The sequence below is a fragment of the Bos javanicus genome, chromosome 6, assembly GCF_032452875.1.
Source record: "Bos javanicus breed banteng chromosome 6, ARS-OSU_banteng_1.0, whole genome shotgun sequence".
Classification (NCBI taxonomy): Eukaryota; Metazoa; Chordata; class Mammalia; order Artiodactyla; family Bovidae; genus Bos; species Bos javanicus.
In genome coordinates this window covers 275,755-419,933 of record NC_083873.1, presented here as the reverse complement: position 1 = coordinate 419,933, position 144,179 = coordinate 275,755, and the positions used below count along the sequence as shown (strand labels likewise).

General features: G+C 38.8%; 1 long non-coding RNA gene and 1 pseudogene across 1 annotated transcript; both read left to right on the top strand.

Moving 5' to 3' along the window:
* The first annotated feature begins 16,333 nt into the window (after positions 1-16,333).
* LOC133249191 (ferritin heavy chain-like) lies at positions 16,334-17,124 on the top strand (annotated as a pseudogene).
* Positions 17,125-56,467: 39,343 nt separating this feature from the next.
* On the top strand, positions 56,468-133,302 carry LOC133249190 (uncharacterized). Its single transcript, XR_009736865.1, has 3 exons — positions 56,468-56,836; positions 102,918-103,051; positions 129,950-133,302. It is a non-coding gene; the product is annotated as an uncharacterized LOC133249190 (long non-coding RNA).
* Positions 133,303-144,179: the final 10,877 nt, after the last annotated feature.

Sequence of the window (144,179 nt, the reverse complement as noted above, 5' to 3'; positions counted from 1 at the left end):
AAAAACTAGATTTTTATGTTAAAGAGTGAGGAAACAAGGATTCAGAGTATAGCTACTGGAACATCACAAGGGTGAGTCCTAAGCAAATAAGTAGGAGAATGTGGACATGGGGTGAACAGGATGTCCAGTCTGTAGTTAGGTAGCTTTCTCAAAGCTTCAACTTTCTCTTTGTAAAATAGGAATATTTCTATCTTGCTTACATATAGAGTTACTGTGAACATTCAATTAATTCCAATGTTTCATTCCTATATAGAAAATGAAGGAATGGGTCCTGAAGTCCGAGGGCCACAAGGACAAAAACATGCATTATGATGGGAAATGATTGATGACATAGGTAAGTGAATACATAGATAAATAAAATAAGAATTGTCAGTTACTATATTCTTATTCTAAGGAAACAGTATACCTATTTTATTCAAGGACATAAAATCAGGAGAAAAATAAGACAAGTTTCTTCATTAAATGAAGATTTTCTTACATTCCTAAAGAACTTGGAGACATGAAAATCAGTCTTTCCCCTTGATCTCTCTTTAAAGAAAAGGATGCTAAAAAGAATGTAGTGGATTTTCAAGCCCTGACATTCACAGGTGCCCTTAAGATATAAAATTAAAAAAAAAAAAAAAAAGGAAGCTGCTGAACCTTTCTTAGATTCCATTATTTATATGTATGTTTGTAAATGCAGATAAAATTTCTAGAAAACACACTAAGCTATTAACAGTGCTAGCTGGAGGGGGAAAGGGGATGAAGGGAGACTTTCTTTACACTTTTATAACATTTAGAAAGTTTCCAATCAAGCACTTCATGATTTCAAAAAAATTACAGTGATCAATAGTGTGATAGATATTATGATAGACATATTCACAATTTATTACCATGGGGGATGGGGTTGGCTGAGTCTTGACTAAGCAGGAATCAGTTAGATGAAACAGCAGAGGTGCAAGGGCCTGGGAGTTGGGAGTTACCAACATGTGTAGGTAGTTCAGTAAAACAGAATCCCAGGTAGATGTGGGAGAAGAGTGTGAGGTTATGGTGGAAGGTTAATTCATGCATGTTGTGTAAGATGTCAAGAAATTTCAGCTTTATTTTGAGCCACAAGAAGAAGACTCTTGAGAGTCCCTTGGACTGCAAGAAGATCCAACCAGTCCATCCTAAAGGAGATCAGTCCTGGGTGTTCATTGGAAAGACTGATGTTGAAGTTGAAACTCCAATACTTTGGCCACCTGATGCAAAAAGATGACTAATTTGAAAAGACCCTGATGCTGGGAAAGAGTGAGGACAAGAGGAGAAGGGAATGACAGAGGATGAAATGGTTGGATAAATCACCAACTCACTGGACATGGGTTTGAGTGGACTCCAGGAGTTGGTGATGGACAGGGAGGCCTGGCATATTGTGATTCATGGGGTCACAAAGAGTTGGACACAACTGAGCAACTGAACTGAACTGAAGAAAACCATTGATGGATTTGGGGCATGAGAGTAATATGCTGTTATTTCTCTTTCAGTGAGATGCCTCTGGAAGTGGTGTAGCAAGTGGACAGAGTAGAATAAAGCCAATTAGGAAGTACCTACCATGAGCAAAGACAGAATTATTGAAGATCTGAACTGAATAAAATACATATAATTAAGGGGAGCCATTTAGATGATTTTTTTTGAAACTAAAATTTAGGAGGGTGATCTATTCAGGAGATATGGATTTAAGAATCATCAGAGTGATGGGACTTCCTGGCAATCCAGTGGTTCAGACCTCACCTTCCAGTGCAAGGGGTGTGACTGTGATACTTGGTCAGAGAGCGAAGATCCCACTTTTCTCACAGCCAACAAACAAAAACATAAAACAGAAGTAATGTAACAAGTTCAAAAAGTGATTAACTTAAGCCAGAATGTCCTAATTCTACTATCAAGTCTGCCATCACAATCCAAAACAAATCCATATTATTATTCACTCAATATTTTTAATTGACTTATATTAAGCCTCACCTTAAAGTGGTGAAAATCATAGGTTTGATGCTGATTTAAACCATATGTATAGCATAGATAAATACTGAGAATGCAGAGATTTAGAGTAGAAAAACCCCAAAATAGAACCCTCATATTTAAGAGATGAGCATAAAAAGAAGAGCAAACAATGGACTCGAATACCACACCTGGACTGAACAGAGAAGGAGGGCCTCAAACGAAGGGAAGACTGGACATGTGTTGCCACTGAATTCAAGGATGAAGAGAACTAGGAAAAGAAAGCATCAGCATGAATGAGGACTAAGCCCAAAGATTTGCCTTGAACCAACTCCAAGTTCCAAGCAATAATATAAGCTTTATTTCATCAAAGTCCAATTTTTTATAAAAAGCAGATGACATTCTGGGTCATGAGGGACCCTGTGGGTGCCGCCTCCACTGTGCCCTTCTTTAGTAAAACAAAATCATACCCCATGTGTGTGGTGAAAGAAACCTGACAGGTTTACCAAGGGTTAACAGGGATTATTTCTAAGTAGAAAGAATTATATATGTGCTGCCTAACTTAGCTACATTATAATAAAAGTTATCCATATTATTGACTCTGTAATGAAAGTTATAGCATTAAAAGGAATGTTTTGTGATGTTGAGCAAAGTTTTTAATTGAAGGAGAATATTTATTATCTACTACTTGTAAGGCAAGTGCAGGCGAGCCAGAACAAGAGGGTGACTGGCCCTTGAGAAGAACCAGTGTCCTCCCTTTCTGACAGGGTCTTAAGTCCAACCAATGAAAAATTCTCTGAAGGAATGGTTCATATTTAGCCTATAGCTGAGCCCTGCAGCCACATGGCCCGAGGTCTGGAATCCAGTAGTCTTGTAGCCTTGAGAAGGTAGGTGCCAGTGGAAAAATAGAATTTGGACAATTTGGTCAGTCTCAAGGGTCACTGTGACTTTATTCTTTGCGAGGTCAAATAATGAACCATTTCAACCATGAGCCCCCATGTAGACCCTATCACTACTGAGTATCAAATTACTCCAAAACATGGTATGTTAAAACAACAAAAGTTCCTGTGGGCTGGGCATGGCTTAGCTGATTCTCTAGTCTCTCATGAGGCACCATTAAGTTGTTGACCCAAAGTCTGCAGGCTCATTTGGAGGCTCAATCAAGAAAGGCTCTGCTTCCAGGGTCACCAGAGATTGTCAGCAGCATTTGGTTCTTTGTGGGCTGTTGGACTGAGGTCTTCGATTCTTCACTTGTTCTTGTCTGGAAGTGCACCAAATGTCTGGGGCCCTCTGCAACATGGCATCTTGCTTAACTTAAGTGCACAAGCCAAGAAGGCAATGGAGAGAGCCTGCTAGCAAGAGAAATGTCCAGCTATTTCATAATCTAATCATTGAAGTGTTAGTTCCTCATTGTCCCCATGAATAGCAGGATTGCAGAGGCTGCCTCTACCTTAATCTCAAGGACTCCTACTCATGTAAACCTTTAGACCTAGCTAGACAATAAAACTATATGCAGATTTTTTATTTTACATATGAGGAAGAATAAGAAACAGGGAGATTCTGTGATTTGCTCAAGGCCAGCTAGACTGAGTCAAGGTCTCCTGAGCCCCATCTGGATACTGGGGTGTTCTGAAGCCCAGCAGCTCCAGCCCAGTATAACATGAGGTCTCTGTGTTGCTTACATGACATTTAATCAAATAATGCCTGAATGATTGTTTAGTGTTTTTGAGTGGATGCCTTGCTTCCCCTCACAAAAGCTCTTCTAAGCAAGACACATGTTTCATACATCCTTATTTCCCTTATACAGGAAATCCTAGAACCTCCTACCTACAAAAGGCACTTAGAGAACAGTTTGGTGACTGATGAAACTCAAAAACTACAAAGCAGCAGAAAAGTTAGAGGAGGAAAATGGTATAATTTGCTTTTCAGAGTTATATAACATCTTCAATTTGTCAGATAAAAATTTCCTTAAATAATTTTTATGGGACAATGTGAGGTTAATTAACTAATAGTCACAAAGAATAGCACTGCTTGTCTAGGAGAGTTTCTAGGAAGAATGGACACCAAACTCATCCCACCTCTCAGCTCTGTCCTGGGGTTGGTTTGCATTTCCTCTCCCCTCCCTTTGCATTTGCGTGAGAACATCAGCCTACTTTACAGGAGTGTGAAAGATATAAATGACAGAGAAACATATGGAATGTTCAGACTAGTGAAAATCCATATTAAGCATTCAACATCAGAGAAGAGGACCCTAATCGACTTCCCTTCACTCTATACAGAATAAAGTAGATTTTTAAATAAGCTGGAAGATAAAACTAGTACCTGCAAACTCTTCAATGAAAACCAAAGCTGTGTATTTTGTCCAAAGATTTATGAGCTCCTCTACATTATGATCTTGTGTCTAGGAAGAAAAATGAAACTAGGTTTTAAGGAAATGACTTCCTTCATTATTGAGATATTCTGAAGTAAAAGAAAATATAACTTATAGCTTCCTCAAAATTCAAAGGAAATAGTCTAACTGGTGTAGTAGACTGGTTATACTAAGCACTGGTCTAGCAGACAATTTTGAAGCCATTGCTTGTTCCTGTCAAGAGAAGTGATTATGGGTGTGGCCAAGAAAGCTGAATGCACAACAGTGCGTTAGTAGATAAATTATTAAACCTAGAGATGCTCTGGACAGAAGTGTCCAGAAACACATAAGGGCTGTGCCTAAAATATTCACAATGCTTCCATTTTTATAAAAATAACTATTTCAACTTTGTCCCCACAATATTATCTAAGGAAGTCTGAGATTTTACACCCATGATGTGAACTAGCTTTTATTTATTTATTTATTTGAGATGAAAACATTTATTTTAATTGAAGTTTGTTTCACTAAAAATTCTATAATGATATTTTTAAAAGAAATAAAATTGAAACATAATTAACTGCTTTTAGTTCAATACTAAAGGTTTTACTGTCCTGGTTTCAAGTATATTCTCATGACCTTTCAGAATAAGGCATAAGTTCCCTTAAGTTGCATGTATTAAATTCTGAAAGAGATGGGAATACCAGATCACCTGACCTGTCTCTTACAAAACCTGTATGCAGATCAAGAAGCAACAGTTAGAACTGGACATGGAACAACAGACTGGTTCCAAATAGGAAAAGGAATACGTCAAGGCTGTATATTGTCACCCTGCTTATTTAACTTATATGCAGAATACATCATGAGACACACTGGGCAGGAAGAAGCACAAGCTGGAATCAAGATTGCCGGGAGAAATATCAATAACCTCACGTATGCAGATGACACCACCCTTATGGCAGAAAGTGAAGAGGAACTAAAAAGCCTCTTGATGAAAGTGAAAGTGGAGAGTGAAAAAGTTGGCTTAAAGCTCAACATTCAGAAAACTAGGATCATGGCATTTGGTCCAATCACTTCATGGCAATTAGATGGGGAAACAGTGGCTGACTGTTTTTTGGGCTCCAAAATCACTGTAGATGGTGATTGCAGCCATGAAATTAAAAAATGCTTACTCCTTGGAAGGAAAGTTATGACCAACCTACATAGTATATTAAAAAGCAGAGACATTACTTTGTCAACAAAGGTCCATCTAGTCAAGGCTATGGTTTTTTCAGGAGTCATGTATGGGTGTGAAAGTTGGACTGTGAAGAAAGCTGAAGAATTGGTGCTTTTTCTTTTTATCTTTTTTTTTAGCTATTAAAATAGAATTTATTAACTTAGCTAAGGGTTACTGAAACTTTATTTTTTATTTTATTTTTTAACTTTACAATATTGTATTGGTTTTGCCATATATCAACATGAATCTGCCACAGGTATACATGTGTTCCCCATCCTGAACCCTTCTCCCTCCTTCCTCCCTGTACCGTCCCTCTGGGTCGTCCCAGTGCACCAGCCCCAAGCATCCAGTATCGTGCATCAAACCTGGACTGGCGATTCGTTTCATATATGATATTATACATGTTTCAATGCCATTCTCCCAAATCATCCCACCCTTCCCCTCTCCCACAGAGTCCAAAAGACAGCCTTCAGAATGGGAGAAAATAATAGCAAATGAAGCAGTTGACAAACAACTAATCTCAAAAATATAGAAGCAACTCCTACAGCTCAATTTCAGAAAGAAAAATGACCCAATCAAAAAATGGACCAAAGAACTAAATAGACATTTCTCCAAAGAAGACATACAGACGGCTAACAAACACGTGAAAAGATTCTCAACATCACTCATTATCAGAGATATGCAAATCAAAACCACTATGAGGTACCATTTCACACCAGTCAGAATGGCTGTAATCCAAACGTCTATAAGCAATAAATGCTGGAGAGAGTTTGGACAAAAGCAAACCCTCTTACACTGTTGGTGGGAATGCAAACTAGTACAGCCACTATGGAGAACAGTGTGGAGATTCCTTTAAAAACTGGAAATAGAACTGCCTTATGACCCAGCAATCCCACTGCTGAGCATACACACTGAGGAAACCAGAATTGAAAAAGACACATGTACCCCAATGTTCATCACAGCACTGTTTATAATAGCCAAGACATGGAAGCAACCAAGATGTCCATCAGCAGATGAATGGATAAGAAAGCTGTGGTACATATACACAATGGAGTATTACTCAGCCATTAAAAACCAATACATTTGAATCAGTTCTAATGAGGTGGATGAAACTGGAGCCTATTATACAGAGTGAAGTAAGCCAGAAAGAAAAACACGAATATACAGTATGCTAACACATATATATGGAATTTAGAAAGATGGCAGCAATAACCCTGTATACGAGACAGCAAAAGAGACACTGATGTATAGAATTGATGCTTTTGAACTGTGGTGTTGGGGAAGACTCTTGAGAGTCCCTTGGACTGCAAGGAGATCCAACCAGTCCATCCTAAAGGACATCAGTCCTGGGTGTTCATTGGTAGGACTGATGTTGAAGCTGAAACTCCAATACTTTGGCCAACTGATGCAAAGAGCTGACTCATTTGAAAAGACCCTGATGCTGGGAAAGATTGAGGGCAGGAGGAGAAGGGGATGACAGAGTATGAGATGGTTGGATGACATCACTGACTCAACGGACTTGAGTTTGGTTAAACTCCAGGAGTTGGTGATGAACAGGGAGGCCTGGTGTGCTGTAGTTCATGGGGTCACAACGAGTCGGACACAACTGAACTGAACTGATATATGTGTGAGTGTGTGTCTCTGTGTGTATATATATATATATATATTTCTTATATGCTCTGTAAGATTTGAACAGGCTCTTTCTTCCTCCATTAGCACATTCAGTACATTCAAGTTTTTGATTAACTATCGGCAGCAGAGACCAGACACACCCTTCCTTACCTTGGATTGATTGATATCAGGCTTTGAAACATCCCTGATAGCTTGAATTATTTATTTCTGGAAGGGTTTAAGCAAAGACTAGGAAATATCACCAATGTCAAGATCTTCTCTTCCCCCAGAGGGCTTGTCTTTCCCATTCCAATACAGTAAAGAAAATTCCTATTTCACTCAACATCACCCTTTTGGAGCCTTTGAAGCAAGGCAGATAGAGGTGGGAAGGAGCTTATAAACTCTGGGAATTCCTTCTCATGAAGAAAAAAATAAAGAGTTGTATCAAGATTTAAATACTATTGTCTCAACAAACACACACAACCAAGCAAAATTAAGCTCACAAAAATTCAAACTGATGCCCTAGAGAGAAATAGCTCAAACTAACAGGTGCTCAGTCATTTTAGTGATCTTATAGAGTATTGGAATTTAACAGCAGTTTATTGTCTTCACCAGTAATAACAAAAATGATGAGACCATAGGTCTAGGCATTAAAACAAAATTATCCCTACTACATTACCCACAATATGACAATTGTGAAGAACTCATCAAGATGAAACAGGAAATGTTTTCTAATAAATGTAGCTATTGTGTTGAATGAGACTACTGTGGACCTTGAGTTGCAGAACCACTGAATTAAGCAGCAGATAATGAAAAGTGATTATCTTAGTTAAGCTAAAAAAAAAAAAAAATAGAAATACATACATTGATCTTCTCACTCACCCCTGAGATGTTCCAGTGTGGAAACCTCACACCTCCTATTATGTGAATTCTATTCTACCTTCTAGAAAGAGCAAGTGCTTTGCTTAATTTCCTGCATAATGTCAAATGATGCCTTTTCCCCTTTTAGCCGCCTTAATTTTGCAAACCAAAGACTTAAACAAAGGCAAAATTCCCTAGTTACAATGCCATGGACTCTTAAGAAAAAAATTATATAAAGGCACGTCAATCTTTAAAATGCTTTTTCACTTGATACATTTATTTGTGCCAAGTCTTAGCTGCAGCACACGGGATCTTTGATCTCCTTTTCAGCATGCAGGATCTTTAGTTGCTGCATGTGGGATCTAGTTCCCTGACCAGGGTTTGAACCTGAACCCCCTGCATTGAGAGCATGGAGTCTTTAGTCCTGGACCACGAGTGAAGTACCAAGGGACATCGATCTTAAAGGCAACAAATATATGAGTTTGAGTTATCTTATTCAAAATAAATACAATCTCCTCAAAGACATGCATTAGGCTCTGTACTAGTTGTTGGCTCTGGCATCCTGGGGACAGAGTCCAGGTTATCCCTGGGGCTAGAGGGAAGCAGGTACCCTGGTTCTTCTGGAGTGTAGTCCAGGAAGGATGGTGCAGGTGAGCTGTCTTGCTTCCTATTTCATTCCCATCTGTGAAAGCACTGAATAGATGTTGGTGATAATAAGATATTTATTATTTATTATTATTTTATCCTTTCTCAGAATCTTAACAGAATCAGCATATCAGAAAAAAAGAATAACTTTGGGTAAATCACTAAAGCAAATAAAGAGGCATGGTCATTAAATAGAAATGTTACATATTTCATTCTGGAACCTGACATTTTTATGTGGTTGACACATGAAAATAGTACTAGAAATATTTTCTCTCACTCTCGCTCTCTCCTTCTGAGAAGATAACTAAAATTTTCTAGGTCTTCTATGTGTCAGATACTTTGCTAAATGCTTTGACATTTGATATGTTATCTAGTTTAATTATCTTAGTGCTATACATTAGGTGTTTTACTTTAACTTTACAAAGTGAAAAAAAAACTGAACCTCAAAGAAGAGCAAAGGATACAAGGTTGATGATTTCTTGAGTTAGTTTGAATAAGGTGTGACCTTATTATCACCAATATCTATAAAAAGAGCATCCCAAATATAAATAAAGATTTTTTTTTTCATTTTCACAAGATCAAGGCCAGTGAAAATTGTCCCTTCTAAGCAGCTGGCTGTTCAGTCCAGAACTGGTGACAGTTCTTATGATTCAACTTCTTGGATCTTTCTCTATTCACCATGGTTAATGCTCCATTCCTTGGATTAGACTGAATTTGAAGTCTCATTGTACATTTGGGGTAAATCTTAGCAATAGACTTACTAGCCATATTCCCTTGGGCAAATCACTCAACTTTGGAGTTTCTAATGGGCTATTTAAAGGGGTGGAGGTAGGATGGTATCTATATGAAGCAGTTCAGAAACAGTCTGACAAACTTCTACAAAATGACAAGTGAACACTATGTCAGCAGCTAATACTGAGAGGACCCTCAGGAACAGGGTGAGCACTGCCACAGTCCCTTAATCCTGGAAGCAGGCAGACTCCCTCAGCAGGTGGTCAAATGATCTTCAGGGTGTTAGTATTGCCAATCCTCTACTTGAAGTCCCCTGAAAGTGATCTTGGGCTGTTCCTCCACCTGCCCCCCTTCAGGAGCCACAGTGAAGTGACTCCACTCAAGCATAATATCATCCACAGTCAACTTTATTCACTCTCCTCTGTGGTGTGAACGATTGGTTCCCCACATGTGCCAGCTCTTCCCTCATTCATCTCAATGCCCTATGCTGAAAGTCAAGAAAATGGCACACTCACTCTTCTTGTGTTATTCCTTTTATAATATTCTTTCTTATTCTTGGAGCAACATGGGTGTCTCTGATTATAGTAGAAAACACTTTGAGAGAAAAAAACCTCAACAAATAGTATCTCAAGATATAATAATCTCAATTATTATAGAAAAACAGAGAATAGTAGAGTAAGCTGAAGTTAGACTTATTTATAGCATTATATATACAGGCAAGAAAAAACAGCAGGGCCAAATTCATTCAATCATAGTCACCACCCCCTTGCAGCCCACTTCTTGTTCTCTCTCCTGTGACTTTCCTCATTAGTGCCCTCCAAGGATGCTACTCTGAAATGAGCCTCCTACATTAGTAACAATTCTACCAATTGAATAATATCTATTCTCAGAACAGCCCTTTCAATTATGTCCCATGTGCTACCATACACATCAGCACCACTGCCCTTTATTAATTTTTAATATTTGACCAATGTTTTTTCCATTTTTCACCATATCAAATGATAATAAGAAATCTGATTTACAAACCAAAAGCTAGTAAGATCTAAATTCCCAAGTAAGAAATTGCCTCAGATAATGAAAATAAGAGCATTCACATACGTAAAGAAATGCTGGACATAGGTCATAATTCATTAAGTGTTATTCTGTGATACCTTCAGAGAATCACTCTTCTGCTTACAAAGCACCTTCCCATGAGCTATTTGGTTAAATGTAATGGCTCAACGGACTTCCCAGGTAGTGGTAGTGGTAAAGAGCCCACCTGCCAATGCACGAAACTCAGGTTCAATCCCTGGGTGGGGAAGATCCCCTGGAGGAGGGCATGGGCAATTCACTGCAGTATTCTTGCCTGGAGAATCTCATAGACAGAGGAGCCTGGCAGGCTACAGTCCACAGGGTAGCAAAAAGTCAGGACACATATGCATGTAATGGCTTAATATCTCATTCAAAAGAAGTATTCCAGTGAAAGGAAATGTTACTGGCTCATAAGTGTTAAGGAAATCTGGCCTTCTCTCTTAAGCTGAATACTCAGAAAAGCAAGCACATCTAGTCTTTCACCTAGTAAATGAGAAATATACCCAGTTTGGAGAAGGTGAACTGTAGGAGGCTTATCAAATGAGATGGCCAATCCTTTAAATGCAATTATGTCTCTGAGCACCATTTTTATATGGTCTTAGTATTCCCATTATTTCTGTTACACAACCAAAAATGCACCTGAAGTTTTTCAACAATTTTTCCTTTTAAATTTTCACTATTAGAGCTGCCAGAATCAGTCTATTCCTGAAACTGACAGCTTGAGGCATTATCTGTCCCTTATCACTTGCCAGCAATGGCAGAAATATCCATGGTGTTTGTGATAGTCGAGTGATAGTCAAGTGAAAGCCAGAGGTCATTTAGGCATCTAAATCCCCTTTAGGAGGTTTCCATAAAGTAAGACTTGTGAAGACTTCCTTGGTGTCTTAAAAACTAGAATTATTTAAGTAAATAAAACCAAAGCCAAAAAAAAAAAAAAAAATAGTATGAGTATTTTTGCCACCAGTATGTGGTTTTAACATAGCATTAAAGTTCAGGTCAAATTAATGATTTATGGAATAACAATTTACATCAAAATTGTTATATGGTTAATACCCTATTACTTGCTAGAGTATAAAACACCTTTATCATTTTCCTTTTGTCATCTATGCACCATCTTCAGAATCAAAGAAGAAAATAGCATTACCAATGAAGTAGAATATAATACCTCTACAAATATTTTACTGAGTACTGGAAGCACAGTGACACTAGAGGGATAAGTAAGGCTCAGTAGAGAGCACCACAGACAGCTCTTTGCTAAAAATAAATAAATAAAATGGTGATAGGAATGGTGACTTTGATGATGAGGATATATAGTAGTAAAATGACAATAAAGGATATAAATAGGTCCTTGTCTCTGAACCATGACCAGCACTTCCTTCAAAACTCAGCCCAAATGATATCCCTAAATCAGCCAAGTTAGCTTAGTTCTAACTGTTCATTGCTTCATTATTCACCTATTCTACTTTTATCCCACTATTTGCACCAGCTATTTCACATTATGATTTTCCAAAATTATTGCAGTTCTGCATATGTTGATTTCCTATCTCCTAGAAAACAAAAGCTGTGACCAATATTTTTTAATCCTGCTAAATAAACCTGTTCATGTCTCTATATATAATAGGTGCTGCCTAGTTTAAGTTTGCAAATGTACACACACTGAGCACCGACTCAATGTGAATAACAATAATCTGTGGAAAATGCAAAGATGAAGAATATATAGTCTTACCTGTCACTTATGAAACAACACGGAGTAGGTAAGAGACTTGTGAACAATTAACATGTGGGATGCATGAATGCTTACTCAGAGGTTTGCTATAGTAATTACAGGAGACACTGCTTTTACACTTAAAAGACCAGGGAAAACTCAGTGAATAAGGTAGTGTCTCCAGAGAATAAACATGAGAAGAATTTATTCCAAACTGAGCCTTCCTAAATGTATGGGAGCAAGAGTGAGATTTAGGCTCAAAAAATCATGAAATGTAATATGGCTGTGTCATAGGAGTGACAGAAAATATAAGAAAAGGTGGGGTTTTAGTTGAAATCATCATGGAATACGTTGGAAATCACAGTAAATTGTTAGATTTTATTTTGTAGGGCTCTATTGCTAAAACTCATTGGAAAAGACTCTGATGCTAGGAGGGATTGGGGGCAGGAGGAGAAGGGGATGACAGAGGATGAGATGGCTGGATGGCATCACTGACTTGATGCACATGGGTTTGGGTAGACTCAGGGAGTTGGTGATGGACAGGGAGGCCTGGAGTGCTGTGATTCATGGGGTCACAAAGAGTCGGACACAACTGAGCGGCTGAACTGAACTGAACTGATTGCTAAAACTGCTATCGAAGGGATCCTAGACCCATGATATTTTCTATTATTAAACAGTTGTGTGGTCAGAAATTTGGGAGAAATATGTGTACTATGCTCCCTTCTTGAATATTCTTTTTGTGTGTTAGTGTCTAAAATTTCTGAGAAGTTTGACGACAAATATATTTCTTTAAGTATTCTTAACTCACATTTTCTCAAGCTATAGAATTCTTCTATTTTTGTTTCCCACGACATTTAATGATACCTTGTGGATCTAATTTTCAGGAGAATAAGGTCTGTGCAATGTAAGGAGGACCAATTATTTTCCTGGATGGAAGTGAGTATAGGGGTCTGATCAATGCTGAATGAATACTCATAGATTGCCCATGTTATGAAAGGAAATTCAAGCAATATACTGCTGTTAGTGAGATTGCTGAAAACAAACCACTAATGGATCAGTCCTGCAAAGGGTGGTGGTGAGAGTATGGGTAGGCTAAGTCTGTATGGTTCTTTTTTTAAAAATCATGATAAAATATACATAACATGAAGTTTGCCAATTTAACCATTTTAAGTATACAGTTTAGTGTTATAAAGTGCATTGCATTGTTGTGCAGCTATCACCAGCTAGCTGCAGAACCTTTCCATCATTCCAATCTGAAACTCTGTACCAACTAAACAATAATCTCCATTAATCCCTCACCCATTCCAGCCATCTTCATGAATTTGACTATTCTAGGAATCTCATATAAGTGGAATCACACAGTATTTGTCCTTTTATGTCTGACATTTCACTTCATGTAATGTTTCAAGATGATTCATTTTGAAAAGAGGTGGCCTCAAGTCCAGGAAAACAAAACAAAGAACTGCACACTACAACAGACCCTAGCAAGAATTACTAGCAAAAAAAGAATTACTAGCAAATTGAAATGTAAAGCACCAGCAGATATAAAGGCATGAAAACTTCCCTTGAGAGGACAATCCTCTCAAATATGAAGGGCATGAATGGAAAGTGCATGCTCTCCTGTCATGTATAATAGTTCCTTGGGAGATTGAGTCATACCCTATTATTTTCTGGAGGTTACCATTCAGGCCTTCAAAAGGCTCTGCTTATGTTTAAATATCTAGAGTATATCAAACATCACAGAAGCTGTTGAAGGTACTGAACAAAGTCTGCTATCAGAGAGACAGACTGAAGATCAGGCTTTCATCTGTCCCATATGGTTACTTTCAATTCATAAACAGCAGAATAGAGTCTGATGAGCCTCAGATATCAAAGAGAAACACAACCGTTAGGCTGCTTCATAAGGAAAGATAACAGAAAAATTAAGTGTGCTTGTGGCAAGGAAGAAAAACTGAAGAAAAGAGAAGGTATTAAGGTTTATCTTTCCCTTGTCTCCTGAAATCATATTGTCGCAAGTCCAAATCACAACACACCTAAACAATTGTGAGATTTGCCCAAAAACCTCTCTCCTCCATCCTAACCCCTTACTCCTGCACCTGGTTCTTCCTTCTAAACCTCCGTATCCAGCACCAAATACCCGTACATCTAAAGCATGGACGTGGCAGTTTCCTTCTTTGCTGCAAAATCTCTAATCCTCAAGTGGGTCTCTGTTGTCTAACAGTTAAATTCAACATTCACAGCCCTTAACAATTCAGCCTTTTTTGAGGCCAGGTCAGACATCTGTAAATCAGCAGTTCTTCTTTCCTTACAAAAACCCACCCTCTCAGTGTGTATCATAAACTGCTATTTGATGTGGACGCTTCTGCATTAACCTTTGTGAAGAGAGCAGAGATAAGAAGGCCCTGGGGTCTGCATGGTGAAGTTCACACCCTACATCCTTCTTTATATCCAGAACTGACTGTTGAATTTCTCTGTGCCTTAGTGTCCTTAACAGAAAAACAAAAACATAAGAATGCCATGGGTCATGCAGATCAGGACTGCATGCAGCATTGGACCCTGACCAGTGCCAAGCCAATGCTGACTCTGACTCAGCACACACCATGTGGATCACTCCACATCTTCTATATGACAGAATCAGTGGGAATTAAATAGTAATATGCCAAATGAAAGATTCTTGAGTTCAACACAGGATATCCTGTGAAAATTGAAGATTCCAAAACCATTCGGTTCAGTTCAGTTCAGTCACTCAGTTGTGTTCAACTCTCTGCAACCCCATGAATCACAGCACACCTGGCCTCCCTGTCCATCATCAACTCGCAGAGTTCACTCAAACCCATGTGCATCGAGGCAGTGATGCCCTCTAGCCATCTTATCCTCTGTCTTCCCCTTCTCCTCCTGCCCCCAATCCCTCCCAGCATCAGAGTCTTTTCCAATGAGTCAACTCTTCACATGAGGTGGCCAAAGTATTGGAGTTTCAGCTTTAGCATCAGTCCTTCCAATGAACATCCAGGACTGATCTCCTTTAGAATGGACTCCTTGGATCTCCTTGAAGTCCAAGGGACCCTAGAGTCTTCTCTAACACCACAGTTCAAAAGCATCAATTCTTTGGTGCTCAGCTTTCTTCACAGTCCAACTCTCACATCCATACATGACCACTGGAAAAACCATAGCCTTGACTAGATGGACATTTCTTGGCAAAGTAATGTCTCTGCTTTTCAATATGCTATCTACGTTGGTCATAACTTTCCTTCCAAAGGTAAGTGTATTTTAATTTCATGGCTGCAATCACCATCTGCAGTGATTTTGGAGCCCCCTCCCCCCAGAAAAGTCTGACACTGTTTCCACTGTTTCCCCATCTATTTCCCATGAAAACCATTAACTAATGTTCAAACTGGTTTTAGGGCAGAGGAACCAGAGATCAAATTGCCAACATCTGCTGGATCATGGATAAAGGAAGAAAGTTCCAGAGAAACATCTATTTCTGCTTTATTGACTATCACAAAACCTTTGACTGTGTGAATCACAATAAACTGTGGAAAATTCTGAAAGAGATGGGAATACCAGACCACCTGACCTGCCTCCTGAGAAACCTATATGCAGGTCAGGAAGCAACAGTTAGACCTGGACATGGAACAACAGACTGGTTCCAAATAGGAAAAGGAGAACGTCAAGGCTGTATATTGTCACCCTGCTTATTTAACTTATATGCAGAGTACATCATGAGAAACCCTGGGCTGGAAGAAACACAAGCTGGAATCAAGATTGCCGGGAGAAATATCAATAACCTCAGATATGCAGATGACACCACTCTTATGGCAGAAAGTGAAGAGGAACTCAAAAGCCTCTTGATGTAAGTGAAAGTGGAGAGTGAAAAAGTTGGCTTAAAGCTCAACATTCAGAAAATGAAGATCATGGCATCTGGTCCCATCACTTCATGGAAAATAGATGGGGAAACAGTGGAAACAGTGTCAGACTTTATTTTTTTTGGGGGGAGGGGGGGTTCCAAAATCACTGCAGATAGTGATTGCAGCCATGAAATTAAAAGACATTTACACACAGTCTTAGCAGAGAGTCCCCGCGGTTTCCTGCTTCAACAGTGCTTGAACGGAACCCGGCTGCTCGTCTCCCCCACCCCACCCCAGCCTGCCGCTCAGAGCCAGCCCTCGTCACCACTTGACAGCGCCCTCCGACCGGCCCAAGGTCCCCGCCACCGCTCCAGCGCCGCTCGGCCGTCGCCGCCACCACCACCACCACCGCCCGTTTTCAGCCGCCCACCATGACGACCGCATCCCCCTCGCAGGTGCGCCAGAACTACCACCAGGACTCGGAGGCCGCCATCAACCTCCAGATCAACCTGGAGCTCTACGCCTCCTATGTCTACCTGATCATGTCGTACTATTTTGACCGTGATGATGTGGTTTTGAAGAACTTTGCCAAATACTTTCTTCACCAATCTCATGAGGAGAGGGAACATGCTGAGAGACTGATGAAGCTGCAGAACCAGTGAGGCGGCCGAATCTTCCTTCAGGATATCAAGAAACCAGACCGTGATGACTGGGAGAATGGGCTGACTGCAATGGAATGTGTGCTGTGCTTGGAGAGAAGTGTGAATCAGTCACTACTGGAACTGCACAAACTGGCCACTGAAAAAAATGATCCCCATCTGTGTGATTTCATTGAGACTCATTACCTAAATGAGCAGGTGGAAGCCATCAAAGAATTGGGTGACCACATAACCAACCTGCGCAAGATGGGGGCCCCTGGATCTGGCATGGCAGAGTACCTCTTTGACAAGCACACCCTGGGACACAGTGAGAGCTAAGCCTCAGGCTGGTTTCCCACAGCCACAGGGGTGACTTCCCTGGTCACCAAGGCAGTGCATGCATATTTGGGTTACCTTCATCTTTTCTATAAGTTGTAACAAAACATCTACTTAAGTTCTTTCTTTAGTACCATTCCTTCAAATAAAGTAATTTGGTACCCCCCCAAAAAAAATAAAAAATAAATTAAAAAAAAGACATTTACTCCTTGGAAGGAAAGTTATGACCAATGTAGATAGCATATTGAAAAGCAGAGACATTACTTTGCCAAGAAATGTCCGTCTAGTCAAGGCTATGGTTTTCCCAGTGGTCATGTATGGATGTGAGAGTTGGACTGTGAAGAAAGCTGAGCACCGAAGAATTGCTGCTTTTGAACTGTGGTGTTGGAGAAGACTCTTGAGAGGCCCTTGGGCTGCAAGGATATCCAACCAGTCCATTCTAAAGGAGATTAGCCCTGGGTGTTCTTTGGAAGGACTGATGCTAAAGCTGAAACTGCAATACTTTTGCCATCTCATGCAAAGAGTTGACTCATTGGAAGAGACTCTGATGCTGTGAGGGATTGGAGGCAGGTGGAGAAGGGGACGACAAGGATGAGATGGCTGGATGGCATCACCGACTCGATGGACATGAGTTTGGGTGAACTCCGGGAGTTGGTGATGGACAAGGAGGCCTGGCGTGCTGCAATTCATGGGGTTGCAAAGAGTCCGACACGACTGAGCAACTGAACTGAACTGAATCATGTTGATGGGGTTTCCAAGGTGGCTCAGTGGTAAAGAATCTACCTGAAAATGCAGGTGATGCAGGTGCTGTGAGTTTAATCCCTGGGTCAGGAAGATCCCCTGGAGGAAGAAATGGCAGCTGACTCCAATATTCTTGCTGGAATAATCCTAAGGACAGAGGAACCTGGTAAGCTATAGCCCATGGGGTTGCAAAGAGCTAGATACAACTGAGCACATGAACTAAAATCATGTTTATGATCTATGAGAGGATATAAAATTCTAACCCACTCGCTTTTTGCTTCTAGTGATAAAATTGAGCCAGAAGAAAGAGAGGTATTGATTGGAAAGAAAGGTCAGCTACCTAGGAATGTCTCTTCTGTTTATTTGCATTCTTATTCAAAACCCACACAGTGTCTCTGCAAATTCTTGCATCAGAGAATTATAAACTACACACCTCCTGTGATCAATTACTGTGCTTCCTTACCACAGATGGAGACTGATTTTTCCCTAGGGAAACAAGGTCCCTCTTAAACTATTCCAGTGAAAGTGGACACACTTCAGAGCCACTGAACAACAGAAAGCCACTGAACACATATTATAGTACCTACGTTTCACAAGCAATCACTTTCCCAAACTCATCTCTGGCTTCTGTGATTGTTATTGTTTTGTTCAGGATTGTTAGTCTTTTTATGAATTTAGGTCCACCTTTTCTGTCATGGTTGTTCTATCCCTTGATCTCCAGAAACTTCTCACTTGCCTGGACTTTTTTAGACACATTTTCCACCCAGCCCTTGCATTTTACTCTTGGACCTTCATTAATATAATTGGCATTACTTTGTGGACAGAGGAATAGAGAAAAGTGATCTCTATAAACAAAAGAAGAGTAGAACAAAATCACAAAGGATGTTCTCTGTGTCTCCACAGCATCCTCCACTCTGTGTCTATAATCACCCTGCGTCTACAGCACTCTGTGTCTATAATCACTCTCAAAAGGACCTGCAGAAATCCAGCTGTTACAGTCAAAGGAGACCCTAGTATTCTCCTTTAACTCAAGTTCATTCATTTTGAGTTCCTATCCTAAAAGAATGACACTTTCGTGGTAATTTACTTGCCTAAATTGAATGTGCCTTCACTTACGGCACAAAATCAATGTCTCACAAGGTCTTTGTCTCATTTTTCACTTTAGCAAAACAGGAGGTTGTATTTAGCGGCTTCCAGGAGCTATCAGAAAACATGCAATCAATCAGGATGCTGCATCTTGGAGGAGAAATGTGGGGGACTTTCACTCAATGCATGGCCCAAGGTTCTTTGTTTTTTAATTTATTTATCTTTTATTGAAGGATAATTGCTTTACAAAGTTTTGCGGTTTTCTCTCATACCTCAACATGAATTAGCCATAGGTATGCATATATCTTCTCCATTTTGAAAGTCCCTCCCATTTTCCTTCCCATCTCACCCCTCTAGGTTGATACAGAACCTGTCTGAATTTTCTGAGCCATACAGCAAATTCCCGATGGCTATCTATTTTACATATGGTAATGTAAGTTTCCATGTTACTCTTTCCATACACCTCACTCTCTCCTCCCCTCTCCCCACATCCATAAGTCTATTCTCTATGTCTCTTACTCCACTGTTGCCCTGCAAATAAATTCTTCAGTACCATTTTTCTAGATTCCATATACATGCACTAGAATATGATATTTATCCTTCTCTTTCTCTTACTTCATGCTGTATAATAGTTTCTAGGTTCATCCACCTCATTAGAACTGACTCAAATGTGTTCCTTTTTATGGCTGAGTAATATTCCATTGTGAATATGTATCACAACTTCTTTATCCACTCATCTGTCAATGGACATCTAGGTTGCTTCAATGTTCTATCTATGGTAAATAGTGCTGCAATGAGCAAAGAAATAGATGAAAACAATAGAATAGGAAAGACTAGAGATCTCTTCAAGAAAATAAGAGATACCAAGGGAACATTTGATGCAAAGATGGGCTCAGTAAAGGACAGAAATGGTATGGACCTAATAGAAGCAGAAGATATTAAGAAGAGGTGGCAAGTATACACAGAAGAACTGTACAAAAATGATCTCCACAACCCAGAAAATCACAGTGTTATGATCACTCACCTAGAGCCAGACATCCTGGAATGTGAAGTCAAGTGGGCCTTAGAAAGCATCACTATGAACACAGCTAGTGGAGGTGATGGAATTCCAGTTGAGCTATTTCAAATCCTGAAAGATGATGCTGTGAAAGTGCTGCACTCAATATGCCAACAAATTTGGAAAATTCAGCAGTAGCCACAGGACTGGAAAAGGTCAGTTTTTGTTCCAATCCCAAAGAAAAGCAATGCCAAAGAATGCTAAAACTACTGCACAATTGCACTCATCTCACATGCTAGTAAAGTAATACTCAAAATTCTCCAAGCCAGGGTTCAGCAGTACATGAACCATGAATTTCCAGATGTTTAAGCTGGTTTTAGAAAAGGCAGAGGAACTAGAGATCAAATTACCATCTTCTGGATCATCAAAAAAGCAATAGAGTTCCACAAAAACATCCATTTCTGCTTTATTGACTAGGCCAAAGCATTCCACAATAAAGTATGGAAAATTCTGAAAGAGATGGAAATACCAGACTATCTGACCTGCCTCTTGAGAAAATTGTATGCAGGTGAGGAAGCAACAGTTAGACCTGGACATGGAACAACAGACTGGTTCCAAATAGGAAAAGGAGTACATCAAGGCTGTATATTGTCACCCTGCTTATTTAACTTATATTCAGAGTACACCATGAAAAATGTGGAGCTGGAAGAAGCACAAGCTGGAATCAAGATTGCTGGGAGAAATATCAATAACCTCAGATATACAGATGACACCATCCTTAAGGCTCCTAAAGAGCCTTTTGATGAAAGTGAAAGAGGAGAGTGAAAAAGTTGGCTTAAAGTTCAACATTCAGAAAACTAAGATCATGGCATCTGGTCCCATCACTTCATGGGAAATAGATGGGGAAGTGGTGGCTGACTTTATTTTTTCGGGTTCCAAAATTACTGCAGATGGTGATTGCAGCCATAAAATTAAAATACATTTACTCCTTGAAAAGAAAGTTATGAGCAACCTAGACAGCATATTAGAAAGCAGAGACATTCCTTTGCCAACAAAGGTCAAGGCTATGATTTTTCCAGTAGTCATGTATGGATGTGAGAGTTGGACTATAAAGAAAGTTGAGTGCTGAAGAATTGATGCTTTTGAACTGTGGTGTTGGAGAAGACTCTTGAGAGTCCCTTGGACTGCAAGGAGATCCAACCAGTAAAGGAGATCAGTCCTGGGTGTTCATTGGAAGAACTGATGCTAAAGCTGAAACTCCAATACTTTGGCCACCTGATGCGAAGAGCTGACTCATTTGAAAATACTCTGATGCTGGGAAAGATTGAGGGCAGGAGGAAAAGGGGACAACAGAGGATGAGACGGTAGGATGGCATCACTTATTCAATGGACATGAGTCTGGGGAGACTTCTGGACTTGGTGATGGACAGGGAGGCCTGGCATGCTGCGGTTCATGGTGTTACAAAGAGTCAGACACTTCTGAGCAACTGAACTGAACTGAACTGAAAAATGTGAAACATGGGTCTCTTTCAATTTTGGTTTCCTCAAGATATATGCCTAGCAGTAGGATTGCTGAGTCATATGTTGGTTTTATTCCTAGTTTTTTAAGGAATCTCCATACCATCTTCCATAGTGGCTGTATCAATTTATACTCTGACCATCAGTGCAAGAGTGTTTCCTTTTATCCACACCCTCTCCAGCATTTATTCTTTGTACTTTTTGATGAGGATAATTCTGACCAGTGTGAGGCGATATCTCATTGTAGTTTTGATATGCATTTCTCTAATAATGAGCAATGCTGAGCATCTTTTCATGTGTTTGTTAGTCATCTGTATGTCTTCTTTGGAGACATGTCTATTTATGTCATTTTCCCACTTTTTGATTGAGTTCTTTGTTTTTCTAGTATTGAGTTCTATGAGTTACGTGTGTATTTTGGAAGTTAATCCTTTGTCAGTTGTTTCATTTGTGGTTATTTTCTCCCATTCTGAGTGTTGACTTTTCAACTTGATTATAGTTTCCTTTACTGTGCAAAAGTTTTTAAGTTTAATCAGGTCACACTTGTTTACTTTTGTTTTTATTTCTATTACTCTAGGAGATGGGTCAGAGAGGATTTTGCTTTGATTTGTCATCTAGTGTTCTGCCTATGTTTTCCTCTAAGAGTTTTATAGTTTCTGGCCTTACATTTAGATGTTTAATCCATTTTGAGTTTATCTTTGTGTATGGCATTAGGAAATGTTCTAATTTCATTCTTTTACATGTAACTGTCCAGTTTTCCCAGCACCATTTACTGAAAAGGCTGTCTTTTCCCCCATGATATAGTTTAGCCTCCTTTGTCAAACGAAGGCACACATAGGTGCATGGGTTTGTTTCTGGGCTTTCTATCTTGTTCCATTGGTCTATATTTCTGTTTTTGTGTCTTGATGACAGTAGCTTTGTAGTATAATCTGAAGTCAGGAGGGTTTATTCCTCCAGCTCCAATCTTCTTTCTCAAGACTGCTTTGGCTAATCAGGGTCTTTTGTGTTTCCAGTTGCACTCATGTCACACCCTAGTAAAGTAATGCTCAAAATTCTCCAAGCCAGGCTTCAGCAATATGTGAACCGTGAACTTCCTGATGTTCAAGCTGGTTTTAGAAAAGGCAGAGGAACCAGAGATCAAATTGCCAACATCCGCTGGGTCATGGAAAAAGCAAGAGAGTTTCAGAAAAACATCTATTTCTGCTTTATTGACTATGCCAAAGCCTTTGACTGTGTGGATGACAATAAACTGTGGAAAACTCTGAAAGAGATGGGAATACCAGACCACCTGATCAGCCTCTTGAGAAATTTGTATGCAGGTCAGGAAGCAATAGTTAGAACTGGACATGGAACAACAGACTGGTTCCAAATAGGAAAAGGAGTTCATCAAGGCTGTATACTGTCACCCTGCTTATTTAACTTATATGCAGAGTGCCGGGAGCCGGCATATTGCATATTGAGTGCATATTGCATATTGCATATTGAGTGCAGCACTTTCCACAGCATCATCTTTCAGGATCTGGAATAGCTCAACTGGAATTCTATCACTGCCGGGAGCCAGCGTAAGGAACTCCGCCCATGACAAAGGTCATGAGGAAGGAGGCTCGGCATACGCAAAGGTGGGATCGAGCCTCAGGAGTCCCCCATCTACCCCCAAAACCAGAGTCTGCCTACTTTCTGCTTTGTGCTTTCACCTACACCTCTGACTTTATGGGGGGCTGTCCCCCACTACCTCTCTCTGAAAAAAGGGTTAGCTTACAGCTCCAGTTAATAATTCCTGGGTGTGACAGTGTTTCAACCTACAAACTCCTTTGGAAATCCTCTAGCCTGCCTGAATAGGTTTTTCCGGCCACATGTGATTGTTCAGAGCGTCCCAACTGTGAGAGGCAGAAGATGTTCTAAACTGTCTAACACAGATTCTTTTGAGTAGTTAAAAGATTGATTAGAAATTGTATTGGTGAAGGAATTTTCACTTCTTGGGCCAATGTTTGCTGCTAAGTTTCCATATCCCTTATCTGCTGTGTCCCTGGCAGTGTATTGATTAATATAATTGGTGTAACTAGTAGCTTCAATGTTTGTAACCTGGGACCCTTGAGTTAATTCTTTTTCTTGTTATAGCCCTGTTGCTCTGTAGGAATGCAACTTTATCTAATGCTTTTTGGAGGCTGGCGCCTGACTTTAGAATAATCACCTTTAGAGAAAAAGGCCTCCGGGCCAGAAGATGATGCAAATCACCTAAACTTTTGCATATGATAAGTTTGCAGGAAGAAAGCCTGGCTTGCTGCATGACTCTACCCCTTCCCCCATTATCCTCTATGCATAACTTAAGGTATAAAAACTACTTTGGAAAATAAAGTGCGGGCCTTGTTCACCGAAACTTGTTCTCCCCGTGTGGTTCTTTCTCTTACCTTCTGGCTGAATTATTCAGCCTCTCTTCTCCACTGAATTTCCTCACTGAGCTATCCTTATTTCAGCCTCGTTTCTCCACTGAATTTCCTCACTGAGCTATCCTTATTCCATTACTCTTTATATCCTTAATTAAAGTTTAATTAAGCAGTTGTTTCCTGATCCTCGGCGACGCCATCCCTGCTTCGAATTCCCTGGATCCCCCGGGGCTGGACCCCGGCAGCAGAGTACATCATGAGAAACGCTGGACTGGAAGAAACATAAGGTGGAATCAAGATAGCCTGGAGAAATATCAATAACCTCAGATATGCAGATGACACCACCCTTATGGCAGAAAGTGAAGAGGAACTAAAAAGCCTCTTCATGAAAGTGAAAGTGGAGAGTGAAAAAGTTGGCTTAAAGCTCAACATTCAGAAAATGAAGATCATGGCATCTGGCCCCATCAATTCATGGGAAATAGATGGGGAAACAGTGGAAGCAGTGTCAGACTTTATTTTTCTGGGCTCCAAAATCACTGCAGATGGTGACTGCGGCCATGAATTTAAAAGATGCTTACTCCTTGGAAGGAAAGTTATGACCAACCTAGATAGCATATTGAAAAGCAGAGACATTACTTTGCTAAGAAATGTCCGTCTAGTCAAGACTATGGTTTTTCCTGTGGTCATGTATGGATGTGAGAGTTGGACTGTGAAGAAGGCTGAGCATCGAAGAATTGATGCTTTTGAACTATGGTGTTGGAGAAGACTCTTGAGAGTCCCTTGGACTGCAAGGAGATCCAACCAGTCCATTCTGAAGGAGATCAGCCCTGGGATTTCTTTGGAAGGAATGATGCTAAACCTGAAAGTCCAGTACTTTGGCCACCTGATGCGAAGAGTTGACTCATTGGAAAAGACTCTGATGCTGGGAGGGATTGGGGGCAAGAGGAGAAGGGGACGACAGAGGATGAGATGGCTGGATGGCATCACTGACTCGATGGGCATGAGTCTGAGTGAACTCCGGGAGTTGGTGATGGACAGGGAGGCCTGGCATGCTGAGATTCATGCGGTCGCCAAGAGTCGGACACGACTGAGCAACTGATCTGATCTGATCTGATGAATTGTGAAATGTTTTGCTGCAGTTCTATGAAAAATGCCATTGATAATTTGATAGTGATAACATCAAATCGAAGATTGCCTTTGGTTGTATAGGCATTTTCACAATATTGACTCTTCCTACTCAGGAATATGGAATATCTCTCCATCTGTTTATGTCATCTTTGATTTCTTTTGTTAGTGTCTTATTATTTTCTTTGTACAATTCTTTTTTCTCCTTAGAAAATTTATTCCTAGATATTTAATTATTTTTGTTGCAATGGTGAATGGGATTCGTTCCTTAATTTCTCTTTCTGATATTTCATTGTTAGTATAGAGAACTGCAAGTAATTTCTGTGTATTGATTTTGTATCCTGCAACTTTGCTAAATTCACTGAATAGTTTTAGTAATTTTCTGATACTATCTTTAGGGTTTTCTATGTATAGTATCATGTCATATGCAAACAGTGAGAGCTTAGATTCTTCTTTTCTGATATGGATTTCTTCTATTTCTTCTCTGATTGCTGTGGCTAGGACTTTCTGAAATATGCTGAATAATAGTGGTGAAGGTGGACAGTCTTCTCTTGTTCATGATCTTAGGGGTATTGCTTTCTGTTTTTCAAGATTGAGAATAATGTTTGCTGTAGGCTTATCATATATGGCCTTTACTATGTTGAGGGAGGTTCCTTCTATGCCAATTTTTTGAAGTTTTAATCATAAATGGGTGCTGAATTTTGTCAAGGCTTTTTCTGCATCTATTGAGATGATCATATAGTTTTTATCTTTAAATTTATTAATATGGTGTGTCACATTCATTGATTTCTATATACTGAAGAATCCTTGCATCCCTGGAATAAACCCAACTTGATCACGGTGTATGAGCTTTTTGATGTGCTGCTGAATTCTGTTTGCTAAAATTTTGTTGATGACTTTTGCATCTATGTTCATCAATGACATTGCCCTGTAGTATTCTTTTTTTAATGTTGTCTTTCTCTGGCTTTGCTATCAGGGTGATGGTGGCCCCATAGAATGAGTTTGGAAGTGTTCCTTCCTTGGTAATTTTTTGAAAGAGTTTTAGAAGGATAGGCATTAGCTCTTCTATAAATGTTTGATAGAATTCCCCTGTGAAGCCATCTGGTCCTGGGCTTTTGTTTTTTGAGAGATTTTTTATCACAGCTTTAATATCAATGCTTATAATTGGGTTGTTCATAATTTATATTTCTTCCTGGTTAAGCCTTGGGAGATTGAACTTTTCTAAGAATCTGTCCATTTCTTCCAGGTTATCTATTTTTTTGCCATATAGTTGTTCATAATAGTCTCTCATAATCCTTTGTATTTCTGCATTATCTGTTGTAACCTGTCCTTTTTCATTTCTAATTATGTTGGTTTGATTCTTCTCTCTTTTTTTCTTGATGAATCTGTCTAAAGGTTTTTCAATTCTGTTATCTTTTCAAAGAACCAGGTTTTACTTTTATTCATCTTTACTATTGTTTCTTTCTTTTTCATTTATTTCTGCTCAGATCTTTATGATTGCTTTCCTTCTACTAACTATGGGTTTTTTTTTTTGTTCCTTCTTTTACAGTTGCTTTAGATATAGTTAGGTTGTCTATTCAATGCTTTTCTTGTTTCTTGAGGTAGGATTGTATTGTTATAAATTTCCCTCTTAGAACTGCTTTTGCTACATCACATAGGTTTTGAGTTGTCGTGTTTTTATCATCACTTATTTCAGGATTTTTTTTTTTAATTTCCCTTTTGATTTCTTCAGTAACCTGTTGGCTATTTAGACACTTGTTGTTTTATCTCCATGTGTTTGTGTTTGTTACAGTTTTTTTTCTTGTAATTTATGTCTAGTCTGATAGCATTGTGGTCAGAGAAAATGCTTGATACAATTTCAATTTTTTTAAATTTACTGAGGTTTTATTTGTGACCCAAGATGTGGTCTATCCTGGAGAATGTTCCATGTGCACTTAAGAAGGTGCATTCTTCTGCATTTGAATGAAATGTCTTGAAGATATCATGATATCCATCGCATCTAATGTATCATTTAAGACTTGTGTTTCCTTATTAATTTTGTTTTGATGATTTGTCCGTTGGTGTGAGTAGGGTGTTAAAATCTCCTACTATTATTGCGTTACTGTCAATTTCTCCTTTTATGTCTGTTAGTGTTTGTCTTATGTATTGAGGTGCCCCATGTTGGGTGCATAGATATTTGCAATTGTGATGCCTTCCTCTTGGATTGATCCCTTAATCATTATGTATTGTCCTTCCTTCCTTATCTCTTGTAATCTTCTTTATTTTATGGTCTATATTGTCTGATAAGAGTGTTGCTACTCCAGCTTTATTTTGCTTCCATTTTGCATGGAATATGTTTTTCCATCCTTTCACTTTCAGTCTATATGTGTCTTGAGATCTGAAGTGGGTTTCTTATAGACAGCATATATATGGGCCTTGTTTTTGTATCTGCTCAGCCAATCTGTGTCTTTTGGTTGGAGCATTTAGTCCATTTACATTTAAAGTAATTATTGATATATGTGTTCCTATTGTAATTGTCTTAATTGTTTGGGATCGATTTTGTAGATTTTTTTCCTTTTCTTTTATTTCTTTTTTTTAAATATAAATTTATTTATTTTAATTGGAAGCTAATTACTTTACAATATTGTATTGGTTTTGCCATACATCAACATGAATCTGCCATGGGTATACACGTGTTCCCCATCCTGAACCCCCCTCCCACCTCCCTCCCTGTAATCTCCCTCTGGGTCATCCCAGTGCACCAGCCCCAAGTATCCTGTATCATGCATTGAACCTGGACTGGCGATTCAATTCATATATGATATTATACATGTTTCAATGTTATTCTCCCAAATCATCCCACCCTCTCCCTCTCCCACAGAGTCCAAAAGACTGTTCTATACATCTGTGTCTCTTTTGCTGTCTCACATACAGGGTTATCATTACCATCTTTCTAAATTCCATATATATGCATTAGTATACTGTATTGGTGTTTTTCTTTCTTTCTTACTGCACTCTGTAAAATAAGCTCCAGTTTCATCCACCTCATTATATCTGATTCAAATGTATTCTTTTTAATGGCTGAGTAATACTCCATTGTGTATATGTACCACTGCTTTCTTATCCATTCATCTGCTGATGGACATCTAGGTTGCTTCCATGTCCTGGCTATTATAAACAGTTCTGCGATGAACATTGGGGTACACGTGTCTCTTTCAATTCTGGTTTCTTCAGTGTGTATGCCCAGCAGTGGGATTGCTGGATCATAAGGCAGTTCTATTTCCAGTTTTTTAAGGAATCTCCACACAAAGAAATAAAAGGAATCTAAACTGGAAAAGAAGAAGTAAAACTCTCACTGTTTGCAGATGACTTGATCCTCTACATAGAAAACGCTAAAGACTCCACCAGAAAATTACTAGAACTAATCAATGAATATAGTAGTTTAAGGATATAAAATCAACACAGAGAAATCCCTTTCATTCCTATACACTAATAATGAGAAAATAGAAAGAGAAATTAAGGAAACAATTCCATTCACCATTGCAATGAAAAGAATAAAATACTTAGGAATATATCTACCTAAAGAAACTAAAGACCTATATATAGAAAACTATAAAACACTGGTGAAAGAAATCAAAGAAGGCACTAATAGTTGGAGAAATATATCATGTTCATGGATCTTTCATTTCTTGATTATGTAAGTCCCTTTAACATTTGTTATAAAGCTGGTTTGGTGGTACTGAATTCTCTTAATTTTTGCTTTTCTGAAAAGCTTTTTATTTCTCCATAAATTTTGAATGAGATACTTGCAAAGTACAGTAATCTTGGCTGGTGATTTTTCCCTTTCAGTACTTTATAGCCTGCCATTCCCTTCTGGCCTGCAGAGTTTCTACTGAAAGATCAGCTCTTAAACATACGTTGTTTTCCTTGTATATTACTTGTTGCTTCTCCCTTGCTGCTTTTAAAATTCTTTCTTTGTGTTTAGTCTTTGTTAGTTTGATTAGTATGTGTCTCGGTGTGTTTCTCCTTGGGTTTATCCTGTATGGGACTCTTTGTGCCTCTTTGGCCCAGGGTTCTTTCACAAGTACTAATGATTCTTTTACTGGAACCTTTCTCACCAGCTCTTGAACTCATAGCCAGGAAAATTCCACTAGCATTGGATTGAAGTTTGACTCTCTTGCCTAACTCAAGTATCCTAGAGGGTTCAGGGATCATCTGAGCAACTCAAGCTAAAAACTTGGAAGACTGAACATAGATTGGGATGTTGGGTGTTAGAGTAATTGTACACCCAAACTCATCACACTTGGCAATTAGGATCCCATCTAAGAGTACATATCATAAGTGACTTCTCCAATTACTTTCTACTCCCTCTTATCTTTGATGCATCTTTTTTATCTTTCTAATTTTAAGAATTTAGTCATAATTGTCTAATATGTATCTATTCAAATAAATACTTTCCAGATGACCTAACCTTGAATCCCTTCATGTTTTCTTAAATAGCAAAATTTTGTAATAACCCCCTTAACAATATAACTAACATATTAATATATATATTGCACACATAAAATATATTATATAGTATTATGTATTATTAATATATCGTTAATGTATTAATGTTAATTAATTATATTACTAATATTATATAACAATTAATGTTCTTTGTGGGCTTCCCAGATGGTAAAGAACCCACTTGCCAATGCAGGAGACATGAGAGACGTGGGTTTGGTCCCTGGGTTGGGAAGGTCTACTGGAGGAGGGCATGGCAACCCACTTCAGTATTCTTTTCTGGAGAATCCCCATGGACAGAGGAGCCTGGAAAACTACAGTTCATATGGTTGCAAAGAGTCAGACACAACTGAAATGACCTGGCATGCATGCATGCAATGTTCTTTGTATGGCTTCCCTCTAAATTTGATCCAATAATAATCCAATATATGATAAAAATTCAAAGCAACATCAAAAAATAAAAGAATTTCTGTTTGATTTTATAAACAATCAGTCAAATTAAAGTCTCTATGTTCCCTTTCTCTGATTTATCTTCCAAGGAGGATTTAGCTGTCTTGGTGAAACAACCACTAACTAAGATCTTATCTTATTTAAGAGTCTCCATATAAGTTTTTCCAGTGGTCATGTATGGATGTGAGAGTTGGACTGTGAAGAAAGCTGAGTGTCGAAAAATTGATGTTTTTGAACTGTGGTGTTGAAAAAGACTCTTGAGAGTCCCTTGGTCTGCAAGGAGATCCAATCAATCCATTCTGAAGGAGATCAGCCCTGGGTGTGCTTTGGAGGGAATGATGCTAAACCTGAAGCTCCAGTACTTTGGCCACCTCATGTGAAGAACTGACTCATTGGAAACGACTCTGATGCTGGGAGGGGTTGGGGGTGGGAGGAAAAGGGGATGACAGAGAACAAGATGGCTGGATGGCATCACCGACTCAATGCACATGAGTTTGGGTGAACTCCGGGAGTTGGTGATGGACAGGGAGGCCTGGCATGCTGCGATTCATGGGGTCACAAAGAGTCGAGCATGACTGAGCTACTGAACTGAACTGAACTGATAAGCTCCCAAATTACAAAAATATATGATCTTTGGATATCCATTATAAAAGAAAAAAGAGCAATATAAAAGAGTTTTGATTGAGTTTGAGGTGAAATGATGGTGCTGCTAACTGATAAAGATTGCATTCCATCTGTACCCTTCCCTACCTGTTCTCTTACAGATTTATGACTCCTGAAATCTTGCTTCTTTCAGTTTTACCCCTGTATTTTGTGCCCCAGTGAACAGCCATCTTTGCTAGAGCTGAAATGTCATTATGATGGATCACAACCAGACACTCCATTTCGGGGGCTGGATGCCTGGGCTCTGTCATTATATGCATATTTGCTTTTCACTGAATATGGAGAGATAAATAAGGGAGATGAAATTATACATTGTTTTATATTCTACTTTAAGTAAATGAGTGTATAGCCTTATTAGAATTGGGGTCAGATACCACGAGACTTCATGCTCCCTGTGTTTTGGAACTGAGACAGTAAGGCCCCCCTAAACACTACTCTAGCCTTCCTCTGGATTTTCAGATGCTCAGTGGTACCTAAAAAACACTTAAGGCCCTGTGACTTAACTATTTAAGATTTGTTCACATCTTGCTTGAACCCCTTACTTACTCTCATTCTCCTACAATTCACCCAGATCCTGTTCCAAAGATGATTTCTTGAATTCATCTCAGGTGGCACCATTTCTGTCTCCAGCAGGAGCCCACAGGGAATGCTTAGCACATCTGCTTTATCTCTGGTGAATATCAAGTCATATTTCAATGTATAATAGTGAGAAAGACTTCATATAGAGTAGTTATATAGACTACTATCCTATGCTACTACTACTATAGAATTCAGGTGTAGCTCCATTTGAGTTCTGAGAGGCTACATCAAGAGAGCAAGCCTTTCAGAAGATAAATATGGAGCCTGCAAAGCTATTTGTGACTTAGCCTCAGAGGCAGCAGAACACCCTTTCTACCTCATCTATTGATCAAGCAGCTCACCAACACCAGCTCAGATATAAGTGAAGAAAACTAGATTCCACCTCTGGATGTGAGGAGCAGCATGCAATTTGTGCAGGAATAATTGATGGTGATTGTCTTTAGACTCTTTATCATAATAAAAAAAACAAGGTATATAGTCTCAAAACCTCCTTCTAGTAGGAAAAACACATGAGACACTATCTTAACCAAATAATTAATGTTAATATCACTATGAAGTATTCAACATTACTCCATGTTCCAACTCAAAAAGCATAGACTCTGTCTAATATTTTTAAATAATTTTATTTATTTATTTCTGGCTATGCTGGGTGTTCATTGTTTTTCTCTAGTTGTGGTGAGTGGGAGCTACTATCTCTTTGCACTGGCTTCTCTTGTTATGGAGCACAGGCTCTAGGGCACACAGGCTTCAGAGGTTGCAACACATGGAGTCAGTGGTTGAGTTTCTCTAGCTCTAGAGCACAGCCTCAATAGTTGTGGTGCATAGGCTTAGTTGCTCCATGGCATATGGGATCTTCCTGCATTGGCAGGTGGATTCTTTACCACTGGATTCTTTACCAGGGAAGACAACCCTTGTCTAATATTAAAGAAATATCAAACAAATCTCAACTAAGAAATGTGCTCTTCAAAGTCAAATTATAAAACACAAAAATAGCTAAGGGACTGCTCCAGCTTATGGACTAAAGAGGGACGACAACTAACAGAACATGTTCCTGAGTGAATCTTGGGCCAGGGACTTCTTTTTCATTTTTTTTTTCCTATTGCTATAAGGTAAATTATTACAAAATAAGCAAAATTTTAATATGCCTTTACTTAAGATGGATGCATTGAATCAATGTTAGTTTTCTACTTTTTGTAATCATACTGTGGCTATTCAAGATATAGGAAGGACACAGTGATGTGGTGGTGGTGGTTTAGCTGCTAAGTCGTGTCGGACTCTTGTGAATCCATGGACGGGCCCACCAGGCTCCTTGGTCCATGGCATTCTCCAGGTAAGAACACCGGAGTTGGTTGCCATTTCCTTTTCCAGGGAATCTTCACAACCTGAGAATCGAACCCAGGTCTCCTGCATTGCAGACAGACGATTTACCAACTGAGCTATGAGGGAACCCCCAATCCATGAGGGCTTCCTTCATGTATCCCTATGAAGGAATACACAATGACGAATTTAGGAGTAAAGGGTCTTTATGTGTACAACTTACTCTTAAATGTTTCAGAAATAATGACAATAATAGATAAAGCAAATATGGTACAATAAAAACATTTAGGGAGTTTTTGTACTATTTTTGTGAACTTTAAGTCTGAGATTATTACAAAATGCAAAGCTATACACAAAACAAGCAAAGACACAAGCAGATCAAGCATACCAGAGAATTAAAAATGGAATCAAAGAATAAACTATTGATGCATAGGGAAAATTTTTATTAAATAAAATTTCATGAAATAGCAAAGCACACAAAGTCCAAAATCAGCAGTTTTCTGAGGAAAATTTTTGCAGCACAAATGACAGGAAGCCCAAATTTTAATTTAAAAGAGAAATCACAATCAAACTGTAAAATAATAGCAGTACTAAAGAAAATTAAGCAAAATTCATAAGCAGGTGTTTCACAAAACTAGCCAAACAAGTAGTCAAACAAGTAGCCAAAATAGGTAAAGCAAAGCTCCAGGACTTCCGCTTAATTTTCCTGAGCTGAAGGCATATCATTTTCTTCATCCTTCCCCAAATTCCTACTAAAATTGCCTTGGAGAGTTTTTTATGAAGGCACACATTTGTAAAGCCAAAGGGACCATGAGATGAGAACACAAAAGACCACAGAAATCACAAAATTTTAGAACCAAGAATGCAGACAGGAAAATGGTAAATGAGTTAGATTTGAGACATCTAAAAATTCAGTGCCTATGGGAAGCAGCAGGTGGAGTTGAGGCAATAAAGAGGAATCAAGCTTATTTGCTTTGCCCTGGAGAGACTCAAGAGGTGAGGCACCAGATGCTACTAAAAGTGGAAATGCAGGGCAGACATGAAATGAAAATCATCCTATTTACCAAGCACACCTGTCTGGAAAATAGTGTGAGATAAGAAAGCCAAAATGCTCATCTTCATGAAGTTCATCTAATTCTTCTAATAGGGAGCATACATTCTAATTCACACACACAAACACACAGACATGCACACACACAAAGTCATAAGGTTTGTGGGAAAAAAATCAGAACACAGGTATGTTGTTGGGGGGAGGAGTATGTTTTCAAGTATGATTATCAGGAAATCCATTACTGAAAAGGTGCCATTTGAGCAAAAACTGAAGGTGTTGAGGGGCCAATTAGGTGAGGATATGGTCAAAGACATTACAGTAAATATAAATGCTTGAATTGGAACTGTCCCTGGCTTGCGGGGACTAGTTTAGGGAGAAAGTGTTAAGAATAGGCATTAGGAGATAGGAAAAATCTGACATTTTTGTAAGGTTTTTGGAATAAGACCAGGAGACTTTGGAGTATCTGAAGCTGAGATCTGGAGAATAAACTGAAAATCATTTTAAAAGAGCAGTCTGACTCCCAGAAACTGTTCCTCTTCCAACACAGCAACAGTGGAAAATAAGAGGTTTGCATTCTTGAAAAGTTTGAACCACAGAGCATCTAGTTCCAAAGACACAACTGATAGAGCAGAGCCCTGACTTAGCAGTGGAGTACTGAAAGCCCACTTACCAGGAATTTCTGCTCACCACATCCTCTGCTCAAACCCTGCTCCCCCAGAATGTTGGCCACCCAGCAACACATGGAGAATTTCTGTTTGGGAAAACTGACTCACCTGAGAAAAAAGAGCCCCAGGCTGACATTTGGCAATCTTGCAGTGATGTGCTGTTTTTTCCCAACACCTCCCCCCAACCCCCCCCCCCCCCCCCGCCCACTGCTGCCGACAGACCCCACAGCTCTGCTAGAGCATCAGGTCAATACAAATGTGATCAGCCAGTTACAAGATATTTGTGAAAATTTTCCAACACAAGGGAGAGACTAAAATAAGTAAATCAAAATATCTCAAAGGAAGTGGAGACAATACCTAGTACTGTAGGTAAAAACAAACAAACAAAAAGACCTTTTAAAAACCTATAATTAATATTCTCAGACGTGGGGAAAAAGTGATTGTAACTATGAGAGAACAGGCTGCTATCAAAAAAGAATATCTAGATGTAGGGTGATCACCATTCTGATTTGTCTAGGACTGCCTCCATTTTAGCACAGAATGTTCCCCACCCCAGGAAACCTACAGTCCCAGGTAAAGCAGGATGGTTGCTGACCCCACTATAAAAGGAAGAAGCTCTATTAAAGATAAGATAGCAGCAATATGAGGTGAGACTAGAAAACTGCATAATCCCACAGACTCACTGAATCACTTTATATGCCTGATTTCTTCTCTTCCTTCCCAGTCTTTCTTGTTTTGACACCAGAAAAGCAGCTAAGGGATGATGCAGAAGTTCATTAAATAGTTGATAAGATCCTGACCTCAGGTAATGAAAGTAGAAAAAGAAAGGAAGGAGCCAGGTGATGAGATAACTAAGAGGTAGAATTCAAGGAAGTAGAATCCAAGGGCTTTAGAATTTCAGAGGGAGGAAAACACCTCAAAGACCATCTGATTCAATCTTCTTTTCATACAACCTCATGCCTGCTTCACAGAAATAGTAGAGTACAATACCTTTGTTAAATAAATTAACAAATGAATGAGAAATAAGACCCAGAGATTCAATGACTCCACTATTGACTGTCATACCTGGCATAGGAACATAAACCTCCCAACCCGTAAGTCAGCACTCTCTTTGTTATGACACTGATAAAGTACAACAAATGACTAAAACATTATTTGAACATTATTTTAGAACTGTGGCATGATTCATCTCATTTTCATCCACAATCTCATTTATAATGTGACACATAGAATCAATGCATTTTAAAAGAGTTATGACAGCAGAAATTAGAAACCAGAGGATTAGAAAATAAAGTTGAGAATGTAAAGAGGGTGTAGAACAAACAAAGATTAAAAATAAAAGAGAAAAATTAAAAATGAAAAATATGTCTAATAAGATTACTATTGTGAATAAAAGGGATTCTTAAAAGAGACAAAGTTAAAAAAGAGAAAGGGAAATTATCAAAGAACTAAACAAGAACATTTTCTAGAATAGAAAGACTGAAAGGGCTCACTGAGGGCCCAAAACAATATTGGAAGAAAAGAAGGCAGCCAGGGACATTGTCAAGAGTGTCCGGAGATGTAATCCCTAAAGCAGAGAAGTGGGATGGGATGAGAAGAGAGAAAACAGATGGGATTCAAAGTTTTGTTTTTTTTTTTAACTTTACAATATTGTATTAGTTTTGCCCAACATCGAAATGAATCTGCCACAGGTATACCCGTGCTCCCCATCCTGAACCCTCCTCCCTCCTCCCTCCCCATACCCTCCCTCTGGGCCGTCCCAGTGCACCAGCCCCAAGCATCCAGCATCGTGAATCGAACCTGGACTGGTGACTCGTCTCATACATGATATTACACATGTTTCAATGCCATTCTCCCAAATCTCCCCACCCTCTCCCTCTCCCACAGAGTCCAAAAGATTGATCTATACATCAGTGTCTCTTTTGCTGTCTCGTACACAGGGTTATTGTTACCATCTTTCTAAATTCCATATATATGCGTTAGTATACTGTATTGGTGTTTTTCTTTCTGGTTTACTTCACTCTGTATAATAGGTTCCAGTTTCATCCACCTCATTAGAACTGATTCAAATGTATTCTTTTTAATGGCTGAGTAATACAAAGTTTTTAAATGGACTCAGGAATAAGGATGGCACATTAAATTGCTCACAGCTAGGCTAGAAGTTTTAAGTCTTATGAGATTATGCCTCTAAGGTTCTAAGAGAAAATGATGTCAATATTCTATAGCCAGCGTCCCAGGATAAATGCACAAGGTGGTTTCTGCACTATTATTTGCATAAGCAAATATCTATTAAATATTTTAATATCTATTATTAGCAGTGAAATCAAGTATAACAAATAAATATATCATTAAAAAGGTATAATAATTATACAAATAAAATATTATCACATTTTATAATTTTTTGACCATTTGAAACAATTTATTTGACAAATTTTATTGAAGAATGGAATTAATTATATGTACTGGCATGGAAAGAACTTCAATGTTATTAGGTTTTTCGAAAAAGTAAATTTCAAAATAACAATATATGTATTAGATTTCTTATTAGAGAATATATAGGTAGAGAAATTAATACATAGAAATACAAATATGGATAAAATAACTGGAATGAGAAAAATCTCCATGTTATCAGTGACTGCCTTTGGGGAACACTGCTTAAAAGTTTAGCCTATACTTTCTGCTTCGTACAGTTTTATGGCAGTTCGATTTTTTCTACAGTGTGCAAATTATTTTTAAAATTGTGTATATTTTTCATTTCTTTGTGATAACAGCACCATCTAGTGGCTTATGTTAACTTTCAAAATATTTTAACTCTAATATACAAGGAACACCTGCAGCTCAATTCCAGAAAAATAAACGATCCAATCAAAAAGTGGGCTAAAGAACTAAATAGACATTTCTCTGAAGAAGACATACAGATGGCTAACAAACATATGAAAAGATGCTCAACATCACTCATTATCGGAGAAATGTAAATTAAATCCACAATGAGGTACCATTTCACGCCAGTCAGATGGCTGTGATCCAAAAGTCTACAAGCAATAAATGCTGGAGAGGGTGTGGAGAAAAGGGAAATCTCTTACACTCTTGGTGGGAATGCAAACTAGTATAGCCACTATGGGGAACGGTGTGGAGATTCCTTTAAAAACTGGAAATAGAACTGCCATATAACCCAGCAATGCCACTGCTGGGCATACACACTGAGGAAACCAGAATTAAAAGAGACACATGTACCCCAATGTTCATTGCAGCACTGTTTATAATAGTCAGGACATGGAAGCAACCTAGATGTCCATCAGCAGATGAATGGATAAGAAATATAGTGTACATATACACAATGGAATATTACTCAGCCATTAAAAAGAGTACATTTGAACCAGTTCTAATGAGGTGGATGAAACTGGAGCCTATTATACAGAGTGAAGTAAACCAGAAAGAAAAACACCAATACAGTATACTAACACACATATATATGCAATTTAGAAATATGGTAATGATAACCCTGTATGTGAGACAGCAAAAGAGACACAGATGTATAGAACAGTCTTTTGGACTCTGTGGGTGAGGGTGACAGCAGGATGATATGGGAGAACAGCATTGAAACATGTGAATTATCATATGTGAAACAAATTGCCAGTCCAGGTTTGATGCATGATACAGGATTATCGGGGCTGCTGCACTGGGATGACACAGAGGGATGGGATGGGGAGGGAGGTGGGAGGGGGGTTCAGGATAGGGAACACATGTACACCCATGGCAGATTCATGTCAATGTATGGCAAAACCAGTACAATATTGTAAAGTAAAATAAATAAAACTGAGAAAAATATATTTTAACTTTAAAATAATGCAATACTTGTGCTGAATATTGTGCTGAATGTTAGTCCTGAATATTCATTGGAAGGACTGATGCTGAAGCTGAAGCTCCAATACTCTGGCCACCTGATGCTAAGAATCTGACTCATTGGAAAAGATGCTGATTCTGGGAAAGATCGACTGCAAGAGGAGAAGGGGACGATAGAGGATGAGATGGTTGAATGGCATCACCGACTCAATGGACGTGAGTTTGAGCAAGCTCCAGGAGTTGGTGATTTGGCGTGCTGCATTTCACGGGGTCGCAAAGAGTCATATATGACTGAGTGACTGAACTGAACTGAATACTTGTGCTTAGTTGCTCAGTCGTGTCCATCTCTTTGCAACCCCATGGACTGTAGCCCACCAGGCACGTCTGTCTGTGGGGATTCTCCAGGTAAGAATACTGGAGTGGGTTGCCATGCCATCCTCCTCCTGTGGATCTTCCCAAATCAAAGATCAAACACAGGTCTCCTTCATCGTAGGTAGATTCTCTACCATCTGATACACCAGGGAAGCCCTAATGTAATACTTAATAATATCTTAATGTCAGGAAAACACTTACTTTTTAAATATTTGTTTTATTTTTTAAGTTATGAAAGTATAATAACTTTTACAAGTTATCATTTACAAGAGACTTGGAAAATACAGAACAAAGTTACATATAGTTACATTATATATTACAATAATTTTAAGAGGATAAATTAAGATTTTTAGTTGAAGTTTTAAAAATTAATAGAATGAATAGACAGAAAAGTATAAGGATATAATAGACCTGAAAAACACTATAAACCAATTCAACATAATAAAGATTTACACAATTTTCACACAACAGTGGGGTATAAATTCTATTCAAGTATCCATAGACTATAAATCAGAAGATACTGGAATATATCCAGGGACATAAAACAAGGTGAAAAAAAACATTATGAACTAAAGGTATTGAAATCACAAAGTCTGTTCTCTTTTCACTGTGAAATTATGTTAGAAATCAATACCAAAAGATATTTGAAAATAACCCACATATTTTCAACTGCAATGTAATATTTTCCAAGATAGATCATTGATTTAAACATTGAATACCTCATAAAGGTTAAAAGACTGAAAAAACAGAGGGTGATTGCAGAGAAGAAAGCATTTAAATGAGAAATTAATATCAAAATGAGAAATTAACATCAAGGATACTTAAAAAATCCAGATATTTTGGAAATTAAAAGTTTACTTTTAAATGATGAATATATCTAAGAATCCATAACATGGAAAATTAGAAAACATTTGTAACAGAATAAAGATGAAGCAAGAATTTATCAGGATTTATTGCATGCAGTTGCTCAATTCATTTAAACAATGTGGAATCTTGAAAAGGTATGAAAATAAATAACAGATACTAGCATAAATTTTGAACAAAATCTGTACTAGAGTTAATAATATGGTATGACATGTTAATCTCCTGTTGCTTTATTTTTACAACATAATATTTCCTTATATTTTCAGAATTGGATTAGAGGTCTTAAGATTCATTCAGTTTTTTTAATCAATAAAAAAATAAGTTTCTAGGTAGTAGTAATACTAGGTGCCAGAATAAATAGCTCTATATAGAGAATGCACTGGTCATAGAAAACAACCTATTCCAACAACACAAGAGGACTCTACACATGGACATCACCAGATGGTCAACACTAAAATCAGATTGATTATATTCTTTATAGCCGAAGATGGAGAAGCTTTATACAGTCAGCAAAAACAAGACCAGGAGCTGACTGTGGCTCAGGCCATGAGCTCCTTATTGCCAAATTCAGACTTAAATTGAAGAAAGTGGGGAAATCCACCACACCATTCTGGTATGACCTAAATCAAATCCCTTATGATTATACAGTGGAAGTGAGAAATAGATTTAAGGGCCTAGATCTGATAGATAGAGTACCTGGTGAACTATGGATGGAGGTTCATGACATTGTACAGGAGACAGGGATCAAGACCATCCCCATGGAAAAGAAATGTAAAAAAGCAAAATGGCTGTCTGGGGAGGCCTTACAAATAGCTGTGAAAAGAAGAGAAGTGAAAAGCAAAGGAGAAAAGGAAAGATGTAAGCATCTGAATGCAGAGTTCCAAAGAATAGCAAGAAGAGATAAGAAAGCCATCCTCAGTGATCAATGCAAAGAAACAGAGGAAAACAACAGAATGGGAAAGACTAGAGATCTCTTCAACAAAAAGAGAGATACCAAGGGAATATTTCATGCAAAGATGGGCTCGATAAAGGACAGAAATTGTATGGACCTAACAGAAGCAGAAGATATTAAGAAGAGGTGGCAAGAATACACAAAGGAACTGTACAAAAAGATCTTCACGACCAAGATAATCACGATGGTATGATCACTGACCTAGAGCCAGGCATAGTGGAATGTGAAGTCAAGTGGGCCTTAGAAAGCATCACTACGAACAAAGCTAGTGGAGGTGATGGAATTCCAGTTGAGCTCTTTCAAATCCTGAAAGATGATGCTGTGAAAGTGCTGCATTCAATATGCCAGCAAATTTGGAAAACTCAGCAGTGGCCATAGGACTGGAAAAGGTCAGTTTTCATTCCAATCCCAAAGAAAGGCAATGCCAAAGAATGCTCAAACTACCGCAAAATTCCACTCATCTTACATGCTAGTAAAGTAATGCTCAAAATTCTGCAAGCCAGGCTTCAGCAATACGTGAACCGTGAACTTCCAGATATTCAAACTGGTTTTAGAAAAGGCAGAGGAACTAGAGATCAAACTGCCAAGATCTGCTGGATCATCAAAAAAGCAAGAGAGTTCCAGAAAAACATCTATTTCTGCTTTTTGACTATGTCAAAGCCTTTGACTGTGTGTATCACAATAAACTGTGGAAAATTCTGAAAGAGATGGGAATACCAGACCACCTGCCCTGCCTCTTGAGAAACCTATATGTAGGTCAGGAAGCAACAGTTAAAACTGGATATGAAACAACAGACTGGTTCCAAATAGGAAAAGGAGTACGTCAAGGCTATATATTGTCACCCTACTCTTTTAACTTATATGCAGAGTATATCATGAGAAACGCTGGGCTAGAAGAAGCACAAGCTGGAATCAAGATTGCCGGGAGAAATATTAATAACCTCAGATATGCAGATGACACCACCCTTACGGCAGAAAGTGAAGTGGAACTAAAAAGCCTCTTGATGAAAATGAAAGAGGTGGGTGAAAAAGTTGGCTTAAAGCTCAACATTCAGAAAACGAAGATCATGGCATCTGGCCCCATCAATTCATGGGAAATAGATGAGGAAACAGTGGAAACAGTGTCAGAGTTTATTTTTCTGGGCTCCAAAATCACTACAGATGCTGACTGCCACCATGAAATTAAAAGACGCTTACTCCTTGGAAGAAAAGTTATGACCAACCTAGAAAGCATATTGAAAAGCAGAGACATTACTTTGCCAAGAAAGGTCCGTCTAGTCAAGGCTATGGTTTTTCCAATGTCATGTATGGATGCAAGAGTTGGACTGTGAAGAAAGCTGAGCACCGAAGAACTGATGGTTTTGAACTGTGGTGTTGGAGAAGACTCTTGAGAGTCCCTTGGAAGGCATGGAGATCCAACCAGTCCATTCTAAAGATCAACCCTCTGTATTCTTTAGAAGGAATGATGCTAAAGCTGAAACTCCAGTACTTTGGCCACCTCATGCAAAGAGTTCACTCATTGGAAAAGACTCTGATGCTGGGAGGAATTGGGGGCAGGAGGAAAAGGGGACGACAGAGGATGAGATGGTTGGATGGCATCACCGACTTGATGGACATGAGTTTGAGTGAACTCCGAGAGATGGTGATGGACTGGTAGGCCTGGCGTGCTATGATTCATGGGGTCGCAAAGAGTTGGACACGACTGTGCGACTGAACTGACTGAACTGATTTACCCTAGACTCTTTCAAGTTGGTTCCACTGCTTAAGATCCAGAACAGGTAAGGGCTCAACAAACCAGCATGTTTTACTCATTCATTGTTCTCCTAATCTATGTTAATGAAACTATATATTTACTTGGAAACCTGCCTTTCTTCAAGATTCATGTCAATTGTTTTATGGCCCGGGATGACTCACCTTGTGCCAATTTTACCTTAAAATACATATTGTGGGTGATGGGCCTGGTAGCACTCTGAGTTTTGAGATATTCCCTTTCTCTAATTAACGGCTTGCTGATAGGTATATAGCATACTGCTAAAGGCTAGCAGAGGGGGCACTGTTTCTGCCTCCTTCTGATGTCTATGTCAGAAGCTTCCTCTCTCTCTTTTACACTTTAATAAAACTTTATTACACAAAAGCTCTGAGTGATCAAGCCTCATCACTAGCCCTATATTGAATTCATATCCTCTGGAGGCCAAGAATCCCGGCATCTTTCACAGTTCAGCAACAATCTTTCAGTTGGATGGCATCATTGACTCAATAGACATGAATTTGCACAAACTTTGGGAAATAGTAAGGACAGGGAAGCCTGGTGTGCTGCCATCCATGGGGGTCTCAAAGAGTCAGATATGACTGAGGGACTAACAAACACAAAAGCATTCCTACTGTACTTGATAAAGGCTTGATAAAGAAAAACAAAAAAAGAGATGGAGAAATTTGTAAATATAAACTAAATGAAATGGGATCTCTGAATATGAAATAGAAAAAGTGAAACAAACTAAATAAAAGTAAAAGGTCATCATGTCATCCAGTTGTTTTTAAACATTGTTGCTTATTATAATCACATCTGGATCTTTGAAGACAAAAGAAATACCTGGGCATTTGTATTTTTCCAAGAATTCTAAGATAATTCTTAAGTGTATCTGTGTTTTAAAAAGTGATTATAAAGGAAATTCCAAGATGGAAGAGAAATAGGACAGAGAGACCACTTTCTCCCCACAAATATGTATAAAGGTCATCTGAATGTGGAGCAACTTCCACAAAACAACTTCTGAATGCTGCAGAGGACCCCAGATACCCAGAAGGCCAAACCAATCTCTTTGAAATAAGGTAAGACAAAAAATAAAGATGAAAAGCCAGACAAAGTATTTAGGGAATGTCATGAAGGAGAAGTTTCCACACAATACATAACCCTGTCACAGCTGGGTCAGTGGGGAGTTTTGGAATCTCAGAGTGCAGCATAAACAGAAAATAAATAAATGAATGAATGAATGAATACCATGAAATCCATGCTGAATGGCAATTACCAGCTGAGAAGCAGCTCACACGCTTGTGTCTGCCCACAGCAAGTGGGGTTTGGGTGTGGAGGCATAGGCTGTAACATCAGTCCTTGGGGAAAGGACCAGGATTGAGTGCCCTGAGGGAACTCCTAGTGGACTAATGTGACATAGAAACCCAAACCATGGGAACACCAGAGAGACAAAGAAAAACAAAAATCTTTTCCTGTGGGAAGGCTCTAATGCCACATTGTGACCCCTGATGCACCCACAGAACAAAGGATAATGTTCTAGAGAATACTGAAGGAGAGCAAGCTGGCTGCTGTTTATGGCTTGCCCCAGAGCCAGAGAGGTAGGTGTGTGACAGCTAGAAGTGGAAAACTAAGGGCCTCTGCAATCTTGGCCCCACAGACCACATCTCCTGCTGAGCTGTGAGCAGTTTGTTGGTTGCTAACCATATCTTTCTGGGATACTGGACAGTTCATATCTGCCAGAAGTGTCATAGCCTGAGATCAGTTCCCTTGAGGGACTGGGCCCTCACAGAACACTTGGAAGCCTGAGAGAATGGATTTGGGAAGTACATGCTGCCTTCTGCTGTGGCAACCCCGCTGTGGTCCATTTACTGTGAGCACAGCCCACATATCTCAGTGGTGTTTATTCACAGTGTCTCTCCCTCTCCACAACACAACTGAGCAAGTGAGCCCAAATAAGTGGCTGCCTTTGCCCCCTCATGATAGGTTGGGGATTAGACACAGAAGAGACTTGTAAGCAGAGGAGGCCAACCTAAGCAAAGGAAAGAAGGGGGAACAGCCTCTTAAGTGGCAGGTACAGCAGATTAAAATCCTGGAGTTAAGCTGAGACTGTGCATTTGAGGGGCAACTATAGACTTTGAGAACAAGTACAAGCCAGAACAAGGGATCATCTGACTTGAAATGACCCACATTGCCCACAACAGCTCCAGATAAATACTTAGATATATTTTTCTATATATTTATTAATTTTATGGTTTACTATTTAATTTCTTTTCATTTTTTATTCTTACATTTTTCTTTTCTTTTTCTTCTTCTTTTTTTAAACTTTCTTCACCATCCTCTTTCTTTTTTCCCTCATATTGTCCTAATATGGTTCTTTGTGTTCAATTTAGGGCTTCCCTCATAGCTCAGTTGGTAAATCATCTGCCTGCAATTTAGGAGACCTGAGTTCGATTCCTTGGTTGGGAAGATCCCCTGGAGAAGGAAATGACAACACATTTCAGTTTTCTTGCCTGGAGAATCCCATAGACAGAGAAGCCTGGCAGGCCACAGTCCACGGGATTGCAAGAGTCAGACATGACTTAACGAGTAAATCTTCACCATGTTCACTTTAGTTTTTTATATTGTACTTTAGAGAGTCTAATTTTTAGTCTAGTTTTTTTTTTTTTTAATTTTTGCTTTTTGATCTTTTGCTATTAACTTTGTACTTTTAAAAGTTTAATTTTTAATATCAATTTTCACTTAGGGATTTGATTACTTACTTGATTGCTGTCTTCCCTTTAGATTCTCTTTTCTCCTCCTGCTCACTTCTATCTCCTTCCTCCCTCTTCTCTTCTCCATATAATTTTGTAAATTTCTTTATTCTTGGGTATGGAGAGTTTTTTCACCATTAACCTAGGGGTTTTATCTTCTGTGCTGTGTAGACACAGAAGTCTTGATGCTATAGAAGTCTTGATGTTACTGTAAGAGGTCAGGACAGAAACCCACAGGCAGAAAGCTCAACTCCAGAACTTTGGACCATCATAGAACTCCTGACCCCAGGGAACATTAATAGATGTGAGCCCACCCAAAAGTCTCCATACCTTCACTGAGGCCAAACTCCATCCAAGAGTGAACAAGATTCCACGCTAATCTTCCAGTAAAATAGGAACACAGCTTTGAACATTAAAGGATAAGATGCCCAAAGCAAGACCAAACCCACTGAAACCCCAAAACTCACTACTGGACACTGCACTGGCTTCCACAGAAATGAGATCAAGTTCCATGCACCAGACCCAGGTTCCCCCAACCAGGAAGCCTTCACAAGACACCGGTCCAACTCCACCCACAGGGAGCAGACTCCACAATTAAATTGGAACCATGACTCTCCAGCCTGAGGACAGGAGACCCCAAACACAGCAAACTAACAACATGAAAAGGCAAAGAAATATCCAGCAGGTGAAGGAATATGATAAAAAATTCACCAAACCAAACAAAAGAGGGGGATATAAAAAGTCTACTGAAGAGCAATTCAGAATAATGATAGTAAAGATGATTAAAATTTGAAAACAAAATGGAGTTAGAGATAAATAGACTAGAGACATGGATTGAGAAGATGCAATAAATGTTTAACTCGGACCTAGAAGAGATAAAGAATAATCAGTCCACAATGAACAATATAATAATTGAGGTTAAAAACATTTTGGAGGGATCAACAGCAGAGTAACTGAGGCAGAAGAAAGGGTAAGTGAGCAGGAAGATAAAGGTGGAAATAAATGAAAAAGAGTGGAAAAAAGGAAAAAGAATAAAAAGAAATGAGGGCAGCCTCAGAGACTTCTGGCACAATATCAAAGGCTGAAACATTTGAATCTTAGGTGTCCCAGAAAAAAAGCAAAAAGAAAGGGCTTGAGAAAATACTTGAGGAGATAATAGTTGAAAACTTCCATAAAATGGAAAAGGAAATAGCAACCCAAGTCCAAGAAATCCAGGGAGTCCCAAACAGGATAAACCCAAGGTTAAATACTCCAATTCAGTTCAGTTAAGTCACTCATTCGTGTCCAGGTCTTTGTGACCCCATGGGCTGCATCAGTCCAAGCCTCCCTGTCCATCACAAACTCCTGGAGCTTGCTCAGACTTATGTCTATTGAGTTCATGATGCCATCCAAACATGTCATCCTCTGGCATCCCCTTCTCCCCCTGTGTTCAATCTTTCCTAGAATCAGGGTCTTTTCCAATGAGTCAGTTCTTTGTAGAAGTGACCAAAGTATTGGAGCCTCAGCTAGCATCAGTCCTTCCATGAACATTCAGGACTGATTTCCTTTAAGAAGGACTGGCTTGATCTCCTTGCTGTCCAAGGAATTCTCAAGAATCTTCTCCAGCACAACAGTTCAAAAGCATCAGTTCTTCGGTGCTCAGCTTTCTTTATACTCCAACTCTCACATCCATACATTACTACTGGATAAACTGTATCTTGGGACTATATGGACCTTTGTCAGCAAAGTAACATCTCTGCTTTTTAATACGCTATCTAGATAGGTCATAACTTTTCTTCCAATGAGAAAGTATATTTTAATTTTATGGCTGCAGTCACCATCTTCAGTGATTTTGGAGCCCAAGAAAATTAAGTCTGTCACTTTTTACTTTGTTTCCCCATCTATTTGCCATGAAGTAGTGGGAATAGATGCCATGATCTTAGTTTTTTGAATGTTGAGTTTTAAGCCAGATTTTTCACTCTCTTCTTTCACCTTCATCAAGAGGCTGTTTAGTTCCTCTTTGCTTTCTGCCATAAGAGTAGTATCATCTTCATATCTGAAGTTATTGATATTTCTCCTGGCAATCTTGATTCCAGATTCCACTTCATCCAGCTCTGCATTTTGAATGATGTACTCTGCATGTAAATTTAAATAAGCAGAGTGACAATATACATTCTTGACATACTCCTTTCCCAATTTGAAACCAGTCTGTGGTTCAACAAAACTAAAACCTGGTTCTTTGGGAAGATAAATAAAGTAGAAAAACCGTTAGCCAGACACATTATGAAAAAAAGAGAAAATAATAAAATTGGTAAAGTTAGAAATGAAAATGCAGAAATCACAACAGACAATACAGAAATACAAAATTCTTAAGAGACTAATATGAGCAACTATATGCCAATTAAATGGATAACTTGGAAGAAATGGACAAATATTTATAAAAGTATTGCTTTCCAAAACTGAGCCAGTAAGAAATAGAAAATCTGAGCAGGTCAAGCACAGGCATGGAAATCGAAACTATAACCAAAAATCTTCCAAAAAACAAAAGTCCAAGACCTGATGGCTTCTTAGGTGAATTCTACCAAAAATGTATAGAAGAGCTAACACCTATTCCACTCAAACTCTTCCAGAAAATTGCAGAGAAATGTAAACTCTCAAACTCATTCCACAGGGCCACCGTCACCCTAATATCAAAACCAGACAAAGATGCCACACACAAAAAAGAAAACTACAGGCCAATATCACTGATGAACATAGATGCAAAAATCCTCAACAGAATTTTAGGAAACAGAATCCAGGAACATATTAAAAAGACCATACAGCATTGCAAAGTTGGCTTTATTCCAGGGAAGCAAGGATTCTTCAATATTCACAAGTCAATCAATGTGATAAATTAAAAGATAAAAACCATATGATTATCTCAATAGACACAGAGAAAGTCTTTGACAAATTTCAACACCCATTTATGATAAAAACTCTCCAGAAAGTAGGCATAGAAGAGATATAGCTAAACGTAACAAAAGTCATATATGACAAACCCATAGCAAACATTATCCTCAATGGCAAAAAATCAACAGCATTTCCTCTAAAATCAGGAGCAAGACACAGGTACCCATTCTCACCACTACTATTCAGTGTAGTTTTGGAAGTCCTAGCCACAGCAATCAAAGAAAATGAAATTTCAGGAATTCAGATTGGGAAAAAAAGTAAAACTCTCACTGTTTGAAGATGACATGATTCTCTGCATGCTGCTGCTGCTGCTGCTGCTGCTGCTAAGTCACTTCAGTCGTGTCCAACTCTGTGTGACCCCATAGATGGCAGCCCATGAGGCTCTCCCGTACCTGGGATTCTCCAGGCAAGAACACTGGAGTGGGTTGCCATTTCCTTCTCCAAGATCCTCTGCATAGAAAACCCTAAAAATGCCACCCGAAAATTACTAGAACTAATCAATGAATACAGTAAAGTCACAGGATATAAAATTAATACACAAAAACTCCTTGTATTTCTATACATTAACAACAAAAATCAGAAAAAGAAATTAAGGAAACAATCCCATTCGCTATTGCAACAAAAATAATAAAATACTTTGGAATAAATTTACCTAAAGAAACAAAAGACCTTTATACAGAAAACTATAAAACACTGATGAAAGAAATCAAAGATCACACAAATAGGTGGGGAAATATACCATGCTTGTGGACTGGAAGAATCAATATAGTGAAAATGAGTATACTACCCAAAGGAATGTATAGATTCAGTGAAATCCCTATCAAACTACCAACAATATTTTTCACAGAACTAGAACAGATAATTTCACAATTTATATGGAAACACAAAAGACCCTGAATATCCAAAGCAGTCTTGAGAAAAAGAAGCAAACTGGAGGAATCAACCTTTCTGACTCAGACTATACAACAAAGCTACAGACATCAAGACAGTATGGTACTGGCACAAAGACAGAAATATAAATCAGTGAAACAAAATAGAAAGCCCAGAGGTAAATCAGAGCACCTATGGACACGTAGGCGAACACGACTGACGCGACTTAGCAGCATGGACACATTATCTTTGACAAAAGATGTAAAAATATAAATGGAGGAAGAAAACAGTCTCTTCAACAAGTGGTGCTGGGAAAACAAGTCAACTACATGTGAAAGAATGAAACTAGAACTATTTCTAACACCATATAAAAAATAAATTCAAAACGGATTAAATCTAAATGTAAGACCAGAAACTATAAAACTCCATGAGGAAAACATAGTCAGAACACACTCTGACATAAATCACAGCATGATCCTCTATGACCTACCTCCCAGAGTAATGGAAATAACAATAAACAAATGGATCTAATTAAGCTTAAAAATTTTTGCACAATGAAGGAAACTATAAGCAAGGTGAAAAAACATCCCTCAGAATGGGAGAAAATAATAGCAAATGAGACAACTGACATAGAATTGTTCTCCAAAATATACAAGGAGTTGATGCAGCTCAATACCAGAAAAATAAACAACCCAGTCAAAAAGTGGGCAGAAGATCTAAACAGACATTTCTCCAAAAACATGCAGATGGCTAATAAACACATGAAAAGATGCTCAACATCACTTATTAATAGAGAAATACAAATCAAAACCACAATGAGGTATCATCTCACACTGGTCAGAATGCCCACCATCAGAAAGTCTACAAACAAAAAATTCTGGTGAGGATGTGAATAAAACAGATTCCTCTTATACTGTTGGTGGGAATGGAAATTGATACAGTTACTATGGAGGACAGTATGGAGATTCCTTAAAATAAAAAGACTGGGAATAGAACTGCCATGCTGCTGCTGCTAAGTCGCTTCAGTCGTGTGAGACTCTGCACAACCCTATAGACAGCAGCCTACCAGGCTCCTCCGTCCATGGGATTCTCCAGGCAGGAATACTGGAGTAGGTTGCCATTTCCTTCTCCAATGCACGAAAGTGAAAAGTGAAAGTGAAGTCACTCAGTCGTGCCCGACTCTTAGCGACCCCATGGACTGCAGCCTACCAGGCTCCTCCATCCATGGGATTTTCCAGGCAAGAGTACTGGAGTGGGGTGCCATTGCCTTCTCTGAGAACTGCCATATGACCCAGCAATTTCACTGCTTATCATATACCCTGAGGAAACCAGAATTGTAAGAGACACATGTACCCCAGTATACATTGCAGCACTATTTACAGTAGCTAGGACATGGAATAACCTCAGATATGCAGATGACACCACCCTTATGGCAGAAGGTGAAGAGGAACTAAAAAGCCTCTTGATGAAAGTGAAAGTGGAGAGCGAAAATGTTGGCTTAAAGCTCAACATTCAGAAAACAAAGATCATGGCATCTGGTGCCACCACTTCATGGGAAATAGATGGAGAAACTGTGGAAACAGTGTCAGACTTTATTTTTGGGGCTCCAAAATCACTGCAGATGGTGACTGCAGCCATGAAATTAAAAGACGCTTACTCCTTGGAAGGAAAGTTATGACCAACCTAGATAGCATATTGAAAAGCAGAGACATTGCTTTGCCAACAAAGGTCCATCTAGTCAAGGCTATGTTTTCTCCAGTGGTCATGTATGGATGTGAGAGTTGGACTGTGAAGAAGGCTGAGCGCTGAAGAATTGATGCTTTTGAACTGTGGTGTTGGAGAAGACTCTTGAGACCCCTTGGACTGCAAGGAGATCCAACCAGTCCATTCTGAAGATCAGCCCTGGGATTTCTTTGGAAAGAATGATGCTAAAGCTGAAACTCCAGTACTTTGGCCACCTCATGCGAAGAGCTGACTCATTGGAAAAGACCCTCATGCTGGGAGGGATTGGGGGCAAGAGGAGAAAGGGACGACAGAGGATGGGATGGCGGGATGGCATCACCGACTCGATGGACATGAGTTTGGGTGAACCCTGGGAATTGGTGATGGACAGGGAGGCTGGGTGTGCTACAATTCATGGGGTTGCAAAGAGTCAAACACGACTGAGTGACTGAACTGAACTGACTGAAGCCTAAATACTTATATTTTGTATGGTTGTTAATACCATGTGATATATAATAGTTTTTTTTTTTAATTACCAAGTTTCTAAGGCACTGTTCTATCTTTTTTCCCTTAGAAGCCTTATCATTGTACTTTTTAGACTTATTTTTATTGAGGTAGCATCAGTTTATAATGTTATACATTTCATGTGTACAGCATTATATTTCTACTTCTGCATACCCCACAGTGTGTTTACCACCATAAATTTAATTTCCATCTGTCACCATAAAGTGAAGCCTTTGGCCCTTTAAATCCCCCCCTCCATCTACCCCTCTGATAACCACTACTGTGTTTGGTTTTGCTTGGTTTATTTATTTTGGTTTCTTTGTTTAATTTCATATATGCGTGGAATCATACACTGTTTGTCTTCCTCCATCAGTTCAGACACGACTGAGCGACTGAACTGAAGACATGGAACTAACCTAGATGTCCATCGGCAGATGAATGGATAAGAAAGTTGAGGGATACACACACACACACACACACACACACACACACACACACACACACACATGAAAGGGTTAAATGTCAGGAAGGGAGGCCAAGATTCCTGAGAAGGAGGCAAATGGCAATGGCAAGTGGATACATTTTATTTCCCCAGGTTCCTTTGCTCTGTGGGAGGTTTTTCAAATCCTGTGTTCTATGGCTATCTGAAACTAAATTTTTCAAACCCTGAGCTGCTAATTGCCCAGCAAAACAGTGTATCTTCCTCATGGGAATGTCCTTAAGCTATGTTAATGAAATAATGCATCTTGCTTAGAAACCTGCTTTTCTTCAAAAACTCATGTCAGTTGCATTATGATACAACATATCTTGCCCAGAGACACCTCCTCCCAAGATGGCTCCCCTCCTGCTAATGCTATCTCAGAATGCATGTTGTGGGAGAGGAGCCCAGAGCAGTTCTCTCAACCTTGTGGTGTTTCTTTTATCTATGATTCGTTAACAAGTTGATAATGCCTTGCTAAAGACTGCCCCTTTTCATTGTCTCTTGCTGGAACCTTTCTCTATCCCAGTTACTTTAATAAAACTTAGCTACACAAAAGCTTTGAGTAATCAGAAGCCTTGTCTTTGGTCCCAGATTGAAATTCTCTAATTTAGAAAGACATTACCAATTATCCTACATTCAGGGCAGCAAAAGAGGTTCAGATGTGAGAATAGACTTTTGGACTCAGTGGAATAAGGTGAGGGTGGGATGATTGGAAAGAATAGAATTGAAAAATGTAAATTATCATATGTAAAATAGATGACTAGTGCAAATTCGATGCATGAAGCAGGGCACCCAAAATTGGTGCTCTGGGACAACCCAGGGGAATAGGGTGGGGAGGTAGGTGGGAGGGGTTTCGGGATGGGGAGAACACAAGTATTATACCTGTGGCTGATTCATGTTGATGTATAGCAAAAATCATTATAATATTGTAAAGTCATTATCTACCAATTAAAATAAATGAATTACTTTTTTAAAGTTATTATGGGTTTTTTCTATTAGATGATAATTTTAGAGACATAGAATTCTGTCATTTTATGTTGACCATCATGAAACAATGGTATTAACATGAATATGAGTTACATAATCACAATAGGAAAAGATATTTTGTACCCCAGTGTTCATTGCAGCACTATTTAAAGTAGGTAGGATGTAGAAACAACCTAGATGTCCATTGGCAGATAAATGCATAAGCAAAATGTGGTACAATCACAATGGAATATTGTTCAGCTATAAAAATGAATACATTTGAATCAGTTCTAATGAGGTGAATGAACCTGGAGCCTATTATACAGAGTGAAGCAAGTCAGAGGAGAAAGCCAAATGCTCTATATTCATGGGAGATAGGTGGGGAAACAGTGGAAACAGTGTCAGACTTTATTTTCGGGGGCTCCAAAATCACTGCAGATGGTGACTGCAGCCATGAAATTAAAAGACATTTACTCCTTGGAAGGAAAGTTATGACCAACCTAGATAGCATATTGAAAGGCAGAGACATTACTTTGCCAACAGAGGTCCATCTAGTCAAGGCTATGGTTTTTCCAGTGGTCATGTATGGATGCGAGAGTTGGACTCTAAAGAAAGCTGAGCGCCAAAGAATTGATGGTTTTGAACTGTGGTGTTTGAGAAGACTCTTGAGAGTCCCTGGCACTGCAAGGAGATCCAACCAGTCCATTCTGAAGGAGATCAGCCCTGGGATTTCTTTGGAAGGAATGATGCTAAAGCTGAAACTCCAGTACTTTGGCCACCTCATGCGAAGAGTTGACTCATTGGAAAAGATTCTGATCCTGGGAGGAACTGGGGGCAGGAGGAGAAGAGGACGACAGAGGATGAGATGGCTGGATGGCATCACCGACTCGATGGACATGAGCTTGAGTGAACTCCAGGAGATGGTGATGGACAGGGAGGCATGGTGTGCTGCAATTAATGGGGTGGCAAAGAGTCGGACATGACTGAGTGACTGAACTAAATGAATGCATAAATATGGAATTTGAAAAGATGGTACTGATGATCCTACATGCATGGCAACAAAGAAGACACAGATGTAAAGAACAGACTTTTGGACTCAGGGAGAGAAGGTAAGGGTGGGATGACTTGAGATAATAACATTGAAACATGTATATTACCATAGATAAAATAGATGACCAGTATAGTTCCATGAATGAAGCTGAGCGCCCAAAGCTGGTACTCTGGGAAAACCCAGAGGAACAAGTTAGGGAGGGAGACTGGGGTGACTCAGGTTTGGGGGGACACATGTATCCTATGGCTGATTCATGTTATTGTATTGCAAAAACCACCACAATATTGTAAAGTAACTACTCTTCAATTAAAAAAATTTTTTTTAAAGATATTTATCAGTTTTCACAATTAATAGCCAGACAAAAAATAAAAGATAATTATAATTGCAAGTCATAATGGAAACATAATTAACCTAACAGTATAAAATAATTACATGGAGAAGGCAATGGCACCCAACTCCACTACTCTTGCCTGGAAAATCCCATGGATGGAGGAGCCTGGTAGGCTGTAGTCCATGGGGTCGCTAAGAGTCGGACACGACTGAGCGACTTCTTTCTCACTTTTCACTTTCATACATTGGAGAAGGAAATGGCTACCCATTCCAGTGTTCTTGCCTGGAGAATCCCAGGGGTGGGGGAGCCTGGTGGGCTTCGGTCTATGGGGTCTCACAGAGTCGGATACGACTGAAGGGACTTAGCAGCATAAAATAATTACATATGATTTGATGGGTTGAATAGAGTGATGTGGTAAGTGAAAGTGCATACATGCGCATGTTTTCACCCACCCAGCCAGTCTATGTCTTTGGGTTAATGTATTTAATCCATTTACTTTTAAGGCAATTATTGATATGTGTAATTCTATTCAGTTTAGTTCAGTTCAGTCGCTCTGGAGTTTACCCAGACTGACATCCATAGAGTCAGTGATGACATCCAGCCGTCTCATCCTCTGTCGTTCCCTTCTCCTCCTGCCCCCAATCCCTCCCAGCATCAGGGTCTTTTCCAATGAGTCAGCTCTTCGCATGAGGTGGCCAAAGTACTGGAGTTTCAGCTTTAGCATCTGTCCTTCCAAAGAAATTCCAGGGCTGATCTCCTTCAGAATGGACTGGTTGGATCTCCTTGCAGTCCAAGGGACTCTCAAGAGTCTTCTCCAACACCACAGTTCAAAAGCATCAATTCTTCGGCACTCACCCTTCTTCACAGTCCAACTATGTGGACTGTGGACTCCACAGTCCGCATCCATACATGACCACAGGAAAAACCATAGCCTTGACTAGACGGACCTTTCTTGGCAAAGTAATGTCTGTGCTTTTGAATATGCTATCTAGGTTAGTCATAACTTTCCTTTCAAGGAGTAAGCGTCTTTTAATTTCATGGCTGCAGTCACCATCTGCAGTAATTTTGGAGCCCCCCCAAAAAAAGTCTGACACTGTTTCCACTGTTTCCCCATCTATTTCCCATGAAGTGATGGGACCGGATGCCATGATCTTCATTTTCTGAATGTTGAGCTTTAAACCAACTTTTTCACTCTCCACTCTCACTTTCATCAAGAGGCTTTTTAGTTCCTCTTCACTTTCTGCCATAAGGGTGGTGTCATCTGCATATCTGAAGTTATTGATATTTCTCCTGGCAATCTTGATTCCAGCTTGTGCTTCTTCCAGCCCAACGTTTCTCATAATGTACTCTGCATATAAGTTACATAAGCAGGGTGACAATATACAGCCATGACGTACTCCTATATAAAATAAAAAGTTTTAACGAATAGAGAAACTTAAGTGGATGGCAAAGTCAGTTTGAGGATTAATAGTTAGTTGAACAACATAACCAAAAAATACTGATTAATAGATTTAAATCATTTTGCAGTGCTGTCTTCCAGCCCATAATTTTCAAGGGTTTTGCCAACAACTGTACAGAGAAAACAATATGCTTATCAAATTTGTGAAAGACACAAAACTGTGAAGGGTAATATATACATTATACAACAGAAGTAGATGATGGCCCTGACATTGTATGAAAGCTATCACAATGGAATTTTAGAGAAAGAAATGTAAAGACAGACCTATTTTCAGGAAAAAAAAAATCTTCACTGGTGCAAGATACAGAAAGTCTGATTTATCTGCAACAGGTACAAAAGAGAGTTGGGAATGTTAGCTTATAGTAAAGATGAAGTTTCTGTTTATGATCATTGTCTGGGATGCAGAGGCTCTATTCCTATTCTACTCTGTGTAGAGCCAAAATCCTGTAGATACAAAACCCCTAGACACCACACTTCCTAGATAGAAGCTTGACAAACTAAAAGCAATTTAATGAACACAACCATGATTCTGAGGGGGATTTGAATTGATGACAGAGAGCAAAAGCAAGGAAAATAATTAGCAAACTAAATTCTCAGATTGGTAGCTATTCTCAAATATCCTAGTTGCTTTAGGTCAAAGAACAAGTAGAAATGTTAAAGGATAAAAATAAACTCCATTGGAAGAAATCTTAGGGAATTGAAATTTGATTTGATATAATTTGATCTTTTCTAGCAGTCAGAACTCAAAAAAATGGAATGGGCTACCTCCATAAGTAGTATGTCACTTGATGCTGGAAAGCTCGAGCAAAAGAAGGAAATTCCTATGTGGAACTGTTATGAAAGGCATGTCTTTGCACTGACTAGAACTTCCAGTATGTCCTTGGGAGAAAAGTATTCAGTATTTAACCTCTAATGATTTAACCTCTAATAACCTCAGGTGTTTATGCCTTTTATCAGCTTGAGGAAGATGTCTTCCACTCCTAACTTGCTGGGGACTTAGGTCATAGAAGTATTGTTGACGAGTGAAGAGACTGAATTAGAAATGTATGGAATATGGTCTGTGAGAGGGCTTCACGTTTCTCCTGCTTTTTTCAGACATCAGTGTGGTATATCTGGTGTTTTGGGAAAGATCACAGACTCTCATTCACTGGACATATGAATGTAGCAATTCCTTATAATACATTCCTTCATTCAAAGGCCTAAGAGTAGGAACATTTAAAATTGCTAGTCTTTCCAGAAGTTTTGCTCTTACTCTTTAATTAATTAATTCGTGAATGCTTTTAAGGTAAATATATATACATACATATATATACATACATACATACATATATATGAGTAAGGGAAAATAAAGGAATGAGACTTCCTGGTGATGTCAACAGCAAAAGGGTTACTTTAAATGTGACAATAAAAACCAAGACAAGCTGACAACTAGCTGTAAAGTCCTATGATAAACAGTGGTTGTCAAGTTAATTGTTTGCCACACTCGTATTTGTTTGCTTATCAGTAAAGAGAGGTATAGAAATTGCCCTGTGTTCAGGCATGTCACGCCTATAAACCACCTGCTGAACCTCCGGTTCCTGTCAGCTGAGGGCCGTCTCTTCCTGCTCAGAACTATATATGCAGTGGTATTTGCAGAAGGGTGTGAGAGAAAAAGTAAATAACTGAATTGCATACATACTATATCCTGCCTGTTTCTTTTTTGATACTTCAGAGGGTTTTTATTTCCCCCCTTGATATAGAGGAGGTGCAGATTCTCCTTGGACAAATCCTAATCAAAACTTCAGCTAGCAGATTACTAAACTTTGCTTAAAGAAGTGCTACTCAGACATGCCTGTGTTTTCATGTCCTGGCTGAGTTCAGCGAACTGTTTATTAATGGACTTGGCCTGTCCCGTCCTGACCCCAAGACACTGAGGCCTCTGTCTGAACCAGGCTCATGAGTTTCTTCCTAGCCTCTCTCAGGAACCGGAGTACTTCTGGTAAGTTTTTATAAAATCCTCGTATCTTTTCATGACAAAATGAAACTCTTTTTTACTAGTCCATATTGACAAGTAGTATATTTCATCCCTATAATTATGAGATTCCATTGGTCTTTAGATTCATTCATGTTCTTTCCTGGAGATTGCTTTGTTAAGTAAAAGAAATATGGCTTAAAAGGTGGGGGAGAAATCTCCACTTTTTTTTTTTTTTCTTATTTGGTTTCTTTGTGCTAGGCTTTTTCCCTCAAATTAGAAGATTCATATTTTCATTTAATTCCAAGGTGGAATTAAGTAAATTAAATGGAGTCACAAGACCTTGTTCAGTTCTAATACTTTCCCTGTGTTGAAATATGATGCTATATTTTGTTGAAAATAAGAAATTATTTTAAGAGAAATATTTCTGAGGAACATAGTTAAATAATGATTTATTTTTAATTTAAAATAAAGCAGATAAATAACATTTCCTCCTGAATATTTCAAAAGGCTTTTTGTGGTATAACTTCAGTTACATAAATCTGTGACCAACATAATTTTGCTTAAGATATTCAAACAGCAATCGGAGATAAAATGTTATGGTATATGCCTCAAAACTCAGGTTGGATCAAACTTATGTTATTGCCTGTGTGTTGTGTGACAAGGTACAGAAAATTCATCCAGGCTATTGCATTATATTATCAACAATTAAAAACAAAATTTCTCTGGGATACAATATTTAAAATCATACAAACACACACAAAATGCTGCTTTTCATATCTACAATCCCAACCTAGAGTCATTTTATCTAGGATTTAGCAGCAAAGTCTCTTTATTATGAAAATTTTCAAATAAAGGAAAAATGAAATAATTATACCTTGAACATCCAAATACCTACCATGCAAATACTACAGTTAATATTTCCCTAGGATTTCCTGGTGGTCCGATGATTAAGACTCCAAGCTTTCATTTCACGGGCGTGGGTTCAATCCCTGGTTGGGGAACTAAGATCCCACATGCCATGTGGTAAAAAAGAAAAAAAAATATAATAAAATGATAAAAATAAAAACATTTTCCTATATTGGCTTCTTCACATACTATCCAATATCCACTATCTATCCATGAACTTATCTTCTTTACTTTTTGATGGATTGTAAATTTCAATTTAACTTTTTCCTTGAGGTAAAATTCATGTGCATGTATAATGCACAAATCTTTAGTATACCATTTGATTAGTTTTGATAAATACATCCATCCATGTAACTCAAGTCCCTGTCAATATATAAAACATCACCATCATTCCAGATCTATAAAAATTCTTCCTCCCCCTGCCCAGTCAGTCTTTTACACCATCCTAGAGTCAAATACACTTCTCTCCCTTTATATAGTATACACGCATGATTCTACTTAGATTCATTTATGTTTTTGAGTGTATTAGTAAGTTATTTATTGCTTTAATGTGAATAGTATCCCAACTGTATTTCAATGTATGAATGTCCATGGCTTGTTTTTCTATTCTTTTTGTTGAACTTTATCCAGTTTGGGGCTATTATAAACAAGCCTGGACATTCCTAGATATATCTTTATGGACATTCTTAGATACATATTTCACTGAACATGTATTTTCAGCCTCATGTGTTAACAACTAGGAATAAAATTGCTGAGTCATAATGTACTAAGAACTTTAGCATTAGGAGACACTATCAGAACTTGTCCACAATGATTACATCATCTCATCTCCCTCACTTCAGTTATGTGACATCCTTGCTAATTTTGAGGTGGTCAGTCCTTTTAATTTTTATTATTCTTGTGTCTTGATAATGCTCTCATTGTGGTTTTATTTGCATTTACCTGATAACTAATGTTGTAAACATTTTCCCAGGGGATTAGTGGTCATTGTAGATTTTTTTAAATTGAATGTCCGTTTCAATATTTGACTTATTTATATATATATATATATATATATATATATATATATATATATATATATATATTGGAGAAGGAAATAGTAAGCCACTCCAGTACCCTTGCCTGGAAAATCTGATGGATGGAGAAGCCTGGTAGGCTACAGTCCATGGGTCACAAAGAGTCAGACACGACTGAGTGACTTCATTTCACTTCATGGTGGCTTGTCTTTTATGATTTAGTTGGAGGAGTTCTTGTAAGTATATATTCCAGCTGCAAGTTTTGGGTCAGTTATTACTATGCAGATATGTTCTCCCAGTCTGTGGCTTGCTTATTCATTTTCTTAAATGTGTAGCTTGATGATCACTAGTTTTAAATTTGGTTGAAGCCTAATTCCAACAAAGGTCTGTCTAGTCAAGGCTATGGTTTTTCCAGTGGTCATGTATGGATGCGAGAGTTGGACTGTGAAGAAAGCTGAGCACTGAAGAATTGATGCTTTTGAACTGTGGTATTGGAGAAGACTCTTGAGAGTCCCTTGGACTGCAAGGAGATCCAACCAGTCCATTCTGAAGGAGATCAGTCCTGGGTGTTCTTTGGAAGGATTGATGCTAAAGCTGAAACTCCAATACTTTGGCCAGCTCATGCGAAGAGTTGACTCATTGCAAAAGACTCTAATGCTAGGAGGGATTGGGGGCAAGAGGAGAAAGGGATGACAGAGGATGGGATAGCTGGATGGCATCACCCACTCGATGGACATGAGTTTGGGTGAACTCCAGGAATTGGTGATGGACAGGGAGGCCTGGTGTGCTACAGTTCATGGGGTTGCAAAGAGTCAAACACGACTGAGTGACTGAACTGAACTGACTGAAGCCTAAATACTTATATTTTGTATGGTTGTTAATACCATGTGATATATAATAGTTTTTTTTTTTAATTACCAAGTTTCTAAGGCACTGTTCTATCTTTTTTCCCTTAGAAGCCTTATCATTGTACTTTTTAGACTTATTTTTATTGAGGTAGCATCAGTTTATAATGTTATACATTTCATGTGTACAGCATTATATTTCTACTTCTGCATACCCCACAGTGTGTTTACCACCATAAATTTAATTTCCATCTGTCACCATAAAGTGAAGCCTTTGGCCCTTTAAATCCCCCCCCTCCATCTACCCCTCTGGTAACCACTACTGTGTTTGGTTTTGCTTGGTTTATTTATTTTGGTTTGTTTGTTTAATTCCATATATGCATGGAATCATACACTATTTGTCTTCCTCCATCAAGGGAAGATCCATCCATGTTGTAACAAATATCAAGATTTCATCTTTTTTATGGCTGAATAATATTCCTCTCTGTGTGTGTGTGTGTGTGTGTGTATCATATTATATCTTCTTTATCCATTCATCTGTTGATGGACAATTAAGTTTCCATATCTTGGCAATAATGCTGCTATGAACATTGAGGTGCATGTATCTTTTTGAATTAGTGCTTTCATATTACTGTATAAATAACTGGAAGTGAGGTAACTGGATCATATGATAGTTTTTTTTTTGTTTTTTTTTTTTTGAGTTATTTCCATATGGTTCTCCACAGTAACTGCACTGATTTACAATCCCACAAACAGTTCACAAGAATTCCCTTTTCTCCACATCCTTGTCAGCACCTATTCTTCTTATCTTTTTGAGAGTGGACATACTAACAGGGATGAGGTTCTATTTCATTATGGTTTTGATTTGAATTTCCCTGATTAGTGATGTTGAAAACCTTCTCATGTATCTATTGGCCATCTTCATGTCTCTTTTGTAAAAACATGTATTCAGTGTCTCTGCCTATTTTTTAATTGGGTTGAATTCTTTGTTGTTGAATGAGTTTTTGTATATTTTGGATTTTAATTTCTTAACATATATACTGTTTGAAAGTATCTTCTCCCATTTCATACATTATTTTGCTGCTGCTGTTGATGGCATTTTTTTTTTTTTTTTTTGCTGTACAAAAGATTTTTAGTTTGATGTAGTCCCATTAGTTTATTTTTACTTTTGCTTCCTTTGTCTGAGGACATGTATCTAGAAAGATATTGCTAAGACTGGTGTCAAAGAGAATGTTGTCCAAGTTTTTTTCTAGGAGTTTCCTGGTTTCTGGAGAAGGAAATGGCAGCCGACTCCAATATTCTTGCCTGGAAAATCCCATGGACAGAGGAGCCTGGCAGGCTACAGTCTGTGGGGTCACAAAGAGTTGAACACGACTAAGCGACTTCACTTTCTGGTTTCAGGTCTTAGCTTCGAATCTTTAATCCATTTTGAGTTGATTTTTGTGTATGGTGTGAGATAGTGAGTGATCTAGTTTCTTTCTTTTTTTTTTCTTTTTTGCATGTGGCTCTTGTTTTCCTAATACCATTTATTGAAGGACTGTCTTTTCACCAAGGACTATCTTTTCTCCTTTGTGAAAAACTAATTACCTGTAAACACATGGGTTTATTTCTGGGCTTTCAATTCTGTTCCACTGATCTATGTATCTGTGTTTCTGCCAAATCGATGTTATTTTAATTACATTAGCTTTGTGATATAATTGAAATAAAGGAGTGTGATACCTCCAGCTTTGTTTCTCCCCACCCTCCGCCCCCCAGGAGTGCTTTGGCTAATCAGTCGTTTATTATTCCACAAAATTTTTAGAATTTCTTGTTCTTTTTCTATGAAAAATGCCCTTGAAATTTTGAAAAGGATTGTATTGCATCAGTCAATTGCTTTAATCAATACGGACATTTTAACAATGCTAATTGTTCTGATCAATGAGTGTGGGTTTGCATGCTAAGTCACTTCAGTAATGTCTGACTCTTTGCAAACCTATAACTGTAGCCCACCAGGCTCCTCTGTCAATGGGATTCTCTAGGCAAGAATACTGGAGTGGGTTTCAATGCAGTCCTCCAGGGAATCTTCCCAATTCAGGAATCAAACCTACGTCTCTTATGTCTCCTACATTGGCAGGCAGGTTCTTTACCACGAGTGCCTCCTGGGAAGTCTCAATTCATGATTATGAGCTATTCATGAGTATCTTTCCATTTGCTTGTGTCTTCAATGTCTTTCAGCAATGTCTTATAATTCTCAGCATATAGGTCTTTCATTTCCTTGGATAGATTTATTCTTTGGCATTTTATTCTTTTTGCTACAACTGTATTTTTTTTTCTTTATTTCTCTTTTTCTTAGCTCATTGTTAGTGCAAAGTTTTGCATCCTGAAACTGTACTGTATGTGTTTATAATTTCGATTAGGTTTTGGTGGGGATTTTAGGGTTTTCTATATATTAAAACCATTTCATCTGCAAATGGTGACACTTTTACTTCTTCCTTTCCATGTTGCTGCTAAGTTGATTCAGTCGTGTCCAACTCTGTGTGACCCACCAGGCTCCCCTGTCCCTGGGATTCTCCAGGCAAGAACACTGGAGTGGGTTGCCATTTCCCACGTTGGACTCCTTTTACTTCTTTTTCTTGCCTAATTGCTCTGGCTAAGATTTCCAATACTATGCTAAATAAGAGTAGTGCAAACTGATATCCTTGTCTTGTTCATGACTTTTAGTTCAGTTCACTTGCTCAGTCATGTCCGACTTTTTGCAACCTCATGAACTTCAGCACATCAGGACTCCCAGGAGTCCACCCAAACCCATGTCCATCGAGTCAGTGATGCCATCCAACCATCTCATCCTCTGTCATCCCCTTCTCCTCCTGCCCCCAATCCCTCCCAGCATCAGGGTCTTTTCCAATGAGTTAACTCTTCACATCAGCTGGCCAAAATATTAAAGTTTCAGCTTCAACATCAGTCCTTCCAATGAACACGCAGGACTGATCTCCTTTAGGATAGACTGGTTGGATCTCCCTGTAGTTTAAGGGACTCTCAAGAGTCTTCTCCAACACAGTTCAAAAGCATCAATTATTTAGTGCTCAGCTTTCTTTATAGTCCAACTTTCACATCCATATATGACCACTGGAAAAACCATAGCCTTGACTAGATGGATCTTTGTTGGCAAAGTAATGTCTCTGCTTTTTAATATGCTATCTAGGTTGGTCATAACTTTCCTTCCAAGGAGTAAGTGTATTTTAATTTCAAGGCTGCAATCACCATCAGCAGTGATTTTGGAGCCCCCACAAAATAAAGTCAGCCACTGTTTCCACTGTTTCCCCATCTATTTCCCATGAAGTGATGGGACTGGATGCCATGATCTTAGTTTTCTGAATGTTGAGCTTTAAGCCAACTTTTTCACTCTCCTCTTTCACTTTGACCAAGAGGCTCTTTTTCACTTTCTGCCATAAGGGTGGTGTCATCTGCATATATGAGGTTATTGATACTTCTCCTGGCAACCTTGATTCCAGCTTGTGTTTTCTCCAGCCAAGCATTTCTCATGATGTACTCTGCATAGAAGTTAAATAAGCAGGTGACAATATACAGCCTTGACGTACTCCTTTTCCTATTTGGAACCAGTCTGTTGTTCCATGTCCAGTTCTAACTGTTGCTTCTTCACCTGCATACAGGTTTCTCAAGAGGAAAGTCAGGTGATCTGGTATTTCCATCTCTTTCAGAATTTTCCACAGTTTATGGTGATCCACACAGTCAAAGGCTTTGGCATAGTCAATAAAGCAGAAATAGATGTTTTTCTGGAACTCTCTTGCTTTTTCGATGATCCAGTGGATGTTGGTAATTTGATCTCTGGTTCCTCTACCTTTTCTAAAACCATCTTGAACATCAGGAAGTCCACGGTTCATGTACTGCTGAAGCCTGGCTTGGAAAATTTTGAGCATTACTTGACTAGCCTGTGAGATGAGTGCAATTATGTGGTACTTTGAGCAATCTTAGGCATTCCCTTTCTTTGGGATTGGAATGGAAACTGAACTTTTCCAGTCCTGTGGCCACTGCTGAGTTTTCCAAATGTGCTGACATATTGAGTGCAGCACTTTCACAGCATCATCTTTCAGGATTTGAAATAGCTCAACTGGAATTCCATCACCTCCACTAGTTGTGTTCGTAGTGATGCTTCTTAAGGCCCACTTGACTTCACATTCCAGGATGTCTGGCTCTAGGTAAGTGATTACACCATCGTGATTATCTGGGTCATGAACATCTTTTTTGTAAAGTTCTTCTGTGTATTCTTGCTACCTCTTCTTAATATCTTCTCCTTCTGTTAGGTCCATACCATTTCTGTCCTTTTTCGAGCCTGTCTTTGCATGAAATTCTCCCTTGGTATCTTAATTTTCTTGAAGACATCTCTAGTCTTTCCCATTCTATTGTTTTCCTCTATTTCTTTGCATTGATCTCTGAGGAAGGCCTTCTTATTCCTCATAAGTTCATGACTTTAGAACTAATATTTTCAGCTTCTTACTATTGAATATGCTGTTAGTTGTGAATTTGTCATATATGACCTCTATTATGTCAAGGTATGGTTACTTCCATATTCACTTCATTGAGAAATTTTATTATAAATGGGTACTGAATCTTGTCAAATGCTTTTTCTTCACATGTTGAGATTATCATATGATTTTTATCCTTCAGTTTATTAATGTTATTTATCACAATGATTGATTTGTGGTTTTTAAACCACTCCTGCATCTCTGGAATAAATCCTGCTTGATCATGTTGTAGCGATCTTTTAATATATCATTGTATTTGGTTCCCTAATAATTTGTTCATCAAAGATATTGGCTTTTAATTTTATTTTTTGTGTTTGTGTTTTCTTCGTCTGGTTTTGATGTTAAGGTGATGTTAGCCTCATAAATAAGTTAAGAAGTGTTCCTTTCTATTCAATTTTTTTGCATTGGCTTGAGACAAATAGATTTTAAATCTTCTCTGGATGTTTGGTAAAATTCATCTATGAAGACTTCTGGTCCTGGAATTTTGTTTGCTGAGATCTTTTGGTGTTATTACTGTTTCAATCTTAATAGTGATCAATCTATTCAAGTTTTCTATTCATGATTCATTCTTATAAGATTGTAATATTCTAAGAATTTGTTCATTTCTTCTGATTTCTCTATTTTGTTGTTTTTCTGTGGTATCCATTGTTACTTATCCTCTTTAATTTATTAGAACCTTCTCTTTTTTTTTCTTGATTAGTCTAGCTAAGGGTGTCAATTTTGTATGTTTTTTCAAAGAACTAGTTCTTAGCTTCATTGATTTTTTTTTATATTGTCTTCTTAGTCTCTCTTTTATTTATTTCCAGTCTGATTTTTATTATTCCCTTTGAGCTTTATTTGTTCTTATTATTCTAGTTCCTTTAGGTATTTATTTGAAATTTTTCTTGTTTCTTGAGGTAGGCTTGTATTGCTTTAAACTTCCCTCTTAATCCTTCTTTTGCTATATCCTATAGATTTTGGTATGCTGTATTTTCATTTGTCTTCAGGTAACTTTTCATGTCTCCTGTAATTTCTTCATTGACTCAATAGTTGTTCAGTAGCATGTTGTTTAGCCTTCACCTATTTGTGCTTTTTCCAGTTTTATTCTTGTAGTTGATTTGTAGACTCATACATTGTGATCAGAAATATGCTTGATGTGATTTAAATCTCCTTAAATGTATCAAGATTTGTTTTCTGTCTCAATATATGGTCTATCCTTAAGAAAGTTCCATATGCATTTGAGAAGAATGTATGTTCTGCCACATTTGAATGGGATGTTCTTTATACTTTTGTTAAATCCTCTGGTCTAGTAGCTTATTTAAGGCTTCTATTTCCTTGAATTTTTGTATGATCTGATCTAGTCATTAACATAAGTGGAATGAAATAAGTGAAGGAAAGAGAAGTGAGAGAAGAAGTCACAGACCCAAGGGGAATCAGATTGTGTAAAGTCTTCTAAGAGACCATTATAAGAATATTAGTTTTCAGTCTGAGTGGAATAGGAAGTTATAGTAGAATTTTGAGCAGATAAGTGTAGTATGATGAACTTTTAATACTGTTTTCAGAATAGACTTAAGAAAAGTAAGGGAAGAATGTCAGAGATCAGTTAGAAGACTATTTTTTTTTTAACTAAATAAGAGCTAAGAGCGCCTCAAATAAGAGTGGTTGCAACAGAAGTGACAGAATTCAAAAATACTTTCATGATAAATCCAACAAGATTTCTTGATGGAAGACAATAAGGATGACATCAAGAATTTTGTTGAGAGTAACCAGAGGATGAGTTGTTGTCAAGTGAGAAAAGGAATACTATGAATGGAAATGTTAGGAGTAAGATGAAACTGAAATTCAGTTTTGAACACATTATGTTTGAGAAATGGTATACAAAACATCAAGACTGAATGAGAATTTAATGACTGAATGAACAGAATTTAAGTTCCTCACAACTTAGAAGTATTGTTATTACATATTTGGTCTAAATGCAATTATTCTGTTATGATAAGTTTTTATCATTATCTTAAGCCAAAGGGTTAGATTGTCTTGGTTATTTTCCTGTGCATTTAAAGATATATCATATTTTCATGTACAACTCTTCATAAAAAGTTGCAGAATTTGCTAGTAACTGAGCTTCATGTCATAGTAAACTTTATGAGAGAACTATTGTGACTGTTAACTAATACAGAGAAATAAACTAAAAATATCAGTTTATGAGGTCCATGTGACAAATTAAATGGTTTTCTTAACTTTCATTCTTCACATGATCATCTTATCTTTATTGTTAAGCCATCATCAGTATCACAAACAAATTATTTGTAAACTATGTTTGAGCCTTTCAAAGTATCATGTGGTTTTACAAAGGTAATTACAAAGATAGGAAAAATTTCTGGCCTTTGGAATATAACACTCTAGAGATCATAGCTTTGATTCATACAAAAAAAAAAAAAAAGCATAGTCAATTACTCATGCTGATAATAGGATCTCCAGTTGCAGAGAGTGAGGTGGGTAAGATTCTGCTGTCACTTGTGGCCCATCACAGTTCTATCTGAGATGTGACAGACAACTTCTACCCTGGATATTAGATTCAATTTAATGAAGTACCAGGTTTTGTCTAGGCCTCCACTTCCAGGGTTATAAGAAGTGCTAACAGGAAGGAGGAGAACATGTGAGAGAGCCATGCTACCCGACCCAGGTTTCCCCATTCCTGACACTTTCACAGCACACACTCTGAAAGGCTGAGGAGTCATGAAATGGGAAACCATATCTGACTTTAAACAGAAATTTCCCAATGTGAAACAGGTTTGGGAAGTGGTTATAAATATGTCTGCCTTAAAATATATATATATATATATATATATATATATATATATATATATATATATATCAATAAGCATGCAAAAACAGGATACCCCCTAGAAAGTTTTAGGGAATCCAAAGACTGAGAATACACATCAAATAACAATGTGAATGCAAGGCATTGGAAGTATAAATATGATGTTCTAAATAAAACCTTTTCCTACTTTAACAAATATACAATACAACCAAAATAATTGAACAAATGTTGAATTCAACCAAAAAGATTGAAACTATTCAACAGCACCTGATCAGAGCCCACAATACTGCCCTAAAACAAGATATAAAATATTTGCTTATATGTAGTGAACAATTCATCTAAACCCTATCAGGTTGAAAGGCACTGAAGTTACTCAGTTGTGGGTAGATTTATTTCTGCACTGCTTAAAAGAGTGAAGTACTTTGAAAAATAGGGAAAGAAGAAAATCTAAAGATATCTACATTCATGCTCTTACACAAAAATAGAGTTCAAATGGCCTTGAGCTGAAAAGACTTTAGAGATCTATTATTTTCCAATCACGAAGGGATTCTGATCAGTTCTGCTTAGGGGATGAATATCTAGTTAGAGACAAAAGGGCTAAAGAAAAAAAAAAGTTAATATCTTTAGTTTGAACTTGAGTTGAATACAGTATATATACTCTTAGATGGGAAAAAGTAACCTTAAGTAATCCACACCTTAGAGAAATACAAATTTTGTAATGTTGCTTTTAACAGTATAAAGTCTAAATAATTCACTGAGAATATCAAACTAAAAACACATCCGATTCCATGATTTTTTTCTCCTTGTTTTTATTTTCCAACTTCTCAAATATAAATTTGACAGTCATAAGTCTCAGATCTTATCTTTCTCAAGACACATGCTGTGTTAATCGCATAACCCTAAATGTCTTGGACTACACTGACATAGTGAACTGGTCATAGCAAACACCCACTTCCAACAACACAAGACAGTCATTATATTATATCATAATATAATAACAAATTAAATGTTATTTTCAAGTCACCCTTTAAAAACCCAGAGACTGATATTAAGTAAATTTAAAAACCAGTAAATATATGAGGAGGGATAAGAATAATCTCTTTTAAAATATGTAGCTAAAACCTGATAATTTAAAGATGGACCAAATAGACACATGGATTAAAAATGAAGGCATTATTTTTATAAAGAACACATTTGCAAAGGCAAACTAATTTCAGTAAGGGGAACATATTTTAATGACTAATTTATTGAGCACTCACCAAACACAAGAAATTATTCAAGGTGATTTACCTCATATAATCCTGCATAAAGCTCCAAAAATATGAACACCTAAATCTATAGATTAAGCAAATTCAATAGTCACAGTTTGCTCTTGTGGAATAAAGAACTTTGCTCCAATCAGTGTTTTCACCAAAGATTTAAATACAGGCATAAAATACCCACTTATTGAACTTGTAGGTGGCATAAAACTGAAAGAACTTACAAATATGTGTGATGGTAAAAGAAGGATCCAAAAAAGTCTTAGACAGGTAAGACAGATGAATTGAATCTAATAATATGAAATATGGTGGAAAGATCCCCTGGAGAAGGGAAAAGCTACCCACTCTAGTATTCTGGCCTGGAGAATTCCATGGACAGTATAGTCCATGGGATTGCACAGAGTCAGACACAACTGAGTGACATTCACTTCACTTTCATAGTGGGTAAAATATTGAGGACATGTTGCCCTAATTGTCCAGAAGCAAGTGATGAGAATGAAGACAGAACATGAAATCTGGTAAAATGGGTCAGGGAACCTGCAGCCTCTCTTGGACTGAGGTGCAGAGTACACGTTGAGACCAGCTTTTATTCCTAATTGCAGACTACAAGACTTTCTCAGATCTTATCTTTCTCAAGACACATGCTGTGTTAATCGCATAACCCTAAATGTCTTGGACTACACTGACATAGTGAACTGGTCATAGCAAACACCCACTTCCAACAACACAAGACAAGACTCTAAAACACGGACCTCACTAGATGGTAAACACCGAAATCAGATTGATTATATGCTTTACAGCCAAAAATGGAGAAGCTCTATACAATCAGCAAAAACAAGACCAGGAGCTGACTGTGGCTCAGATCATGAACTCCTTATGGCCAAATTCAGACTTAAATTGAAGAACGTGAGGAAAACCACTAGACCATTCAGGTGTGACCTAAATAAAATTCCTTATGATTATACAGTGGAAGTGAGAAATAGACTTAAGGGACTAGATTTGATAGTCAGAGTTCCTGATGAACTATGAATGGAGGTTCATGACATTGTACAGGAGACAGGAATCAAGATTATCCCCAAGAAGAAGAAATGGAAAAAAGCAAAATGACTGTCTGAGGAGGCCTTACAAGTAGCGGTGAAAAGAAGAGAAGTGAAAAACAAAGGAGAAAAGGAAAGATATACCCATGTGAATGCAGAGTTCCAAAGAATAACAAGGAGAGATGAGAAAGCTTTCCTCAGTGGTCAATGCAGATAGAGGAAAACAATAGAATGGGAAAGACTAGAGACGTTGTCAAGAAATTAGAGATACCAAGGCAACATTTCATGCAAAGATAGGCTCGATAAAGGACAGAAATGGTATGAACCTAACAGAAGCAGATGATAATAAGAAGAGTTGGCAAGAACACACAGAAGAACTGTACAAAAAAGATCTTCATGACCCAGATAATCTCGATATTGTGATCACTGACCTAGAGCCAGACATCCTGGAATGCAAAATCAAGTGGGCGTAAGGAAGCATCACTATGAACAAAGCTAGTAAAGGTGATGGAATTCCAGTTGAGCTATTTCAAAGCCTGAAAGATGATGCTTTGAAAGTGCTGCACTCAATATGTCAGCACATTTGGAAAACTCAGCAGTGGCCACAGGACTGGAAAAGTTCAATTTTCATTCCCATCCCAAAGAAAGACAATGGCAAAGAGTGCTCAAACTACCACACAATTGCACTCATCTCACAAGCTAGTAAAGCAATGCTCAAAATTTTCCAAGCCAGGCTTCAGCAGTACGTGAACCATGAACTTCCAGATTTTCAAGCTGGTTTTGGAAAAGGCAGAACAGAGATCAAATTGCCAACATTCACTGGATCATGGAAAAAGCAAGAGAATTCCATCTATTTCTGCTTTATTGACTATGCCAAACCCTTTGACTGTGTGGATCACCATAAACTGTGGAAAATTCTGAAAGAGATGGAAATACCAGATCACCTGACTTTCCTCTTGAGAAACCTGTATGCAGGTGAAGAAGCAACAGTTAGAACTGGACATGGAACAACAGACTGGTTCCAAATAGGAAAAGGAGTACAGCAAGACTGTATATTTTTACCCTGTTTATTTAACTAAAGTGCAGAGTACATCATGAGAAACTCTTGGCTGAACGAAGCACAAGCTGGAATCAAGATTGCCGGGAGAAATATCAATAAGCTCAGATATTCAGATGACACTACCCTTATGGCAGAAAGTGAAGAACTAAAGAGCCTCTTGATGAAAGTGAAAGAGGAGAGTGAAAATATTCACTTAAATCACAACATTCAGAAAACTAAGATCATGGCATCTGGTCCCATCACTTCATGGGAAATAGATGGGGAAACAGTGGAAACAGAAGCTGACTTATTTTTTTTTTTTTTTTTGAGGGATGGGTCCAAAATCACTGCAGATGGTGATTTCAGCATTGAAATTAAAAGACGCTTACTTCTTGGAAGGAAAGTTATGACCAACCTAGATAGCATATTAAAAAGCAGAGACATTACTTTGCCAACAAAGGTCCATCTAGTCAAGGCTATGGTTTTTCCAGTGGTCATATATGGATGTGAGAGTTGGACTGTGAAGAAAGCTGAGCACCGAAGAATTGATGCTTTTGAACTGTGGTGTTGGAGAAGACTCTTGAGAGTCCCCTGGACTGCAAGAAGATCCAACCAGTCCATCCTAAAAGAGATCAGCCCTGGGTGTTCATTGGAAGGACTGATGTTGAAGCTGCAGCTCCAATACTTTGGCCACCTGATACAAAGAGCTTATTTATTTGAAAACACCCTGATGCTGGGTAAGAGTGAGGGCAGGAGGAGAAGGGGATGACAGAAGTTGAGATGTTTGGATGGCATCACCAACTCAATGGACACGAGTTTGGATAAATTCCAAGAGTTGGTGATGGACAGGGAGGCCTGGCATGATGCAGTTCATGGGGTCGCAAAGAGTCGTACACAACTGAGCGACTGAACTGAACTGAACACTTACATAGTCCAGATCTCCTTGTGGTTACCTGAGGTCATTCCCTTCTGAGTTATTCTCAGGAACAATTAACAATTGCATAGGCAGAATTCATGCCTGACACCAACCCAGCATTCCAAGATCCATGTTTTTATGATCCCGTCATACTCTCTTCTGGATCTGACCTTGGGGTTTATAACAAGGATATTAATCTAAGAAAGACATGAAAAATAATCATCAACACAGATTCTTAGTTTATGTTGTTTTTCTAGGTGCTATTTCTGTGAAATTTCTCAAGTATTATTAGGTACATTATTAGTACATTATTAGGAATTCTCACTACAAGGACCAAGCAGCCAACTACAAAAGTATCAAATAGAAGAACAATTTGGTAGCAATCCAATAAATAAGATAGAGGGTATATTTTGACAGGAAGTATAATATTTTTAAAAATTAGGCCTTACTATAACCAGATAAATGGCCCCTGAGAAGAGCTGAAATATAGTGGGTGCTGCTGCAGCCCTGGCTCCCTTGACTGCCTCGCCAAGATCTCTGTCTTCAGCTTGGCACTCCACTCTCTTTCAGAAGGATTTGGAAACAAAGAAGAAAAACCACAGGGGAAAAGGGACACTATGTAATAGAAGGAATATTTATTTAGACAGAAAGGGAGTACAAGCTACACCTATACATTCATTGTCTTCAAATATTTGATGAGCACTCACATGGAGAGGAATTTTTTAGTTGTCATTTAGGAACTGAGTGGTAATGGTCAAAGGAGCAACAAATTCATTTAATCTGAAAAAAGAACTTTTCTAATGAGCAGAGCTATTCAGAGGTTAAATAGGTTGCTTCCAAAGGTAGTGAGCCCCAGTCACTAGAGGAACTCAAACTTAGGCTGAATTTCTATTCCATCAAAACAGTTTAGAGAAAATCAGTCATTGCATGGTATATATACAAGGTGATTCTTTCTTTTAAAACTTGAAATATGATTTAGGGGAAAATTCTTAAGGAGGAGATGACTTTTTAGTCAAAGTTAGGAGAAAAGATGGCTTGAAATATGGAGTTGTCTAAGCACTATGCAAAAATAATTGCAAAAATACTGCAATTATTTGCAGTAATTTTGGAGCCCCCCAAAGTATAGTCTGACACTGTTTCCGCTGTTTCCCCATCTATTTCCCATGAAGTGATGGGACCAAATGCCGTGATCTTAGTTTTCTGAATGTTGAGCTTTAAGCCAACTTTTTCACTCTCCTCTTTCACTTTCATCAAGAGGTTTTTTAGTTCCTCTTCACTTTCTACCATAAAGGTGGTGTCATCTGCATATCTGAGGTTATTGATACTTTTCCCGGCAATCTTGATTCCAGCTTGTGCTTCTTCCAGCCCAGCGTTTCTCATGATGTACTCTGCATATAAGTTAAATAAGCAAGGTGACAATATATTGCCTTGACGTACTCCTTTTCCTATTTGGAACCAGTCTGTTGTTCCATGTCCAGGTCTAACTGTTATGTCCTGACCTGCATACAAATTTCTCAAGAAGCAGGTCAGGTGGTTTGGTATTTCCATCTCTTTCAAAATTTTCCACAATTTATTGTGATCCACACAGTCAAAGGCTTTGGCATAGTCAACAAAGCAGAAATAGATGTTTTTCTGGAGCTCTCTTGCTTTTTCCATGATCCAGCGGATGTTGGCAATTTGATCTCTCGTTCCTCTGCTTTTTCTAAAACCAGCTTGAACATCTGGAAGTTCATGGTTCACATACTGCTGAAGCCTGGCTTAGAGAATTTTGAGCATTGCTTTACTAGCTTGTGAGATGAGTGCAATTGTATGGTAGTTTGTGCACTCTTTGGCATCTGGCCCCATCATTTCATAGTAAATAGATGGGAAAACAGTAGAAACAGTGTCAGACTTTATTTTGGGGGGCTCCAAAATCACTGCAGATGGTGATTGGAGCCATGAAATTAAAAGACGCTTACTCTTTGGAAGGAAAGTTATGACCAACCTAGATAGCATTCAACCTAGATAGTATTCAAAAGCAGAGATATTGTTTTGCCAAGAAATATCTGTCTAGTCAAGGCTATGGTTTTTCCAGTGGTCACGTATGGATGTGAGAGATGGACTGTGAAGCAAGCTGAGCACCAAAGAATAGATGCTTTTGAACTGTGGTGTTGGAGAAGACTCTTGAGAGTCCCTTGGACTGCAAGAAGATCCAACCAGGCCATCCTAAAGGAAATCAGCCCTGGGTGTTCATTGGAAGGACTGATGCTGAAGCTGAAACTCCAATACTTTGGCCACCTCATGCAAAGAGTTAACTCATTGGAGAAAACCCTGATACTGGGAGGGATTGGGGGCAGGAGGAGAAGAGGACGACAGAGGATGAGATGGCTGGGTGGCACCACTGACTCGATGGACATGAGTTTGAGTGGACTCTGGGAGCTAGTGATGGACAGGGAGACCTGGCGTGCTGTGAGCATCATGGCGTCTCAAAGAGTCAGACACGACTGAGTGACTGAAATGAACAGAACTGAACTGATGAGACAGAAAAATAAATATTACAGGGAATCCAAAATAAACATTGAGAAAATTAATCAAAGAGATTTAGCAGGTAAAAATATTAAGTTGAAGTAGCAGTGACAGGAGTTGGGGATATATCACTTCTCATTCAGCAAGTACAGCCAACGTAACCAAGAAGACCATTTTCCATGATGAATGTTTTTATCTACTTGAGTTTCTCTAACAAAAACACCACAGGCTGGGGTGCTTGAACAAATATTTGTCACTCACAGTTCTCAAACTTTGTGAGTAAGACACTAGCAGATTCTATATCCATTGAGGGCCTGCTTCCTGCTTCCCAGAGGTCTATCGTCTCATGGTGTCCTCATGTTGTGGAAGCTATGAGGGAACTCTGTGGGCCATTGTAACGACACTAATCTTATTTCTGAGAGCTGCACCTGAATAACCTAATCATTTCCAAAAGGCTCCAAACATTGGGGTTTCTGAATGTGAATTTTGGCAAATACATTGAGTCCTTAACATGAGCCTCTGGGATAAATAAAGAATTTAGAAACATAAATATGAGGCAACTGAGCTGCTGTTGTCTCAGAGATGGAAGAGATTACAGCCCAAGGCCTTGTTTGGTGGATGATATTTACAATATGACAGAAACATATGCCACTATCTATATCCCACAGACAGAACCCAAAGAGGTGCTCCTGGTTTCAGACCATGTAAGGGTAGAAATCACTCCATACAACAGTTGAGTCTTGTTCATAATGCTTAAAAGAATCGGAAATACTTGCTCTTGGGAGAAAAAAAAAAAAACAACAACAACAAAGGGCAGGCAAATCCAGCAGATGAGAGAAATGGCAGGGATGTGGGTTTAGTGGCTAGAGCCTGTGCTTTAACACGAGAAAATGAGAATAACAGGAAGAATTGAAATATCCTATGGAATTTTTTTTCAGTTTAGCTTTCTGATAAGTTGGCTTTAAGAATTCAAAATACTATTGAAATAATCATATGGTTTTTATTTTTCAATTTGTTAATGTGGTGTATTACATTGATTGATTTGCAGATATTGAAGAATCCTTGCATCCCTGGGATAAAGCCCACTTGATCATGGTGTATGATCTTTTTAATGTGTTGTTGGATTCTGATTGCTAGAATTTTGTTAAGGATTTTTGCATCTATGTTCATCAGTGATATTGGCCTGTAGTTTTCTTTTTTTGTGGCATCTTTGTCAGGTTTTGGTATTAGGGTGATGGCGGCCTCATAGAATGAGTTTGGAAGTTTACCTTCCTCTGCAATTTTCTGGAAGAGTTTGAGCAGGATAGGTGTTAGCTCTTCTCTAAATTTTTGGTAGAATTCAGCTGTGAAGCCGTCTGGACCTGGGCTTTTGTTTGCTGGAAGATTTTTGATTGCAGTTTCAATTTCCATGCTTGTGATGGGTCTGTTAAGATTTTCTATTTCTTCCTGGTTGAGTTTTGGAAAGTTGTACTTTTCTAAGAATTTGTCCATTTCTTCCACGTTGTCCATTTTATTGGCATATAATTGTTGATAGTAGTCTCTTATGATCCTTTGTATTTCTGTGTTGTCTGTTGTGATCTCTCCATTTTCGTTTCTAATTTTGTTGATTTGATTTTTCTCCCTTTGTTTCTTGATGAGTCTGGCTAATGGTTAAAAACTCTCCAGAAAGCAGGAATAGAAGGAACATACCTCAACATAATAAAAGCTATATATGACAAACCCACAGCAAACATTATCCTCAATGGTGAAAAATTGAAAACATTTCCTCTAAAGTCAGGAACAAGACAAGGGTGCCCACTTTCACCATTACTATTCAACATAGTTTTGGAAGTTTTGGCCACAGCAATCAGAGCAGAAAAAGAAATAAAAGGAATCCAAATTGGAAAAGAAGAAGTAAAACTCTCCCTATTTGCAGATGACATGATCCTCTACATAGAAAACCCTAAAGATTCCACCAGAAAATTACTAGAAATAATCAATGACTATAGTAAAGTTGCAGGATATAAAATCAACACACAGAAATCCCTTGCATTCCTATACACTAATAATGAGAAAACAGAGAGAGAAATTAAGGAAACAATTCCATTCACCATTGCAACGGAAAGAATAAAATACTTAGGAATATATCTACCTAAAGAAACTAAAGACCTATATATAGAAAACTATAAAACACTAGTGAAAGAAATCAAAGAGGACACTAATAGATGGAGAAATACACCATGTTCATGGATTGGAAGAATCAATATAGTGAAAATGAGTATACTACCCAAAGCAATTTATAGATTCAACACAATCCCTATCAAGCTACCAACAGTATTCTTCACAGAGCTAGAACAAATAATTTCACAATTTGTATGGAAATACAAAAAACCTCGAATAGCCAAAGCGATCTTGAGAAAGAAGAATGGAACTGGAGGAATCAACCTACCTGACTTCAGGCTCTACTACAAGCTACAGTTATCAAGACAGTATGGTACTGGCACAAAGACAGAAATATAGATCAATGGAATAAAATAGAAAGCCCAGAGATAAATCCACACACATATGGACACCTTATCTTTGACAAAGGAGGCAAGAATATACAATGGGTTAAAGACAATCTCTTTAACAAGTGGTTCTGGGAAATCTGGTCACCCACTTGTAAAAGAATGAAACTAGACCACTTTCTAACACCATACACAAAAATCAATTCAAAATGGATTAAAGATCTAAACGTAAGACCAGAAACTATAAAACTCCTGGAGGAGAACATAGGCAAAACACTCTCTGACATACATCACAGCAGGATCCTCTATGACCCACCTCCCAGAATATTGGAAATAAAAGGAAAAATAAACAAATGGGACCTAATTAACCTTAAAAGCTTCTGCACATCAAAGGAAACTATTAGCAAGGTGAAAAGACACCCCTTCAGAATGGGAGAAAATAATAGCAAATGAAGCAACTGACAAACAACTAATCTCAAAAATATACAAGTAACTCCTACAGCTCAACTCCAGAAAAATAAATGACCCAATCAAAAAATGGGCCAAAGAACTAAATAGACATTTCTCCAAAGAAGACATACAGATGGCTAACAAACACATGAAAAGATGCTCAACATCACTCATTATCAGAGAAATGCAAATCAAAACCACTATGAGGTACCATTTCACGCCAGTCAGAATGGCTGCGATCCAAAAGTCTACAAATAATAAATGCTGGAGAGGGTGTGGAGAAAAGGGAAATCTCTTACACTCTTGGTGGGAATGCAAACTAGTACAGCCACTATGGAGAACAGTGTGGAGATTCCTTAAAAAACTGGAAATAGAACTGCCTTATGATCCAGCAATCCCACTGCTGGGCATACACACTGAGGAAACCAGAAGGGAAAGGGACACGTGTACCCCAATGTTCATCGCAGCACTGTTTATAATAGCCAGGACATGGAAGCAATCTAGATGTCCATCAGCAGATGAATGGATAAAGAAAGCAGTGGTACATATACACAATGGAGTATTACTCAGCCATTAAAAAGAATACGTTTGAATCAGTTCTAATGAGGTGGATGAAACTGGAGCCTAATACAGAGTGAAGTAAGCCAGAAGGAAAAACATAAATACAGTATACTAACGCATATATATGGAATTTAGAAAGATGGTAACAATAACGTGGTGTACGAGACAGCAAAAGAGACACTGATGTATAGAACAGTCTTATGGACTCTGTGGGAGAGGGAGAGGGTGGGAAGATTTGGGAGAGTGACATTGAAACATGTAAAATATCATGTAGAAATGAGTTGCCAGTCCAGGTTCGATGCGCGATACTGGATGCTTGGGGCTGGTGCACTGGGACGACCCAGAGGGATGGTGTGGGGAGGGAGGAGGGAGGAGGGTTCAGGATGGGGAACACATGTATGCCTGTGGCGGATTCATTTTTATATTTGGCAAAACTAATACAATTATGTAAAGTTTAAAAATAAAATTAAATTAAAAAAAAAAGAATTCAAAATACTAAAAAAACATTTCCTGGTGCTCAGAAGGGTTTACTTCCTGTGAATGTGACCTTTGTGTTGACTTGGCAGGTCTTCCTCCAAATGAATGCAATCATTTTACCCAGATCCTTTGACTCTTGGAGTATATACACAGCATTAATATTAATAAGCAGATTCAACAAAAAGATAATAGCCCACATGGTCCCCAAGTAATCACAACAGCACTCAAGTGTTTATTCCCATATCTGCAACATAAATTGTTAGGACACAAAAAGAGTAGCAAGGAACCACCAGGGAGAAAAATAAAGCAACAGAGGAACAGGAACTCATCTTCCTTAGGGCTGGCAATAACAGAGGCAAGTACAACCATCGCATCCAGAAGTCTAACATAGGCTACAAAAAATTTTTTTAAAGATTTGTTTTATGTGGGTAATTTTTTAAAGTATTTACTGAATAATACATTATAATATTACTTCTTTTTCTTCTTCTTATTTATTTATTTATTTATTTTTTTGGCCATGAGGCATGTAGGCCCTCAGATCCCTACATCCACTGCATTGGAAGGTGAAGGCTTGACTACCAGGAAAGTCCTTAGGCTACCTATTTACTTCAAGCCTTAAGACCATTCTCAAAGTATCCATGTCCTCTAGGTAGGACAAGTAAGAGAGTCCTTTACTTTATTTTACTAAGTAAGAGAGTGCTAGCCATCACCAAGATTTCTGAATATACCTTCAATCAAGATTCTCCATCCACATCCATGAAATTATGATCGCTACATCAACTTGCTTGTCCATGTGCTGCTTTTGTCCAGTTCAATCTTCATAGATTCATTCCATGAATGTTAATATAAATATTTATTCTATACCAGTCATTTTTTAAACCTGTGAATGCAGAGGCAAACTATAGAAGGGTTTGCTTTCATGGGGAGAAACAAACAAGATATGCAACAGAGAAGCATTGTGATGAACAGAAAACAACACAATGAAGAGAGGTCAGGGCATGGGTTAACCTAGAGGTCAGGAAAGAGTTTCTTGGGGAGATAGTATTGGGACAGGAACTAGACACAGGGAAATGGAAGGAAGATACCCAGCCCTGGCATGGAGGAGCTGTGTGGGACTAAACAGGCATCAGCTCTCTGCAACAAGGGATTCAGGCAAGGTCAGCACATGGGAACACATGATCGGTCAAAGTTGTGACCACCAAAGAGGATGAGGGGCAGGTGATGCAGGGCCCTGAAGGGAAGAGCTGGGGGTTGGAATTTTATTCCAAGGGAAGCCATTTGTGAATTAAGCAGAAGAGTGACATGATCAGATTTGCACTTGAAAAGATCATTCTAGTTGATGAAGGACAGCTAGAGTGGAGGATGGTAAGGTAAGACTAATCTAATGACTCATTTCCGTCTCCAAGTCAAAAATAATAATAATAATAATAATAACATCTGAGCTCTGATTTCTGGGGATTATATAAGTAATAATAAAATATTTAAATAATAATGAAAAATCAAGGTGGCTGTGCTGTAGTTATTAGTAAGTGACTACAACTTAAATAAGCTTAGATGCTCTTTCTGGTCCATTTTAGTTCACTGATTCCTAAAATGTTGATTTTCACTCTTGCCATCTCCTGTTTGACCACTTTAAATTTACCTTGATTCATGGATCTAACATTCCAGTTTCCTATGCAATATTGTTCTTTATAGCATTAGACTTTACTTCCATCACCAGTCACATCCACAAATGGGTGTGGTTTTTGCTTTGGCTCTATCTCTTCATTCTTTCTGGGGTTATAATTCTTCACTCTTCTCCAGTAGCATACTGGACACCTACTGACCTGGGAAGTTCATCTTTCAATGTCCTTTCTTTTTGCCTTTTCATACTGTTCATGGGGTTCTCAAAGCAAGAATACTGAAGTGGTTTGCCATTCCCTTTTCCAGTGGACCATGTTTTGTCAGAACTCTCCACCATGATCCGTCCATCTTCAGATCAGATCAGATCAGATCAGTCGCTCAGTCGTGTCTGACTCTTTGCAACCCCATGAATCGCAGCACGCCAGGCCTCCCTGTCCATCACCAACTCCCGGAGTTCACTCAGTCTCACGTCCATCGAGTCAGTGATGCCATCCAGCCATCTCATCATCTGTCGTCCCCTTCTCCTCTTGCCCCCAATCCCTCCCAGCATCAGAGTCTTTTCCAATGAGTCAACTCAGTGGCCCTAAACAGTATCATGATTTTATTGAGTTAGACAAGGCTGTGATCCTTGTGATCAGATTGGTTAGTTTTCTGTAATTGTCATTTTCATTCTGTTTCCCCTCTGATGGATAGGATAAGAGGCTTCTGGAAGCTTCCTGATGGCAGAGACTGACTGCGGGGGAAATCTATCTTGTTCTAATGAGTTGGGGCCATCCTCAGTAAATATTTAATCCAATTTTCTATTGATTGGTGGGGCTGTGTTCCCTGCCTGTTGTTTGGCCTGAGGCCAAACTATTGTAGGGGGTAATGACAATAGTGGTGACCTCTTTCAAAAGGACTTTCACTCTCACTTTTGTATTCAGTGCCCCTGACCCCACAGCAGACCACTGTCGACCCATGCCTTGACCAGAGACTCCTGGACATTTACAGGCAAGTCTGGCTCAGTCTCTTGTGGAGACACCACTCCTTTCTTCTAGCTCCTGGTGCACACACAGTTTTGTTTGTGCCCTCCAAGAGTCTCTCTACCCAGTGGAAGTTCTATAATCAAATTCCACTAGCTTCCAAAGACAAATTCCCTGAGGGTTCTCAGTCCCTTCGTCAGACCCCCAAGTTGGCAAGTCTGCTGTGGGTCCTAGAACTGTCTTAACAGTGTGATAATTTTTTTGGTATAATAGTCCTGCAGTTTGTGGTTTGTCTGCTCCGTGACTTTATGGTGGGGCTAATGACAACCTCCTCAAAGATGCCTTATGCCACATGCTGTGTATCCCAGATCTGCTGCAGCCAGAGCCCTTGTTCCCATGGTAGTCCACTCAAACACATGAAGTCAGGTCTAGCTCAGTGTCTGTTGGGTCTCTGAGTCCTGGTGCACCGAAGGTTTTGTTTGAGCCCTCTGAGCATATCTGGGGGCTAAAGTGTTTGATTCTAAATGGAATTTCACCCCTCCTACCATCTTGTTTGGACTTCTTCTTTGCTCTTGGATGTGGGTTTTTTTTTTTTTTTTTTTTTAATGGGATCCAACATTCTACTGTTGATGGTTGTTCAGTAGCAAGTTGCAATTTTGGAGTTCTAACTGGAAAAGATGACCTCATGTACTTCTACTTCACCAACTTGTGAAATTCTCATAGTCAACAAAAGAGTCTGAAATGCATTAATTTGGGGCAATCTCAAAAATGACAGAATGATCTTGGTTCGTTTCCAAGGCAAACCATTCAATATCACAGTAATCCTAGTCTATGCCCCAACCACTAATGCCAAAGAAATTGAAGTTGAACAGTTCTAAGATGACCTACAAGAACTTCTAGAACTAATACCAAAAAAAAAAAAAAAAAGATGTATTTTTCATCATAAGGGACTGGAATGCAAAAGTAGAAAGTCAAGAGATACCTGGAGTAACAAGCAAGTTTGGCCTTGGAGTACAAAAAAAGCAGGACAAAGTCTAATGGAGTTTTGCCAAGAGAATGAACTGGTCATAGCAAACACCCTCTTCCAACAACACAAGAGAAGACTACACATGGACATCACCAGGCTGTCAATACCAAAATCAGATTGATTCTATTATTTGCAACTAAAGATGGAAAAGCTCTATACAGTCAGCACAAACAAGATAGTGAGCTGACTGTGGTTCAAATAATGAACTCCTTATTGCCAAATGCAGACTTAAATTGAAGAAAGTAGGAAAAATCACTAGACGATTCAGATATGAACTAAATCAAATCCCTTGAGATAATACAGTGGGAGTGAAAAATACATTCAAGGAATTACATCTGATAGACAGAGTGGAGAAGGAAATGGCAACCCACTCCAGTGTTCTTGCCTGGAGAACCCCAGGGACAGGGGAGCCTGGTGGGCTGCCATCTATGGGGTCGCACAGAGTTGGACATGACTGAAGTGACTTAGCAGACAGAGTGCCTGAAGAATGATGGATGGAGGTCTGTGACATTGTACAGGTGACAGTGATCAAGACCATCCCCAAGAAAAAGAAATGCAAAAAGGCAAAATGGTTGTCTGAGGAGGCCTTACATATACATGAGAAAAGAAGAGAAGCTAAAGGCAAAGGAGTAAAGGATAGATATACCCATTTGAATGTAGAGCTCCAAAGAATAGCAAGGAGAGATAAGAAAACAATGCAAAGAAATAGAGGAAAACAATAGAATGGGAAAGACTAGAGATCTCATCAAGAAAATTAGAGTTACCAAGGGAATATTTCATTAAAAAAAGGTAGACACAATAAAGGACAGAAATGGTACGGATCTAACAGAAGTGGAAGATATTAAGAAAGGTAGCAAGAAAACACAGAAGAACTATGCTGAAAAGATCTTTATGTCACAGATAACCACAATGGTGTGTGATCACTCACCTAAGGCCATACATCCTGGAATGTGAAGTCAAGTGGGCCTTAAGAAGCATCACTACGAACAAAGGTAGCAGAGGCGATAGAATTCCAGGCTGTGACAGACTGCACAGAAGCATGCCGGCTGTGATGGACCAAGCAGAAACGTGGCCGAGAGGAGCTACCCCTCACCGAAGGTCAGGGGAGGCGACCAAGAGTGCCAGACTGCATCAGCACAGGAGCAGCCGAGAGGAGCTACCCCACCCGTGTTCAGGGGCAGAGGCTGAGAGGAGGTACCCCAGATCTGAGGTCAGGGGCAGCGGCCGAAATGAGGTACCACATGCCCGAGGTCAGGGGGGGCGGCCGAGATGAGCTACCTCATGCCAGAGGTCAGGAGCAGCTGCCAAGAGGAGCTACCCCACGTTCAAGGAGTGGAGGCTTCACAGGCACAGGAGGGCGGAGAGGAGCTACTCCACGTTCAAGGTCAGGAGGGGCGGCCATGAAGAAATAACCCTCGTCCAAAGTAAGGAGCAGTGGTTGCACTTTGCTGGAGAAGCCGTGAAGAGATAGCCCACGTCCAAGGTAAGAGAAACACAAGTAAGATAGTAGGAGTTGTGAGCGGGCATCAGAGGGCAGACACACTGAAACCATAATCACAGAACTAGCCAATCTGATCACACAGATCACAGCCTTGTCTAACTCAATGAAACTAAGTCATGCCGTTTGGGGCCACCCAAATGGGAGGGTCATGGTGGAGAGGTCTGATAGAATGTGGTCCACTGGAGAGGGGAATGGCAAACCACTTCAGTTTTCTTGCCTTGAGAACCCTATGAACAGTATGAAAAGGCAAAATGATAGGATACTGAAAGGGGAACTCCCCAGGTCGGTAAGTGCCCAATATGCTACTGGAGATCAGTGGAGAAATAACTCCAGAAAGAATGAATGGATGGAGCCAAAGCAAAAACAATACCAGCTGTGACTGGTGATAGAAGCAAGGTCCGATGCTATAAACAACAATGTTGCATAGAAACCTGGAATGTCAGGTCCATGAATCAAGCCAAATTGGAAGTGGTCAAACAGGAGATGGCAAGAGTGAACGTTGACATTCTAGGACTCAGCGAACTAAAATGGACTGGAATGGGTGAATTTAATTCAGATGACCATTATATCTACTACTGCGGGCAGGAAACCCTTAGATGAAATAGAGTAACCATTATGGTCAACAAAAGAGGCCAAATGCAGTACTTGGATGCAATCTCCAAAACGACAGAATGATGTCTGTTCGTTTCCAAGGCAAACCATTCAATATCACGATAATCCAAGACTATGCCCCAACCAGTAATGCTGAAGAAGCTGAAGTTTAATGGTTCTATGAAGACCTTTTAGAAGGAATACCCAAAAAAGATGTCCTTTTCATTATAGGGGACTGGAATGCAAAAGGAGGAAGTCAAGAAACACCTGGAGTAACAGGCAAGTTTGGCCTTGGAGTACGGAATGAAGCAGGGGAAAGGCTAATAGAGTTGTGCCAAGAGAACGCACTGGTCATAATAAACACTCTCTTCCAACAACACAAGAGAAGACTCTACACATGGACATCACCAGGTGGTCAACACTGAAATCAGATTGGTTATATTCTTTGCAGCCAAAGATGGAGAAGTTCTATACAGTCAACAAAAACAAGACCGGGAGCTGACTGTGACCCAGATCATGAACTCCTTATTGCCAAATTCAGACTTAAATTGAAGAACGTGGGGAAAACCACTAGACCATTCAGATATGACCAAAATCAAATCCCTTATGATTATACAGTGGAAGTGAGAAATAGATTTAAGGGACTAGATCTGAGAGACAGAGTGTCTGATGAACTATGGACAGAGGGTCGTGACATTGTACAGGAGACAGCGATCAAGATAATTCCCAAGATAAAGAAATGAAGAAAGGCAAAATGGCTGTCTGAGGAGGCCTTACAAATAGCTGTGAAAAGCAAAGGAGAAAAGGAAAGGTATAAGCATCTGAATGCAGAGTTCCAAAGAAAGGCAAAGAGAGATAAGAAACCCTTCCTCAGTGATCAGTGCAAGTAAATAGAGGAAAACAACAGAACGGGAAAGACTAGAGATCTCTTCAAGAAAATTAGAGATACCAAGGGAACATTTCATGCAAAGATAGGCTCGATAAAAGAAGAAATAGTATGGATCTAACAGAAGCAGAAGATATTAAGAAGAGGTGGCAATAATACAGAAGAACTGTACAAAAAATGATCTTCACGACCCAGATAATCACGATGGTGTGATCATTCACCTAGAGCCAGACATCCTGGAATGTGAAGTCAGGTGGGCCTTAGAACAACAAAGATCGTAAGGTGATGGAATTCAAGTTGAGCTATTTCAAATCCTGAAAGATGATGCTGTGAAAGTGCTGCACTCACTATGCCAGCAAATTTGGAAAACTCAGCAGTGGCCACAGGACTAGAAAGGTCAGTTTTCATTCCAATCCCAAAGAAAGGCAATGACAAAGAATTTTCAAACTACCGCACAATTGCACTCATCTCACAGGCTAATAAAGTAATGCTCAAAGTTCTCCAAGCCAGGCTTCAGCAGTACGTGACTGTGAACAGATGATCAAGCTGATTTTAGCAAAGGCAGAGGAACCAGAGATCAAATTGCCAACATCTGCTGGATCATGGAAAAAGCAAGAGAGTTCCAGAAAAACATCTATTTCTGCTTTATTGACTATGCCAAAGCCTTTGACTGTGTGGATCACAATAAATTGTGGAAAATTCTGAAAGAATGGGAATACAAGACCACCTGACCTTCCTCTTGAGAAACCTATATGCAGGTCAGGAAGCAACAGTTAGAACTGGACATGGAACAGACTGGTTCCAAATAGGAAAAGGAGTATGTCAAGGCTGTATATTGTCACCCTACTTATTTAACTTATATGCAGAGTGCATCATGAGAAATGCTGGGCTGGAAGAAGCACACGTTGGACTCAAGATTCCTGGGAGAAATATCAGTAACCTCAGATATGCAGATGACACCACTCTTATGGCAGAAAGTGAAGAGGAACTAAAAAGCCTCTTGATGAAAGTGAAAGAGGAGAGTGAAAAACTTGGCTTAAAGCTCAATATTCAGAAAATGAAGATCATGGCATTTTGTCCCATCATTTCATGGGAAATAGATGGGGAAATAGTGGGAACAGTGTCCGACTTTATTTTGAGGGGCTCCAAAATCACTGCAGATGGTGATTGCAGCCATGAAATTAAAAGAAGCTTACAGCTTGGAAGGAAAATTGTGACGAACCTAGATAGCATATTGAAAAGCAGAGATATTACTTTGCCAACAAAGGTTTGTCTAGTCAAGGCTATGGTTTTTCCAGTGGTCTTGTATGGATGTGAGAGTTGGACTCCGAAGAAAGCTGAGCACCAAAGAATTGATGCTTTTGAACTGTGGTGTTGGAGAAGACTCTTGAGAGTCCCTTGGACTGCAAGGAGATCCAACCAATCCACCCTAAAGGAGATCAGTCCTGAGTGTTCATTGGAAGGACTGATGCTGAAGCTGAAACTCCAGTACTTTGGCCACCTCATGCGAAGGGTTGACTTATTGGAAAAGACTCTGATGCTGGGGGAGGGGGGGGGGTTGGGGGCAGAATAAGAAGGGGACAACAGAGGATGAAATGGCTGGATGGCATCACGGACTCAATGGACATGAGTTTGAGTGAGCTCTGGGGGTTGGTGATGGCAGGGATGCCTGGCCTGCTGATTCCCGGGGTCTCTAAGAGTCAGACACGACTGAGCAACTGAACTGAACTGATTTCAAATCCTAAAAGACGATGCTATTAAAGTGCTGCACTCAATATGCCAGCAAATGTGGAAAATTCAGTAGTGACCACAGGACTGGAAAAGGTCAGTTTTCATTCCAATCCCAAAGAAAAGCAATGCCAAATAATGCTCTAACTACTGCACAATTGCACTCATCTCACACTCTAGCAAAGTAAAGCTCAAAATTCTCCAAAGCAAGGTTCAGACAGTACAAGTATTGAGAACTTCCAGATGCTCAAGCTGGATTTAGAAAAGTCAGAGTAACCAGAGATCAATTTCCAACCTCCATTAGATCATAGAAAAAGCAAGAGACTTCCAGAAAATCATATACTCCTGCTTATTGACTATGCCAATCTTTAAACTGTGTGGATTACAACAAACTGTGGAAAATTGTTCAAGAGATGGGAATACCATACCACCTTCTCTGCCTCCTGTGATATCTTTATATAGGTTAGGAAGCATCAGTTAGAACTGGACATGGAACTACAGACTGGATCAAAATTGGGAAAGTGGTACCTCAAGGTTGCATATTGTCACCCTGCTTGTTTAACTTATGTGCAGAATACAGCATGTAAAATGCTGGGCTAAATCAACTCACAAGCTGGTTCAAGATTACTGGGAAAAAAATATCAATAACCTTGGATATGCAAATGATATCACCTTTATGGCAGAAATCGAATTGGAACTAAGAGCCTCTTGATAGTGAAAGAGGAGGGTGAAGAAGCTGACTTAAAACTCAACATTCAGAAAACTAAGATCATGGCTTCCTGTCCATCACTTCATGGCAAATAGATGGGGAAACAATGGAAACCATGACAAACTTTATTTTCTTGGGCTCCAAAATCACTGCAGATGATGACTGCAGCCATGAAATTAAAAGATGCTTGCATCTTAGAAGAAAAGCTATGACCCACCTAGACAGCATATTAAAAAGCAGAGACATTACTTTGGCAACAAAGGTCCGTCTAATCAAAGCTATGGTGTCTCCAGTAGTGGATTTGAGAGTTGGACTATAAAGAAACCTGAACACCAAAGAATTGATACTTATGAACTGTGGTGTTGAAGAAGACTCTTGAGAGTCCCTTGGACTGCAAGGCGATCCAAGGAGTCAATCCCAAAGGAAATCAGTCCTGAATATTCATTGGAAAGCCTGACTCTGAAGCTGAAGCTCTAATACTTTGGCCACCTTATGTGAAGAACTGAGCCACTGGAAAAAACTCTGATGCTGAGAAAGATTGAAGGCAGCAGAAGAAGGGGACAACAGAAGATGAGATGGTTGAATGGCATAACTGACTCGAATAACATGAGTTATTGACCAAGCTCCAGGAGTTGGTGATGGTCAGGGATGCCTGGCATGCTGAAATCCATGGAGTTGCAAAGAGTTGGATATGACAGCGACTGAACTGAACTGAAGCTTAGATGCATTATATGTACAATATGATAAAAGGAGTAAGATTCATTTTATTATGTAAAATAGACATGATTTCTGTGCACTTTTCTATTAATTAAAAATTGCTGTTAATCCTACTCCAGGGTACATGTGATTCACTTATACATGTAGTAACCTGAGATTGACAAATGTCCAGAAATCAGACTGTAGGTACACAGCCCAGGAAGAAATGCAGGTTATACAACCATCTGTGTTTCAGGCACTCCCACAAAAAATCCTTGAGAGTGGGGAGAGAACCAAGAGCTTCATCTTCTGAAGTCAGCATCTTTGCCTTTAGACAATAAAGGTTTGATTTTGAGACCAAAAAGATGCCTATGGAGCCACATTTTCTAGAATTGAGCATTTGGTAGTGGAAGGGTCCTGGTTAAGGGCTTTTTACCCCAGCGGTCAACAAGAAAGTAATTAGGTTCCAGTGTTCAAAAGCCACAGATATCACTGAGCCTGTTTGCCCATAGCAAAGAAAGCCAGACTCTGGAATCAGGAGGTTGCAGTAAAGTAAGGTTATATTGTAGTCATGAAGCAAGGGTTGGAAGGAGGGGGAATGGCAAGCCTCAAATCCACTCCTATTTGGTCTTTAAGTTTTTTGGCTTGTTTGTTTTGTTTTGTTTTGTTTAAGGAAGAACTAATAAGCGAGGATTAATCATCATCTTGTGACATTTCTCTGACACTTTTAAATCTAGTTTTAGGAGTCAGGATGTCTCTGGTTTATGATTCTCTGGCTAAGTGGTCCATGGTTCAGGGTCTATGAGCTCATCTTACCCTGGAGAAACAGCCTGACCTAAAAAGAGCAATATTAGTACATTAACTGTGTTATTGACAGCATTAACTTTAGTCACTTGACTCTGGTTGGTTGGTGTTCAGTTAACAGAGGACGGTTCCCATAGTCACACTTGTCCACACAGGGTCAGGGGACAAGAAAGAAAATGAAATTTTGGATAGAGTTAATCATAAACTCGGTAAGTGACTCTGTTTTAGTGGGACTCAGTTTTACAGATATATAAACATATATATAACTGCATCACATCCTTCCAATTTCTACTGAAAATCCAAAATTCATTACCTTGTGTTATGTCTAGAATAATGGCATTCAGTATTGTTCAGTCATTCAGTCATGGCCGACACTTTGTGACCCCATGGACTACAGCATACCAGGCTTCCCTGTCCTTCACCATCTCCTGGAGGTTTCTCAGACTCATGTTATTCGAGTCAGTTATACCATTCAACCATCTCATCTTCTGTTGTCCCCTTCTTCTGCTGCCTTCAATCTTTCTCAGCATTGGAGTCTTTTCCAGTGACTCAGTTCTTCACATAAGGTGGCCAAAGTATTAGAGCTTCAGCTTCAGCATCAAGCTTTCCAATGAATATTCAGGACTGATTTCCTTTGGGATTGACTCCTTGGATCGCCTTGCAGTCCAAGGGACTCTCAAGAGTCTTCTCCAACACCACAGTTCAAAAGCATCCGTCCTTTGGTGCTCAGCTTTCCTTATGGTCCAACTTTCATATCCATGCATGACTACTGGAAAAATCATAGCCTTGACTAGATGGACCTCTGTTGGAAAAGTAATGTCTCTGCTTTTTAATCTGCTGTCTAGGTGGGTCATAGCTTTTCATCCAAGTATTAAGCATTTTTTCATTTCGTGGCTGCAATCACCATCACATACTGTTGAAGCTCAGCTTGGAAAATTTTGAGGATTACTTTGCTAGCATGTGAAGTGAGTGTTTGTACATTCTTTGGCATCACCCTTCCTTGGTATTGGAATGAAAACTGACCTTTTCTAGTCCTGTGGCCACTGCTGAGTTTTCCAAATTTGCTGAAATATTGAGTGCACCACTTTAATAGCATCATCTTTTAGGATTTTAAAAAATAACTCAGCAGGCATCCAGTATGCAGAGCTAGAAATTACCACAGTATGTTGTAATTATACCATATAATTATCATAATATTACCATAAAATTACCACAGTATATGTCCATATTTCATGCACACTAAGCAGAAAGCACGAATGGATGCCTCCTTCTAGAAACAGTTACCTTAAAGCCAGTGACTATTCTATACATGGGGCGCAGCTGAAGACTGTGGGAGAATGTTTTACACCGGGTGCTAAGTTGCTTCAGTCGTGTCTGACTCTGTGCGACCCCATAGATGGCAGCCCACCAGGCTCCCCCATCCCTGGGATTCTCCAGGCAATAACACTGGAGTGGGTTGCCATTTCCTTTTCCAATGCATGAAATTGAAGTCGCTCAGTCGTGTCCGACTCCTAGCGACCCCATGGACTGCAGCCTACCAGGCTCCTCCGTCCATGGGATTTGCCAGGCAAAAGTACAGGAGTGGGGTGCCATCGCCTTCTCCGGTTAGATACCACACAGTATAATGAAACATTACCCACTTTGGATAATTCCTCATTTCTTACTCCAACCTATAGCACATGATTACCACTAGATGGCACCACTTATTTTCTCCTCTGTTACCTTTAATTTTTGTCATGAGCAAATAGTCCTCATAAGACATTAGCAATAAAAATGATTTTTTATTCTTCTCTGAGATGCCTTAACAGACTGAATAGCCCTCATATTCTTTGAAGAGGCACAAGTGTGATCAATCCAATTTCAAAGTGGTGAAGCACTGTGGAACATATGTGAATTTATTTTAATAACCTTGAAGAAGTTTTAGAAATTAATATTCTCTACTGATGAATTCACCTGATTCCATGGATCTTTTTTTTTTCCAGTGATCTTCAGCTCCCTTCTTCCGCTTCATACTGCATCTTAATTAGTGTTAAGTTGCCCTCTATGTTCCGTATAGCCAGGAAACGTCCAAGATATTCCTGTCCTTCCTTCCAAATGGCTGTAGCTACCCCCCACCACTGCCCCCTGCCCCCCACCCCTATTTCAATTGCTAGAACCTAAGTAATTCTCAATTTTTTTTCCAAATGTGATTTTTTTCCTTCAATCTATTCTTCACATGAAGATGTTAAAGTTCTCAAAACACTGCTTGACCATTTCCTTGTGCTGCTGCTGCTGCTGCTAAGTCACTTCAGTCGTGTCCGACTCTCTGCGACCCGATAAACGGCAGCCCATCAGGCTTCCCCGTCCCTGGGATTCTCCAGGCAAGAACACTGGAGTGGGTTGCCATGCCCTTCTCCAATGCATGAAAGTCAAAAGTGAAAGTAAAGTCGCTCAGTCGTGTCCGACTCTTAGCAACCCCATGGACTGCAGCCCACCAGGCTCCTCCATCCATGGGATTTTAAAGGCAAGAGTACTGGAGTGGAGTGCCATTGCCTTCTCCTTCCTTGTGCTACTAAAGGATAATAGTTACTTTCTGTGTTAGTTACTCGCTCATTAGTCTCCAACTCTTTGAAACCCATGGACTGTAGCCCACCAGGCTCCTCTGTCCATAGAATTCTCCAGGCAAGAATTCTGGAGTGGTTTGCCATTCCCTTCTCCAGGGGATCTTCCCAACCCACGGATCAAAACCAGGTCTCCTGCATTGCATGCAGATTATTTACCATCTGAGCCACAGGGTTTTCTAACAGCACTTAAATAAAAACTAAGGCTTTACCTTATATTCTTTAAATTGTTCTTTGCTTGTTCAATATGATCTTCTTCTTCTATCTATTATAAGGTAAGAAAAAGGAATTCAGATGGCAAACAAAAATAGAAGACTATAAAAATAAATTAGTTCCGTAGCACTTTAACAAGACCCTCTAGCCTTGTTCTGTTCACACTTCACCTCCCAAACAGAGCATACCTCCTCCTCCAAGTTTTTTCTGATTACTTCATCTCCAAAGGTTCTCATCCTTAGATGGATTTCCTTAACTTGATTTCTGTCTTCTTACTTTTCACATGGAACACAAGTTAGTAAGTATTTATTGCACTTTTATTCTGTCTCATTTCTCTCTGGGAAAGGGTAAAATTCTTGAGGACAAAGGCTCTTGTTAAATTGCCCTCTCCATGGCACCCACTATGATTTCTGCCCAGAGGTTAAAACCTAAAGTTGGGAAGATACAATTAAAACATTGATAGAGAGCACTCTCAAAATTGTATGCATAAGAAATATGAAAGAAAGTGATGTTAGTTTAAGAAGGAAAGATCCCACTTAAAAGTGGTAAAAAGAAATGCACTATATAGGCATAGAAAGACATATGTAAATCCTGATAAATTAAAGTAAAGGAACAGTTTTAATCTTCACTGGGGAAAAAAAAGACAGTAGATACTTATTGTTAAGTGAAAGAAGACTGTCTGAAAAGCTATATACAATATGATTCCAACTATATGACAATTTGAAAAGGCAAAACCAGAGACAATAAAGAGATTAACTGTTCTGAGAGTTTGAGGATGGTGGAGGACAGGGATGAACAAATGAAACAGAAGAAAAACTATTCTGTAGGATAAAGTAATGCATTTGACATGCATTTGTCAAAATTGATAAAACTGTACAACACAAAGAATAAAACAATGTAGCTTACGTATTTCAGTTAATAATGTATCAATATTGGTTCATTAACTGTAGCAAAAATGTATTATATTAATGCAAGATGTTAATAAGAGAAATGGCAGAGACAGAGGGAGGGTATACAGACCTCTCTGTGCTATCTGTTCAGTGTTTCTGTAAATCAAAAACTGCTAAAACACTAAGGCTACTTCTTATTCAAGATATTAAGGGAACTCTCCCAGGAACCCAAAATAACAGTCATGCCCTTAGTCATAATTGATTGACTAATTGATTGTTATTGCTGAAACTCACAAAGATGTTGATGACAATTATTCAAAGTAATTTACCCCTCCAGATAAATGACAAGTCCTACGTTTTAATGAGAACTGAATAACTCATTCATAGTGTGCTCATGTTCTCCTGCAAGACCTCCAAAATTACAAATTGGTGCTGAACAACCATCTACAGGAGAATGTTGGATCCTACCAGAAAAAGATACCCCACATGCAAGGGCAAAGGAGAAGCCCCAGCAAGATGGTAGGAGGGGCAAAATCTCATTTAGACTCAAACTCCATACCTGCTGGAGATGCTCAGAGGCCTCAAACAAACCTTGTGCACAACAAGAGATCCCAGAGAGACTGAGTCAGACCTGCCTTTGAGCGTTTGATTATCTCCTGCAGAGGTATGGATCAGCAGTGACCTACCACAGCGGCAGGGGCTCTGGTTGCAGCAGACTTGGGCATGGCATAAGCCGTCTTAGAGGAGGTCGCCATTAACCCCACCATAGAGCCACCAGAACTTCCATAGGACTGGGGAAACAGACTCTTGGAGGGCACAAACAAAACCTTGTGTTCACCAGGACCCAGAAGAAAGGAACAGTGACTGCCCCCTCCCCCAAGAGACTGACACAGACTTACCTGTGAGTGTCCAGGAGTCTCCAGTGGAGGCGTGGGTAGGCAATGGCCTGTTGCACAGTTGGGGGCACTGAGTGAGGCAGTGTGTGCACTTTTGAAGGAGGTAACCATTATCTTCATCAGGCACTCTATCTATCAGATCTAGTCCCTTAAATCTATTTCTCACTTCCACTGTGTAATCATAAGGGATTTGATTTAGGTCATACCTGAATGGTCTAGTGATTTTCCCTACTTTCTTCAATTTCAGTCTGAATTTGGCAATAAGGAGTTCATGATCTGAGCCACAGTCAGCTCCTGGTCTTGGTTTTGTTGACTGTATAGAGCTTCTCCATCTTTGGCTGCAAAGAATATAAACAATCTGATTTTGGTGTTAACCATCTGGTGATGTCCATGTGTAGAGTTTTCTCTTGTGTTGTAGGAAGAGAGTGTTTGCTATGACCAGTGCATTTTCTTGGCAAAACTCTATTAGTCTTTGCCCTGCTTCATTCTGTACTCCAAGGCCAAATTTGCCTGTTACTCCAGGTGTTTCTTGACTTCCTCCTTTTGCATTCCAGTCCCCTATAATGAAAAGGACATCTTTTTTGGGTGTGAGTTCTCAAAGGTCTTGGAGGTCTTCATAGAAACGTTCAACTTCAGCTTCTTCAGTATTACTGGTTCTTCAGTATTATGGGGCATAGACTTGGATTACTGTGATATTGAATGGTTTGCCTTGGAAACAAACAGAGATCATTCTGTCATTTTTGAGATCGCATCCAAGTACTGCATTTCGGCCTCTTTTGTTGACCATGATGGCTACTCCATTTCTTCTAAGGGATTCCTGCCCACAGTAGTAGACATAATGGTCATCTGAATTAAATTCACCCATTCCAGTCCATTTTAGTTCACTGATTCCTAGAATGTCGACGTTCACTCTTGCCATCTCTTGCTTGACCACTTCCAATTTGCTTTGATTCACGGACCTGACATTCCAGGTTCCTATGCAATATTGCTCTTTATAGCATCGGACCTTGCTTCTATCACCAGTCACATCCACAGCTGGGTATTGTTTTTGCTTTGGCTCCATCCCTTCATTCTTTCTGGAGTTATTTCTCCACTGATCTCCAGTAGCATATTGGGTGCCTACTGACCTGGGGATTTCCTCTTTCAGTATCCTATCATTTTGCCTTTTCTTACTGTCCATTGGGTTCTCAAGGCAAAAATAATGAAGTGGTTTGCCATTCCCTTCTCCAGTGGATCACATTCTCTTAGACCTCTCCACCATGACCACCCATCTTGTGGCCCCATGGGCATGGCTTAGTTTCATTGAGTTAGACAAGGCTGTGGTCCTAGTGTGATTAGATTGACTAGTTTCTGTGATTATGGTTTCAGCGTGTCTGTCCTCTGATGCCTTCTTGCAACACCTGCCATCTTACTTGGGTTTCTCTTACCTTGGACATGAGGTATCTCTTCACGGCTGTTCTTACTTTGGACAAGGGGTATCTCCTCACCGCCGCCACTCCTGACTTTGACGTGGAATAGCTCCTCTAGGCCCCCCTGCGCCTGCGCAGCCACCATTCCTTGGACTTGGGGTTGCTCCTCCCGGCCACCTCCCCTGGCCTTGGGCGTGGGGTAGCTCCTCTAGGCTTCCACCCCTGACCTCAGATGTGGGGTAGCTCCTCTTGGCTGCTCCTGTGCAGTCTCAGCCTGGCACTCTCAGCCGCCACCCCTGACCTCAGATGCAGGGTAGCTCCTCTCGGCCATTCCTGCGCTGTCGCAGCCTGGCACTCTCGGCTGCTGCCCTTGACCTCAGACATGAGTTAACTCCTCTTGGCCACTGCCCCTCGGGCATGAGGTCTCCCAGTTTCTGCCCCTGACCTCGGACGTGGGGTAGCTCCTCTCGGCCTCACTCTGTGTGTCATCACAGCCACCCACACATTCAGAGTCACTCAAATCTGTAGCCTAGGGCACAAGAACCAGCAAGACTGTCCTTATTGTTGTCTATTTTCCTGCCTGTTTTCCTTGTGCTATTCTCTTCTTCTGGAATGTCCATCACCTTCCATCCCTTGATATTAAAGTTTACGGAGGTTCATGATATTGTACAGGAGACAAGGATCAAGATCATCCCCATGGAAAAGAAATGCAAAAAGGCAAAATGGCTATCTGACGAGGCCTTACAAATAGCTGTGAAAAGAAGAGAAGTGAAGAGCAAAGAAGAAAAGGAAAGATATAAGCATCTGAATGCAGAGTTCAAAAGAATAGCAAGAAGAGATAAGAAAGCCTTCCTTAGTGATCAATGCAAAGAAATAGAGGAAAACAAAAAAATGGGAAAGACTAAAGATCTTTTCAAGAAAATTAGAGATACCAAGGGAGCATTTGATGCAAAGATGGGCTTGATAAAGGATAGAATGGTATGAACCTAACAGAAGCAGAAGATATTAAGAAGAGGTGTCAGGAATACACAGAAGAACTGTATAAAAAAGATCTTCATGACCCAGATAATCACAATTGCACTCATCTCACATGCTAGCAAAGTAATGCTCAAAATTCTCCAAGTCAGGCTTCAACAGTACATGAACCGTGAACTTCCACATGTTCAACCTGGATTTAGAAAAGGCAGAGGAACCACAGATCAAATTGCCTATATCCATTGGATCATTGAAAAAGCAAGTGAGTACCAGGAAAATATCTACTTCTGTTTTATTGACAACTCCAAAGTCTTGGACTGTGTGGATCACGATAAACTGTGGAAAATTCTTCAGTAGATGGGAATACCAGACCATTATGAGACCATCAGGCATTTCTCAGACATGCCTCCTGAGAAATCTGTATACAGGTTAAGAAAAAACAGTTAGAACTGGGCATAAAACAACGGACTGGTTCCAAATAGGGAAAGGAGTACGTCAAGATATTTTGTCAAGGTATATTGTCACCCTGATTATTTAACTTATATGCTGAGTACATCATGGGAAATGCCAGGCTTGATGAAGCACAAGGTGGAATCAAGATTGCTGGGAGAAATATCAATAACCTCAGATATACAGATGACACCACCCTTATGGCAGAAAGCGAAGAAGAACTAAAGAGCTTCTTGATGAAGTGAAAGAGGAGAATGAAAAAGTTGGTTTCAAACTCAACATTCAGAAAACTAAGATCATGGCATTCGGTCCCATCACTTCTTGGCAAACTGATGGGAAAACAATGGAAACAGTGAGAGACTTTATTTTTGGGGTCTTCAAAATCATTGCAGCCATGGTGACTACAGCCATGAAATTAAAAGATGCTTGCTCCTGGAAGAAAAGCTATGACCCACCTAGACAGCATATTAAAAAGCAGAGACATTACTTTGCCAGCAAAGGTCCATCTAGTCAAAGCTATGGTTTTTCCAGTAGTCTTGTATGGATGTGAGGATTGGACTATTAAGAAAGTTAAGTGCTAAAGAATTGATGGTTTTGAACTGTGGTGTTGGAGAGAAGACTCGAGTCTCTTGGACTGTAAGGAGATCAAACCAGTCCATCCTAAGGGAAATCAGTCCTGAATATTCATTTCAAAAGATTGATGTTAATGCTGAAACTCCATGTTTTTGGCCTTCTGATGTGAGGAACTGACTCTTTGGAAAAGACCCTGATGTTGGGAAAGATTGAAGGCAGGAGGAGAAGGGGATCACAGAGGATAAGATGGTTGGATGGCATAACCTAATCTATGGACATGAGTTTGAGCATTTCCTAGAATTGGTGGTGGACAGGGAAGTCTGGCATGCTGCAGTCCATGGGGTCACAAAAAGTTGGACATGACTGAGCGACTGAACTGAACTGAACTGAAGAACGAAAAAGTATATGTGACTTTGGTAGCAGCCAATAACATGTTGACTTACTATAAAAATTATAATCATTACTTATTTTAAAGATTTGTGCATTTGAATAAATCATTAAGTCCTGCTTATTTATGCTAAGATTATATACTATCAGGTAGTGAGCAGAATTACAGGAATCATGTTGACACTAAGAGTCTTATCATATGTTGATTAATTATTTATATAGCATGCTCTGTGAATAACTTGTCTGTAAACTTCACTAACTTTTAAACTGGGCATTTGTAATTTTCTCACTAATTTGTAGACCCTCATTACATACTTTGGATTAAAGATTCTATTATCATTCAATCTACCTCTTCTCTTTGTTTATGGTCTTTTCGGTTATTCATATTTTCAAATTTTATTTTTAACAGAGTTAAATCTACCTTAACTGAAAAACCCTTGCTCATCTGTGGCCCCATTCTTTGTTCTTTCTGTGATCTTGCCATGCATGAGGTAGGGATTTGAGGTTAGCTATTACTTATGACTGCCAGTGTATAGTTAAAAACTCTGTAATACCTATACATACAACCTCATTATTTTTGCCTCCTGTCATCCATCCCCTCCTCCACTGAAACCTGGCTCACTTAAACATTCAGATGGAGATGACATGAGGAGGAGTTGTCCAACACAGTGATTAAGAAAATGGAACTAGAGGTTCTAGATGGTTCAGGGAAATCAGTGTGGGAAAATGTGATTATGTTAGTATTGTGGTACAGCCAGAATCTTATAAAAGTGAACAGATTGTGTTATTTCTCTATAAATGTCCTGATTTTTTTCCTCACTTTCATGTTTCCAAAACCCAAGAGTATGTTTGTCAGTAGAGAAAGAATCTGTTAAATCATGCTGATTTTAAGAGTCTAGGCAGGGAATTTCCCTGGTGGTCCAGTGGCTAAGACTCTGTGCTCCCAATGAAGGGGCCCCAGGTTCAATGTCTGGTAAGGGAACTGGCCCCACATGCTTCAACTAAGACTTGGCACAGCCAAATGAATACACAGTTTTGTTTTTTATTTTTTTATTTTTTTTATTAAATAAGTTTTTTTTTCTTTTTTTAAATTTTATTTTATTTTTAAACTTTAGAATATTGTATTAGTTTTGCCAAATATCGAAATGAATCCACCACATGTATACCTGTGTTCCCCATCCTGAAATCTCCTCCCTCCTCCCTCCCCATACCCTCCCTCTGGGTCGTCCCAGTGCACCAGCCCCAAGCATCCAGTATCGTGCATTGAACCTGGACTGGCGACTTGTTTCATACATGATATTATACATGTTTCAATGCCATTCTCCCAAATCTTCCCACCCTCTCCCTCTCCCACAGAGTCCATAAGACTGATCTATACATCAGTGTCTCTTTTGCTGTCTCGTACACAGGGTTATTGTTACCATCTTTCTAAATTCCATATATATTCATTAGTATATTGTATTGGTGTTTTTCTTTCTGGCTTACTTCACTCTGTATAATAGGCTTCAGTTTCATCCACCTCATTAGAACTGATTCAAATGTATTCTATTTAATGGCTGAGTAATACTCCATTGTGTATATGTACCACTGCTTTCTTATCCATTCATCTGCTGATGGGCATCTAGGTTGCTTCCATGTCCTGGCTATTATAAACAGTGCTGAGATGAACATTGAGGTGCACGTGTCTCTTTCCCTTCTGGTTTCCTCAGTGTGTATGCCCAGCAGTGGGACTGCTGGATCATAAGGCAGTTCTATTTCCAGTTTTTTAAGGAATCTCCACACTGTTCTCCATAGTGGCTATACTAGTTTGCATTCCCACCACTGGCACAAGGACAGAAATATTGATCAATGGAACAAAATAGAAAGCCCAGAGATAAATCCACACACATATGGACACCTTATCTTTGACAAAGGAGGCAAGAATATACAATGGATTAAAGACAATCTCTTTAACACGTGGTGCTGGGAAAACTGGTCAACCACTTGTAAAAGAACGAAACTAGAACACTTTCTAACACCATACACAAAAATAAACTCAAAATGGATTAAAGATCTCAACGTAAGACCAGAAACTATAAAACTCCTAGAGGAGAACATAGGCAAAACACTTTCCGACGTACATCACAGCAGGATCCTCTATGACCCACCTCCCAGAATATTGGAAATAAAAGCAAAAATAAACAAATGGGACCTAATTAAACTTAAAAGCTTCTGCACAACAAATGAAACTATTAGCAAGGTGAAAAGGCAGCCTTCAGAATGGGAGAAAATAATAGCAAGTGAAGCAACTGACAAACAACTAATCTCAAAAATATACAAGCAACTCCTACAGCTCAACTCCAGAAAAATAAATGACCCAATCAAAAAATGGGCCAAAGAACTAAATAGACATTTCTCCAAAGAAGACATACAGATGGCTAACAAACACATGAAAAGATGCTCAACATCACTCATTATCAGAGAAATGCAAATCAAAACCACTATGAGGTACCATTTCACGCCAGTCAGAATGGCTGCGATCCAAAAGTCTACAAGCAATGTTTTTTATTTTTAAGAATCTAGGCAGTATTACAGGAAAGATGTTTAATCTAACTAGAAATCAGGAAAATGTCCATTTAAACACAAGATGGTATTTTTAAACTCAAATTGGGAAAGGGAATCCTAAAGAGGGAGTGCTGGGGAAGGACAGAGAAACAGTTGTCTACATATAGTATTGGTATGGTTGTAAAATCCAGGGAAATTTGTGAAGAAATATTTCAATATTTTATAGATCCAGCAGTTCCTCTCCTATAAATCTTTTCTAGAGAAATCTATATCAGTGTGCAAAGTTATACTTAGAAAATTTTTTTTCTACTGCATTGTTAGCAATGACAAAACATTAGAGGGAATCCAAATTCTCAACAATTCAAATGGTTAAACAAGTGACAGTGGAGCCGTATTCTAGAATACTGAGCTTCAGAATAAGTAACCAAAATAAGCTGGACCAGTGTGCATGGATGTGAAAAATTCCGAGATACATCTTACCACTCCACTTGGTAGTACTCATCATATTTTAAAATATGCATACCTATGATACATAAAAATTTTCTGTCCAACAAAACTACAAAAAGCTACAGACTTCTGATCAATATCTCCCAAACTATACAGTCAATTGTAAGAAATATGTTCAAAAAATCAGAAATATGTTCAAAAACAGCAGATTTTTAAGAGCTTGTTGTCCACTCACCCACTTGTCTTCTGCTATGGCAACGACTAGAAGATTGCATGTAAGAAAGAGAGCAAAGCTAACTCCCACCTCAAATCTTATCTGTCAACTATAGGATATTCAGTTCAGCCCAGTTCAGTTCAGTCACTCAGCGGTGTCTGACTCTTCATGACCCCATGAACTGCAGCACACAAGGTTTCCCTGTCCTTCACCATCTCCTGGAGTTTTCTCAAATTCATCTTGATTGAGTCAGTGATGCCATCCGACCATTTAATCCTCTGTCGCCCCCTTTTTCTCTTGCCCTCAATCTTTTCCAGCTTTAGAATCTTTTCCAATGAGTCAGCTCTCTCATTAGGTGACCAAAGTATTGGAGTTTCAGTTTCAGCATCAGTCCTTCCAATGAATACTCAGGGTTGATTTCCTTTGGGATTGACTGGTTTGATATCCTTGCAGTCCAAGGGACTCTTCTGCAGCACCACAGTTTGAAAGGATCAATTCTGTGTTCCCTTGCCCTCTTTAGGGTCCAACTCTCACATCCATACATGACTACTGGAAAAACCATAGCTTTGACTATATGGACCTTTGTAGGCCAAGTGATGTCTCTGCTTTTGAAAACGCTGTCTAGATTCATCATAGCTTTTCTTCCAAGAAGCAAACATCTTTTAATTTCATGGCTGCAGTCACCATCTACAGTGATTTTGGAGCCCAAGAAAATAAAGTCTGTCACTGTTTCTGTTGTTTCCCCATATTTTTGCCATGAAGTGATGGGACCAGATGCCATAATCTTCATTTTTGAATGTTGAGTTTTAACCCAGCTTTATCACTCTCCTCTTTCACCTTCATCAAGAAGCTTTTTAGCTCCTCTTTGCTTTCTGCCATTAAAGTGGTATCATCTGCATATCTGCGATTATTGATAACAACCTGGAAATCTTGATTCCAGCTTGTGAGTTGATTCAGTCCATCATTTCACACGATGTACTCTGCATAATGGAAAGCGATAACAAACCTAGACAGTGTGTTGAAAAGCAGAGACATTACTCTGCCGACAAAGGTCCATATAGTCAAGGCTATGGTCTTCCCAGTGGTCACATACAGTTGTGAGAGCTGGACCATGAAGAAGGCAGAATGCCAAAGAATTGATGCCTTCGAACTGTGGTGTTGGAGATTCCTGAAGGTCCTTTGGACAGCAAGGAGATCAAACCAGTCAATCTTAAGGGAGATCAACCCTGAATATTCACTGGAAGGACTGATGGTGAAGCTGAAGCTCCAGTACTTTGGTCATCTGATGTGTACAGATGACTCATTGGAAAAGTCCCTGATGCTGGGAAAGACCAATGGCATAAAGAGAAGAGGGCATCAGAGGATGAGATGGCTAGACATGAGCATGAACTTGGGTAAACTCTGGGAGATGGTGAGGGACAAGGAGGTCAGGCATGCTTCCTGGGGTCCACGGGGTCAAATAGACATGACTGGGCAACTGAATAGCAATGACTCTGCATATAAGTTAAATAGCAGAGTGATACTATAGAGCCTTCACATACTCTTTTTTTTTTTTTTTTCGGATATATCCTTCACATACTCTTTTCTCAATTTTGAACCAGTCCATTGTTCCATCTTCAGTTCTAACTGTTGCTTCTTGTCCTGCATACAGCTTTATCAGGAGACAGGTAAGTTGGTCTGGTATTCCCATATCTTTAAGAATTTTCCACAATTTGTTGTGATCCACATAGTCAAAGACTTTAGTGTGGTCAATAAAACACAAGTGGATATTTTTTCTGGAATTCCTTTGCTTTTTCTATGATTCAATGAATGTTGGCAATTTGATCTCTGGTTCCTCTGCTTCTTCTAAATTCAGATTGTACATCTGGAAATTCTCGTACATTTGAAGCCTAGCTTGAAGGATTTTGAACATTACCTTGCCAGAATGTGAAGTAAGTGCAATTGTGCACTAGTTTGAACATTCTTTGGCATTTCCTTTCTTTGGGATTGAAATGAAAACTGACCTTTTCCAGTCCTGTGGCTGGAACTACAGCATATAATGAACTCATTTCAAAAATACATTCAAAGGAAGCTGGGAACTTAGATGAAAGACTTCAATAAATTGCTTCCTAAAATAGGCAGTAAATAAACAATTTAGAAGGAGTTGCAGTAGAAGAGTGTGAAATCTCTTTCTCCGTGTCTTAAAATTATAACATTCCCACGTATGTCCACAGTGCTTTAAATATTTTACATTATATAGTGAATATTGAAAGACATACAGAAAGAGGTTACTTCCAACTAGGTAATGTTATAATTTCCCCCAATGGAACTATGATTTCCTTTCTAAATATAGGAGCTCTCCTTTTTTGAATCTGAGATTAGATGGTCTTATGGTTGACTTGTTAACACATTTATTTTTATCTGGGTTAGGTTGGATCAGTGATTCTGAAGACTCTGGTTTCTTCACTAAAAATTGCTTCAATGGTAGATTCATCACCTGGTTGGCAAATGCTAGGTTATTTCCAGAACAAGAACTTACTCTGAACCTGGGTATGATCAGTAAGACAGAAACCAAAATATGTTATTTTTTTTTTCCTTCGTGAAATGAAATATATACTATCTTTGCTGCCAGAGTCCCCAAAACTCGCAAAACATAAACTGACTGTCATTGACACTCCCATGTTCTCTTCCAATCTACACAGTAAAGTCTAAGTTCAATTACACAGATGGTGAGGCCAAATTTCCAAAAAAGGGACCATACTCCATTTTTGCTATCGCCAAGTGTACAGAAATATCTTGCTGCTGCTGCTGCTAAGTCGCTTTAGTCGTGTCCGACTCTGTGTGACTCCATGGATGGCAGCCCACCAGGCTCCCCTGTCCCTGGGATTCTCCAGGCAAGAACACTGGAGTGGGTTGCCATTTCCTTCTTCAATGCATGAAAGTGAAAAGTGAAAGTGAAGTCACTCAGTTGTGTCCAACTCTTAGCGACCCCATGGACTGCAGCCTACCAGGCTCCTCTGTCCATGGGATTTGCCAGGCAAGAGTACTGGAGTGGGGTGCCATTGTCTTCTCCAACAGAAATATCTTAAGTTTCAGTAAATCTCAGTATAAAATAAATAGTTATTCAAGCTCTCTATGGACTGGAGTTTATTATGTGAGTGTCTGCTTTCTATTGCAGGTAAAGAAGTTTGCGGTCTTTCATGGAACTTCCATTTACCAACCTGGAAATGGCATTCATTTTACTAGCTTTTGTTATATTTTCCTTCTTTACCCTGGCTTCCATCTACACTAATCCCAATGAGAGGAATGAAGGTAAGGAGAGAGAGCTCTTCATAATAGTCTCCATTTCCTTTCCCCACCCAATCATCTTTCTCTACGATTTGATTTGATTTAGTTTCTAATTGTATGTTTAAGGGTGTGTATGTGTGAGAGAGAGACAGAGAGAGAGACAGAGAGATAGAGAGAGTTTGCTTGTTTAATAGCCTGAAATATCTACTACAATATTTTGCCCCTATTTATTAAGAAACATTTGGAAATGGTAACAACTATTCACATGACTTTTTATCCCAGAACTTGATGGATCTTAATGCCCTAAATTTTACATATATATAAAATTTTTCTTTCACCATCCTCTGTTCCTGCCCCTCATCCCTGTTGCCATCAGAAACTTAAAATGTGCAAAAAAGTCCAATGTCTTTCAAAGTCTTTAGAGGTAACTTTTCACATGAAACAAATTCCATTATTTTGTAAGTATATCATGTGTGCATTTTTGTTCAGCTCTACATAGGAAGGAAAAGAATTAAAGGGTTTTTTTTTTTTTACTAATGAGCTCTTGTCAAAGCCCATACATCTTTCAAAAAATACGTGGAAGTATTTAAATAACTCAACATCATGTTTCCTCATTGCCAATAATAAAAAGTATAATTTAAATGGCTGTTATTAATATTTTACTGTAGTTCAGGGCCCACCATGTTTTACAGAAAATTAATGGTAACTGACCATGTTTGAGGGCAAAAATTTTAATGTGTGTGCATACATATGTGTATACATACATATGTATAACATACGCCAAGAAAACAACACAAAGTTTAGGAGAATAAGACAAAATTGCAAAAACAACAACAACAACAACTGTGTTTCTTAAAATTGTGATATCTCTCTATTAGCTTCTGACTATGAAAGAAGTGCTGTCTGTGAAATACATTATTATTCTCTATCTTACAGGCATACAACACTTGTAGAAAACAAACAAACAAAAACCATTGTAAATAGACATTCCATTTTGTGCTGACATGAAGATTAGGAAAATTAATTAAAGTCCATAAATTCTTTCTCATGCTCCATATTGTTTAAATTTAATGGGTTTGGTTGAAGGAAAGAGTAAAACCAAAATACCAATTCAGTTCAGTTCAGTCACTCAGAGGTGTCCAACTATTTGTGACACCATGGACTGCAGCATGCCAGGCCTCACTGTCCATCACCAACTCCCAGAGTTTACTCAAACTCATTTCCATTGAGTTGGTGATATCATACAACCATCGCATCCTCTGTCGTCCCCTTCTTCTCTCTCCTTCAATCTTTGGCAGCATCAGAGTCTTTTCCAATGAGTCAGTTCTTTGAATCATGTGACCAGAGTATTGGAGTTTCAGCTTCAGCATCAGTCCTTCCAATGAACACCCAGGACTGATCTCCTTTAGGATGGACTGGTTAGATCTCCTTGCAGTCCCAGGGACTCTCAAGAGTCTTCTCCAACACCACAGTTAAAAAGCATCGATTCTTCAGCGCTCAGCTTTCTTTACAGTCCAACTCTCACATCCATACATGACTACTGGAAAAACCATAGCCTTGAATAGATGGACTTTTGTTGGCAAAGTAATGTCTCTGCTATTTAATATGCGGTCTAGTATCTTTTTTTAAATTTTTGATCATAATGTTTCTTCCAAGGAGCAAACATCTTTTAATTTCATGGCTACAGTCACCATCTGCAATGATTTTGGAGCCCAAGAAAATTAAGTCTGTCACTGTTTTCTTTGTTACCCCATCTATTTGCCATGAAGTAATGGGACCAGATGCCATGATTTTAGTTTTCTGAATGTTGAGGTTTAAGCCAACTTTTGCACTCTCCTCTTTCACTTTCATCAAGAGGCTCTTTAATTTTACTTTCTGCCATAAGGGTGGTGTCATCTGCATATCTGAGGTTATTAATATTTCTCCCAGCAATCTTGATTCCACCTTGTGCTTCATCCAGTCCAACATTTCTCATGATGTATTCTGCATATAAGTTAAATAAGCAGGGTGACAATATACAGCCTTGATGTACTTCTTTCCTTATTTGGAACCAGTCTGTTCCATGTCCAGTTCTAACTGTTGCTTCTTAACCTGCATATGGATTTCTCAAGAGGCAGGTCAAGTGGTCAGATATTCCCATCTCTTGAAGTATTTTCCACAGTTTGCTGTGATCCACACAATCAAAGGCTTTGGCATAGTCAATAAAGCAGAAGTAGATGTTTTTCTGGAACTCTCTTGCTTTTTTGATGATCCAACAGATGTTGACAATTTGATCTCTTGTTATTCTGCCTTTTCTAAATCCAGCTTGAACATCTGGAAGTTCATGGTTCATGTACTATTGAAGCCTGACTTGGAGAATTTTGAGCATTACTTTGCTAGTGTGTGAGATGAGTGCAATTGTATGGTAGTTTGAACAATTACTTTAACAGTAAAGTAACTACTGTTACTTTAAAGTAACTTTAACAGTACTTTAAACTTTAACAGTAGTGTCTTTTTCTCACACATAAAACCTGGGAGTAGTAAGTTCTCTGCTGACGACATGCACTCCCTGGTGTCCTGGACTCTGTCCACACTGTCTCGGTTCTCTCCAATTTCCTGCTGCAGCTCCCAAGTCTGGCCAATGTATCATTGGATGCCAGTCAGCAAGAAGGAAGAAGGCACACCTATATTAAGGACACTGCCAGAATCTGCATAGACCACATTCCTTTGGCCAGAATTTAGTCCATGGCCATACCCGCAGGAAAACTGGGAAATGTAATAGTTATTTTAGAAGACATGTACTGAGCAAAATTTTGAGTTTGTTTCTAAAGGAGGAGGAGTACAACCAGCAGTGTCTGCCAGACACGTAAACTTATAACCACACATTCACTCTAGGGTGGTAGTCATTAAACAGGGAACATTTGAGCTAGAAGGAATGTTAAGAGAGCATCTAATTTACTGATGTTTAACCAGAAATAAATATCAGAAAGATGAATCATGCTTGGCACCCATCACAAGCCAAGCAAATATGTATCTCTGGATGTTATACTTGGCTGTGTCTTTAAAACAAAGCCTCCTCCACTCCCGAGTTTTCTAGCTTTCATCTTTGGTTAAGAAGCACTTTCAGATGTGACAACATCTGAGACCCACAAATGTTTAGCAAGTTTCTCAAGTGTTCAGTTAGTTAGTAAAAGAGCTAAAACTAGAGTACAGTCTCCCAATTCCATGTTCCTGTCCACTGTCTGCACCCCTGTGACTCCCCAGTTTTGATCCATGGTCCGAGCCAGTCATAGAAATTTACCTTTCTTTTACACACTTATACTCCATTTTTCATAATTTCCTTTTTCTTCAATTCTGTTTCTCTTATGTTTATTTTGAAAGCTAAAGCAATTCCTCCCTTTAAATACTGTTACACTAACAGAACTAGAATTCTGCTCAAGGATTCCCATCAAAGAACACTCTTGCTTCCCTTCATAACCACCAGGTCAGTTACAAGCACAATTTTGCATGAAAGCACAAAATGTATATGCTTTCCTAAATGTCATAAGATCCATGAGTAAAATACACTTTCATTAAAATAACAGATCTCTTTTAATTTCCTTTATGGCACAAGTAGTGAATTACAGGAACCATTAAAAATAAAGTTGAGAGACATTTAATTTCACATGTTTATTAAAAATCTAGTAGACTCTGCAATGAGTAACAATGAATCTAAAGCTGAAGAGACTCAGTTCCTATGTCAAAAACTGGCATAGTCTCATGAAGGATTCAGTTGTATAACCAGAGCAGGCTCAGTAAATGTTTGACCAGAGGTTTTGACTAAGGATGATGAGATTATAATGGAAGCTCTTCCTCAGGGGAACTGAGGAGGGCTTTACAGAAGAGATGACCACCCTGGTGCAGTTGATATTGACAGAGTAAGATGGGCGGGGTGAATTTCAAATAAGAAAGCGGCTGAAATGAAAAATTAAATATATGAGATTAAAAAATCAGCTATAATTTTGAATGCATCTCAAGTCAAGCAAGGAATTGAATGGAACTGATCATTGACCAGTGTCTTCTGAAGCCCTTCAGAGGTCAAAAGAGGAACCACACATTTTAATAAAGTCTTTCTTAAACCTAAAAGAAGTGAGCATATGCCTCAACCACCCATGTGAGGTCAGAGGCTCTCAAGCTCTAACTTGCATACAAATCATATAGAGATTTTATGAAAAAGTAGACTATGTTCAGTAGGTCTGGGTGGGGCATTTCTGCATTTCTAACAGGCTTCCAGGTGACAACCATCATCCAGAAGACTAACCAAGCCACAGATGTGACACTCCCAGACACGAGGAAGTCAGACTCATCTGTGTGCAGCAGGGGAGGAGGGAGATTGACTATGTGGCTGGTTGTCCACTTTCCAGCAATCAAGGTGTTACATGGCACAGGGCACACAGAACAGGAGGAGATGGTCTCAGCTTCCAGTACATTCTTGTCTCAAGTTCTAACACATCAAGAGTGGGTAAATTCACGTTTAAGAAAAATATTTTATGTCTTTAAAAGAGGTGAGAACCATTGAAAATCATTCTTAAATTTTTTAGGAAAAAAATTGTACTCAATTGAAGTATTGTTGATTTACAATGCTATGTTAGTTTCAGGTGTACAGCACAGTGATTCAGCTATATAGGTCTACTTTTTCAGATTATTTTCCCTTGTATACTCAGATAAAATACTGAGTATAGTTCCCTGTTCTATACAATAGGTCCTGGTTATGAGAATTATTCTTTAAAAAATCAGAAAATCTTAGCATTGTAAGATTTATAAAACTCTTAATAGTTTGCACATCTTCACTATCTCATTTGTAATCAACATTCTCAATTCTCTTACTCTATGCCTTTCTATAAAGGAACAGTTAAGATAACTTTATTTATTGAAAGAGGGTACAAAGTGTGACAAAGCCTTGAGACATTTCAGAAAATTTTACTTTTTGAGAAACTGACCAAGAACCCACATTTTTCCCATTATTGTAAGAAGTCTCCAGAAAAAGTTTTTCAAAGACTGTCAATTCAACTCTTCTTCCTGGAGGAAGTTTGGCGATTTTGATCCCCAACTGAAGTTGCATAGATCATTTACATTTGAATTTTCAGAGTTACTTAAGAATGTTGCTTTTGTTCTAGACCATAAGATATATTTTAAAATTTAAAGTCAAAACTTAACATAGTGCTTGTTTGCAAATCTGAGTCCAATAAAAGCAGAATTCAGTCACTGTAGAAAACCATGTAGCCCAAAAAAAATCTTGTCTGGGCAAGGAAACTTCACCTACCACCACTATGATGAAAAGTATTGTCTCCCATGGACTTTCTAATCACACCAACAGATTCTTGCATTACACAAGCACTCAGAATTAGTCATCCCAGATCATTATTGATGTCCTTTGAGATTCATAGGTGCTTAATTCAATGTCATATTGTCTACCTTCAAAGTAACAGAATGAAGTATTTGTCACTTGATAATTATAGAATTAACTTGGATGGTGCATTTCCAAAAAAGTTTTAAGAATCCACTCAACCTGAAAAAAAAAAAAGGTTATCTTATCTTAATGACTTAAAAATTGAGAAAAATTAAAGTCATAAAGGTAGTGAAACCGAAATGATGCAGGACTACTTTTTCCCAGCCCAGGACATTGTTTACTGGACTCCCTGTCTCACTGTCAGCATAAAAGCAATGATGATGGAAATGTTTATTAGGTGACTTCCGTGTAAAAGGCAAGAGGCCAAGCACTTTAGATTACTTTGTTATCTGTTTAATCTTAAAATAACCTTATGAGAAAGGTAATAGTAACCTCACTGTTTACAAGTGAGGACTTTGAAGCTTTGGCTTTGACCTCAGACTACTGGGCTAATGAGTGAAGTGCACAGGTAGGACTCAGTACACAGGATCCAGAACCTGGTGCACTTTCTCTCCAGATTCCCTTGAAAAAGGTATTTGCTTTTTTAAAAAATGCATGTACCTCTCTTTTTTCCTACAAAGAACTTAAATTGGCTAAAATATATATAACAATCAGTCAGTCAGTTCAGTCGCTCAGTCATGCCCGACTCTTTGTGACCCCATGAATCACCACGCCAGGCCTCCCTCTCCATCACCAACTCCTGGAGTTCACTCAGACTCACGTCCATCGAGTCAGTGATGCCATCCAGCCATCTCATCCTCTGTCATCCGCTTCTCCTCCTGCCCCCAATCCCTCCCAGCATCAGAGTCTTTTCCAATGAGTCAACTCTTCGCATGAGGTGGCCAAAGTACTGGAGTTTCAGCTTTAGCATCATTCCTTCCAAAGAAATCCCAGGGCTCATCTCCTTCAGAATGGACTGGTTGGATCTCTTGCAGTCCAAGGGACTCTCAAGAGTCTTCTCCAACACCACAGTTCAAAAGCATCAATTCTTCGGTGCTCAGCTTTCTTCACAGTCCAACTCTCACATCCATACATGACCACTGGGAAAACCATAGCCTTGACTAGACAGACCTTTGTTGTCAAAGTAATGTCTCTGCTTTTGAATATGCTATCTAGGTTGGTCATAACTTTCCTTCCAAGGAGTAAGCGTCTTTTAATTTCATGGCTGCAATCACCATCTGCAGTGATTTTGGAGCCCCCCAAAATAAAGTCGGACACTGTTTCCCCATCTATTTCCCATGAAGTGATGGGACCAGATGCCATGATCTTCGTTTTCTGAATGTTGAACTTTAAGCCAACTTTTCACTCTTCTCTTTCACCTTCATCAGGAGGCTTTTTAGTTCCTCTTCCCTTTCTGCCATAAGGGTTGTGTCATCTGCATATCTGAGGTTATTGATATTTCTCCCAGCAATCTTGATTCCAGTTTGTGCTTCTTCCAGCTCAGAGTTTCTCATGATGTGCTCTGCATAGAAGTTAAATAATCAGGGTGACAATATACAGCCTTGATGTACTCCTTTTCCTATTTGGAACCAGTCTGTTGTTCCCTGTCCAGTTCTAACTGTTGCTTCCTGACCTGCATACAAATCTCTCAAGAGGCAGGTCAGGTGCTCTGGTATTCCCATCTCTTTCTTATTATATATATTTTATAATATATTATATTTTTAATATAGTAAAATATATAAAATATATTTTATTATATATATATATATATATAAAATAAGGTAAAGCTAAATTTCCAGTAAGTAGATAAAGAAATCCAAACAAAGGGAAAAATAAAGGTGAGGAAATCATTAATAAATAGTCTTGGTGAGGAGAAGACTAGCATCCCATTTCAGTGAAAAGTACAAATTGTGTTATTAAAGATTCCTGTTCCTGTCCTGATTTTGCCATTGGTTACTTTGTGACTTAAGAAAATTGAACAAATTCCCAAAGCCTTTGTTTGTCATGTGGTAGGTATAAAATGACACTTGCCTCATAGAGTTGAAGTGAGATGTACATGAACTAAAGCATGGAAATGCAGAAGGCTGGCTGCTATTGAAGTTTTCTTTTTTGAAGTCTTCATGATTAGGAATTTTAACAGAGCAATTAGAGTCATTATAAATTAAAAAAAAATATTTACTACAGAACCAAGAAAATTTAACTCAGGCAACCCACACACTCGGTCAAAGTATTTGTTTTAAATATAGTATATATCAATATAACCTATTCAATACCCATCAACTGCAAGATGAAATCACATATAAAAGATAAAAACATGATGTCAGGAAATGGCAAAGACTCTTGGAGTCACTCAGACAAAGCCATTTACAAATGAACATTTAATAGAGTTATACTGCCTACCAGATGAGGAAAAGAAAGATGTACAGAAACCTCAAAAGCAAAGTGACTATCAAAATATAGAAACACATCTAAGAAAACTAATGAAACCTTGAATATTTTTTGCAAAAAGTATCCTCCATAAAATTGCGCTATGGAAACCACAAGTAAAGAGTGTTATATGAAATTATGGTCCCCCAAACCAATGCCTCCTCCATTCTTTATGTTAAAATTAGCTTATGGCTGCAGCTACAAATATCCTTTTATTAAATAAGTGATATCATCAATTTATTTTTATTATTTTAAGTTTTATTTTTCAAGATAAAGGTTCATTCACATTTTTTTTTTACTGTCTTATCTTAAATTTTACCCTGGAAGGAGATTCACTTTAAATGATCATTTCCAGTATTTATTACTATCATTAAAAAAAAAGTTTTCTGTTATGGAATTATAGTCAATGGTTTTTATCCAAGCATGCTGGATGAATGCTCTTAAATCTACCCACTTGTAGGAAGTGGGTGTGAAATTTGGTTCTATGCTTTCTTTAAAGCCAAACCAGAGGAGGAAACTGACAATATTTACCTGAGCTCTGTGTTTCTGCAAAGCAGTTATAGTTAGGAAATTCCCCAAGCTTTTGTTTTCCAAAATCTCCTTGCTCTTGTGTTCCAGGAACATTGCAAAGAAGATTTTTTCCATACAATGTGGGAAGGACTTGCTGTCCATTCTTTCTCTTGATCCCTAGAGATTCTTGAGGGCTCTGTTGTTTACCTATGTTGTTTACCTATGGCAGGGACAAACACAGACCTTTCCCCTTTTACCTGAACCTCTTGGTGAGGACAGAAAACTCCTTGTTCTTTGTCTCATGGATGGCTTGGCTGAGATTAGAGTTGTTTGTCCCCCCATGAAATCAGCTAACACACAAAGATAAACTTTTCCTGCACAGCTAACTGAAGGGGAGTTCCACTGATGGCAGAACAATGCAAAAAAATAAATAAATAAATAAAGCATCCCACCTGGAATGTCTCCAGTACTCCCTATAAAGCTAAGAAGAAACCAGCTGATGAGGCATAGTGATCTCAGACCTTGGGTGACTTCTCTATCACAAGATTCTGAATAAAATCAAAATAATTCCTATTTTGGTTTTTGTCTTCCTAAATAGGATAATCTGATATGTATATGATATGTATATGATAAAAATACTATATATTTTTAGCTAAAAAATATATTGCTATATTTTAGCAACTATAGTTGCTAATTGAAATATGACTATTTCTAGTATCAAGGAAAGAAAGATGTGTTCATTAGTAAAAAATCTCATGAGAGACTCTAACTTGTTGGTTTTAAATTTTTTTTGGCTGAAAACCACTTCCAGATTCTCCACCTACACACTTACCTACACGTGAACAACCGAAAGTTTCATAAGACAATATTTAATCTCACTGCAAGCAATATATTTTAGTACTTTGTATAATACTTTTTAATACTTTATCTTTCTTTTTAAAGCTGACATCAATCCATCTAATAGACCACATGATATATTAAATTTCAATTAAGTTCTATAAAATTCCATTAAATTCTAACCATGTCTCAATTCTAAATTCAGCAATAGCATCAAGTATAGCAATGTATATGTACAAATGAAATGTAAATGTACATAACCATTTTCACATGGTACAAGTCAATCTCCCAGGCAGAAACCTTTGTTTAACTTACCATTGCTTAGAGAATAAAATGAAAATTCCCAAGGCCCCTGGTTTCTTCCAAGTGGGAATTTTCCTTTTACCTGCTAATAATGCCCTCTTCCTTCTCTTCTATCTGATTTTTATTCTTCAAACCTAAATTCATCTTCTCCTTCTGTAATCACTCAAACTAAAATGAATTCTTCCTGTGGAACTTTTATATATTATTAACATAACACTGATCTTTATCACCTTGTGCCCCCCTTGCCTGGCCCTGAGAACTGTTTCCCAGTCCCTGGGTCACATGGTCAAGCAAGATGAATCCTCTTTCTTGTGTATTTGAGGAAGGCATCGCCCTGTAGGGAGTAATGCCACATGCCCATCTTTCCCTCTTCTGTGACACGAGTAGACTAAGAAACAGAGCTAGTTTTGATTTTCTAGGGAGAGATTTCAATGTCTAAAGGTGAAAACCAGTAAACCAAATTTGTGGTGCCTGGAGGAGAAAATAAAATTTAAATATATATATATATATATATATATATAAAATCTTTGTGTTTATTGGAAATACAACTACAAAATAATAAGAATTCCATAACTTGTTACCGAAATTGCTTGACTATTCAGAAAAATATATTTTTATTTCATTCTGTTTACAAAAAGACACTTCTAGGCATGGAGTGACAATAAACAATTATCCAGTCTCCAGTCACACCCTTAAACTTTGTAGACTTATAGGAGAAATAAAGCAGATAGAGAAATGCACAAAATAGTAATTCTTGCACACATCATACATTTATCTTGTTATGAATTTTCCCTGAAAAACTAAAGCAAAAATAAGATAGTAAATCACCAAAAGCAATGTTTTAAAGGAAAAGAAAAGCCACTTTGCATTCCCCTTGTATATCAGCTTGTAATGCAGAGATTGGATCTATCTTAGTCACTGCTTCATTCCAGCACTTAAACACTGCCTTGGACATAGCTAGTTCTCAATGATTAAATACTGAGTGAATTAATAAATATGTTGTTGTTATTTGTTGCTAAGTCATGCCTGACTCTTTTGCGACCCTATGGACTGTAGCCCGCCAGGCTCCTCTGTCTATGAGATTTCCCAGGAAAGAATACTGGAGTGGCTTGCCATTTCCTTCTCCAGGAGATCTTCCCAGCCCAGGGATCAAACCTGTGTCTCCTGGCTTTATTCTTTACCACTGAATCACCAGGAAAGTTTCAAATTAATAAATACCCATAGATTGTTTCTTTAGACAGGTTTAACATGAATTCCAAATATTATAAGCAGAATACATCATCTCACTCATTCCCTAACTTTTCCTACTGCTACTACTAGTAGCTCATATTGTTTTATGTGTGTGAAAAAAAGTGAAAGCATTAGTTGCTTAGTCATTTTCAACTCTTTACAACCCCATGGAGTATAGCCCACCAAGCTCCTCTGTCCATGGAATTCTCCAGGCGAAAATACTAGAGTGAGTATCCATTCCCTTCTCCAGGGTATCTTCCTGACCAAGGCCTTGAACCTGTGTTTCCTGCACTGTAGGCAGATTCTTCACCATTTGAGCCATCATGGAAGTCTCTGTTTTATGTGTATGCATCATTTAACCCCCATATTAAACTTATGAGGTAGATATTTCCACTGTACTGTATCTAAAAACCAAAAGAATACAACTTAGAATACTATTTATAAACAGGATCCTGACCCATGAACTTCTGAATGAACAGAACTGCCATGATGAAGCTGGTTTATGTACAGAGACAGGATGTGAACTATTTATAAGGCTCATTCTTGAAAACTCATTGATATACTTCACAAATGACCTCAGAAAACAGAACTCAATACAGAGAGGGTCTCCATGTGCTCCACGTACATTGGATCACTTCCTATAATGTTCAGGTTTGATACACCCATAAATGGAGAAATATATTTTAACCTTAATCAAAACATAACAAGGATGCATATGCCTGCTGGACAAAAGAAATTATTAATGCATGGCAAAGTCAAATATAAAAAGTTTTATGGATATCCATTTTTTATATCATTCAGACTCTTGGTTCCTCTTATTTCCTTGAATTATGAAGAATTAATTTCCACCAGTTTTATTGTTCTTTAGTTTTCAAGTTGAACTTAGTGTGACCACCTCCTCATACCTTTAGAGAAGACTCTGGTGTGATGCAGCCTATTTCCTGCCTGAATTATATTGTCCACCTGCACCAGGCCCTGTCTTTGAAAACTGCCTGCTCTAATGACCAATAGGAAGTGTAAAATGTAAGTGACCCAACAGGGAATTTTAAGGGTATCCTAGGTAGGAAATGGTCCTTCATCAAAGGGGTGCTCAGTCTCCTGACAAACAGGGGCTTCCAACTCTTCACCACTCCCTCACCACACCAGACCCTGTGGGAGCTATCTGGTGAGAGCCTTGGTGACTCTACCATGATGCATGGAGCTTGAAAGATATTAAGTCCAAGACTGGTAGCTCTCTTCCTCATTAAGATAAATTTCAAATTATTTTGAAATCCCTTAGTAAGATTCTAAAACATTTTCTGTTAAGAATTTCTCCAGATGTTCCAGCTGCTGTTATACAACAGTGTCAGTGTGTATCCTTCCCATGCTTCCTACCTTAAAAGACTAGATGGAGGGTCATTAGAAAGCAACAGTTAGAATATACGTGTTAGAGTCAGAGAGAAATGAATTGACTCCTGCCCCTATTACTCACTTGCAGTAACTTGAGCAAACTTTATAAATACTCCAAGGCTCACTTCACCTATATAATAACAATTATCTGCACAAGGCTGCTGTAAAAATTAGAATATGACAAAATACTTAAAAAAACACTACTTACATATTTTAAGAATGAAACCATAACTACTGCTTTCATTATTTCATTCTTATTCTTCTTCTTGTTCAGACTGTTCTTTGTTTTGAGTCTGTAATCTGCTATTTGTAGGGTGAGGTTGCTCAAGTGACTTTGTAACAACCAGCCTGCTGTAGTTAGGGAGCTTGCTGTCTGCTAAGCTGATGGTTTGCTGTTGTTACTAGAATACTCTTTTGGCATTTCTCCTATTACAAATCATTCATTTGCTCCATAGTACAATTATGTTGAAATTAGTCTTTTTTCTATAATTATATTTTGTTCTTTTGGGTTTTTTTTGTTTTGGTTTGGTTTTCTTGGTGACACTAGTAGATAAAAGTATATACTGAGAACCTTCTTCTCAGCTCTGTGGCAGACATGATCTTTTTTTCAAAAGAAGAAAAGATACCTCCTTTAATCTGCAAAGATTTGCTGAGGCTTCTCTGTCCATGGAATTTTCTAGGCAAGAATACTGGAGCAGTTGGTTTGTCATTTCTTCCTCCAGGGAATCTTCCCAACCAAGGTATCGAATCTAAGTTTCTTGCATTGGCAAGCAGATTCTTTACCACTGAACCTCCTGGGAAGCCCTTGTTTCAACAGCTATACCATAAATAAGCACCAGGCTCTGCCACATGGAAACAGATTTAAATGTAGAGTGTAAAAGTAGGAAGCATTCAATTATTTTAAACAGAGAAGATAAATCAAATCAGACAAGGATGTTCAATAAAGCCATGTTTATTCTAGTGGAAAGTGAAAACATGACAAATCATAGGAGGTGCACAGAGGAATACTGCATAGTAGCTGGGAAATCTCCACATGCACTGTCACTGAAATACCCAGAAGTTCACTAAGTGAAGCAGAATGCTGCTGAATGGGATGAGATCTGGCTTGCACTTTTAGGTTTGTGTAGGTATTTGTGTGTATGTCTGCTCATGCTGCTAAGTCACTTCAGTCGTGTCCGACTCTGTGCGACCCCATAGACAGCAGCCCACTAGACTCCTCTGTCCCTGGGATTCTCCAGGCAAGAATACTGGAGTGGGTTGCCATTTCCTTCTCCAATGCATGAAAGTGAAAAGTGAAAGTGAAATCGCTCAGTCGTGCCGGACTCTTAGCGACCCCATGGACTGCAGCCCACCAGGCCTCTCCGTCCATGGGATTTTCTAGGCAAGAGTACTGGATTGGGTTGCCGTTGCCTTCTCCGTGTCTGCTCATATATACATACAAATATACGTTTATGTATATATATACACAAAAGTATATATGTATATGTATATATACAAATATGTGTGTGTGTGTGTATATATATATATATATATGCATATACAAAGAGGTATATGCATGTATAGTGGTAAAGAATCCACCTGCCAATGCAGTAGATTCCCAGGTTGGGAAGCTTGCCTGGAGGAGGAAATGGCAACCCATTCAGTATTCTTGCCTGCATAATTCCATGGACAGAGGAGCCTGGCAGACTGCAGTCATGGGGTCACATAGAGGCAGACACAACTGAGTATGCATGTAACTGCAAACATGCATATATACATATGTATATGTTTTCAGTGTAGTGCATGTGTGGTCAGTCATGTCTGACTCTGCATCCTTATGGGCTGTAGATCACCAAGCTCCTCTGTCCATAGGATTTTCCAGGCAAGAATATTGGAGTGAGTTGCTACTTCCTTCTTCCAGGATGTATATGCTTATCTGTAGGTTCATACAGGTAAATCAATCTATTGACCATATTGACAATAAGGCCACACTAAAACTGGCAAGAGAAACTCTGGACAGAGGAGTTGGAGGAAGGGTCTTCAGACCCTTTTGAACTGATTGACTGTTGATGATTTTCCTCCTAGCATGTTATAAATGTTTCACAGCTCAATAATCATATAGAGCTGTTTCGAATTTACAAAGTACTTTCACATTCTTCACTGGACTCCCATAAACCTGTTACGTTGAGTCCCGGGGAGGCAGGAAGACCCTTGTGTCCTTCCTGATCTGGGACAGTAGACATGTGACTTTCTGAAGTTACACAACCAGTAAGCAGCAGACCATATATCCTGACACAAGTGCAATGACCTGTATACTCCCAAGTAAGCAAAAATCTCCACCTAAAAAACCCTGTGAATTCGTGGTCACCCTGACAGGATCTCTGGCTCTCATGTCAAAGGATTCCTCACTGTAACTCCCTGTAGCTGGTTCCACACTGCTATAGCTCCCTCCTGAACAGATAACATTTTCATTCAGTCATTAAACAAATATTCATTGAACATCTGCTGTATTCTAGACATTGACAGTATGATACTGAATATGCCATTCAATCATGCATTTGGCAAATACTGATTGAAAGTTTAGCCTGTGTTCACTAATATTTGATTTAGGCAGATATTGACTCTTTCAATCAATAAAATTGCCCTCATAAACATACATGCACAGTATTTCTAAGCTTTGACATTAAATATTTAACCAGGTAACTATTTTATTACATCTTTGATAAATGCTGCTGCTGCTAAGTCGCTTCAGTCATGTCCAACTCTGTGCAACCCCATAGACAGCAGTCCACCAGGCTTCTCCGTCCCTGGGATTCTCCAGGCAAGAACATTGGAGTGGGTTGCCATTTCCTTCTCCAATGCATGAAAGTGAAAATTGAAAGTGAAGTCGCTCAGTCGTGTCCGACTCTTTGTGACCCCATGGACTGCAGCCCACCAGGCTCCTCCATCCATGGACCTTCCCAGGCAAGAGTACTGGAGTGGGTTGCCATTGTCTTCTCCATAGGAAGATAATAGTAGGGTATAAAAATGAAAGTTAATGGAGTAATAAAGAACTAATTAAAAAAAGTTATAATAGTAAAAATATATATATCTAGGAATGTCTCTGGAGCTGTTGTGGTCAGTGTGGCATCAGTTCAGTGTCAGATTGTCCCTTGTTTCAGTTTGTGCTTGTTCTCAGGGTCTATAGTTGCTTCTCAAATACATAGTCTCAGCATGAACTGCAGGGTTTAATCTGTTGCACCTGTCACTTCTGGAGCAGTTCCCATTTCTTTGTTAATTTTGGCTTCCTTTGTTTGCAACTCTCCTCGGTGTCTAATTTCTGCCCTGACACAAGGAGTGAAGGTCGCCACTTATTTAGGCTCACTTGTTCAGTTTTGCTATGGGGAAGGAGGGATACTGCAAACAAATACCACTGGCATGTGTGGGGAGTCCTTGCAGTGGATGGACCACACTGGGTTTGCCACGGACCAAGGTGGTGTGTATTTCCTGGGTCCACACTGCTCAGGCTCCAGGGTGCTCCACCAGGGTACTGTCCCAAGTGGACCCTGTGTTTCATGCACTTCCCAGGTCTAAGCTGCTCAGGTTCTCAGGCGCTCTGCAAAGGCACAGACCCAGATGGGCTGTGTTGTTTTGTGCCCTTCCCAGGTCCAGGCCACTCAGGCAACTGGGGGCTTGGTAAGAGCACTGTCCCAGGTAGGCCATGTGTCCTATGCTCTTCTTCAGTCCCAGGAAACTTAGTTTCCTGAGTGTGCTGCAATGGTACAGTCCCAGGTGTCTCAAGTGTCTCCTCTGGGGAGCTGATTTCAGGCTGTAACACTCTGGTAGATGTGATCTGTCCAGGATCCCAGGAAGATGTAGTTATCAACTAGCAGCCTTCTCATAGTTTGGTGGAAGATGTGGTCTCTGGGGCCATGATTGCAGTAGCCCCTTGACTTCTGGCTCTGGCTGTTACACACCTGCCTCTCTGTCTCCAGGGAGGCAGGGCCCCAAATGGCAGATGGCTTGCTCTCTTTTGGTATTTGCTAGGGCACAATCCTTTGCTCTATGAGCCCATGAGGAGTCACCATGCAGTGCAAGAGCCTTTTGTGGAAAAGGTCCTTTTTTTATTTGAGGAGGGTGGCAGTTGCTATCTCACATTAGCCCCCTCAGATTGTCCTCAGGGCATTCAAGCCTAGTCCTTACCCTAAGGACTGGTGATGTAGCCTGCGCCTCCCTGCACTGTCCCCACTCACCGCTGGCAGAGGCAAGTGTCTGAGCTGCTTCCCCACAAGTAGTTGTAGTTAGGCACACATTCTGTGTTGTTGTTGTTTTTTTTGTTGTTGTTATGTTGCCCTCTGAGATTCATATAGGATAATTTTGAAAGACATTATAATCATTTGCTTACAGTAATCATTTCAACAAATGAATTTATTGGCTACTTTGAATTAATTCTGAATGGAAACTATCAATACAGAAAAGTATATTCCTCACATTTTTATAGAAAAAGATTAAAAATAATTAATTTTTCATCTGTACAACCATTTTCACTTCACATGAATTAATTTCTCTATAGCTATTTATACAGAAAAATCTTAGAAAATGTTAACTAGAGAAGCAATTTTCTTTATGATGTATAATTTTTCTTTTATTGAGTTATAGTTGACATAGCATATTCGTTTCAGGTATACAATATAAGGATTCACTATTTGTACACATTGCAAAATGAACACCATAAAAAATTAGTAATGTCTGCCACCATTCATAGTTAGATAAAAAAAAAAAACGTTTCTTGTGATGAGTGCTGTTAAGATTTACTCTTTTGGCAACGTAACATTTCAAAAATTAATAAGCAAATATCGCTTTAGGAACTTGGAAATGACAAGGATTCCAGGCATGATTTCCCCTGACCTAGGCAAAATAAATTCTGCTGTTCACACACCACTGGCTGAAAAGCAAAGTTAAGAATGATGGCACTAAAATAAAAATTTGAAGCAGAGCTAAGTGGGAAGAAAGTTGAGGGCAGAGGTCCCTCTGGGAGATGAGACACACAATGTGGGAGCTGAAAGAGAAAATCAATTCTTCCTTACCATTCCCTAGGGAGAAGTAAAATATATGATTAGAGTACAAAGACATTCCACACTCAATCCCCAAGACTGCCTTTGAGTTATGGACTGATGTCCATAGCCTAGCTACAGCTCTGCTTGAACTCTCAAACAAACAACTGTTGAATTTGCAGTTGTAAATCTGTTAGATGCCATTGATTTTTCATGTCAGAAGATGCCACTAATATTGATAAAGTAGTTTTCTAGTGAATAAAAAGGTATTTGGTGGGTATGAAAAAACTTACAAAAGATGGCACATTAACTATAAACAGGTGGAATTCGCTACTTCATTAATGAATTTCATAAGAATGGGAATCCACTAAACTAATAAATTGAAGAATACGGTTTGTTTACTCCTGTTTAAGAGAGGACAAAAGATACTGGGGGAAACAAGATCCACAAACAGTCTATTTTCTCAGATGTTGAGATGCAAATAAGAAAAGCCTAGTTTGGGAATCCTGCAGCTTGTGCATGCACCTGAGAATCAAAACAAGAATCACTGTGGGGCCATTTCAAAGGAATATGCCACACAGCTGGTCTCATTCAGCTGATTTTATGTAGTGCTATGAGTACCTTTGAACAAAAAGATCTTTGCTACTGTCAACTGCATTTGTTTGTTTTGGGAAGAGTTTTACTTTTTCTTCCTTTTTTCTTTTTTTTTTTTGAGGACTGAAAATGAAGGAAAAGAAGTGGCATTAAATCCTATCTTCAAGGATAAATGTTATACATTATAATGTTGTTTCTTTATTTACATCTCAGAGTGGTCATTAAATAATTCTTAAAACTACTTTTCAAAAAATAAAATATTGATTGGGTTTAATGTTATTATTCCCTGAACAACAATAGGGGAGATACTAAAGTTATGTAAGATGTTTAGGGAAAGGAATGCATATTTTCCAGAGGATAAACATAGTATTGAGTAGGCCAAATATCTGTTCAGATTTTTCTGTAACATCTTGCAGATATGAGTCAACTCAATATTTATCTGGTATTTTAATTTCTTTTCTTTCTTCCTTCCTTATTTCCTTTTTTTCTTCCTTTCTCTCTCATTTTCCTTTCTTTCTCTATATCATTTGTTTTTATTCCAAAATAAAAAAAATAGTTTTTGGGCTCCCTTTTTAAAAGCCAAAACTAGTGGATAAAGTCTGAGTCAACCCAGTGTTCTATTTACTCTTTCTTCCTTGACATTGATTCTCAAATTTAATGAACTAGAACTCACTTTACTTGGATAACAGAAACTCTAGAACTTTTAATCCTGACTTTCAAATTGCAACCTCTTGAAAAAGTACATTTTATGCAAACATGCACATTCTTAGCTACCCAAGAATATAGATCTGTTTTTTTTGTCTTGCTCTATTCTAGTCTTGTTAGTGCTTAAGTCAACCATTTAAGAGACGGCCTTTGAACGTATCATCAAGTTTTGGTTTAAACAACACTTGTTATTCAGAATCCTGCTGCTTCAGTTGTGTATGCAACCCCATAGACCACAGCCCACCAGGCTCCTCTGTCCCTGGGATTCTCCAGGCAAGAGTACTGGAATCGGTTTCCATTTCCTTCTCCATTCAGAATCCTAGGTAGTGTTATTTATGTGATGCATATGAGTTTGGGGCATGTATCGTGGGCAGTTTTTCAGGTCTATAACACCATCTCCAATTCAGGCACCGCGTAGAACATGTTCTATTCCTTTTAAAGATTCTCCCTACCACCCTCACTCTTGTACTATTACAAAGACTCAGGATTACATAAATATCTTTCAGGTGTTTTTTCAATTTCTTGCTTTTATTAAGAAGTAATACAAGTATTGCAAGTGTTCATTTAACCCACTGGTTCTGATTAGGAAGAGCTTTTTAATACTGTGTAATACTTATGCTTCAGAAAAATAATTGACAACTGAATATAACTGCTCTCTCTTGTCTGTTCAGGCTCACTAGATCGTATTCTTCTGATAAGTAAAACTATTTAAAAAAATAAATAAGGCCTTTCCCCAAATATCTTATACATACTCTTTGTTTTCCTATATGGTAAATCTGTGGAAAATATTAGATTTTACATTGTATTAAAAAAGAAAGAGAGTCACAGAAATTAGCACCGTAGCAATAATACTGATGGAAAAATATTTCATATCAACTAACTCCTAATGTCCAGTCTTAATCCATAAAATCCCTTTTATTCTCAGATATTAAGTCCATTTCTTAAACTATATTAAGGAAACACAGACAATATTTCAATCCCTCTTTTTCAGAAATTTGAAATCACTTTCAAATAGTATTCTATAGTGTCCTTAGATCAGTGGCCCCCAACTTTTCAGCACCAGGGACCAGTTTCATGGAATACAATTTTTCCAAGGATGGGGGTGTAGGGATGGTTCAAGTGATAATGTGAGGGGGAACACATGAATCTTCACTCACTCCCTCAATTTTCCTCCTACTCTGCAGCCAGATGCTTAACAGGCCAGTCTGAGGCCTGCTGGCTGGGGACCCTTGCCTTAAATGATATTTCAGTACAAAATTCACCATTTTTGACAGCAAAAACATTTGATATTATGTTTTAACAGAGAATTTGGAGAGTTCTGAGACATTCATGAAACTTGAGAATTAGGAAGCAAAGAAAACAAATGAAAAGACCTGAATTTTTGTGTAATGCTGATGTTCTTGTGTGGAAAAATTCTATTGACCTACAAAAAAAGTCTCAAAAGAGACCATTCCTAGAATCTTTTCCTGAAGTGGACAGCAAGAATTGAAAAGTAATTTATCATAAAGAGTTTTTCAGGCAGCTTCAATACAGCCTCCAAATGTTTGTCCATTCTCAGGATCTGCAGAGTTAGTGAGTGTTTCTGAAATGTAGAACTAGGTGCATCGGTGTAGAACAGAGCATCAGTGCTAAGGGTGTTGAAGGAGATCCAAGCAGCAGAAGTTTGATAAATCCATTCAGGAAGAGACCTGGACTCTCTCTCCTATCTATATCAGCATTCCATAAGCAGTATTAAAATGTTGTCAAATATCTACATGGATTAGATTAAAGAATAACTTAATGATTTGGACCTTACTTAGACGTCATGTTATCATTTATCATAAACTTTTTATATAATTTCACTTGCATTCATATCTACTAAAATATCTGTCAACTCTAAATAAAATAAACGTCATTGGATATGCAGGTCAAGAAGCAACAGTTAGAACCAGACAGGGAACAACAGACTGGCTCAAAAATGGGAAAGAAGTACATGAAGGCTGTATTTGTTACCCTGCTTATTTAACTTATATGCAGAGTACATCATGCCGAATGCCAAGCTGGATGAAGCACAAGCAGGAATCAAGATTGTGGGGGAGAAATATCAGTAACCTCAGATATGCAGATGGAGAAGGCGATGGCATCCCACTCCAGTACTATTGCCTGGAAAATCCCATGGACGGAGGATCCTGGTGAGCGGCAGTCCATGGGGTTGCTAAGAGTTGGACACGACTGAGCGACTTCACTTTTCACTTTCATGTATTGGAGAAGGAAATGGCAACCCACTCCAGTGTTCTTGCCTGGAGAATCCCAGGGATGGGGGAGCCTGGTGGGCTACCGTCTATGGGGTTGCACAGAGTCGGACATGACTGAAGTGACTTAGCAGCAGATATGCAGATGACACCACCCTTATGGCAGATAGCGAAGAGGAACTAAAGAGCCTCTTGATGAAGGTGAAAAAGGAGAGTGATAAAGCTGGTTTAAAACTCAACAATCAAAAAACTACTCATCATGGCATTTGGTCTCATCACTTCATGCAAATAGATGGGGAAACAATGAAAACCGTGACAGACTTTATTTTCTTGGGCTCCAAAATCACTGTGGACAGTGACTGTGGCCATGAAATTAAAAGATCCTTACTCCTTGGAAGAAAAGCTATGGCAAATCTAGACAGAGACATCACTTTGGCTACAAATATCCATCTAGTCAAAGCTATGGTTTCTCCAGTAGTCATGTAGGGATATGAGAGCTAGACCCTAAAGAAGGCTGAGTGCTGAAGTACTGATGCCTTCTAGCTGTGGTGCTAGCGAAGACTTTTGAGGGCCCCTGGACAGCAAGGATATCAAACCAGTCAATCCTAAAGGAAATCAACCCTGAATATTCATTGGAAGGGCTGATGCTGAGGCTGAAGCTCCAATACTTTGGCCACCTGATGTGAAGAGCCGACTAATTGAAAACTACCCTGATGCTAGGAAAGATTGAATGTAGGAGGCGAAGGAGACAACAGAGGATGAGATAGTTGGACGGCATCAGTGACTTAATGGACATGAGTTTGAGTAAAGTCTTCGGAATGATGAAGGACAGGGAAGCCTGGTATGCTGCAGTCCATGGGGTCACAAAGAATCAGACATGACTGAGCAACTTATCATAAGCATAAAACATCATTGGGTGACAGAATGGTCTCAGTCTGTAGTTGTCTTGGTCTTATCCATATTTATACTTATATAAATATTTATATTTATTTATAGAGTCTTAGTATTATCCATATTTAGGATTTATAACTAAAAAAGAGTCAAATGTAGACCAGTTTTACCTCATAGCCATTACTAGAGATGTAAGAGCTTAATTAAATCTTTATTAATCTGATGCTTTTTCACCAATGTGTTTGCAGCCTCACAGAGCATTTCTGCAACTCAAAGATAGGCAATGTGAGAAGATGGTTGTTATTCTTGAGAACAAGTTATTTTTTAAATCTTTTATCCTTCTCTGATGAAACTGATGTTCATGTTTCTCTCCCAAATTTCTTATTCTCTGTGCCTATTTCAATGTTTCTGTGATGTGTCAGACCAGTCTAACATTTTTATGCAGAATGTTCCCTCACATGTAGCAAAGGACAAAACATCCAGTTCTACTGAGAAGGGAACTCAAGATCCTGAAGCTCCCACACACTCATTTGGAGACTACGTCAGCTTCCCTTTCTTTAAGGTACATTTTTCTCCCTCACAATAAATAAAAGACAGTTAGATTAGCATGAAACAGTCATTAGTAAGCTGATACAGCACCAGGATTCTTGTAGGCCTTTTTGCTAAGCAAAATTCTTACTTTTGAAAATATGTATGAGGGACTTCCCTGGTGGTCCAGTAGCTAAGACTCCACTCTCCCAATGTAGGGGGTCAGGGTTTGATCTCTTCATGGAACTAGATCCCACATGCATGCCATAACTAAAGATACTGCATGCCACAACTAAGAACCAGCGTGACCAAATAAATAAAGTTTTTTTTTTTTAAGCGATTATGTCATTATGACTAAAACACTTAAAGAGGTAACTTGAAGAACTTATAATCTAAGCAGTTTCTTTACCCAGTATCACTTACTTGAATGACACTGTATTTAAAAGATCTGGATAAATGGCTTTGCACTCAAGTATTAAAACAACTCTGAAAATTGAGTTATTTGCCTATTTTACAGATTTCAAATCCCTTATTAGAATAATTCAATAAATTTCAACATATGAATCACTTCCAATGACTTCATTCAAATATTTATGAGTTCTTATGATTATAAATTAAGTAAATAGGCATCAGGTTTGACTCATTATTTCAGTAATCATCAGTTCAGTTCAGTCACTCAGTTGTGTCTGACTCTGTGACCCCATGAATCGCAGCATGACTTGTCTCTGTGTCCATCACCAACTCCTGGAATTCACTCAAATTCATGTCCATAGAGTTGGTGATGCCATCCAGCCATCTCATCCTCTGTGGTCCCCTTCTCCTCCTGCCCCCAATCCCTCCCAGCATCAGAGTCTTTTCCAAAGAGTCAACTCTTCGCATGAGGTGGCTTAAGTACTGGAGTTTCAGCTTTAGCATCTGTCCTTCCAAAGAAATCCCAGGGCTCATCTCCTTCAGAATGGACTGGTTGGATCTCCTTGCAGTCCAAGGGACTCTCAAGAGTCTTCTCCAACAGCACAGCTCAAAAGCATCAATTCTTCGGTGCTCAGCTTTCTTCACAGTCCAACTCTCACATCCATACATGACCACTGGAAAAACCATAGCCTTGACTAGATGGACCTTTGTTGTCAAAGTAATGTCTCTGCTTTTGAATATGCTATCTAGGTTGGTCATAACTTTCTTTCCAAGGAGTAAGCGTCTTTTAATTTCATGGCTGCAGTCACCATCTGCAGTGATTTTGGAGCCCAAAAAAATAAAGTCTGACACTGTTTCCACTGTTTCCCCATCTATTTCCCATGAAGTGATGGGACCAGATGCCATGATCTTCGTTTTCTGAATATTGAGTTTTAAGCCAACTTTTGCACTCTCCTCTTTCACTTTCATCAAGAAGCTCTTTAGTTCCTTGAAGAGGAACTTTCTGCCATAAGGGTTGTGTCATCTGCATATCTGAGGTTATTGATACTTTTCCCAGCAATCTTGATCCCAGCTTGTGCTTCTTCCAGCCCAGTGTTTCTCATGATGTACTTTGAATATAAGTTAAGTAAGCAGGGTGACAATGTACAGCCTTGACATACTCCTTTTCCTATTTGGAATCAGTCTGTTGTTCCATGTGCAGTTCTAATTATTGCTTCCTGACCTACATATAGATATCTCAAGAGGCACGTCAGGTGGTCTGATATTCCCATCTCTTGAAGAATTTTCCACAGTTTATTGTGATCCACATAGTCAAAGCCTTCAGTGTACTGCAAAGTTTTAACTTCATGTCTACCAGAAGGAACATATTTAATGGACTTGATTAAAATGCAGCCTATTTATTAAGCACTTGCTCTCCTCCCCATATAATAATATACGGTAAATATTATCAGCTCCTTTTTATAGATGAAAAGTCAGAGATTTAGTGAGATTGAGCATTTTATCCAAGGGTCAGAAAACAAATCTGTGGCTTGAAACTAGATCTTTCTAATTTGAAGTCATGATGCCACGTTGCCTCCAGTAACAAGTTTTGGACAATCAAGTAACTGAATTTAGAACTTTCACTATAGAAATGAGATTTATTAGTATTTCATTTTCTCATTGCAATATACATAAGGGAAGAAATGAACGTTCTCCTTTTCCAATTTCATTCTTTAGAGTTTATTATGTTAAGAAGCTATAGCTCATTCTATATATTTTCAGATATATATACAGATAAACTATGTATATATATAGTTATATATATTAAACATAATATTATATATAATAAACAATGTATATATATCTGTATATATGCATATACATATGTATATATATTAATATATTTTTCTTTTCCTCTCTGTATTTATTTACCCATTTACTTTATTTTTTGTTGTTTATTTACCATAATATGATTGTGCTAAACTCTACCTTGCTTTTTTACACCAAAGATTGTGGAAATATTTCCAGCATATACTTCTATTTAATTTATTTTGGTGACTGAATGGCCTTATATTATATAGCTATACTATTGTTTATTTAATTATGCTCTTTATATTTATAGACTTTGTTTATGCTCAACATCTCTACTTCAAAGCCTAATTCCTGTTCTTGATTCCCAAACCCACTTCCACCAGTCACATTTCCTTCCAAGTTAGCAGCAACTCCATCTTTCCAGTAACTCAAAAGAAATCTCTCTTTCTCTCAGTCCCCACATACACAGGGTCAGTAAAGCCTGTTGGCTCTAGCTTTGAAATATAACCTGAATTTGGTCACATCTTATTAAGTTTCCACTGCCACCACCCTGGCCCAAGCCACTGTCATCTCTCACCAGGAGTACTGCAGCAATTGATGATGTCCTTCCCTACTGAATACCCCTAATTCACTCACAGTAAAAGCCAACATTCCTGCCATAGGTCACAGAGTTAAATGCCACCCCCCCACCCACCAGCCTTTGATCTCCCAAGCTATCTCTCTCCCCTAGAGCTTCAGAGCTGAAAATCTTTCCTTCAGCCTTTGATCTCCTGTCCCCTCTCTTCCCCAGAGCCTTCTAACCACACAGCCATCTGGCCTCTTTCTGTGACACACAGGCTTGTGCCTGCCTCAGGGCCCTTCCACTGGCCATTCTCTCTACTTGAATCACTCTGACAGTTGATGTTCATAAGGTCCCCTTCTTCAAGAATTTTGTCAATGTTACCTTCTCAGTAAGGTTTATTCTAACTGCCACACTTAATTTTAGTCTTCCATCTTATTACTACTGATCCTTTTGGCCAAGTTCTACTATGTTTTAACTACTTTTTGGCTGTACCCCAGGGCATGTGGGATCTTAGTTCCCCAACCAGGGACAGAACCAACACTGCCTGTGTTGAAAGGCAGATTCTTAACCACTGGACGGCTGGGGAATTTCCATTTCTATCTTTTTTTTTTTTTTTTTAATATAGCCTTAAAGTGAAAGTGTCAGTTTCTCAATCATGTCCAACTCTTTGTGACCCCACGGACTATAGCCTGCCAGGCTCCTCTGTCCATAGAATTCTCCAGGCAAGAATACTGAAGCAGATTGTCATTTCCTTCTCCAGGGGATCTTCCCAACTCAGGGATCAAACTTGAGTTTCCTGCATTGCAAGCAGATTCTTTACCATCTGAGCCACCTGGCAAATCCATAATATAGCATACATTTTTTTTTTAATTCATTATCTTTTATTGTTATTTTGTCTCTCTCTGTTTACAAGAATGTGACCTTAGGGGATATGGGGAAAAGGGACAGGAGTCCTTGTGAACTTTATTCACTAATGTATCCCAAGTATTTAGAACAGAGTCTAAAGCATGAGGGCTGCTCAATAACCACTGAATGAGTGAATGAATAATCAGTGATGCTAATTCATGAGATATTGAAAATGCTATTCATTCAGTCATGTCCGACTCTTTGCAACCTCATGGACTGAAACCCACCAGGCCCCTCTGTCCATGGATTTCCCAGGCAAGAATATTGGAGTGTGTAGCCATTCCTATCTCTGGGGGATCTTCCTGATCTAGGGATCAAACCTGTGTCTCTTGCATCTCCTGTACTGGAAGGTGGATTCTTTACCAACTGAGCCCCCAGGGAATGCTAATTCACATCTGCCCTACATAATAAAAATGGACAGTATGAGTGATCAAATGTAATAGAAGTAGAATTTCAGAACCATAAGATGTTTTAAAGTTTACCAAATACAACTCATTTCAAAATTTAGAAAACAGCACCAGACAAATGAAAGAGATCATTCTGCTGGTTTATGGCAAAGAATAAGAAAAGTCTGGATTTTTTGGCTTAGTGCTCTTCCCCAATCCATCACTGGTTTTGTTAGCTGTTCTCTAAGTTTAACCTAGACTTCTTGAGTCTCTGGAGGACAGTCATAATTATATTCAAATGGTGTTTAACTTATTCCTCTATAGAAATGTTGACTAATGCCTAAAAAAATGATATCTTGATAGCTCATACACCAGCTCCAAGGATCCCCCACCCAACAGTCTGAGACCAGCCACCAGAACAAATGCAAATGAACCCCAGACTCAGGATCAGAGCACAGTGGGATCCCAGAATCCATCACCAATTGATTTAAGCACCTAGCCCTCTATAGCCTCCTCTGTTTTCATAGATGACTGTTTCTCACATGCAGTTAATTTAAAAATCAATCTAAATGCTTATATATCTGAGAGACAACTCACATCTTACAAAAGATATTATTAGCCTTGGTGGTATTGAACAGGAACATCACCTGGGAAGAAATGAAGGCTCAGTTAATTCTTTTCAATAGGCAGATGTCTGCTGTCTCTTTGCCTTTTCCTCTTTCCTTAGATGTCATTCTTTTCCTTGGCAGAGGGGAAAAGTTGTGATAGTGAGTATCTAAGTTCTTTCATAACCAAAATTAATTTATGCTCTTCCAAATTGTTAATTTTCAATTCTTTTTCCTATTTTTTTTTTAAATTATAGAGGAAGAACACCAAATAAAGGAAAAGAAAAGAAAAAAGTCTGGAAAGAAGAAGAGAGATGCCACCCCTGATCCCACAACCACAGATATTTCCAAATGAGGATGTGGAGGAAATGACTTGTGGGAGCCACTTATCCACAGAAAAGAAGATGAAGGGAAAATCAAGGAAATTAAAAGATGCACTTACTGTTAGACTTGATGGTCTCATAACCTTTAATGAACTGAATACTGGGAAAAGAATTCTGTAACATCTTTGTGACTCAGCTTTATTAAAAAATATTTGTTATGCTTATTAAGAGCAATACATCATGCTAGGGGCAGCAAATTATACACAGAAATATATCCAAAGTGGAAACAGTAATATCATAGTACAAAGGGCCAGAAGAGCCCAAACATTTAAAATCTGCTAAGAAAATGAAAAAATATAAATAAAAAAAAGAAAGAAAGAAACTTAAGACTCATACAGTAATCAATAGACCTTAATTCTCCTAACACATGGTGGTGAAAAACTATAATTGACAGTAATATTGTTTCCATATCTGATATAAACATGAAAGATAAGGAACACTATGCATTTTATAGCCTTAAGGCAGAACATTTGAAGTGTTTACATAAAATGGAAATATTGTCATTGCTTTTGTTGTATTCAGTCACTAAGTCATGTCCGCCTCTTTTGCAACCCCATGGACTGTAGTCCCCCAGGCTCCTTTGTCCATGGGATTTCCCAGGCAAGAATACTTCAGTGGGTTATCATTTCCTTCTCCAAGGGATCTTCCTAACCCAAGGATCAAACTCACATCTCTTGCATTGACAGCTGGATTCTTTACCACTGAACCACCAGAGGAAGCTCATATTATTGCTTTAGTGGGTTTCAAACCACCAATGTCTAAGTTCTTCAAAAGAATATGATTTAAATGTAAATTTATAATGTGTAAACTCCCAGGAAAAAGTATCATTCCATCTCTAAATTTTTTCCCTAGAGTTAAAATTTCCATAATTATCATGCGTGTGTGTTAAATTGCTTCAGTGGTGTCTGATTCTTTGCAACATCATGGACTATTTATTGCTCCCCAGGCTCCTCTGTCCATGGAATTCTCCAGGCAAGAATACTAGACTGGGCAGCCATTCCCTTCTCCAGGGGATCTTTCCAACCCAGGGATTAAACCTGGGTCTCCTACATTGGAGGGAGATTCTTTATCATCTGAGCCACCAGGGAAGCCCACCATAGATATCCAACCTGCATCTGGTAAAGATCGTAGCTTAGGTATATTGCTTCTTGCTAGTGAGTTCCAGTCTTGTAAAAAACCCAATTTATCCATACTTGTCCCTGTCCTGTATACTTCACTCTCAAACGAATGTCATAGATATATATGCATATTACTATCAATATACTGTTTAGCAGGCTTTCCTTGTGGTTCAGCAGTAAAGAATCCACCTACCAATGCAGAAGACATAAGAGATACAGGCTCAATTCCTGGGTTGAGAAGATCCCCTGGAGGAGGGCATGGCAATCTACTCCAGTATTCTTGCCTGGAGAATTCCATAGACAGAGGAGCCTGGCGGGCTACAATTCATAGAGTCTCAAAGAGTCGGACATGACTGAAGCAACTTAGCACAACTGTTTAGCAAAGTTACCCAAGCAGTCACCCAGGGCATAGGTCAGAATACTAAAAATATCAAAGGGCACATGAAGAATAAGTGCTTTAAAGACAAACAAAGCCAGATTTTGAAACTGTTCTAGCTTTTGCTTTTCACATATCTTTCAGGAAATTAATTTCTTTGAGCCTTGGTATTGTGTCTGGAAAATGAAGACTAAAATAAAGATCTCCTTTGCTGGATTTAAAGAAAAAACCCAGGTTATTGGAGTATAGTTGATTTACAATGTTGTGTTAGTTTCTGCTATACAGCAAAGTGATCAGTTATATATATATACACACACTCTTTTTTAGATTATTTTCCCTTGTAGGCCATTACGACTCTACAGAGTGGAGTTCTCTGTGCTGTACAGTAGGTCTTTACTAGGTATCTCTTTGGTGAATGGATAAAAGACCATTCAGCGCCTGGATAGTTCTCAATGAACTGATATGCTATTATTAGAAAGCAATATTCCCTCAAACCTTTGTGTGGGTGCTTAGTCATGTCTGGCTCTGTGATCCCATGGGCTATAATCCACCAGGTTCCTCTGTCCATGGGTATTCTCCAGGTAAGAATACTGGAGTGGGTTGCCATGCCCTCTTCCAGGGGATCTTCCCAAAGCAGAGATCAAATCCAGGCCTCCTGCAATGCAGGGAGATTCTTTATCATCTGAGCCACCAGCTCAAAACTTGTTTTCTTAATTGCATAGACTGGAAATGGGAAGTGCTTAGCAATCAATCAGTAATATTTCAGGCCAGATGGCAAAGCAGAGACAGGAAATAAAACACTCAACAGAGTAACTGCCAAACCCCCAGGCTATAATTTTGTTATCTAGAGCATAATCAATCCACCAAATCAATGCAAAGTGTTTCAGAAACAGCCTTATCCCTCATTGCCTTTATCGTAGAACACAGACATTACACTAAAAACAGAAAGTATGTCATTTCATGTCTTCATAAAGTGATAAAGAAACTGTCTTAGATAAATAGCATTTTTGTAAGCTTTATCTTCATCAAGCACAATTTTTTTCAGTGTTTTAGCAAATGTTTCATTGTTGTAGTATTTTGTTTTATTTTTTAGGGTTCTATTCTCTTTTTCTGTTTTCAGTTCAGTTCAGTTCAGTTGCTCAGTCATGTCTGACTCTTTGTGACCCCATGAATTGCAGCACTCCAGGCCTCCCTGTCCATCACCAACTCCCAGAGTTCACTCAGATTCACGTCCATCGAGTCAGTGATGCCATCCAGCCATCTCATCCTCTGTCATCCCCTTCTCCTCCTGCCCCCAATCCCTCCCAGCATCAGAGTCTTTTCCAATGAGTCAACTCTTTGCATGAGGTGGCCTAAGTACTGGAGTTTCAGCTTTAGCATCATTCCTTCCAAAGAAATCCCAGGGCTGATCTCCTTCAGAATGGACTGGTTGGATCTCCTTGCAGTCCAAGGGACTCTCAAGAGTCTTCTCCAACACCACAGTTCAAAAGCATCAATTCTTCAGCGCTCAGCTTTCTTCACAGTCCAACTCTCACATCCATACATTACCACTGGAAAAACCATAGCCTTGACTAGATGGACATTTCTTGGCAAGATAATGTCTCTGCTTTTCAATTTGCTATCTAGGTTGGTCATAACTTTCCTTTCAAGGAGTAAGTGTCTTTTAATTTCATGGCTTCAGTCACCATCTGCAGTGATTTTGGAGACCAAAAAAATAAAGTCTGACACTGTTTCCACTGTTTCCCCATCTTTCTGTTTTACAGCCAGAGAAATAACAAATTGAGTAATTCATTCTTTTGAGTCTCCCAGAAACTGAAAGATATTGGTATCTTCTCAAGAAATCCTGTTCTCTTAGCTTCCCATGCTTGATTCTTGATGTGAGAATTGATAAGAGTTGCATTTCAAACTCTGTCTCCTGAAAAAGTCAGAGCCCACACTGCAGTTAATGGCCCACTCAGAGAATAGAAGCCACACAGAGAAAGATGTTTGCTCAGGCAAGAGACTGAGTCCATCAAGAAAATAAGAAGGAAAGATAGTAGATAGAGAGACTTAAAGACAATATAGTGACCCATATAGGTAAACATTTTGTTTTGTTTCATGATGGGTAGGACATCAATCTACTGTTTGTTGTTCCAACTATCAGTATTTTGACTGATCAAAGACTAGAGTATTTCATTTCTCTTTAGCTGAATTTTGGAAGAAAGGCCAAGGACAGGAATTCTGGGTCACACTATTCTTAAGAAAGTGTTTGAATTTCAGATACTCATGGCAGTGATAAAATACACAGATGGGTCCTAAGTGCTACCTCTGCATTTATCCACCCAAATAAAATAGTCATTATCTACTGACTTGAAAACTAAAGTAAATGTTTCTAAGAATAAAACCAACAATGCATTATTTGTGCTACCTGTAAATAATTACTAAAGTTTACAAATAATACAAAAGCCAACTTTACTCAATGGTTTTGAGTTTCTCTCAAACTTAATCTATTATTTGAAGAGTAACCACAAACTAGACCAACTAGCTTAAGTTTTAACTTTTACCTCTTTCAACCCTAGGTCCTTCTGGAAAAGATATAAAAGTACAAAGAAAAGGCTAGAAGGCTTGCACAAAATAAAAATAGAAATGAAGAGGTGAAAAGACAAGTGAGCTGTGTTTTTCCCAGTCTCAGACTATTATACTGTCTTGTATAATTCAGAGGTAACTCTTCACCCAGCCCTCATGCCCATCTGGACCCCACATTCATGCTACTGTGCTTGGGTCATTAGTCTTCTGCCCACTGATTTTTCTGTCAGAAATTGCATGCTGCCCTCTGTCTCCTAGCGTGAGAAATATCCCCAGTGCTCTATCCATCAGTTTTCCACCCACTGCACAAAACCAACAAAAACTACTAGAGGAGCAAGCATAAATAGTTCCTATAAACTATAGGAGGTTTATTTTAAAATACTATTGGCATCAATTAAGTTATGAGAACATCAAGCCATGGTGCACTAGGCAATTAGAGAACATGGGATGCAGCAGCATGCATTTTGAACCACACTTCAACTCTGGGCAAGGAGGAATTAAAGGAGCCATTGACCAAAGACACTAAAAAGGGATGAAAAAGACCACTGCCCACCATTGACAGAAACACAGGTTTTAGGTTTCACTGGGATTAGCTGATTTGAATTAATATATAAGGTGGTTCTCTAGATCCCATTGCCCTTATTATCTGTTATTTGCGAGAGAATTAACAATACAGAAAATGATTTCAGTGACTATTTTCTCAATTTCCCAATGGTTGGGAGATTGCATTGGAGAGTTTCATTTATTTATGTTAATCAATGCCTTAGGGAAATGGGATTCCTGGGAAGGTGTTTATAAACTACTACCACACAGAGAAAATCCAGTCACCCAACTTGTTTTTGTTAATGAAGCTTTATTGTAACACAATCATATTCATTCATGTATTGTCCATGGCTCCTTCTACCATAGTAGAATTGAATAGTTATACCAGAAACCACACGACCCTAAAGGCCAAAAATATTTTACTACCTGGTCCTTTATAGAAAAATTATGCTGACTTCTATCTTAGTTAATTAGATTAATTCTCTCACAGAATGCCAGTTGAGAAATTTTGCTGCTATTTGACTGAAGCAAAATAATAATATGATAATCCAAGAAAGAAGCTGTCACTCTCTGAAAGTCTACCTCAAATTTATGATGGGTTGGAAGGATGAAAACTAGGAGGAATATCTAGACCAGTAGAAAAACTTAACTGTGAATTTTACTTTTATATCAAGTAAAAAGGTTTTTTGTTTGTTTGTTTGTTTTTTGTTTTTAAATTTCTGCCCATTCTTTCTATACTAACTAGCATCAGGTTTATGCTGATACATGTTTCCAATAATTTCTCTCCTATTAATTTTTCACTTATTAATCATCTTCAACGCCTTTTTTTTTTTTTTTAATCTGATGTGCCATGGTGTTTGTCTTTTCTATAGTCTCTTCTACTTCTTGAGGAGCTGATTTAGAAAATGCTATTTCTCCATATGTCCCTCAGAAATTGTTCAACTTTTGAGAATATGACAGTCTTCCTAGAAAAGGAGTTTTATGTAATAGATGTGGACAATTTAACACTTGATATTGTTGAATGTGTAGAGAAACAAACACTCTTATATGTGACTGATGAAATTATACCTTGACACAATCTCTATGGAAGGCAGTTTAGCAATATTTAATTAAGTCACAAAGACACAACCCTTTGACCTAGCATTTCTAGCTTGAGGAAATTATCCCATAAGTCTACATTACCTACATATTTTTGAGTGATGCATGTATGGAGTTTCTGGATTGGTGACCATTTGGAGGCTTGGGAACAAAGATGGGCTCACAGAGAACATAGATCCATGCCCCCTCCCCACACATTGCCCTATGCCTTTCTTCCATCTAGCTGTTCCTGTATTACAATCTTTTGTAGTAAACTGGTAATATAGTTTAAAAAAATGTATGTAAAAAGTTATTCTTTGCAGTATTGTTTTTTTTGGGTTTCCTTAGTGGCTCAGATGGTAAAGAATCTTCCTGCAATGCAGAAGACCTACGTTCGTTCCTTGGGTTTGGAAAACCCATAGAGAATGGAACAGCTACCCACTCCAGTATTCTGGCCTGGAATATTCTATGAAGCCTGGCAGACTGCAGTCTATGAGGTTGCAAAGAGTCAGACACATCTAAGTGACTTTCACTATTGTCTTTTTACCAAAAGAATGAAAGTAACTTAAATATCTCTTAGTTGGACTTAGTAAAATATATTAAGGTGCATCCATATCTTCCATACACCAGTGGAGTGTGAACTGTTTGAAAAAGAATAGATACATGTTCACATACTAATAAGGCAAGCACGCTTTTGTTTAAATAATTAACAAAATCTTATTGATCTCTTAACTATACACCAAGTACTATGGTAGGCAAGAGGATACATTAGACAAAAATAGTTCCTGTTTATGTGAAATACCAACCATAAAATAAATATGGATGTATCTATAGTGTGGCAACAGGGTAAAACCAAATGGGAGGAGGATGGGGGTGGCCCAGTTCAGTTCAGTTCAGTTGCTCAGTCATGTCCAACTATTTGTGACCCCATGAACTGCAGCATGCCAGGCCTCCCTGTCCATCACTAACTCCCGGAGTCTACCCAAACTCATGTCCATTAAGTCAGTGATGTCATCAAACCAGCTCATCCTCTGTAATCCCCTTCTCTTCCTGGCCTCAATCTTTCCCAGCTTCAGGGTTTTTTCAAATGAATTAGCTCCCCGCATCAGATGGCCAAAGTATTGGAGTTTCAGCTTCAACATCAGTCCTTCCAATGAACACCCAGAACTGATCTCCTGTACAATGGCCTGGTTGGATCTCCATGCAGTCCAAGGGACTCACAAGAGTCTTCTCCAACACCACAGTTCAAAAGCATCAATTCTTAGGTGCTCAGTTTTATTTACAGTCCAAACTTACATCCATACATAACTACTGGAAAAACCATAGCCTTGACTGGATGGACCTTTGTTGGCAAAGAAATGTCTCTGCTTTTTAACATGCTGTCTTGTTTTCTTTTCTTCCAAGGAGTAAGCATCTTTCGATTTCATGGCTGCAGTCACACTCTGCAGTGATTTTGAAGCCCAAATAAACAAAGTCAGCCCATGTTTCCACTGTTTCCCCATCTACTTGCCAAGAAGTAATGGGACTGGATACCATGATCTTGGTTTTCTGAAAGTTAAGCTTTAAGCCAACTTTTTCACTCTCTTTCACTTTCATCAAGAGGCTTTTTAGTTCTTCTTCACTTTCTGCCATAAGGGTGGTGTCATCTGCATATCTGAGGTTATTGATATTTCTCCTGGCAATCTTGATTCTAGAATGTGCGTCATCCAGCCCAGCGTTTCTCATGATGTACTCTGCATATAAGTTAAATAAGCAGGGTGACAATATACAGCCATGACATACTCCTTTTCCTATTTGGAACAAGTCTGTTGTTCCAAGTCCAGTTCTAACTGTTGCTTCTTGACCTGCATACAGATTTCTCAAGAGGAAGGTCAGGTGGTCTGATATTCCCATATCTTTCAGAATTCTCCACTGTTTATTGTGATCCACATAGTGAAAGTCTTTGGCATAGTCAATAAAGCAGAAGTAGATATTTTTCTAGAACTCTCTTGCTTTTTTGATGATCCAGCAGATGTTGGCAATTTGATCTGTGGTTCCTCTGCCTTTTCTAAAACCAGCTTGAACATCTGGAAGTTCATGGTTCACATATTGCTGAAGCCTGGCTTGGAGAATTTTGAGCATTACTTTGCTAGTGTGTGAGATGCATGCAATTGAGCAGTAGTTTAAGCATTCTTTGGCATTGCCTTTCTTTGCGATTTGAATGAAAACTGATCTTTTCCCATCCCATGCCACTGCTGAGTTTTCCAAACTTTTTGGCATATTGAGTACAGAACTTTCATAGCATTATCTTTTAGGATTTGAAACAGCTCAACTGGAATTCCATCACCTCCACTAACTTTGTTTGTAGTGATGTTTCCTAGGCTCACTTGACTTCACATTCCAGGATGTCTGGCTCTAGGTGAATGATCACAACATCGTGATTACCTGGGTCGTGAAGATATTCTTTGTACAGTTCTTCTGTGTTTTCTTGCCACCTCTTCTCAATATCTTCTGCTTCTGTTAGGTCCATACCATTTCTGTCCTTTATTGAGCCCATCTTTCCATGAAATGTTACCTTCGTATTTCTAACTTTCCTGAAGAGATCTCTAGTCTTTCCCATTCTGTTATTTTCCTCTGTTTCTTTGCACTGATCATTGCACTTTCTTATCTCTCCTTGCTATTCTTTGGAACTCTGCATTCAGATGGGTATATCTTTCCTTTTCTCCTTTGCTTTTTGCTTCTCTTCTTTCCACAGTTATTTGTAAGGCCTCCTCAAACAGACATTTTGCTTTTCTGCATTTCTTTATCTTGGGGATTATCTTGATCCCTGTTTTCTGTGCAATGTCACAAACCTCCGTCCATAGTTCATCAGGCACTCTGTCTATCGCATCTAGTCCCTTAAATCTATTTCTCACTTTCACTGTATAATTATGAGGGATTTGATTTAGGTCATATCTGAATGGTCTAGTGGTTTTCCCCACTTTCTTCAATTTAAGTCTGAATTTGGCAATAAGGAGTTCATGATCTGAGCCACAGTCAACTCCCAGTCTTCTTTCTGCTGACTGTACAGAGTTTCTCCATCTTTGGCTGCAAAGAATATAATCAATCTGATTTCAGTGTTGACCATCTGGTGATGTCCATGTGTAGAATCTTCTCTTGTGTTGTTGAAAGAGGGTGTTTGCTATCACCAGTGTGTTCTCTTGGCAGAATTCTATTAGCCTTTGCCATGTTTCATTCTGTACTCCAAGGCCAAACTTGGCCTGTTACTCCAGGTATTTTTTGACTTCCTCCTTTTGCATTCCAGTCCCCTGTAATGAAAAGGACATCTTTTTTTGGTGTTAGTTCTAGAAGGTCATGTATGTCTTCATAGAACCTTTAAACTTCAGCTTCTTCTGTGTTACTGTTTGGGGCATAATTTGGATTACCATGATATTGAATGGTTTGCCTTGGAAGTGAACAGAGATCATTCTGTCATTTTTGAGATTGCTCCCAAGTACTGCATTTCAGACTCTTTTGTTGACTATGATGGCTACTCCATTCCTTCTAAGTGATTCTTGCCCACAGTAGTAGATATAATGGCTGTCTGATTTAAATTCACCCATTCCAGTCCATTTTAGTTCACTGATTCCTAGAATGCTGACATTCACTCTTGCCATCTCGTTTGACCACTTCCAATTTTCCTTGATTCATAGTCCTAACATTCCAGGTCCCTACGCAATACTGCTCTTTACAGCATCGAACTTTGCTTCTATTATCATCCACAATAGGGTGTTGTTTTTGCTTTGGCTCCATCCCTTCATTCTTTCTGGAGTTATTTCTCTACTGATCTCCAGTATCATATTGGGCATCTACCAACCTGGGGAGTTCATCTTTCAGTCCCCTATCTTTGTGGCTTTTCATACCGTTCATGGGGTTCTCAAGGCAAGAATACTGAAGTACTTCGTCATTCCCTTCTCCAGTGGACCACGTTTTGTCAGAACTCTCCACCTTGACCCATTCATCTTGGGTGGCCTTACATAACATGGCTTAATTTCATTGAGTTAGACAAGGCTGTGGTCCATGTGATCAGAATGGCTAGTTTTCTGTGATTGTGTTTTCAGTCTGCCTGCCTTCTGATGCCCTCTCTCAGCGCTTACTGTCTTACTGGGGTTTCTGTTACCTTGGACGTGGGGTATCTCTTCACAGCTCCTCCAGCAAAGTGCAGCTCCTTATCTTGGACGTGGGATATCTCCTCACATGGGGTGACCCAGAATTACTTCTATTTATTTAGGGTTGTTAAGGAAGTTCTCCATGTTGAAGTGGTGTTTGAGCAGAGATCTGAAAGAACTGAGGGGATTAGTTATGCACGTATCTGGGGAAATAACTATACAGGGATAGAGTAGAAGTCCAAAGTCTTCAGGATATATTCAAGGTACAGCAAGGAAGCCAGTGTGGCAGCTACTTTATGATTAGGGTTGACAGATACGAAGTAAAATCTGAGAGTCAGTGAGAGAAGACTAAAGGGGTAAAAAAAATTGAATCAGCCCTCAAAAACATTCTTTCTTCAAGTTCATTCTTCTACCAGGACAAAAGAAATCCAATTTGAGTTATCAAATATAAACTTTTATTCTCTTAGACTTTGCCATTTATTTCCTATTCTAACTCTCTTCAATCTTTGGAAATTTTAGGTTTATTTTCATACAGTTTATCTTTGTTGTTTGTTGTTCAGTCACCCAGTCATGCCCGACTCTTTGTATCCCCATGGACTATAGCACCCCAGGCCTCCCTGTCCCTCACCATCTCCCAGAGTTTGCCCAAATTCATGGCATCAGTGATGCACTTTAGCTATCTCATCCTCTGTGCCCTCTTCTTCTTCTGTCGTCAATCTTTCCCAGCATCAGGAATTTTTCCCATGAGTCAGCTGTTTGAATCAGATGGTCAGAATACTAGAGTTTCAGCTTCAGCATCAGTCCTTTCAATGAGTTCAAAGTTCATATTCCATAAGATTGACTGGTTTTATCTCCTTGCTGTCCAAGGGACTCCCAGGATTTTATCTTTTAGCTACATACAATTGTTTCCTAACATTTAGAAAATCACAAAGCTCTCCTCAATACATAGAAAAGAAAGTATACAGCCAAATTTTATAAAGATTAATACAGACTTTAAATTTTTGGAAAGTTTGATTAACATGAGAGCAATTCAGAGTATATGTTAAATGCTGAGAGATAGAAGCACCGTATCTACTTACCTTTAGTAAGAATTAGTGAGGATAAGCTCTGCTATGCTGTTATAACAAAAATAAAAAAGATAAGAAGAAAAACCTCAGTGCCTTGAAACAATTATTATTTCCCTGTAGTAGTCAAATATGATCGTCAGTTTGGTTTGTGGGTGGGTGAGTTACTTAGTTCCAGTGGGACTCAGAGACAAGGCTGCTTCCATCTCATGGATGCCACTTCAGTATCTGTTTTCCATGAGAATAAAAGAGGACTGTGGATGAGATGTTTTTATGAACCAGATCTGAATATGGCATATATCATTTTCATTGGTTTTCTGTTGGCCAGAAGTGGTGATATGGTATGATATACTACCTAACTGCAAAAGAGCTAGGAAATACATCTTTCCATGTGCTCAAGACCAAAATAAAATGATTTGGTTAACATATAGTATTGTCTCTGTTTCATTAATAAAACAAGAAAACACACCACTTACAACTAATACATGAGAGACTTTCAAAATGATGGAGGAATAAGATGGGAAGATCAAATACATCAAAACTTCATCTGCATGTGGAACAGCTCCTACAGACTACCTTCTGAATGCTGGCAGAAGATCCCAGACTTTCAAAAAGGCAAGTCAATCTCCTCAGAGTGATGTAGGACAAAAGATAAAGATAAAAAAAGAGACAAAGGATTTGGGAACAGAGACCTGTGCCCCAGGAGGGAGTCGTAAAGGAGGAAAAGTTTCTACGCACTAGGAAATGCCGTTACAGGTAGGGTCAAGGGGAGCTTTGGAACTTCAAAGGGGAGTGAAACAACAGGTTCTCCAAAAGCAAAACAGAGAAAATTCACCACAGAGATAGTTGCTGAATAGAACTTTCCAGCCGAGGAGCAGCTCATAGGCCTGCACCTGCAATGAGTAGGGGCCAGGGGCTCAGGCTCAGGCTTTGGGGGTCAGACCTCATGATGAGGATTACAGTTGACTGCTATGAAGATACTCTGAGGGGGCTATTATGACAGAGCTGAGGGGATCCAGGGAAAAGCCTAAGCCCACCAGAGAGGCAAGAAATCATTGCTATGGGAATGTCTTAGCTCCATGAGGTCACAGGCCACAGGACCCCACCTTTGCAAAAGCTATAGGGGGGTGAGCTAGCTATAGTCTGTGATGCCAGAGGTAGAAAAGCCAATGTGAGTGCCAGAGGCAGAAGACAGGGGGTCACTATGGTCTCAATCCTAGGGGTCACAGCTGCCACCAAGCTGTGAGTGGGCACAGGGCACTGCCTACATTTTCCTAGGAGCCTAAGTAGTTTGGCAATGACAAGGGAGCCATAACCTTAGGCCAAGAGGTGTATGACCCGCCTCAGACTGTGGTGACCTCTCATGGGTCTATACCACAGTGGACACTCTACACACAGCCCAGCTGTGTCTGTCTTATCTCTCTCTCTCCCCAGCCCAACTGAGCAAATGAGCTCTAAAAAGCTGCTACTTTTTCTGCAGGCAGACAATGGAGGGCAGTCTACAAACATAGGTGGGCCCTGAAACAAAACAGAACACCACAGGCTGCATGAGTAAAGGAGAGAAAAGGAAATAGAAAATATGAACAGACTGATGACAAGCATGGAAATTGATTCTATAACCAAAAATCTTCTAACAAATAAAAGCTTAGGGCCAGATGGCTTCACAGGCAAATTCTACCAAAAGTTTATAGAGAACAGCTAACACCTATATTTCTCAATGTCTTAAAAACTCCCAAAGTCATTGTACAAGGCCACCATCACTCTGATACCAAAATCAGACAAAGATGCCACACAAAAAAAGAAAATTGTAGGCCAATATCATTAATGAACATAGATGCAAACATCTTCAATAAAACTGTAACAGATTTCAACAATACATTACAAAGATCATACATCATGACCAAGTGGGTTTTATTCTAGGATTGCAAAGACTCTCAATATACATAAATTGATCTCTGTGAAATACCATATTAACAAGTTGAAAGATAAAACCAAATGATCATCTCAACAGATGCACAGAAAGCTTTTGACAAAATTCATCACACTTCTATGATTAAAAAAAAAAAAAATTCTCCAGAAAGTAAGTATCCAAGGAAAATACTTCAACATAATAAAGGCCATACACAACAAACCCACAGGAAACATTCTCAACTGTGAAAACCTGAAAGCATTTCCTCTAAGATCAGGAGCAAGACAAGTGTGCACATCTCACCACTATTTTTCAACATGGTTTTGGAAATCCTAGCAACAGAAATCAGAGAAGAGAAATAAAAGGAAACCATATTGGGGAAAAAAAAAAAGATGCAAAAGTTTCACTGTTTGCAGATGATATAATACTATACCAAGAAAACCCTATAGATGTCACCAGAAAATTATTAGAATTAATTGGTGAATAAAGTCATAGGATATAAAATTAATACACAGAAATCTCTTGCATTCCTGTACACAAACAACAAAAAAATCAGAAAGACAAATTAAGGAAACAATTCCATTTACAACAACAACAAAAAGTAAAATATCTAAGAATAACCCTACCTAAAGAGACAAAAGAACTATATGCAGAAAACTATAAGACATTGATGGAAAAAAAAAAAAATCAAAGACAACACAGATGGAGAGATGAACCAGGTTTTGGATTGGAAGAATCAAGTTGTGAAAATGACTATTCTACCCAAAACAATCTACAGATTCAATGGAATCCCTATCAAACTACCAATGGTATCTTTCACAGAACTAGAACAAAAATTTTCACAATTTGTATGGAAACACAAAAGATCCTGAATAGTCAAAGCAATCTTGAGGAAGAGAAACAGAGCTGGAGGAATCAATCTTCCTGAATTCAGACTATATTCCAAAGATACAGTCATCAAGACAGTATGATACTGGCACAAAAGGAAATATAGACCAATGGAACAAGACAGAAAGCCCAGAGATAAATCCATGCACCTATGGGTACCTTATCTTTGACAAAGGAGGCAGGAATATACAATGGAGAAGAGACAGTGGTGCTGGGGAAACTGGGCAGCTACATGTAAAAGAATGAAATTAGAACACTTCCTAACACCATACACAAAGATAAGCTCATAATGTATTAAGACCTAGATGTAATATCAGAAACTATAAAACTCTTAGAGGAAAGCATAGGCAGAATACCCTTTGAGATAAATTATAGCAAGATCCTCTATGACCCACCTCCTAGAGTAATGGAAATAACAAAAATAAACAAATGTACCT